At 38.2% G+C, this 144179-nt stretch overlaps 1 protein-coding gene across 1 annotated transcript; it reads left to right on the top strand.

Annotated features, from left to right (window-relative positions):
* Window positions 1-53431: 53431 nt before the first annotated feature.
* On the top strand, window positions 53432-142449 carry LGR5 (leucine rich repeat containing G protein-coupled receptor 5; the record flags this gene model as incomplete). The annotated part of the gene is made up of 18 exons (XM_080363604.1): window positions 53432-53634; window positions 90108-90179; window positions 105051-105122; window positions 106723-106794; window positions 117644-117859; window positions 120651-120722; window positions 123249-123317; window positions 126599-126670; window positions 127464-127535; window positions 127643-127711; window positions 127856-127927; window positions 130554-130619; window positions 130832-130903; window positions 132063-132134; window positions 133929-134054; window positions 138345-138490; window positions 139492-139575; window positions 141359-142449. 18 exons carry the CDS (start codon window positions 53432-53434, stop codon window positions 142447-142449), a joined length of 2718 nt encoding a protein of 905 aa, XP_080219730.1.
* Between the last annotated feature and the right edge of the window lie 1730 nt (window positions 142450-144179).

The following is a 144179-nucleotide window of genomic DNA, read 5'->3' as shown; positions in this document are numbered from 1 at the left end:
AACACAACAATAAGATCAGGTACACAGAATTTCCACCTTCAGTTGTGGTTCAAATTTCTCTTGGGGCTGAGTTAAAGGCAAAAAGGATATGCTGTTTCTTCTGGATTGGCTTAAAAAAGGAAAAATAAATATTTTTTGTGGAGTCTTGCAGTGTTTTTGGCCTTCCTGAATCACACTGAGTCTGGAATTCTCCACCCTTTTTTTTGGGTGGGAGACCCAAATGGAACTATCTAGCACAACCTTTGGCATCCCTGCAGCTTTGGCAATCTGTTTAGGCTAAATAGGTCAACAGGGTGGAGATGGCCCCTAAACCCTCAAACTGTTCTTGAAAGTTAAAACATCACCATCTATTTCTATCAACATGTAGGTTAAGCTCAGGCTCTCATGAAACATCAAAAAACCTGGTCTGTCAATGTCCAAAGATGTCAGTGACCCTGAATTGGAGGGAGTTGGAGGAAAGACTTTGCCTGTTGCTGCCTCAAAACAAACTTTAAAAGGAGGAATAAAGAACGATAAGGAGAGTGTTCTGGATGGTTGTGTTGGCTGCACCACTGGAGGCAGGGATCCTGAGGCAAAGGCAGAAGAGGTGCGGCTGAGCCCTGTAGACATGTATGATGTGACTCCAATGTTTATGGAAAGAGAACTGCAGCCAAATATTTGGAACTTGATGAGCATTCTCAGCTGCAAATAGAAGTTATTTCAACAAGCAAATGGGTTTCGTACTAGACTTTCTGGACCTTAGCTTTCTCCCTGGGCTCCTCTGTGCCGTGTCTTACTTCCTCATTCAGACTCTTCTTCCACCACTTACACTATGTAAAAGACATGTAACAAATGCTCTCAATAAATGTAAAATAAGAAATTCCTGGATGCAAGGGAGTAGGAGCACACCAGATAACCTACAGCCTCCTCCATCTATAGCATTATTCTTATGAGAAAAGACATTTTTTGTGCAAATTACAGTTTCAGTATTTATATGCTACAAGGTAATGATAATCCAAATCATCATCTATGCCAGCAAAATGGCACTTGAGTGTAAATGACAGCCGAGTAAACTTGCTCCTATAGTGTCACTCATCCCAAACACCTCTTAGTTTCTTCTGAAGTTTAATTAATAGAATGAGGACTGCAAAGTCACTCCCCAAATTTGTTCTAACCAAGTTGTGTAACATCACAAAAATTCTTTGTACAAAAAAATACGATTTTTGTTCATCAGACATCAAGTATGCCTACATGATATTTTAGTTTCATATAGTTTCTTAAAAACTACAAGATTCAGATATTCAAGTCGTGAGCTATTTTAACAAAGGAGACATATACAGTCAGTTTAAATATTGCTGTCTTAAATCATTAGCATAAGGGAAAGCACAGATCATAGACATCTGTCTACATATATATGCAAGTGTGTGTTTTTTCAAGAACACATATTAATAGTTAAAAGGAATAATTATGGGTGGGTCAGTTTGTTTTAAAATGGGACATGGCTGGATATTCACAGGGAATTTAGGATGTCCACAGTGACTATATCATGAAGAAACTGACATTGCTGATATTGTTATGTACTGTCAAGATCATCCAACATAAACATTTCCTTTTTTTATTTTAAGGTCCCTGGTGCTTTTTGTCTAGAATTCTGATGAGTTCATACACTATAAGACATAACTGTATTCATCTCAGTTGGTTCATTCATGGTTTCAGTGCTGTCACGTGTACGGAATTCCGTATTGTCTGCACATTTTCATATAAATGGATTTACAGTTTTGAACCAGCAGTATGAGCTTGCATATCCCTAAATTATGTGAAAAATCCCAGCACAGAAATAGCTGTCTGAGTACATACATCTAAAAGACACAGTATAGCATACAAAGTGGTTAACCTACCAATATATAGGCACATACCAATTTTGTGTACTGAATACATTTGCACTAAGAGTTAGATTTTCCACTCTAGCTGGTCTATATTTGGAGGTAGTGGAGAGAACAGCTGCAAAATAAAGCTGATTGTAACTCTTTAATCCCAGGAGATCTGTATTTAAGAGTAGGTCTTTTTATTTTTCCACCAAAAGAAGAGCCTCAGCAAACATACCTCAGTGTCAGCCTGCTCCAGTGCCCCTCACTCACTCCAGTGATTGTCCACGTATGGCAAATGGCTCTTATTATTTCAAGGGTGAAAACGTGACCAGTACCTAAGATACTTCCGTACTGACATGATCTTTCTGCAGGCAGAGGACTCCTTTGCAGCAGGAAAACCTCTGCTGGATGCTCCAGTTATTTTAAATTCACTTTATACCACATAAGCAGACAGAAGGATTGAGCCAAGCCTGTTGTAGGTAAAGCATTTCATACATCTGAAAAAGTTGCTCTGGATGCCATATGTCAGTACAAGGACCTTAATTTTCTCTTTATGAGACTTGAAGTTCATTTGGAGAAAAGCTACAGTTTTGTTAATCTTGTCATATAAATTCTAATATATTTAGTCTAACACCTCTATTACAATTCTGTATTTAGAGGCTTTGTCAACACTTCTATTATAAATGTTAGTTTGCAGAGGAATGAAGTTCAGCCAGAAAAATTCAGTAAGTACGGCATTTGTCTTGCATAACTGTATGTTAGGAGCCTTTTCACCTTGTAATAAATTCCAAGATAATCCATTTGGAGCATTTTGAATACCAAAGTAAAGTGAGGTTAGATGTTATTAGGAAACACAGATTTTCAGCTGGCATAAGCCATTCCAAAAGCTACACTCGTTTAAATTATCAAATGATGTGATACTTGGTCTGTTAAAAAAAAAAAAAAAAAGGAAAATTTAATCAACTGAGTCCTTGTACGATATGTTGTGAGCAAATTTAAGAAAAAATGCAATTCAGGGTCTATACCCCCAATACTGACTCACACCACAAGGGAATACATCCCTGGCATCAGCAAGTATATTAATGGATTTGAGTCTTACTTTTAACCACAGGCAAGACATAGATGATGTGTTGCTCAGCAGGGGAAATGCCAGTTTTCGGTCACAGGATCTTATGTAGCCTTCCTCAGTCCCCCATTGCAGCACTGGAAAAGAGTTAATTCCCTGAGAGGAACACACAGGAAAAAATGTTGTCTTCATGAGAATGCTAGAGAAATGAGCATTCAGAAAAGTTTCAACAAAACACAGGGAGTATCTGCTTCTGCTGGGACCATCCAGGCTGATTTGGTCACTAGAGTCAAATTAGAGTTAGCTGTTCTAAATTTTTTAAAATATATTTTCAGTACTATAAACAACTCTTACTGTTCCTCCATTCTAGTCATTGCCATCAAAAACAGGCATAGTTTAAACTTTAATATGTTGTAACTGACAGGTTATTTAGCATTCTAGGTACTGGGAAAGCATTAGCACAGTCCATAGGCCTGGTTTTCACTTGGTGTAAAACAGGCCACCACAAAAAATGCAGTTTTTCTGAGATCTCTCTAAGCAGATGTTGTTCAGAGCCCAAGAAGATTTGGGAAGAGCTCAGTCCTGCTTTAGTCTCTGCCCCTACAACCTGTGCATAATTGCTTAGTATTTATAATTTTTATGAGGATATCAAGACCTGGGTCAATACTATCACAGGCTCTTTAACAGTCCTTGGGTTACATGACCATCACTAGTTGCCTTGTACTAACAAAAGTATCCCTGAGGATGGAAGGGAATTTCCAGGGAGTAGCCGGAGCGAGGCTACCTGCTTCGGGGTGACCCAGGAGCTGCAGGCAACTCACACACAGGCCAGGCAGGGATGTCTGGTGGGTACAGGCCTGCAGCTCCTGAATAGGGCTATGGTGGTGACAGTGACAGCACTGCCAAACCCCTGGCAATCATCCTAGACACTGAGGGAAGGCAACCGGGCTGGAGTTCACCCAGACAGCCTTACCAGGTTCTATGGGGCCTGGGCTGGGCCCAGGGCTGCTGGCAAAATGTTCACACTCAGAGCTGGGGTCCCAGCCCGTGCCTGTCCTGAGCTCCTGGACCCACAGGTGGACCTGAGGATCCCGGCTGATTGCTGGGGGACAGGAACATCTGGGTTACTGAGTCACAGAATCACAGTATGTTTGGGATTGGAAGGGATCTCCAAAGATCATCTAGTCCAATCCCCCTGTCGGAGCAGGAACACCTAGATGAGGTTACACAGGAATGTGTCCAGGCGAGTTTTGAATGTGTCCAGGGAAGGAGACTCCATAACCCCCTGGGCAGCCTGTTCCAGTGCTCTGTCACCCTCACTGAGAAGAAGTTTCTTCTCAAATTTAAGTGGAACCTCTTGTGTTCCAGTTTGAACCCATTACCCCTTGTCCTATCCTTGTCTGCCACCGAGAAGAGCCTGGCTCCATCCTCGTGACATTCACCCTTTATATACTTGTAAACTTTAATAAGGTCACCCCTCAGTCTCCTCTTCTCCAAACTAAAGAGACCCAGCTCCCTCAGCTTTTCCTCATAAGGGAGATGCTCCACTCCCTTAATCATCTTTGTTGCCCTGAGCTGGACTCTCTCCAGCATTTCCCTGTCCTTCTGGAACTGAGGGGCCCAGAACTGGACACAATATTCCAGGTGTGAAGTCCCCTTCATGCCAGACAGCTCTCATTCATCAAGTTCCATCTTAAAACCTGTACTCTGCAGTAGGAGGGCTGCTCCACAATCTTGTACTTATGGTGGCTAAAATATTTCTTCTCATTCCCTGTTTGATTTGAACACATGGTTTCTTCACCAGGACATTCCCTTTCAGTCTTCTTCTTGAGAATTTATTTTAAATTCTCTGATGAAGCAGAATCTCTGATACCCCATCAGTCAAGTATTGCTCCTCTGTTTTAGGGCAGGCCGCTTTCATAAACACAGGCAAGTGCAATTGTTCAGAGGGTGCCAAGGATTGCCTCCCTCCCTCGCCATCTCTCAGAACACCCTACAATCACTTGTGACTTCTTCAAATTCGTGTTATGGGGTGGTGTTGTGATCAGCCTGTCTTCCTGATTCTTCTCAGCCTCAGGTTGGCAGTGCTCAGGTTGGCAATGGTTTTTAATGTGTCTACTGTCTTCAGTTAATGAATGCCTGAGATATTTCACAAACACTTGCACATTTTCCTTGTAGCATTCACCCTTTTTATCTAGAACTGTAAGTCTCAGAGTAATTCAGTGTGGTGATTAGGAACGGTGCATACCGGGATGCAGACAGAGATTCATGCAGAGATCTTGGTCTGGAAAAAAGCACAGAGCCTGGCCAAGCAGAGACCTGACCTAGGTCGCTTTCTTTATTCACCGTTGACAATTTATAGGATTTACAGGTACAGGCCTGGACAAAGATGTTTACATAAGATGTTTTTCCACTAATTGTTATTAAAAACACACTAAACTCATGTGATGTTTGTCTCACTTTTTTTCCCACTCATTCACAGACCAGGCCCAAGGACATTCAAACATCCCATGTACTTGTGGGTGGTTATCCGGCCCAAGATACCATTCTCACACGTCTCGGTTATAACTCTTTACAATTATGAGAAACTTACTTCAATATAATCTGTCCAAGGCCCTTTATATTTTATTATGATCTGATTGTGTTAGTATTATTTCTTTGACCATCCAGATGGTCATGTTAGTATTGATCTTCCTTTATCATCCAGGTGCCTGGCACCACATATCTTGCTTTCCCACATTTTTACTTTCCAACAATTCAATGCTTCTTAAATGATAGTCTGATGCTGCTGGATATTAACAATACCTCTTCACTTTATGGCATCCTGATCATCCTCCAGATTTTAGTAGCACTTTCAATAGTGAAAATGCTAAAAAAATCTGTCCCCAAATGTGCCACATTTTTCTCTTAGCACAACACACTACTGGTAGTCTTACAATTACCAATAGCATTTGCTCTCAGGTTTGTGTCCCTGAATTAATGTCCTCAACACAATGCCTAGTAAAATTATTTATACATTAATGTTAAAGGGAACACTCTCAACATGTAAAACTGATCTTCAAGATCTCTTCACAGAATAATTTTCTTCTTAATTTCTTCCCCAGATTGAATATCTACTGTCTTCTATGTATGCTCCTTTTTCTCATTGTTTTACAGCATTCTGCATCTAAGCATGTACAATGCCTGCCCAGTACATTTACCTTTCTTTCTTCTCTGAATACGACATACCCTTCAAAAGGCATTTATCATTTCACCAGGCTCCTCTGTTATGCCTCTTTTTTTCTAAATAATACTTAAATTTGTGTAAAGCATCACTTGTTCAGATTTCTCCACTTTCTTTTTGGGGTCCTTTACCTTACTTCTTTCAATCTTTACCTGTTTCAACTCTTTATTTCTGACTTCATTCAATTCTTGAGCTAGATTATGTGATTTTACTGCAGAACCCACTTGACTGTGACTCTACTCCTTAGTAATATTTTCTCTTTATTCCTTTTGGTGTTCTTTTGTTTTTCAATAACTTTCTACCCTTCAGCTGCATTTTTGCTACACTTTTCCTAATTTTGCTATTGCTGTGAACTGAAAGAAGACTTGGGGATTACATGACTATGTCTCAACCCTCTCTCTGCATCTATTTGTTTAAAACTTTCATTGTGAATTACCATCTCAGTTCCATAAGCTAGAATTGATAAACCATCCCAGTAGCCCAGTTCTTTATGTTATCATAACCTCTCTCTTTCACTAGTGCCACTGAGGTCCCCTGCTTTGCCTAGAATGCTACCTGGCTGGCCTAGTGGTAAAATAGCAATGCTGTTTTTATTTTTCCCACCATAAAGTCTTTTCACCAATTTGTCTCTACTTCCATGCATCCCAGAGCCTAAAAATCAGTATGCCATTTTGTATTGTGGGCCTGCTCTGGGAACAAGCCTGTTGATTCTTCTTAGCAAGGAGTACCAATCACACAAACCTGCCTGTTTTCCATGAGAACATGAAGGGTATTCTTCCATTTCTATAAAATTCATTTCACCTCATCACTATTTGTCTTTCAAATTAGATGGGCATTGTCTATTTTCTCCTTTGTTTCTAATTCACAGCTATCCTTCATACCTTATTTTCTGACACCAGTGCTGTCTTCCTTTCTCCTTCTCATTCCACCTTCCATATTTTCTTTTGTGTAGCATCTGTCTTCTGTTATCCTGTTTCTCTTCTGCTAGGTAATCCTTCTTGTTGCTGGATGTTTCTTTGGATCTCCCTTTCCACCAAACTCTGTTTTCCCCATCTGAGTTATCAGGAGTTATCTGCACCTCTTCAGTTACTTGTGTCGTCTTCTCCTGTTCCATGATGTTACAACATTCATCCTTGATGTTGGACTTAACCTATGGTTGCATGTCCAGTCATCTTGGCTTCTCTTCTAGGAGTGTGAGGAACATTTAACCCAAAAGTATCTTCTGTCATAAATGCTCTGGAGGGTAATATTCATCTCATAAATTCTGTGGCTGGTAATATTTGTCTCATCTCTTTCTTGAGGCACTAACAACTTCCATTCCCAATTCCTAGCATTAACAAAGAAGTCAGGGCAACATGCAAACCCCACCACACAATCCCTTCCTGTATCTTCCTTAACTCTTCTATGTATTTTCCCTTATCTAACAGAGGGAGGACACAGAATGGTCCCTCTGCATAAGTCAAAATCTGTAAACAATGGGGCCAAAATTTTTTTAAAAATAAGAGTTTAAACTCCCAAGGCTGTGTTTGGATATTGCCTTGAATTTCACAAATGCAAGACTGTCCACAGTTCCCAGTGATCTAGGGCAGTAGAACACAGGACTAGTACAAAATGCAGACTTCAAGCATCTTAAAATAAATCTTGACCAAAGACCATGTACTGAGAATTTTACAATTTAAAAGAACCAGCATTGCCTGAATAAAATCCAGAAGTGAGGAAGGGAAGTGCTTGCAAGACTGGATCTCTTAAGTTCATGAGCAGGTAATGTCTTAGAAACGATCTTCAGGAAAATACGTACCTAAAATATGCAAAACCCACCTCTATGACATTACTGGAAGGGTTAGCATTTCTAATGGGCATTGAGATCCCAGAAAAACTGAGTTACTATTGATAGGCAAATTCTGAGCCAGGAGTACACATATTAGTAACCCATTAGCAAGTTAATGTGAGTCTGAAATAGTATTAAATCTTGAAGTGATAAGTATCTCTCCAAAATTAAATAAAGCGCAATGGCCGCTTATAACAAGAAATGCAAATGAATCACATGGTCAAGCAGTAATTCAAACCGCAGTTACACAGGGAAAGGAAATACTGTACGAACTTGACCAGCACTTTTTCCCCATGGGTGTTGGAGACTTTTCCTCATGATCCTGCTCTAGATTTCCCTTGGCCAGACAAAGGTAACAGTATTAAATTGAGACAAACAACTTTACACTGATAGTACATGGCCTTGATGCTAGGAAGCAGTGACATTTTCAGGAGGAGGTTAAATGAATTTTGGAACACCTACCTTCAGGAATGCCCAAAGCATTCTACAGAATGGAACTGTCAAGGAACCTATGCCAAAAACCTCATAAACACCATGATACAACTGTGAAATGTCTATGTTGGATACAGAATGCATCCTACCAGGAAAAGAGGATGAGCTTTGACACGTAGGTATATAGGTACTGTATTTTTAGCATGGCTGGAATTCCCAAGGAAGTTAGTGGAAATTTCCAACTAATAAGAAAGGCTCCCAACTCCTTCTTCCAAGGAAAATTTAAGAATGATTTGGTAATGGGTAAATGCTTTTAAAATATTCATTCTTAGTATTATTTTCTTTCCTCTAGTAAAGTAAAAGTTATAATTACTTGGTGAGAAATCATAGCTGTGAATTGCTAGTTATTGTTGGCATCACGCTCAAGCAGCACAACATTTTTTTCCCACCTACTGTGTAGGATAGCTGGCAAGTCCCTGAAAACTGATGACCTACTCAGAAACAGATATTTGTACAATATTTTTTTGAAGGCTGGAACAGTCTTTACTGCTAATACTGAGGGATGAGCAGCTACACAGACCTGAGAGAACTCCAGGAAAGACTATGTAAGTGTAAGAAGCAACCCTTCCAGTTTTTCCTCATCCTGAACACAGAGGAGTCAGTCGTTGACTCCTGGCTTCTAATGTGAGCTGCTAAATTCCAGACTAAAGCTAATATTCTAGTAAAATGAAACACACTTATAATAAAATCTCTAGTGAAAGGTGATGAAAAAGAAGTTTAAAGTGCCTTTTTTCATTTTGCTTACCTGCCTTTGTGCCTTTTATCTTAATATATGCAGAATCTTTTTTTCCCAAAAAAATTCTGAAAGTAGCAAATGCTTCTTAACAAGGCATCAATAATTTTTTCCTTCTGGCAGAACTATGTTCAGGAGCTTTTGCTGATTATAGCACAATAAGATAAGATAGCACAATAATCGTAACCTGTCCATCATTCTGTTTTGTGAATAGAATGACTGCACTCTCTCAGTTACAACACTCTTCACAGAAACTAGTGACGTGGGAACTGAGAAGACGGCTTTCTCTAAAAAGAGAGTGACACAGAGAAATTGCCTGTTTTTCTAGAGAAATTGTTGCTATTTATATAACTGCATTGAACATTCGGTGAAAAACTACTTTAGACAGTAATGATCAAGGAAAAGGACTTCATTGGGAATTTCAGTATGCAGGTCTCATATTCTATTAAAAAGACTTCAGATTCGGTTTAATGGAAGGCCTATGCAAATCAGAATCTGTTTGTTTACTTATTGCACCCTGTTACACCTGAAAAGCTGTGAATAACTGTATTGTTTACTAGGAAGAGGAGACCCAGGCCCAAAATTTAAATACAGGGGCATGTGGGAGAGTATGAACAATCTGAACTGCTTTCATATTTTCTATTGAATTCAGATTATTATGGAATTGGGAAACAAATTACCAGTCTGTTTCATATAAAGAAGACAATTGCACCAAGAAGACAGGCTTGGATCCCAATGCTGACCAATAAACCACCCATGCAGCTTCCATTTTTGACTGCTTTCTTTTGGGGGATGTGTGAAATAACCTGCAGATAACAGTCAAATGTACAGATTTTGGTAGCTTCTTTCCAATGAATATATTTTCCTGGACACTTGCTGCTCTGAATTTTTACAGTGTGCAAGTAAAAAGAAACAGTTGTGCAGTTTAACTGAGATTTCATTTGAAGGAATTGCATGATGGATTCATTACTGAGATGGCAAGTACAGCTCAATCTAGTCAATATGGCATTTCCTTTTTCCATTCTCTAGATATAACAGGATACAACAGGCAGTGAAATAAGCACTTAGTCACTGGTTTTTTACAAATCTTTTTAATTCCCTTATTGCTCAATCTTGCAGTTGTTGTGAACTTGCCAACACTTCTCTTGCCATAATTCCTGCAAAAGCAGGCCCTTAAATGTGAAATATAATTAAAATGGCCTTTAGCTGCCATCCATAAAGCTAGGAATCAAAAAAGTATTAATAAAAATAATGTGAAATTTGTTTAAACACACCAACTAATAGTCTAACTACATGTGCTAACTATGGGCCTGATGCATGACACCATTACATCATTTTATTTCCCACAAGAGTTACCACAGCAAGAAACTGCCATAACAGCTTCCCTATACCCAGCACATGCCTTAAGTACTTCAAGACCTAAAATTTGAGTATTTTCTGAATGGTATTCAGAATTCAGGTCTAAGTTCCCAAGAAAACATAGGGGTGATGAGAATTGCTGTAAGAGGCTTAACTCTGGCTACGTAGAGATAATTATACCAAACTGGATTCAGAGCCTTGGAGTCACATTTTTAGTATCTAAACAGCTACTGGACATAATGAGGTCCATTCATCTTTGCACTGGGAATGAATAGCTGTCTCCTCTTTTCCCAACTCTGAAGAAATCCCTCATGTTTCACTTGTCCTTTTTCTCTGGTGCTCCATGAGGCTTTCACGGATTACCAGAATGTCCTTTAACTCTATACCATCCCCCACGAGAGTTTCCTTTGTATTTCAGAGACCTGCTTCTTCATTCATACCCTCTCTTTGGAGCTAGGACTACTGAGATCTGTGTCTTACAAAAGCCTACCTTATGTAAACATATATTTGGATGAAGTTCAAATACTCTTATGCAATAATACACAATGATGATGAATAATAGGATGAAAGGTAAGTATAAACACTTAGCAGAAGACTGAAAAATTACAATGCAGCAATTTTCGATTGGTCATTTTGCACCCTTTTATCTAATAATGTGGAAACAGAATAGAACAAAGCCAACTATGATAACAGGGCAGTTAATTTTTCCTAGTAAAACCAGCAAATTTGACTGCTAACATTCAAAGTCTGGGCAATATCTATGATATTGTACAGAATGAATCAACTTTTTGTCCTGAAATAAACAGTAATCTCTTGAAGTTGTTGGGAAATTGCATTGTGTAACTTAGTACTGGATCCACAATAAAATATAATTACAAAAACATTAGGTAAGACAGACTTTCATTAGTGATGTCAGCAGTGCCTAGTTCCTAACTTATGGATTAAGCTTGCAGTCCAGTTTCTCCAGTATTGTAACAAGCTTTTCCTCCTTGATCCCTTGACTGTCTTTTGAAATGCTATTTCTCCTCTGATGACAAAACAAATAGGCAAAAGAAGCTGCACACACAAAAAAAACAAGCCCTCATCCCTGATTCTCCCAGGTTGTTCCCCCTTTCACACCTCTTTATGCTGCACTGCAGGTTCTGGAGCACTGTCTTTGTGTTTGTCCATTTCATGGTCAACTAAAATCTGTACATTCAAATCTGTACACAAACACTGCTTTCATTATGTATTTATTTCATATCAGTGATCATGATCAGCAAGAGTTTCATCAGGCTTGCAAAAGTATCGATATATTAAGTCAAATGTAGTATACAATTGTTGATATACTTCTTAGGTTATCATTTTTGCTAAGGGCAAGTTTTCATATGTTTGATTCTAAAGACAGATAACATATATAAGGGTTCAGGTGTGTTTTGCACACTCCAAATTCTGAAAAACAGAAGTATGGAAATTTTTACCCTTTCATTTGCCTGCAGCCTCCTCTTCTCAATCTCTTGCCTTCATGCATTTTTTATTAGTGCTGTAATCTAAATATAAAATGAGTTTACCATTCACCTAGGCTAATCAGATCTGACTACATATGAATGTTATTTGGGATTATGCCCTGTATGAGGACATTCACTGCCTCCCTGAGGACATAATTTTACTGCCGAGGTTTATGATCAGGAAGACTAATCAGACTTGTGATGCACACTTCAGGATTTCATTATTATGAGATTATATTTTTTCTCCAAGTGTTGAAATAAACTGGAAGTATAACTCACTGTTTTATATCCTGTGATGGATAATTTCATGTTTGCTTTTCCTCACTTTACTTTAGGGACCAGAACTGTGTTCTAAGCAAAGAAAGAAGACAAATTTTAAAATATTTTATGAAGTGAATCCAGCATTTTTAATTGTTTGTGTGACACCTAAGAGGCAAGAGCATAAGCCCACAAAACTTCCTGGTGGTAGCTTAGAAAAATCTTCAACAGCATGTGAAGTGTGAGAGTCTTTTGCCTGGGTACTTTCTCAGTTGACTTACATTGAGATATATTTGAAAAATCAAATTGTTTTCAAGATCCCTGAAGTCCAGAGATTTCATCCGTACAGCACTCAGATACAGTTTTTAAAAGAGCAAGCAGTTTGTATTTTCTTCTCATGTCCTGTGGACTCTGAAAACAGACATAGGAGTCACACAGTGTCAGGTCTTGTTTTACTTTCCTAGCAAACTTATTTTCCTTTGTTATCATTACTCCAAACATCAGTGTCCTCTTTCTCCATCTTGCCCAATGAAAAATGTACCTATTGCATAAGGTCATGTGATTAAAGGGGCTGAATTGAAAGTACACTTTCACATCCTAGGATTTTTTATAGCTTTTAAGCATAGAAAGATCCCAGGGCAGCCAAGTCTTGAAGTTCATGCTGAATTTTAATGAAACTTCTGTTATCAGTGCTTAGCAAAGTGCATAACTATGCACTGAAACCTCATATTGGACTGATTCCTAGCAGTGCCATGGTTTACACACTTGAAGTGCAGTCTGTTTACATGCTTTGCTGAATTTCATTTACTTATCTTTGGGGAGAATAAAATACTATTTCAGTATACCACCTGAAGCATCACTGGCAAAGAAAAATAAGATATTTAGCCCATGTGAGAAGGGCAGTATCTACTCAGGACAGAATGTACAGGAAGGCAGAAAGATTATTATTCATTTACTTGCATTAGCTTAGTGAGTAGGAGCCCTAACAATGGACCATGACTGTAGAACACAGAGCAGAAAGACAGTCTCTCCCCCGAAAACCTTACTCAAGAAGAATAACAAAAGTGATAGAGATGACAAAAGGCTAGAAAATATTTCAGATGGAGTAAGAAGTGAAACAAATCTCTATCTGCTGGGCAGTTATGTTTGCACCCCAGTAGTCTACCCACTGATATGTTTTCTGTAGACATCACTGAGAGCAACTTTTGAAGAGAAGTGTGAAAGATAACAAATTGAGCGGTTTTTCAGGTTTTACAGGCAGCTCTTCACAACTATATCAGGCAGCATCACTTGACAAACTCTAATTAGAAATATTAACAACGGCAAAAGTACTTTGCAGTGAAATTATGTAGGACGACCACCAGAGATGCTGGCTTCCTTTCCCGATTAACTGTTAAAATGTTGATAGTCAGCACTATACAAGACAAATAAATTCATTACAATCATAAGGGTAATCATCAGAGAGGAAGAAGTAATTTATAATATCCACTTACTGGATAGTTATTGGTTTTTTCCTTACTATTTCAGGAACTTCGCTAATGTTTTCAGCATTTGATCACTTTCATTTAAACTTCCTTTTTTTCTGTAGTCTCAAGTGAAAAATATTAATTGGTGCTTTACTGCTACTCAGGTAAGTATTCTAGTATTGCTTCTGTTTTCAGTATTTCTAAGTGTAAGTCAACATCAGGTTTCTTGTATGAAAATCTACAGAAGTTGCTTATAGAACTTGTACTCTTCACTATTCAAATAATTGAATGGAAAAAATGTGCTTGCTACTGGGCCTGTTAATACAGGTTGAATTCAGTGGAAGAAAGTAAACAGCTAAAATGGACTTGTTCAAGGTTTTAAATGAAACATTTACAGTTAAAAAAAAATAGCACTCTTTGTTAGTTCCAGGAACAATAACAAAAGTTTTCTTCATACACATGTTTTAATTACAAACTGGATTCTTACTTTAAAAAGAATATATTAAAACTGCAGATATCCCTCTTTTAATGATCTCCGTGTTTGTGTTATTAAACACAGCTTGACAGGCTTCTCTTTGATATATACGATTTACAAACACTGCACAACAGCTCCACACTCCTTGTTTTAAAATGTTTTATAATTTTATATCTCATACTTACACTACACATACTCAGCCACTAGAAGTAACTTTCACCAAAGGGCTTAATCCTCCCTGTATTTAGCACAAGTCACTCAAAGACAGAAGACCTCAATGCTTCCTTCACCCTCCTCCCTCACCTTTATGCATTTTAAGACATCAAATACACAAATGTTGCTCACTTGAAAAATGTTTTTGCATAAAATTAGTTGACAGAAATGATGCGCAATAGGTCTCCTCTTTCGACCCTCAGTTGGATCTGCAGTTTGTGGTGTCACGTCCAGCTGCTCTATTTGATACAGAGTGTGATTCATGTCCATCTGAACATGAAATCTGAAAATACCAGGGTTTACTCTGAAATGTTCAGTTGGAATTTGCTTCAATAAGAAAGATGAAGGAAAAAAATCAAGAATTTTAAGAGCTGGCACAAGAAGAACTGCATATGCAAAACTACAAGTATAATTGAAAGGCCAGAGTCAAGCTCTTTTGAGCAGCAAAGCACTTTAATCTGGTAGAGTCTTGAACACATAATGGCAACTGAATCAAAATGCTCATTCAATCCTAAGGATTGTGGTAGGGGAAATTATTTGGGGCCAAGATATCTTAGAGTGGGTGAGATTTTTTCACTATTAGTGCACATTATCCTCAGTAAGAACAGCAGGATTTAGCCTTATGCAAAGAATCTCTCACAATGTTTTCTTAGCAAAATGAGGTATTTTTGAAAGAACTAAAAAAAACTTATAAAAGGAGAGAGAGAGAAAGCTTTGTATGCTTAGACAGTTTTGGAGATAAAAATCCCCATCCCAACCTCAACTTTTAAAGCACATGAAAAGATGGAACACAGAGGCTGATGGAAAAGATTTACAAGCTCAAACAGGAAGGCGAACGAAGCAGTGCAAGAAAAGCGAGACAATTTCCACTCACTGATCACCATAGTCTAATTAGAGCAACAGCATTGTATCCAGTTCCCTCACCTAACAGCCACTGAGCCATAACGACATAAAAGAAATCATCAAGAAGGTAGGAAAGTAATGCACAGTGGAAAGTTCCATGAAGTGCTACTGCTGCAGATGGCTTACAGGGATGCTCAGAAATGAACACTTCACGTGTATTTTGCTATAAATGCATTCCTCAGGAGATTTATGTTAGAGTCAAGGATGTCTGTGTTGAATGGCTTTGACAATAATAAACTGCTTAGTAATTTTATATTTAACATGGAAAATTATTTTCAAAGTACTTTTTGGGCACTCAGAACTAAGAAGTACTCAAAGTGTACTCAAAAGTATATCTAGGTTTTGAATTGTCTGACTAATCTATAGCTCTCACAGTGAATAATGCCAGTAAAACTGTTATTCTGAAGTTAAGTCTTTGTTGTGACTGTTTCACATTTTAACTGCACAGGAAGATTGTGTTGTTTTTCCAGAAGCTCTTGCTTGGAATAAGAGATGAGTCCCTCTTTCATGCATTACATTTCTAGAGGCAAAGAGCCTAACCTATGTCATGTCTTAGGGCTCCAGTTTGGTGTTCAAAAGAATACCATATTTTATTTGTCTTACTTTGTCACTGTCACTCATGGCAATGGGAAGCAACATATTTAGGGAGAAATGTATAGATGCTGAGGCATGGACATGGACAATACAGTGGCATTTGGCTGACAGTAAGCTGGTTGGTTAGCTGTGCCTCCTTGTCCAGTGTGAAACATAAATCCTTCATTTTTTACTTCCATGTGACAGTCTTTTTTTCTCCAGATGCCCTTTTAATGGTTATTTCGCCTTTTTTGTGTAACCTGTGTTGTCCTTCGTTTGAGTTGATGCTGCCTAGAAAAAATGTTGGGTTTAGGCCCAGACCGTGTAGGTTGCTGTATATGGCATGAGTTAAAGGGAGCAACAGGACAGGCTGGGCCTTACTGTTTAACTTCTCTGTATCCTCTGGAGGAGTTGGGGCCATGGGCAGAGAAAATCACTTTGTTTCCTCTGCCAGCAAGGATACCTGTAGACTCTAAAAGGCTCTACCACATCTACCTGACTCAGCTCATTTCCACTGCCCTTTGGAGCAGCAAACAGCAAACTCCCTTTCTGGGGTTCTCTGGACAGTGTGGCAAAAGGTATTACAAACCAATGCTTTTCTTGTTATGCTGCTAATTACATTTTGGCTTCCTTTCGTATTCCATCTCATCTGTGTCCAGAGCCTTTCATATGTGACTATATTTTGGCCACTGGTTTAAGTGTGCCTGCCGATATAGAACTAGCCTACAGCTACAGTTTGTAAAGAAGTAGAGTTCAGATAGCAACAGCTTGATATATCTTCAAGTTGCAGTGCTGTACAGTAAAACAGCTTTTACAAAAGGTGTTAAGTATATAGGATTTAATTTTAAAGGCTAGATTTCTGTTTCTACATGGCTCATGTTTCTTGCTATTCTGGCCCTAACATCAGTTCATAGTAACTTACTAAATGTTTTCAATTCACATAGAATTAATTTAAAGTACTTATTTGTTAAGGACATACTAAATCATTTTGTTATTGAGGCTTACCATACATGGCACTAGGAATTTACTAATAAACCAGATCAAATTCTCTTACTCTTGGTGCTTTAAAATGGGGGTAACTGTATGAAGACTTACACATATCAATATTTTTTTTTAATTATGTGTGCATAAAATACATAAACACATAACCATGTATATATACACACAAGACATTTATAAATATATCTATTGTTAATTGGTACATAAAGATATCAACAATTTCTTATTTAATTGATAGATCTTAAAAAAAAACAAAAGCTCTGTAAACAGGGTTCCCCACTGCCACTGTTAGGGTCATTTTCTAACAAAGCCAATAAAAATCCTTGTATATCTAACATGGTGTTTTATTTATCACATCTACTTGCAGATAACCTTCCACTTATTACAGGACTAACATGTACAAGTAGGGTCAAACCACCTATGCAGGCTGATCTTTAGTGCTTGGTAAATGAAAGTGTTGTTTAATATGACCGAACACAAGGATAGACATGCCTAGGAAAGAAAGCAGTATTCAAATTCAGAGAAACAGGGATACTATCCTAAACCACAGCATCACTGGATAACTTCTCAAAATCATGATTATTGACTAACATCTGTTTTCAATATAGTATAAACAGAGAATACGGTCCTTGAATAGAGGGATGTGTAACAGTGTCGAGAGTGGTACTTTCTTTGTAATACAGTATTAATGAGGTCATTGCTGAAAGACACTGCTATCTGCACTTCTAAAGGGATCTTGATGGCAGGGACTCAGAAAGGATCTAAAAGAAAATCTAGTGGTCTGGGAACAATTATTTTGCAGAGAGAGAGGTGACAGAAGCTCTGTTCATTTAATTAATGAAGAAAGTGTCTGGATCATGTTCTACAAGTAACCATGTGGGGAAGAGATTTTTTATAACAAATTGATATTTAGCACAGCAGGAAAATGCATAATAAGACCCAAATGTCATATTTAAAGCAGTGAATGGAGTTTTCTAGCCATCTAGGATATTGATAGGCACAAATCAGGCCTTTCATGATCTCTATTTCCAATTTATGTGTTCTCAGCTCATAACAAGATTTTGTATTTTCTCTTTTGCACCTTTCTGCAACGCTTTGCAGTTCTTACTGCTGAATCTCATGTCTAGTTCCCCAGTCCTCAAAGTGATGCAGGTCTTTTCATCAGCTATATTAAGCTTTTTTCTCAGTTATCTAAATTTCTTAATACTGTACTACCAGGAAGTTTCAATCCCACTTCGTTTAAGACTATTGATATAAAGTTTTCTTCTAATACAGCTTCTTAAGGATCAGTCCTAACTACCTGCCCCTCAGTCTAATGGTTCTTTTTCCAACATTGCCCTAAATCATCTACCCTGGTAATCTTATACTGACAGTCTTAAATTCCACTTTCTCCAAGCAAGCAAGTAATTTTGATTTTGGCAGCATAATGACTACACTGTAGGACAGGCAGAATATTCCCCCTTCATTTCTTTCCTGTAGATGAAATCTTCCTATTGGAAAGAAAAGGGAAAGGGAAAGGGAAAGGGAAAGGGAAAGGGAAAGGGAAAGGGAAAGGGAAGGGAAAAGGGAAAAGGGAAGGGGAAAGGAAAAAGGGAAGGGGAAGGGGAAAGGGAAAGGGGAAGGGAAAGGGAAAGGGAAAAGGGAAAACCAATATTCCACTCCCATTTTATCTGATGCTTAAATGGTCTTTCTCTTCAAAACCTCTTTTAAAACTACATGTACTACTGAGCCAGACTCACAAGTCTGCAGTTGCCTACATCAATTTCCCTCCTTACACAAACACATGCAAAGCACTTGTCTTCAGACCAAGTACTATCACTAACTCAGTAGGCTTGATTTAAAATAAATGCTGTTAGACCTGCATTTTGGTGCAAAGTCTAAAGGAGGATGGCCTTTGTTGAGTCTGTTACCCTTTTGATAAAATCACCTCTAATTTTGTTTTTAATTCTGTTATAGTTCTTTCCATTTCATTCCCAATTATGCTTCATTTTTCTCTTTTAGCTGATATTAGTCAACTTGCTGAAAAGCAGAGCAATTTTTTCTTTAATTCTGTGTCAACAGCTATGGTTTCTTCAACCTCTTTGCCATTCAGCTTCAAGTTTTTGTCCCTAGGTATCTCTGTCTTGTGTTTTCAGTGCATCAACACAGTGATGAATCGCTCCAGAGTGATAATCATCTTAACCTATAGTTTCTCAGCTGCCTCTCCAGGCCATCTATGCTCATCTGGTGGTTAAATGCAAGGCAGCTGATTACTTTCAGTGAGGTTTGAGCTAATGTGTTTTTTCATGACTGAGGTATGTTTACAGATAATTTCTGTGCCTCAGCTGACAGGTCGTCACTTGTAAAGCTGTTGCTATTCATCAAAGGCGGGTACCTATATCAGTAACTTAGAAAACTCTGGCCTTTTGGAATCCTAAATCCACTTACAGGTCTGAATCTCTGCGTCCTTCTAAATGAATTCCAATTGCCCAGTCTAAGGTTATTTTCTATGATGTCTTACTTAAATATAGACTGTTCCAACTACTTATAAGCTCATGACCTTCCTAGTGCCTTTCAGTTGTGTCAGAAATTGCTGATGAATAAATGTATCTGCTATTACAGGATAGAGATTTAATTTTAGCTTCAGAATTCTCTTTCCTAAAATACTTTTGCAAAATAAAAGTATTATGATGACATATTCCCACCAATATTTATTTCTCTAGTATAAGCAATGAACCAGATTATTCAAGTAAGCTATTTTATTTTCTGCAAGAGTGGGAAAAAAATGTGATTCCTTGCATTTTTATTTAAAACTGTGGGAAATATGAAAAACAAAAACCAAAACCAAAACCAAACAAACCTCAGGCTGTTGGGGCATGGCTGACCTACATGCAGTTTTCTAAATGTTTTGTCCCCAGCAACATCCAGGAAATATCACATTACACTGAATAAAGAGGTACTTGCACTCCAGCAAATCCATACTCCAGCCTAGAAGCTGCTTCCTTTTAGCAACTGCTGTCTTTTGTCACCTTTGCATGCTTATGTGGCCTGTGAAACCCAAAACTAATAAGTTTTGGACTAAAATTCCTGTCTCTTAATGCCATCTCTTAGTGGGATCCCTTAATGTAACATCTCTCTGCCTTTCACATAAGTGAATTTGTTTCTGCCCAAAAGCTGGCCAAACTTTCTCCACTTTTTGAAGGTGAAACACATTTTTAGGCCCCAACTTTTAAGCATAACCCTGATACTGACTCTTGTTTTTGCTTTTTTTTTCAGAACTAAAAGGGCTTTCAAGAAAATTAACTATAAAATTTTATTACTTACCTCTCTGTTTTTGACTAAGATTCTCCCCAGGCATAAGGGTTTTTGTACTTTGACAGAACTAGCTACCTGAGTGAAACCACGGCCTTTTTGACGTCAAAGGCAAAACTCAGTTTCATGGCTGGATTTTACACTCTGGGATATATTTTCAAAGCATACGTTTCAACAGTATAAAATGTCCTGGGAGCCCCATGCCAACACCACCAGCACCACACGTAGTCAGATGTTCTTGCACTGGCATGAACAATCCTGGCACCTCCCTTCCTGTGGTTTTGCTTTTTCTGTATATAGGTATTTAGATTTAAATTTGGGGAGAAAATGGTATTTATATATCTATCTACATAACATCCACATCACCGCTGGTGCAATATATATAATACCATTGATAAATAACAATAAAATTATGTTTTATTTGGTTTCCACATTGCCTTTATGTTAAATTTAACCAATGCTGTCTTGAACTTACGTTTCTTAAATGTTTTTCTATTGAAAAGTCTTTAGCAGTGTGAGTGTCTATTATAGCAGAGTGGTATATTCTCAATACCAGTAGCCTTTTTGGCACTCTCACCAGAGTACTCATAATACATTTATTATACCATAGTGTGGTGAGTAGTACACATTTGAAATCTGGTTTTCTCCATTATGTTTCATATCACTTTAAAAATCTCTAGAAAATAGATAGGATATTTCTTATGGTAATTGTATTGTTTCTAGAATGTAATTTTTTCTTGAGAATAGATCAATACTTTACCCTGTCAGAAGGATTCCTTTTGATCAGAATCCACTCTTGGACTTGATCATCTTAAAGGTCTTCTCCAGCTTAAATGATTCTATGATTGACCCATACTTACCAAAAATTCTCATTGGCTTGGCTCACCAGGATGCTGGAGAGCACAAGCCTTCCCCAACACATTAAACATGCAGTAACACAAGGAATAATCAAAATACATAAAATGCAATTCAGAGAGGAAAAAATAGAGGTTTTAACACAAGGACCACATAAAAATAGCCCAGAGAATCAGGGATGATGGACCAATGCACTTTCTCCAGTCTTTTTTTTATACAACTGCTTAGGAAGAACTACACACATTTTATGAAAAAAAAAGTTTTTATTGTATGAAAAGTATTATATTTTCATAAATATAAGTTCAATCACAGATAACTACACTTCTTTAAGAAAATCAGCATTTGAAAATTATTCTAAAATAATTATTCTAAAATAACCTTCTTGGCTCTATCTTGGTAGAAGACCTGCATAAACTAGAATTGAATCACAGGTACAACAGCTGTTGGCACAGACAGAAGTGAAAGAACTACTTGGCTCTTCAGAAAACTTGCCCTTTGCAAGCAAATATAATCCTCACCATAGTTGAATAACAGAAAGATTTCTTTAGTATACAACCCATGGTTCTTATGTATAAAAATGTTTTATGTTATCACAGATCACCTTGCCTGAGCATGAATATGTGGAAAAGTTTAGATGAAAAATGTAAAAATTGAAAATCAAAATTATCCAGCCCTTTATAACAAACAAACAAACAAAAATGCGACTTAAACAGATGTCCTCCATCTGTAGGCTGCTCATACTTTCCCACTCATTGTAGTACTTCAATATATGGTCATACTGCATGATATACAGTTTCAAAATGCCAGAGAACTCTCATATACTACTACACTTGTTTTCATTGGGTGAACAACCTATGCCAGAGCTCCTTGATCAAACACCATGCAACAGTCACACAAAATTCTATTAAATAGAACAGGAAAAACTTGGCTATCAACACTTATACTTATTGTAAATATTATCTTCTTACTCAATTGACTTGTTTCCTCTCTGACTACTGGGTTTGTATCTACTGACTTTATTGACATAACAACCTTCACTTAATTTTATTTCTATAAGCCCCATAGAACCAATACTAAGAAGTGCTTATAACTCGTATTTGTGCAAAACTGCAGAGTTGTTTGCTAATTCTCATCAGACTTATTTTTTACAACCCTACTGAAGAAAACAGAATTATATGGAAATTATCAAGAGGCTAACTTACCCTCCACAAACTTTTATAACTGGTGAGAAAATATAATCAGGAAAGATTTCATTTTCGTTATTTGCTCTCGCAGGGTATTTGCATCATTGGCAGTTTACACAACAGATCTTTTTCTCTAGAAGCTGAGCTCTTTTATTTTTGGAATTGTTGAAACTCAGCAAACATGGAACACAGTGATATCAGTTTTACTCACTTTTCGGATTAAAAGTAAGCTTTAACTGTTCCTGAAAACCGCTTCTCAGTTCCATGGTTCACGAAGCACAAGCTGCCCCACCATGGGAGCTGCGCCTTCATGTACACCTGACCCACTCCAGTTTCCTGGACTATCTTCACAGCTCAAAGAGAATTACAGAAGATAAGTTCTGATACAGTTGAGTGGCTACAGGGTACTGAAAGCGACATTAAATAAATGAACTATTGTTAGCTATCAGTTTGACTTTCTGCCAGCCAGCTAAATGAATCACTTTGAAAAATTAAACAAAAAGAGGTTTAATTTGACATGACTGTTGTTTGACTTTCCGCTTCTTTGTTTTAGTAGGGACTCAATGCCGATGCCATGCCAGCCAGAGAATAAGCACTACATATCTGTCCATTGCCAGCCCATAACTAATGCATTAAACCCTTTTATTTTTCACTTCTATTGTTTGCTATAAGAAATGGGTGGTGCAGACCCGTAAGTCTACAATAAGGCCCCAGGATATTTTACAATTAAAACTTCTCTGTCCTTCTGAATGTTTAGCTGTTTTTCTTTGCTCTTTATGTAGTAAATAAGCCTGGAGGGATACTGAATACAGATAGCTAAACAATTTCAGTTCTTTTAGCAGTTTATACGTGCCCTTCAATCTCTTGGAAAAGGCAAAGGGCAGGGGAGGCAGGGTTGTTGCAATAAAATGTTTTACACAGTGAATTTGGCTTGGTTGTATAAAATGTTAATGTTGGAGTAAATCAGCAGTTTGGCAGGTAAAGTTAGCAAGAGGCCTGCTGCCTGGCCATTTACAATTTTGTGTTCTGTCTCTTCAGTAGTTTTTTTTTCCTCATTGCTACTTGAAATAAACACTCTGAGCCAAATTTTCCCCCCTGTTGCAGCATGGGACCACATAGTTATTAATTCAGTAACACTGGTGTAACCAAGGCAGAAGAATTTGTTCTTCACTTTTATAGTCCGTCTTTCATCTGAGGATATCAAAGAACAAGCCTGACCAAAATAAAGTTCCAAGAGCCAAGTGCTTGCGAACTTTGGGAAAGTACAGAGCCAGCCTTTGCAGCCAAATCCATTTCTGATCCATGTTTAAGGCACTTCTGCCTTCAGCTGGGAGGTGCAAATTAGTTAGAACACTCCCTACACAGAATGGGAACCTGAAGGGAACATTATTACAATAATATTATTGAGAATTATTAAAACCTGTGGTTTGTTTCAAAATCAATTTCTTCTTTAGAGACATAATTGTGGTTCTAGAGGGCATAAACCCAAAACAGTTCTGAATATTTTATTTTCTGCTTAGTAAAAACCCAATTGCATCAATAGCTTTGCCTGAAAGAAAAAAAAAAATCTAAGGGACTTCTAAACTTACCTCAGGTTGGCTGCAGAAAGAATTAAATGAAATATACTGTTACTATGATACACATTATTTCACAAGTTTTAATCACAACAACAGAAAACCATTTCAGTTTCTTAAGTCAATCAATATGTTCAGTCAATACGATATATTTCCTGCAGTATTTGAAAAGTGAGAAGTGAAAAATACAAAACTTTCATCACTACAGAAATGAGAAATAATTCGTTATTTAAAAAGAATCTGCAGGAGGGGTCATTTGTATTGCAGATAAGTGGCTTCCACTGCAAGAGGTTCTTTAAAGCATGTCCTTGCCTGCATATGGACCCTGGCCCTGACAGATACCTGGGCACACGTCTGGGCTTCTGTGGAGACACCACAGCCTGTTTCAACTTGTGGTGATGGAAATAACAGCAATAGCTCTTCTTCCATCCCTGCAGAGGAAGCAAGGGGAGGTCAGTGAAGCTTCATATCACTTTGCTCATGAGCACACATTAAACTCACAATTTTCCAAGCTACTAGTAATAGTATTTATTTAAAAAATATTAAAACGTAAAATAAAATTTTAAAAAGGTAATTATTAACATAGTCTAGGGAATGACTTGGTAGAAGTAAATCTTGAACTGAGTTTATTGAATTTAATTTTTATCATTGCTTTTTTAAAACTCTCAGGGTGGGGAGGGGGAGAGAGAATAATTAAACAGAAGACAGACAGCTAGGAAATTTAAATACCCCAGCCTTGGCCTGGGACATCACTCCCTCTCTACACAGAATTCAGCTGTGGGACAGATTTAGATGAGAGCAAAACAACGTTTCTAAAAGCTGTAAGTCTGCTTATGTTGTCCTAAAATATGACCAGAACGCTAATGGTACAGAGTCAGGCTCTGCTTCATGGACCTCCCACTGAGTCCATGCTTCATGCACTACACAAAAATTAAAGTTTTGCATGTTAGGCTAAAATTAACTCTTCCTTTTCTTCCTACAAAATGAAGAGGCACACTGTGTTATGCTGCTGGGAATACAATTGCCCCAGCTGTTGTGGACATCACTGGCCAGACTGTGAGGAGGAGCGCAACCATCAACAGCAGCTCCTCTGCCATCAGTGTTCCAAGTTGGGGGGTCCCAGTAAAAGGATTGCCAGTCGCAGGATTTCTATCTGCCCAGGTCACCTCTGTGATCTGCTGAAAAGCTGTGTCAGAGCTGACTTCTCTGGCACATGGTTTCATGGATATCCATCTGAGGAGTCTTCTTGACAGACTGATCTGTGCATTTATTTAATTGAATTTTAATTTTAGGTTAGAAATTAATGGATGGTGAACAGTATGAATGTCAGACATGCTGCTCTCTCAGAAAGCGTGATTAAAACCAAGCCACCTATCTATCTGCATTTTTCTCTATGCCTCAAATATATGTTCCCTTACCACTTGTATTTTACAGACTGAAATTATTCACTGAATATTTACCAACAGGCAACATCTTCTCCTTTAACATCTGTGGGCAATAGTTTTATAAGATGAATTTGAGCTGTAAGCTCTTAAACCCCAAATTAGCTCCTTTCATGTTTTCAGTGTTTAGCATCTAAGAGCAACCAAAAAGGTCAATAGTAGCTGTTTAATGCTTCAGTGCTTTGAAAGCAGGGAGAGATTTATAAGAAGCTTTAAAAGCAAGTATTGGCAAGTTAATGAATGTAACACTTTTTCCATTTTAATATATATCCATATAATTTTGAATAGTAGTAATATAATTGTTACTTGAAGTTTCCCCTGAGAAAATACAGAACTATTGTATTGGCCGTTTAGAACAGTTCTTCCAACAAAAGAAATATGTGTACACAGCTTCTAGGTCAACATTCTTCAGAAGAAAGTCCCTCTGTATTTTTGTAACAACTGCCCTTTCTTTCCATTTGATTCCAGCTACGAATCTCAGGTTAGTATGTGCTAAGAAATGGGGATTTTGTGGTGTTTGAGATTAGATTCATTAGCTTTGCAAAATCTAATTAACATGCACACAAACACACACGTCGCAATCTACTAACTTAGAGCTTACTTCACAAAAGCAATAATGAGACATTGACGAAATCATGCTGAGGAAACCAAAAACGCCCAAACCCTTTGTTTGGAGTATCTGAGCCCTAAGAGTAGGGAAAGAAGAAAAAAGTTACATTTGAGATCTGTACAGACCATCATGAACCTATAATTTTCATTGACTCAGAAGTGAAAAAGAGACAACACATGCCATAGTATGGAGTCTGAAGAAGACTACAGAGTATCATCTTTTCCTCAGGGGGTCCATGCAAAAGCACACTTAAACACAGGCACCAGCATTCTTAAAGCTGGGAGGAGCTGCATTCAGGAAGGATGCAGGCATTTAAAGCAGACCTGAAGTTGGAACTGAGGCCCTGAAACCAAAATTGGGACCCAAATAAGACCCATCAGCTGTTCACTAATGTTGAAGTTGCTTAAATTCACACAACGTATATATCTGTTTGATTCAGTGCTTACTTTGCCATTGCCAGCCTAGATATGGTCAGGATCCAGAAAAAAACATGTTCCACTAGCTTAAAATCTCTGAATAACTGAATGCAACAGACATTCAGTGAAACATTTAACACATATTCATGGAACTGGACTTTCTGGTAGTTGTGAGCCATGAAGTTTATTTTTTCTAATACTCAGAGGGGGAAGCACTCCTTTTTACAGAGGATCTTACAGCACTTACCCAGGAACTGAGAAATGCAAATTGAAGAGCCTTAAAAAAAATATTTTAACAGGACTCAAATTCTACCTCTGGAGCTCTTGGCTGATATGAAATGGTGGCTTCCACACAGAAAAGATTAGTTGCGATACAGCAATTTACAGCAGAGTGTGGCTCTGAATGGTAGCAATACAGACCACTTGTCAACTAGATAGGGTAAACTGGGTTCTGAGTTTTGCTCCTGAGGCTGGAATAGGGACAAAAATTAAGAATCATCACTGTGAGGTATGTGTCCCAAATACAAGGTACAGAAACAGATTTCTTCTTGCCATTTCTGGAACAGTAAATTTTGGATGCTTTCTTGGAGGGTCTCCCAACTTCAATGGCATGGGCAGGGTGTAATTTAAAGGCATCTTTTGGGAAGAAATGAGCCCTACCTGACCTTGGTTATGTGGGACTCCTGCATATCAGTAAGTGTCTCCGACACAACACATCACATCTCAATGTGGAACAACACACAGATCAGCACCATCATCACCATGGCACCTTGGGAGAATGAAACTGAAGTACACAGCCTCAACTTGAAGCCACAGTGTGTTATGGCCAATCTGCCTGTATCCAGATTTGCCCCTCAAGCCAATGGCAGTGATCTCAGCTCTTTCAGGTCCTCAGACTGTTAGTCCACATGCTGACAGTCTATGAAGAGAAGCAGGCGGCTGTTGCGCTATCAGCAAATCTGTAATCAAAGTAATACACTGAACTTTGAGGGTCTCCCATGAAAAGCATTCTAGACTGGGCATCCCAAGTTAGCAGGACACACCTTTTGAAGCTGTAAGTCATATTTGCTCCTTCAGGAGAGAATCGAGATTCCTAACATGTCCTTCTGCCCTTCTGTAGAAAATCCCCTGTACAGGCCTCTAGCAGATGTTTTTGGTTCTTCCTCTCTTCCCATGTTGAGCACAGCTAACACTAGCACTTAGCACAGGGTGTGGGATCCAGTCTAGGGGCATGGTGCCTGATTTTTAAACAGTCTTTAGCAAGGCTAGTCCTTAGGTGCTGAGTTGGACAATTGGTCAACTCTCATGAAAGTACAAGTGTGTTCAAAGATACTCTTTAAATAACAGTCTGTGAATAAATTCTATGCTCTTCTTTTTTAGGCTCAACTTGGTAGTGTCTAGAGTACACTGTGAGGCTTCTCGTACAAAAAGCACTGCAAACCTTGCTATTTCAGGTCAGTTAGTCAGGAACCTATCTAATACTTGAACTAAGGGGACCATGTCCTCACAGGGTGTTTAACTGAAATCTATTTAAAATTTAAGTCAAACCAACAAAACCTGCTTCTGCAGGCAAAGCTCAGGGCATGCTGCCCTCCATTTATTCTGCATTTGCAGACTCCTCCAAAGGGAGTACAGGGCATAAGTTCCCAGGCTTCAGAACAGCCCATTCCATATAATCCTGAATTACCTTGCAAAAAGGCCAGCCTGTGTTGGTTAATGCCATTCCGGCTATGGGTTTAGTACATACTGTTCCCTCTAATAATCTTATTCCTCCACATTCTTACTTCATTTGAGCACTGTACATGCTTACTTCTGGTGCAACATTCATGTTTCACTTATCAAAATTCCTCATGGCATCACTAACAGACCTATTAGGAGATCTGAAGACTTTACAGCCCTTATACATAGTTCTAAAACAAAAAAAAGACAGCTTGGTTTATTGCTCTGTCCTCAGTAAAATCTTTCCACTCAAAGCTAATACATGCCAGAGAGCATGAGTGAAGTTCACTACCTTTATTTTTTATGGCTGCTAAAAACTAAAGAGTAGGGTTGCTATATGAGGATGGAAGTCAACTAAAGTAGATATAGCAAAGATTGCCTGTCATCTTCTATGTGTCACCAGTTATCTATGCTTGCATGAGCCGAAACTCAAGCTTTAAGAAAGATGAATATTTAGAAATGAAAATTCTGGTCATTTTTTTAACTGAAACTTAACTCGTGTTTCATGTGTGGAATTAGGAGACTTCCATAAAACCTCTTGTTTGGCCTTGAATGATTCTGAGGTATTTTTGTTGGGCCCCAAACTCTATAAACTAGCCACTACTAACAGCTTCCTTCTGTGAGAGGCTCTGTTTCAAACTACAGCAAAATTCAAATGTTAAGTCCAAAATAAACAGTTCCTGTAAAAGTAAATTGATAAATAGCTCCCTTGTAATCATATAATTAGTGGTACAACGTGTTAACCGCTTTTGTGAAAGCCATGTAAATGCTCACCATTCACATTGTCAAAAGTATAATTGACCCAGTTGCTTAAAAACAATTGATGAAATGATTGTTGGTCTTTAGTGTGGTTATTAATGCTGGGGCAGATCTTGCTGTGAGCAGACAGCAACAGACCCTTCATTGCTATGCATCCACACTGTGTTTTTTAATTCTTTCCTAAGAAAATTTGAAGGTTGGGGCCTGGTGACAAGGATCCACACCTGGCCTACTTACTTATCCCTGGTCATTGCATCCACTGGCCAAACTTCCTACATATTGAGCATCAGTAGCTGTTAGGAAAAATGGTACCTCAACAAATATCAAAATATTTGATAACTAAAGCTTTAGTAATACAATCATAATTCATACAATATGAAATGTCCAAAGTCAAGTGATTCACTCCCTAAAGGCTTTCACATCAGAGAACACCTGAAAAAATTATAGGGATAGACTCTTACATTTGAAAACTCAGAGTAAGAAAAGGGATTTTAAGGAAATTTTCTACTTCTCATTGGGAAATAGCGATCAAGATGATTAGAGCTAAGTTGAATTAGGTCTAAATTAATGTTGGAATTCAGTCAACAGAAGCAAATACCCTCATTTTAACTTTATCCAAGATCATCACCAACCCTGCAAAATTTCTGCAGTCTGCAAAATGTTTTATCTTTATAAAAGGTCAAGTCTTTACATGTGAAAAGAGTTTTCCACTTGTCTGCTTGTAATTATAGAATAACATTTCTCAAAATGTACAACATTCTTTGGGATGTGGACTAACTTTGGTGGGCAACTCTACTAAGAGAGGCTGAGCTGCTGTTATAAAAAATTAAAACTCGAAGCCTAGTTTTTGGGAAAGGTGCCTGCAAAAAAATGGAGGAATTGGTTCAGAACGGTCTGTCTGCAGCTTTTACTGGTAGGCATGCGCTAAATCCACCACTTACAAGAGGACCTAATGCCAATACTGCTCACTATTTCAGAACTGATGCATGTACAAAGGAAAAAGTACATTAGTACAAATCCTCACTTCAGTATTTCTGAGAATAAGCAGTAAAATACGGCATGTGATAAGGATAAACTTGAACAAATATATTCATATAAATAAAATAAATTGAATAAATATATTAATTAATATGCTAAGGTGTTTGACTTTAAAAGCTCATGGCAAAGCAGTGGGTTTGATTGATTTAATTTTGAAGGTGAGCTCAGCTTTTAAAAGACTGAGAAGTACTGTTACAGGAAGACGTTATGATTTTACAATAATAGCAGATACCCAAATAGCAACAAACCACTGCACACAAAATGCCTGACTTGCTGGTAAACACTGTGCAGCCCATGCCTATCATTCTAAATTTTCAATTACCAATTCCTTGCCTCCTGGGCTTAAAATAGGATTCTTCACTAACAGACTAATAAGCTTACCTATACTTCCTTTCAAATTATATTTAACAATAGTTTGACCCAAATGAGCTGCTCCCAAGCTTTTATATCAGCACACCTAGTTTCAGGACAGCATCCCCACTTCTGGCTGATGACCTCCCCATGAATGCTACAGTTCGCTTGTCTGGGAAACACTGACCTTGATAGTAGGACTCACAGGACAATGAGCAGAAATGTCACCACCTTCAGAAACAAATGTACAGTCAATATAACTTTCACTATGAGTTCTCAGCATAAACAGAGACACACTCAATCACATACAAAGGTACACAGCCAGGCAAGCTATAAACTAATGAAGATATTTTTCCTAAATACTGGACAAAAAAAAAAGGAAAAAAGAGAAGCTTATATTGTTACAGATATTTCTACTTTAAAATACTCAGGAATAACTTTGACACTTCTGTAATGGACCAGTTCCTAGATGAACTGTATAAATATTGTGCAAAGAATCATATCTAGGGCAACAGCATCAAGGTTTGATGTCTACATAAAGCAGTATTCTGGCATACATTGCTCCTATGATAGACTTGGAAGCAGAGAAACCAATTTTCAAGGACATAGTGAGCCAAAGCTATTAAAGAATAGACATGGTGTTGAAGCCAGTCATTCAGTCCCCACTATTGCAAATGTTCTTCCATACTGACAGGGCTTGGAGCCCAAGTCATACAAAATAATGCCATTTAGTGTCAACGATGAAAATCATGAAAAATTAAATTGGAGCTGTAAAAGCAAATGGAAAAGCATGGTGTAGGATCAGGGTTGCCACATGCTGTTTGTTGTGCAAAATACCTAGAAAGCGACTTTGTCTATAAAATGAAAAAAATATATATACACATTTATTAGAGACACATAATATAATAAAATATTTCTAGATCAACAGGAATTACCGAGAAGAGTGGAATTTGGATTCTAGGCATTCAACCCTTAGATGAGCTCCATTCTGCAATTATTCTTGTTCAGAACAACTCCTTTTCTACAAGTCCATACTATTAAAAAGAATAATAACTTCAAAAGACCACCACCTGATTGCTAGGTATTAGCTCCCCTCATGGATCATATAATGCAAACACAGTAATTTCTTCCCAGCCTAGACAAATGTAGCTTAGCACAGATCTAGGAAGAGATGCTAAAGGCAAAACCAACATACTGTTACATCAAGCAGGTAATATTTCTGCTCAATTGCTTTCCATTCCTTTTCTTACTTTGAGTCTATCCCTCTTTAAAGCAAAGTAGAATCAGGATCTACTCAATATTCATATTTTTGTACTTTTAACAAAAAACCCCACAAAAGTTAAATCCTGCCATGGCACAGCTGTGTAGAAGGGAGCAGGAGAAAACTTCAGCATGTTGTGGGAGGCATGGGGGAAAGGGGAGGCAATAGACATTCATTGCGTTGTTCCGGGCATGCAGGAAGAAAGACAAGATGCAAGGGATGTGGTTTATTTTGGCTGGAGCTTTATTAACTCCTCTGGGAACTACCATCAATAACTTGTACAGTACAGGTCGTCATTCTTCCCATAATCATTCCCACCTGCTGGAGAGCTGCAATTGGCTTCCTTTCTCCCATCACTCCTCCCTCTCCCCCCCACACACCTCCACAGCTGGTCACCAGCTCACTATTCACCACCATATCTCCTAAAAAACTCTAAAGAGGATGGAAGAGGCAATTGTGTCCTCACTGTTACAGAATTTAGCAATTCCTACTCCCCCTCAGCCTCTTGCCTTTCTCTAAGTCTGGCTCCAGTTCCAGCTCATCAGACATTCAGATCTTCATGGAACAAATACCTGTATTGCACATCTGCCTTATGGAAGAGATGGAAATTAGCTTGACTGAGCTTCTCCATCCCTCTGTCCTGTTCCCCAGTAAGTTAACAGTTCACATTTGCTGCTACCTATAAAGCTGTTATCAAACTCAGTGTATACAGACTCAGCAAGGTGCCTCAAATAGAAATAAATGACATTTATGCAGGATGACAATTATCATGTTTTTTAAGATTGCTGTAAAAATGTTTACTTACGGCAATATTTGAAAACATCATTTTAAATAGCAAATGAAGTGGCTTTTTACACTGGTCAGACAAAGTGAGAAGCAGAAAGCAATCTCATTTCCATGGTTTTTACACATGTATCAGTGAACTGTTGACCTCACATTCTCAACTTCGTTCTTTAGCTCAAAGAGTGGGGATGGTACTTGCAAAAAGAGAGAACTGAGGGCTTGGAATGAGAGGAGCAATGTGTTGTACAAGAGCCAGGACAGTGTGGAAGTGGGGATGCAGCTATTCACCATCTGCGCACACAATCTGTCCCTTGGGTTGCTCACTCATGAAGTTTACATGAAATGCGTGTCCACACATATACCTGCTCCTCACCTGCGCTGGTATGAAGATGGGCCCTGGGTGTGTAGAGGGATGAAGGGTGAACGATGGGAAAAGAGAAGAAAATGCAGCAGGAATTACACTCCCAACAGAAGTCAGTCCTTTAAGAAAACAGTAAATACACAATCAAAAGCACACAAAGAAGAGGTTTTCTGAGATAAAGCCAGCCATTTATCAGGTAAAAGTACAAAACTGTCTACAGAAAAATCCATCTGGTATTCCACTGGTATAACCACTGCATCTTAAAAAGCAATCAGTCTGTTTTTATAATTCTACTCCTCAAACGGTTTTTTTTTTTATTTGCTTTGGCAATGTATCTACATTTTCTATTAATTATCAGTGAACACAGGAATGGCTTTCTAGGATCTTCAGTGCAACAAATGAGTTTGTTTGAAAATACTTTTCCTTCTTAAGACATTAAAATGCAATTGTATGCAGTAGCTATGGTATCACTGTTGGGTCATTTTAGATAATTATCTCCCACAAGCAACAGCTAATGAATACCCACTGACTCTTCCTCCTTCTGAAATGGTTCTCTTTTCTCCTTTCTTATTGCTTCAGTAACCAAATTAAAATAATTAAAAGTTATACCGATTGTAGATGTGGTGTAAGACCAGAAATGGGTCTGTTGCCATTGTCTTCAGAGAAAATGGGTTATTAGTATGCATAATGGCTCCAGGAGTATAATATTAGTAGGACTTTGCATTTCTGGTTTTATGTTTATTTGTTTTTTTCACGTCCAGTTAATAACTCAACTGCATAAAGGGAAAAATGCATATATCAAAATGGAATGCATTTTCATCTGGCATTTATATTTTCTGAATGAATTCCCTTGAAAATGAAGTATATAATTGAAACAGAAATTATATGTTTATTGCTCATAGAAATCTATCATGCACAAGATGTTGAATGTTGAACTACTTAGAGAAATTTACTACTTTGTATTTTTCACAAGAAGTTCCATTATGGGAACTGATGGATCTTTTCTGGAATCAGGGACATTTGTCTCCATTCCTGAATGCAGAAGAATGGAAATATGTTATTCTATCATTTTGCTGCACTTGGTCCAGGTCCATTCAATTTTTTTCCTAATGTTTTGGAAACACACAGACACAAAAACTGAAGTCTGCCTGGCCCAGCAGGAGATAGTAAAATACTTTGCAAACACCAGATGGGATTTTAACAATATTTTTAAAATATAAAATGCTCGAAGCATTCTCTGCAAAGCTGAAAGTGAACATGTTTCATCTCATTTTAAGCCTCTTTTTTCACCTAGCTAATTCATTTACATCCTCTGTTAGAAGACTGACACTAACAGACCTCTGATTTTTAAAAGGAAACCCAAGAATCAGCCTCTTTGGAAACTAATATTGATACATATAATAAAATACTTGTGCGATGCCATCAGTGTAAATCCTATATTATCATTATAATGTGACTGCATGGTCTCGATGCTGGAAAAAAAAGCATAATGATATTTTGTTTCATTCTTCTATTAAATAACTGAGACATCTGTAGGGTTTAAGACATTGTGTTATGTTTGTGTTTCTAACCATCAGATAACGTTTTAAAAGTAAAAAAATAGACTGCCTATCCATCATCACATTGAAAGAAATAATGAGTCCCCACTCCTCCAGGATTATGAATGCTGCTGAACGGAAAATTTTAAGAAATCTACTTTTACCACAAGACACAAAATGATTTAAACTGAAACTGTTTGGGGGAGATGAGCCAGCTGCACTGAATTTCTTATTAAAAAAAGAAAAAAAAAAAAAAGGCAACACATTTCAGAAGTATTGAGAAGAGTTATTTAGACTATTTTCTATCTAATTTTCTGCTTGATCAGACTTCCTTTCAGAACTTTGATCTCAAGAATGTAATGTAGTAATAGCACAAATAGTATGTCTTAAAATGGAATTACATATTTAGAAAAAATCAAAAAGAACAATTCATGTCAAAGCAATGGTTAAGTTCATAACCATTTTCAGATTTCAACATAGTGCTCTGACAAGGAATGGGTAGAATCATCAAAATCTTGACAGTTTTCCCAGGAAGGAATATAATTTTAAACTATATGAAACCATTAAGGAAGTTAATTTACATGCAATTTGATTCTTTAGAAGAAAATCCTGTCTATATACAACCAGCCCTGTAGTCACTTGTTCTCTTAAATCCAAACAGTATTTGAATTAATTGAATATTTTGAAGTATATTGACAGAAGTATTCTTATTTCCCTTACCAAACACTTCTCCTCATAGGGCACCTGCACTTTGCCAAACAAAGGGTACATGATTTCTGCAATTTGATGATTTTCTGCTTCCATCAGACAAAGCAGTTATTCCAAGGCTAGGTCTGTAGCTAGCATTAATAGGCAGAGGTGTATGCTTTCCTGATGCAGGAGCCCTGGTCTCCCTGACTTGGTCAGCTGCGAAGCTGGCTGTATTAGAAGTGGGGGTGGTTAGTAGGTCAGAGAGGTTGTCCTGCCCCTCTACCCTGCCCTGGTGAGACCGCATCTGGAATATTGTGTCTGGTTCTGGGCCCCTCAGTTCCAGAAGGACAGGGAACTGCTGGAGAGGGTCCAGCGCAGGGCAACAAGGATGATGAAGGGAGTGAAGCATCTCCCTTATGAGGAAAGGCTGAGGGAGCTGGGTCTCTTTAGCTTGGAGAAGAGAAGACTGAGGGGTGACCTCATTAATGGTTATAAATATGTAAAGGGTGAGCATCACGAGGATGGAGCCAGGCTCTTCTCGGTGACAACCAATGATAGGACAAGGAGCAATGGGTACAAACTGGAACACAAGAGGTTCCACTTAAATTTGAGAAGAAACATCTTCTCAGTGAGGGTGCTAGAGCACTGGAACAGGCTGCCCAGGGAGGTTGTGAAGTCTCCTTCTCTGGAGACATTCAAAACTCACCTGGACACATTCCTGTGTAACCTCATCTAGGTGTTCCTGCTCTGGCAGGGAGATTGGACTAGATGATCTTTCAAGGTCGCTTCCAATCCCTAATATTCTGTGTGATTCTGTGTGAAGCCAGACTTTAGGGTTTCATTTTGGCAGCGATGTCTTGCATTCCCAGCAGCACAGTGATCTGGGTTTAACAAAAAAACTCACTTCTCAGCACACACTGCAGCTGTAGCTGGTGGAACTGACAGCCAGTGACTCCAGAGAGCCTGGAGTTTCTCCCTCTCACGTCCTGCCTGAATACTGTGGTACAAATGTGGCAGTAGCCCTGGCACTGCTCTAAAAGAAGAGCAGTCAGGACCTGACCACTGAGTGCACATCTGAGGTTGGCTTTGGGTGGCGGAGGCATTCCAAACTCCTGCAACACAGGAGTGTGTTCACCCTGGGGACAATTCTGCATGGGCCTGGGGGCAACTTCAAGAGTAATCAAGGTCATGCCAAAGGAAATTTTAGGCAGCACCAGGTGTAGATAATTGTGGAAAATAGCTTTTATGATTGCTTCTTCAGGAAGTCGGTACCTCATTTCAATGCCCTTTCAGCAATTTTCAACTTCAGCTTAGGGAGCTAAGTGATGGTAATGCAATATAGCTCAGTTTAGAAAGATTTCATTCCAGAAATGCCTATTGCCATCTGAAGGTACTTAGTGGAGTATGGCAATCTAGATATTTTTGCATCAGGTTTACCAGATTATCTCAGTTGTGATTTATACTTACCATTTAATTTTAAAAAGGCGTCAAAGGAATTGTGGCCCCCTAGAATATGCCCCTTTTAGTTGTGACTCTTGGATGACTTTATGCACAAAAGTGCAGGGTGTCGACTGAAGTAAAGCCACAAATGAGTTAGGCATGATCATCTTTAAATCAGAAAATATTAAGACCTTTAAGTTTCCCTATTGCTTCACATTGTAAGCCAGATTTTCATAAGGTGAAGCCTGACAGTCACATATTTTACAAGCCTAACTTTTGCACCAGCAAGTGCCACAATTACATCCTCAAACACAGTTTTCTTTTGAGAAAACAGAAGGATATTTGGATAAACAGAGGGACCGGTGAGGTCTTACTGAATTCAGTGTGAACCTTTCCATCAACTTCAGTGGTATTTATTTAAACAGGATAATTCAATTTTTACTAACAAATGAAATACTTTTGTAGATAGGTGCATAAAACAAACAGGAAAAGGATAGAGTCAGGTATGTCCTGACCTCTGGCTTGCTTTGTAAAAATCCCACACTGAAGGTCATCCAAGAAAGAATGATTTCGGGAAAGCCAGTGCTCATATAATCTTTTTGGTATGCTTTTTTAAAGTTGCTTGTTCTATTAATTTAGTAGCAGTTATTACTGTAGCTACTGAAATGCTATGAATTATTAATTTATTATTTTTATTATCTTCTCTTGTGGTGCATTATTGAACTTCCTGAGGGTTTCACATGGAGTGCAGTTTGTGGGTTTGGGTTAAATATTTTTAAAACAGTAATGCTGTCAGGATAAAGAAAAGCCAAAATAAATTCTACTTACGAAAATTTTATTTTGGTTAAGTAATATATATGCATTGCCTACACATTCGGCTGCACTCATTTACACACATAATCTGCCTTCATAGAAATTTATGTACAGAAACGAGGGACAAACTTTAAAAGCTGGAACACTTCAGTAGAGGTCTTTTTACAAGGGTCCTATAATTTGAGTTACTCAGTTCCACATGAGGCACCCCCTTGAAACTTCAGCAAGGAGGAGCACAGAAGCACAGAAGAATTGGGTCCCATATCTTCCTTAGTGAGAAAGGTATAAATAGTCAGTGTCCTGAGGGAATTCACAGAATAAAACCTGTCTCACTATGCAGTTACATACTAAAATACTCTGTAAACCTGTGGTCTGACAGTATTTTTATTGCACAGTGATTTTACATCAATTTTTGTATCGATTTTTTTCAGTTTACAAGTTAAAATATGCTTGTGCTTCCTTTTGTAAATGCCAACGCTTCCAAACTAGGCCTGAAATGTAAAAGTCAAGATAGGTTTTCTCAAGTTTATACTCGTCAGCATCACCAGTAAAAGATACTCCACAGCTGGAGCCCCATTAGAAATGCTATTGTGCAAGACTGAAAATAAACAAAATCACCCTCACTAAATTTGTTGGTATTTCAGAAAGAGGAAAGCAGCTAAAACATCCTGGCAAGGGCTGTGCCACCTTTGGAAGAGCTGTAAGCACTGTGAGCTCCAGCTCCTCTCCGCCTGCTGCTCACACATGGCTGCTGAAGGACAGGCTGCAGGCTGCTGACTAAAAGCCTGTCTGGTGGTGGGCCAGTTTGTATTTGGGCCTGCACTGGTTTTCTGTTCGTTTTTACGCTTCAGGGTTCCTTACCCTGCGCTTGAGCACCTTCATGAACGCTGAAGTACCCCATAACTATAGACCACGAGTCCTGTGCCCTTTGGGTTACATGAGAACGACTGTCTCGGGACTATTCTCATCCCTCGAGTCAGCACAGTAAGCTGGCAAAGCTCAGCACACAGCGGATGCAAACAATAGGAGGAAAAACGTACCATTTTTAGTGGGCACTTTCACTTATTCACAGTAATCTTCCTCAGAGTCGCCTACAATGTGAGTAGCCCTCTTTGAATTTCAGTGGGAAATCGGAAGCTGTATCTCCCTTCGCCTCTGTTGTGGTTTAACCCCAGCCAGCAAATAAGTACCACGCAGCATCTTGCTCACTCCCCCTTGGTGGGATGGGGAGAGAACCTGAAAAGAGAGAAAACTCACTGTTTGAGATAAAGACGGTTCAATAAGTAAAGCAAAAGCCACAAGCGCAAGCAAAGGAAAACAAGGAATTCCTGCACCACTTCCCATGGACAGCAGGTGTTCAGCCATCTCCAGGAAAGCTGGGCTCCATCACGCACAATGGTTACTTAGGAAGACAAATGCCATCACTCTGAACATCGCCCCTTCCTTCTTCTTCCCCCAGCTTTATATTGCTGAACATGACACCATGTGGTGTGGAATATCCACACCACAGCTGTATGGGGTGATGCTAGGGGCAGAAAAGGTCTTGACTCTGTATTAGCACAGCTCAGCAGGGACTAAACAGCCCTGTGTTATCTGTTACACTGTTTCCAGCATGAATCTGGAACAAAGTCCCATACTAGCTACTAGGAAGAAAATTAACCCTATCCCAGCCAGAACCAGCATGCCTCCTTTGACAATGGCTACCTATATGCTAATTTTCATGCTGCAAGAAAAACAAAAAAGGTCAGATTGAGAGAATTTTTTTTCCAATTTCTTTTTGGCCATAGAACAAAACTGTCAATCGTTTCTGTTAGTGTGTGTATGTGTCCAGATGCTGCTTTTCAAGTAACACATCCTACCCAAGCTCCACATTATGGCTTCATCCATGTCTAGTGCCTTTGACTGCACTAGGTTCTCATTCCTGTCTTCCCTTCTTCATCCAAGAGAGAGTCTATGAGGCTGAACAAGTCCTGAACTATGTAGCTTTTAATGGACCCAGATGCTAACTGCCCTTTCTGCATTTCAAAATTTACATCTGGAAACAATAATAAAACCACTTTGTCTATAAGTAACTTTATCCATGCTACTTACAACTTAAAGAATATTTTCTTTGTATTTCTATTTGAATAATTGGACGAAGAGATCTCTCAGATGCTGGCTGGTTCTCCTTGTCTTGGCTGAAGGGTGTGGTGTACCCTTTCAACCTCCAAATAGGATCTTTCTGTCCCTTCGGAAAAAAAGTAGGTTTCCCTTTGAAGTTACTAAGGCAAGCCAGTGGTATTGGTTCACCTGCCTACTTCCATAAAACCTATTATTCATGAATTGGAACACCTACTCGATGGCTGTAAGGGCACAAGACACAGGCTGGGATTCAGAATATTTCAGCAAACATTCTCCCACTTTCTTATTACAGCAGACAAACATAATGTGTAGAAGAAATTGTTTTAAAAGAATTTACGCTCGTAAAGCAAATGCACTTAATACAAAATGAAATTAGGGGAAAAAAAAGTCATAGAATATACACTGTATTTTGATGATCAGTGCATGCTTCTCCCAGGATTTTTTTAGGTAACATGTGGAAGACTTTTTTCTCATGCATTTTATGATAGGATCAAATAAGCTAAAACTCAGATAGAAATGAGACTATGGTAATCATATTCATATTTTTGCATCACTTCTTGAAAATCCAGGCATTCATATCAACAACATAATCTATTCTCCAATACGTTGAAAATGTGCTATAAAATAAAGAGCATGCATAAATCTAATGGCTAAAGCTGTGCCTCTTTTTTGGTTTCAGAAAGCAATTTCTATTTAGCAATGGCCTTGATTCTTCAAGTGCATCTGTGCTGCGCACTTCTATCTAATGCAGCCACTTGGCTATTCACACAACTTCACAGAATCATAGAATCATTTTGGTTGGAAGACACACTCAAGATCATCAAGTCCAACCATTAACCTAACTCTGGCACCAAACCATGTCCCTAAGAACCTTGTCTATACATCTCTTAAACACTCTCAGGGATGGTGACTACAGCAGTGCTCTGGGCAGCCTGTTCCAATGCCTGACAACCCTTTTTGGGAATAAATTTTTCCTATTATCTAAACCTCCCCTGGCACAACTTGAGGCCACTTCCTCTTACCCTATCACTTGTTACTTGGGACAAGAGACCAACACCCTACATGCTACAACCTCCTTTCAGGTAGCTGTAGACAGTAATCAGGTCCTGAAAGGTGTATCCACTTGCTCAAAGCCAGTGCAGGTATATCAATATAGATATACAGAGGCCTGTAAACACTCCCGTGTTCATGATATAGCCCTTGTGAGTCAAAATTTCCACTGACTGAAATTAAAATTAGCAAAAAGGAGCGTGAACTGAAAGATTGGCCCCTACAGCTATAGAATTAACTGTGGAAGGGAAGGAGTCCCTGATTTTACATTTGGCTTAATGTAAAACCTCACCCCTCAAATCCCAATATTGTCTATCATGTGTCTCAAATCCAAATATAAAGGACAGAGAAGTTCCTAATGTGACGATGCTTTCGAAGCAGGTTTTGAGCTCCTTTCATTTGTCTGCATAGTTTAGAGTGGTAACTGGTGCCTACTGACTGGGCCTTCATGGATTGAATGCAAGAGAATTGTGCAGAGCTGTCTAATGAATACTATTTACATTGGGCACTTCTAAAGTAATCATATATAAGCAGTGAGTTCTAAAAATCTTCAGTTTATTAAATCTATATAGGTATCATGCAAAGCCTAACTATATCTGCATTCTGCTCTCCTGGCAATGTCTGAGTGATTGCTGAAGCACTGAAGACACAGATGGTTCACAAACCTGATGGATTATTGTCCTGTTTCTGTGTACCACTACCATCACACCCATTTAAGTATCAAAAGGATAAAAAAGTTACAGATAGAGTATTATAATTAAAATTATTTAAAGTAAATGTACATCATGCTACAAAGTAAAACTAAGAGTGATTGTGACAGGTGCTACAACAGCATCTGGAAAGAATGGCAATATCAGCTACACACCTTTCTTCACTTTTCTGATAGGCTCAGTCAGAGGCCCAGGTCATTGTCACCATGAACCCCTTGGACCACATTGTAGGTTTGGCATTTTCAGCAAGTATCACCAAACAAAACAACCTGTGAAACATACACTGACTTCAAAGCCAGTTTTGCCAATGGCATTTTCAGTGCCAGTTCCTCCTGGTAAAATAGAGGAGCAGCTTGTAAAAAGAATCCCATGAGGCTTCTCCAGGTTATTGCAGTAGCTTCTGATTACGACTATTTGTTATTTCCTGAAAAACGGTCTAGAAAATCAAGGGTGTTTTGATCTGGGAGGGCTAATTAGAGACACAATATCCTCATTAGGACTATCATCATAGAACTACCAGGGTGTTTTTTAACCTTCCTCCTCATATCTACTTATGTTGTAGCAGGGTTCGTCACTGATAACGTGACTGATTTGGTCACTCTGTTTCTTAAAAATTTCAGACTGTTCTTTCAGAAATGCCCTTTGTATACTGGGCTTTAGTAATTAAAACAAAGCCAGTCTTGAAATATGTCTCATAATAACTCTGGTATCATGTCCATAAAGGCAGTTTTCCAGAAGATTAGCAGAAAAAGCATAGTCCTTTTTTTGGACAGTTACCCTTAACTGAAATCAAAACACAGGTCTGAACAAACCTTTCATCTGACATGTTCATGGCAGGATGATGGGAATCTGTTGTGGCAAGTTGATCCCTCCACTTTTTCACATATAATTCAAACTCATCAGATAAAAAACAAACTCCATAACCATTCATGGCCTAAAGAACTGAGAAAATCACACTGGAGTGTGGGAGGGAAAGGAAGTGTTCACAACAGCTAAATTTAGCCTTCAAAGACCAGACTTGCTAGGCTACTTTCATTGTTGATAGGAGATAAGTTGTACTGCGGAAAAAATCAAGAATGCCTAGATTATGGCTTCAAGTCTGAACTATCTTCTAAAGAAGCCTCTCAAGATCTTGTGGATATTGTACATTTCCCCACTTTCCTCTGGCACTGTAAAATTCTCTTTCATATAACCTATGAACTGCTGTTCAGTACTTTGGGGAAGGATGGAGAGTTCTTATTGATCCAATCTCTCTCTCATGCAGTGAATGGTTCCCTCATTGTACGGGCATGTCAGAGACACTGTCACCAGATCCCTCAGTCGAGATGGTGTCAGGGATTCCTTTTGAAATGAGCTGTATGTGGGTTTCCAGAGCTTTGTTACAGCTATTAGCTGGTGCAGGGGACATGCTGCCATTTTCCTTAATGCCTGAGGAGCTCCCTAATCTGCAGCCTTGTACTCTTGCAGTTGTATTACACCTCTCCTCTTGCAAAGGCCTGCTGGTGTCCAGAAGGCAAAAGTGCAGAAAGTGGATCCAGGCCCCTCTCTTTACACAGGTAAAATGCCATTTTCTACTTTGGAATTTAAAAGGCTTTTCAATATTAATATGTGCTTGAGGGCTGTTTTATACAAACTCTTGTTCATAAATTTGACCTTTCTCTCACATTTAGGACAGAAACATAGAATGATGTGTGCTGGAAGGAATTTACAGAGGTTATCTGGTTCAACCTGCAGCCCAAGGCAGGACCAAATTCAGTTCAGGTGGCTCAAGGCCTTATCCATTCAAGATCTGAAAAGAAATCAAAGGATCTTGAAATGAATTATGCCCCAGAGTCTGAGGACGGCTAAAAATAAATGAGACAGGGGATATTAGTTTTCTGTTGAGCTTTACACAGGAGCTAGGACTGGTTAGACTGCACCCTCACTTCTACACTCCGCTGTCTCTTTTAGTACCTGAAATCACAGAAAGTAAAAACTTGTTTCTGCCTAGTGTTTTCTTTTCTGGTCTGTTTGATGCTCTTTTACCATATAACTACTATTACTGAAGAGCGTCTGTGTACTTCGAATGCAGGTTTTATATTGCTGCTGTATTTTAAAGGCTAGATTAAATCTATTTGAACAGCCACTTGGTTCCATTTTTTTTTACCTCACAGTCCAAGCGTTTAAAATAAGCTGCAGCTCCTGTCTTCCCCATTCCAGCCGCCAGCAGAGGGGGCCCACGCTTTTGCCATGGGCTCCTCTGACCGAAGCCGCTGGAGCAACGTCAAAAGGCAGCAAACATCAACCGCGCAGCTCTGTACAGATGTGCTTAAGCGCCGGGAAGGGATGGGAGCCAAGTCACATTTTAACTCAAGCAGAAGTATCTGTCTCTTGGGTGTGAGTGCTTCTGGCAACACTATAAATAAAATCCACACCTTACAATAATAGGCAGCTTAAAAAAAAAAATTAAAAAAAGTGGTGTGAATACACAAATGCATGGGAATCCGTTCAACTTCTTCACAGATCAGCTTGTAGATACGGCTGGAATCTTTTAATTAGTCCTTGGCCTCATATGCCTTTTTGTCCATCACTGCTTCTTCAAAAGTCAAAATAATGCCTTCATCTACTGCTTCACCTTCTTCAGTTCAACCACTGTTTTAGACAGCAGCCTTGCAAACAAATATATGCACTTATTGTGTCCATGTGAAGAGTCCCAAAGAAGTTGTGCAACATAGAAGAAATACATTTATAAAAATATACCTGTGGCCTTTATAAATAGTAGTTTGTCTTTTTAAGGTCTTACTGAAATCTGCTTGTTTGGGTTGTTTGGGGTTGGTTTTGTTTTGGTTTTGGTTTTGTTCTTTTTCAAATAGCTCTGACACAACTCATGTTAATTACTCTTTGTGTGAAAACATTGATAACAGGTACCGTATTTTTCATATGTTATAGGTATACTTTTACAGAACTTTCTCTGAAGGGCTGCAAATCACCTGAACACAATTCTAAACTTGGTAGAGTTTATTCTGGCAAGGTACTGAGATAGAAATAGGAAGAATAGACTTGCGTGCTAAGTGCAGTGAACTACCACAAAAGCCTCCATTATTTGGGCAGACCACAGTAAATAATAAGATGTATTTGACAAACATCTGTGTACCTGATAAAACATTGTGTTTATCAACCCATAGCAATAGTAAGAGATGAAATAACTTAGACTCACCAGATCACTCCAAACTTCTACACGTCAAAATCATTAAATTATAAAATTAACTTAATATAGAATTTAATACTGTCTCTCAGACATATATTCTAAAGAAATATTAAGAGCTCTTATTGCATTGAAAAAGGTTCTCTTAAAAGATGCAATGGGGAAAACTTTGCTGATATACTGCTGGGCAACTGTAAAACTGGAGGAAATTCTAAACATTAAAGCTCCTTAGTAAACTATACCATAAATAATTGTCTTTGCTCACCACAGTAAATCTGAACTTAGGATTTCAAAATAGCTTACTTAGTATAACATTTCAAACTGGTTTTGAGTTCTCGATTTGTAATTACGTTGTACAAAGTTAGGACAGCAAAAACTACTAGTGTCTCAAAATTATCAGTTACATTTTGAAATATAGCTAAATAGAAATACCACATTCTGAAGATTTTGGGGCACAAATGAGCATTACTAAAGAGTAGTATCTGATTTGACTAAAATCTACCTATGAATAATAATGCTTCTGCCCTAAAAAGAGTTGAATACCATGCTAATGCATACACACATAACATAATGCATAAATTGACAACTTATTCTAAAACTCTGACACTATATGGAAGGGGCAGTTTTTGATCTCTGTTACAAATGGGTCAAGCTCCAAGTTGTTGAGAGGACAGAAGTCTGAAGCAAAGTAAGAGGACAGCTGAATTCTGCATGGCCACCCAAGAGCAATACGGCTTCCCTTGTCTTCTTCTCTCCTCAATTTCAATTGTGTGAAGTTCCCATGTTCAAAGAAATACTCCCTAAAATCATCAGCCAACAGATGTGACACTTGCTGCTTCTTTCCACAATAACATTTTCTGAAATTCTGCATTAATTATTATTAAGTTCATTAAGTGCAATTTGTTCTACAGATGAAGATGTGTTCCCTGAAAAGGAAAACTTATAATGGAGATGAAAGTGAAAAAATACCAATACATTGCTTTTGACTTGATGCTTTTGAAATCCATTCCAAGTAGTCAAACTTAAAAATAATTATTTTTCAATACAATGCATTGCTTTCTCCTTTTGTCATCTTCTTTCTCTTTGTATATTTTAAATCCCATCTGTTTTTACCATAGTTCACAGAAATATTTCAGAGAAAAACTGAACTTGACCAAATGTTGCTTTCTATACCACTGCTGCTTCTGACAGATTCCAAGTGGCATTAGAGCAAAATGATTAGTACTGATTTACTTTCAACCTTCTGTTCCACCTATCTCAGGGGTTTATATATTGAGCCAAATGCAAACTAAAAGGTGTACGTAAAGAGAATATACTAAGTCTGGACTTCTCGTATGAGTCCTTGTTTGCCAAAGTTTCCTCTTTCCTGCATATTACTTCACAGGTCTCTGCTCTACTGTAGCAGCAATTCTAATCAATGCAAAGACTCTTTTGCATAGCAACCTTGATTTAACCATCTCTGAATACATAAAATAATTAATATAGGTGCTTTGAACCACCTTCTGGAGAAATCTATTCCTCTTAAATCAGCTTCAGAGAGATGCCTGGGAGATTAAATTTGGGTGGTATGAACACTCTCCTCATCTCCTACTGTCTCCGTTAATTACTAAAGAGAAGTAGCCAAACCCTCGGAGGCCTGAGTTATTAAGAGAAATAAATATATTGGCTTCCGTGAAACTGTACTAATTTTGTATCACTGGAGAGCTTGCCTTTTCAACCACTACAACAAAATGACTCTTACTCCGGATTTACAAGAGTTTAACAGATCTGAACAAGGTCTACAAACTATAACTTTGAACTTGTCTCAGACACTCTTTTAAGAAGAAAGTCCTGCAGCAACCACACATTTGGAAATTTCAGTGCTAATGACAGCGTTGGAGGGATATTCAAACCGTCCAGCATGGGCAACTGTAGTAGTCTTGTAAGAGGCTCTGACATTCCCCGGATGATCTCAATGGACAGGGCTAAGAGTTCTCTCAGCTTGAAGCCAGGAGCCAGCAAGTGCCTTCTGCAGGTACTTCTTTGTCTTCAATGGTGACAGATGAAGCTAAAGGATGTAACAGCCTGCTCCCTTCTCCCTGCTTCTGGAAAGATGTTACATGTCATGGATCTTTGCTGACATTCTGTTATGTTGGGATTTATAAATATAAAACTCTTTCACATAAGTTGCTTGCCTCAAAGGCAAACACATCCCATAACAAAAATGCCTGCCCTAAAGCCAGCTACCAGCCTTGCCAAGAAGCAGAAGAGCAACCCAATGTGTGTTATAAACGTGTTAATGTTGTTATATATAGAGCCCTGGTTCTGACATTCAGTCCAGAAATACATCTCTATATCTTTCAAAAACATTTAACACAAACACACAGCGATTCACAGAGTACTAACTCTATCAGGGGTAGTGTTTGTAGAAGAAAGTACATAGAAACTTCAGAGTTGTGTATTTCAATTGGCTGAGTTTATTGCAGGTACCAAGACTTCTTGCCTCTTTCTTGCAACTTTTTTGTGGGCCACCTTCCCTCCTCTTCTCTGTAAAAATTTTGCTGTCATTCCTCTGCTCTAAACCTGCTATTAGTTCAGAGTGTCCCCGTTCTCTTTTTTCAAATAGAAGGGCTCCTCAAACTCACCCACTCTGATCTTCCTATAAACAGTGGTGCTGCAGTCATTCTTCCTCCCTTTGCTCCATGCTCCTCTGCACAAGGTTCCTTCTAACTTCAGCTCCTTGGCAGCCAGAGGCACACAATCCCGCTCTTCCTTCCTGCTGGTTGCTCTGTCCAAATTCTCCACCAGTTCCCTTCCCCCACCTACAGCACAGGCCCTGAACAATTACCAGCCATGCAGAAGAAATGTAATTTCTTGTATTTTGTATTTCCATGTAAGCATTCTACATAACCAGTGTCACTGACAGGCTCTGGTGGAGGCTCTGTGCATGTGCTGAAGGTCACAGACCTACATTTTGCTCTTTTCCTCCCTTTGTGTCATTTTACACTACTGCAGATGGGTCAACATCAACTTCAAAAGGACAACAGAGGTGGGTAATGTATCCTGCCAGTTTATCATAGTGGTACAAAGTGGGAATGAAGCATGTGAGCCAAAGAAACATGGACACTTCAACATCTGTTCTGACTGAGTATGTACTAGGAAGCTTTGTCGATTAATTTTGCACTGGGCAATGTGCAAATAGTTTTCAAAAATTTGTTGAAAAATGAAGCCCTATAAGGTATTTCCTGTTTGATTTTTCCAAAGTCCCAGTCAAGAATGGGGAAAGCACTGCTATCAAGATGATCGAGATATTTGAAATCTTTTGGTCTTACTAATGAAAAAATCTTGACTTCTCTCTTTGCAAACAAAACTTCTATTTCTGTGCTTACAGCTCAGAAGTCAAACATACAAAGGCAGAAATAAAAATGCAGATCCCTTCCCTCTTCTAGAGAGGAATTTACAGGAAAACAAGGTATCACACCACATCTAAAGCCTTCTGACAATTTGTCACAATTAGGTCCTTCTTTCTTAGATATTTTTCTGCTTGTTGCATGGCAGCTGATCCCAAAATGACTGAACTATTACAACCACCACAAAAAAAAAAAATAAAAAGAAGAAGAAAAAATATTACTGTGACCTCCTTCAAACAACTCCAAAACAATGTAATCGCTCATTATACCATATCATGCAAATACACTTCAAAAACCACAGGAACCCCAGGGCGTTTGCCACACAGACACAGTGAGAGAAGGAAGGATGAAAGAATTGGACAGAATTTCTGTATGAGCTGCTAAATTAAGAAATGACTCTATGCATGCACATGGTATGTATCAGCTCTTATCTTTTACCCAGAGAACAATGTGGGCCACCACAGCACATACAGGACTCAGAAATACATCATGCATCTCCACACACACACATATTCCAAGTCTTTATGTTTTACAAGTGTTAAAGAAAACTAAAAAACCTGCAGCCCTCTATGAACTGGAGTAAACTTCCTCACAGATGTGGAGGTATTGACTTTCCAGGGGAGTGCGGAATTTTTGTTGCATTAAGTGAATATATTTAGGAGACCTTCCTCAAAGTCCCACTGACAAGGACCATGGAATGTCCATGTACTACTGTACTATAACAATAATGCATTTTTAAATCTTTGGCTCTGGCGTCTGCTATTATATGGAACAAGTAGCTATTGATTACTTTGGTGGGGTGAGAAAGCAAGTCCAAGACTGTGCAATTCAGGAAACAGTCAAAGGGATTCATGCATCACAATGTATCCTTCCAAAATTCACGTCTTTCAATGCTTTCTGAGAAACATTTGAGCCCACTTGCCATTTGGGTTCAAACCTCCTGTGTATCTTTCTGTGCCTGTAAAAAACAGGATTAATCAGTTCAGAGACTTGTTGCAATGACATGCTGACTATAAGAAGGCACAGGTAAGACCACAATGTGAACACCTGACTAGAGGAAAGCTACCGTCAATTTGATCTGCCTTGCTGCCACACTCTCATGTGGGACAGTTCTTGAGAAACAGTATTGTAGCTGTTGATATGATTCTCTAGGGCTCCAAGGGAGACCAGCTTTGAATGGGCAGTAAGATACAGCCTGAGAAAAAAGACTGAAGAGTCCAAAAGAGAGTTCTTGTCTGTTTTCAAATGTCAGCTGTTCTGATAAAAGGTATCACTCCTCATCTAATTCATTCTTCATGTATGTAAGACATAGCTTACATGTTCTACTCTTTTTCTACAAGGATAAGGTAAGAGACCAGTAAATGTTTCAGTTAAAAAGCATCATTTAAAGTACTGTTTAAAGCACATAGTTCCTGTCTTGGCGAAATATCCACTTAATGCTTTTGCAGCTTGTCTGTAATTCCCCAAGTGATGTCACATCCAACTCAACTCAAAATAATAGACAGTTCTCTTCATATAGCTTATATCCACATCCTCACTCTAACACATGGATTTTATTTCCTAAAGAGAGAATTACCACAATGATCAGCTTTCATTCCCTCCAAACAAACATTCAGTATAACTGCATTCTATGTACTTACATTTTTTCTTGTTTCTTTTCCCAAATGCTTAGACACTACATTGTGCCCGGGTAATCCTGACTTTTCCATTAATGTTGCAAGCTTAACTATCAGATATCTTCAGACTAAAAATAATGTTCATGTCAGCATTTGCTTCAAAATTATAAGGATAAGTCAACTGTCACTGTATGAACTGTAACACTAACACTATTTTTCTAATTTTGTCTCTTCTTCCTATCAGCAACATGACTATCAAAGAATATTTCAGGTGAATCGAAGAAAATCTTACCCATCAAATGCCATCGCACTAACTACAGAACTGTTGAGGGAAGAGTGCAGCTAGGTGGCAGTGTGCCAAACAAAAGAATCTATATAAAAAGACGGTTTCTAAACATGCATGACATATAGCATGCCTTAAATAGCATGAAAACCTCAATAAAAAGAAGTTGATGTCACATAATTCATAATGTTATTGTGACTGACAAGTTGTAGCTATGTGGTATATTGAGCCAGGTTGATTAAAACTCCTGTTTTTCTTTATGGTTCCAGGAGTGACTCTCCTCTAACTATCCTACATTTTGGGTACGAGCATTTATCACTATGTAAAACAGAAATGGTGCTATTCTGCTCTGACGAACACCATATGGCTTAATAAAGTGATATAAATGCATGTGTTAGCTTAAGATCTTCAGTGAAACATGATAGATACACGATGCAAATGAATGTGAACGTATACAAACAGGTAAATATGGAATTATGTGAACACAGTATGTAAATAACCTTCTGCTGTATGTACAAATTCCCTATATAGTGACAAATCTTAAAAGACATGCTCCATTCCCCAGGGCTAGTCAGAATAAAAGGACAAAGCAGGTGTCCTGCAAAGAGGAGAGGATCTTTCTGTACAGACCACTGGGCAGTTGCAGTACTGCTCTGCAGCAGCACAGCCTAAGGGGCTAGTGGAGCTCCACACTTGCCTAATCAATCCTTTCAATGCAATGACTTCAACACATGGAATGAAGAATTTCTTCTCCCAATTCACAGAAAAAGAAAACCTACCCCGCGCAAGAGCTTTATTTTCTTCAAAGCCTAACCACATGGTTGTACCGCCTTCTAGGTGTTTACCCTTTATCCATAGACAGGAAAGCGAAAAACAAGCTACATTCAACTGTAAACTACTTTGTCCTTTGCTGCTGTGCTTTTTAATTTGACACTGTATCGGACTTACTTTAATATTTATGCACTAGCTGCTACCTTCGCTAGTGCAGGATTTGTTAGCATTTCTGCTTTAACACTCTGGCTGGGACAACTGATCATTTTAGGATTAAGCATACATTTCCATTCAATTCATCCAGTTTAAGCTTACAAAACAGAAATAGCAGTGAATATTTTTGATATGTGGTTTTCTTTTTACAGTCTTATATTTCAAAATCAGATTTTACATAAAGTCTAAAATCCTTCACGCTGTAAGCAACAATCTAAGAGATGCATGTTAAATATATAGCTGCTGTACACTCTTGACATATGGATTTGTATGATTTGGTGTGATAACACAGCAAAGCATTTTGTTTATTTGTGTGCAACATTCCATAAAGACATATTTATACTGATAAATGTTAGGCTGAAGGTTTGTCACATTATACATCACGTTCAGAAGAGAGAAGGGTTTTTTGCCTGAGTATCAGAAGGACAGGAAGAGATTCAAGAGGGCACTCTGCTGAGATCCCTAAAGCGTTTGTTTACTACCTTGATGAAAGCCGAAGACCAGTGATGGCTGTACCACGGATGTCACTCCAAGTGACCAGGACACTATGCTGAGATGTCAGAACCTGTGGAAAGTCTTACAGTCCCAATAGCCTTTTGGAACAGTAACAGCACCTCCCAGAGACATTACAAAACTGACAGATGTTTTTCCTTTTCTCTTTATGGACAACCTGAGACCTATGAAAAACATGAAAAGGAAATAACTGTACAGCCCAATTTAAATGTACAAAGGTAGGAATTATCCATATCCATTCCTATCAAATCCTTATTTTAATCTTAAAGTTACTCTTCTTTCGAAAACTCTTTAAGTAAAACTGAAGTACATTCAATATTTCGAAGAAAGTCACTAGCTGAACAAATGCATTCATGCTAAATATACAACACTCAAAAGAGGATTTTTACAGTTAAACACTCACTACTAATTAATCTGTCTGTCTAACTTCAAATATTTTGTGCAAGCTGATAAACTCTCAACAGAAAATGAACAAACAGTATACACTTTGCTTTCTAGAACAAACAAAATATGTGTGCAATAACCTTAGGTTATATAAATACTATTTCACTACAGTTATGCAAAATATTTGCTTATTCATTAATTAGAACTACCCTGATGTCTTTTGGCAGCACACGTTAAAGAATCCAGCATCATGCAGTACAGATGCCTAATAGAAACTATTTCACCCTAGAAGATAGTATTCATAATTTATCAAACCATTAGCATGTACCTATTCAGCACAGCATGAAACTTCTTAAAACCCATGAAATACAGTGACAAAAATATTGCTGCTTCACAGTGATGCAAGACATGGGTGAGAGACCGAGGTTTTGGGGGAAATGGTCTCCTGGACAGATATTATGGCGTATAATGAAAATTCTGCTTCCTGCAGAATTTTTTTGCTCAGGCATTTCTCCTGGACAATTGATACTTTCAATCATTGTTTTTGTCAGCTTAGAATAAGGTGATGCTTGGGGAAAAGCTTCCCAGCAGCCCATAGGCCTGGATTTACAAAACATTCTGGCCTGTCTAACCAGCCAGACAGCAGATTTCTTTTTTATTATTTTAAATAAAGGACTTGAGCTCCAGTACAAGATCCTTCTGCAGTTCACATTACATCAAATGATCATAGGGAATAGGGATTATAAACTGGGTAGAATATAAAAGCATGTCTTTTGTCGGCCTTTTCATTAGGCTTTCACTTCAGACTTAATTGTAGATTCAAAGACATTGTAGCAGAAAACCTTAAGCTAATGCTCTCAATGCTTACCAAGTAGCCTGACCAGCAATTTAGTCACCTGTCTAAACAGGAATTGGACTGGGACTAAGTTATTAAACTGGTAGCTAGTCTCAAACCTGGAGCTTGTGGTCAGCTGTGTTTGCACTGAAAACTGATTTGGAGTGAGGAAAAAAAAAGGTTTAAAAAAATGTCATCCTCACCTTTCCCTCACCAATGGCTTCAGAATGCTCAGTCACAAGCAGAGTAGCATGAAGGCCACTTTCCACACAACCCAAGAAGTGGAAACATCTGTCAAGAAGCAGGGTGAGGGACAACTGCAGAGCTTTCAATGCCAGCCTTGCCACAAAGTCAGTTTCCCTTGGCAGTTGGTCTCCCTTGGAAAACTGCTGTTTGCTGGCAAGCCTGAGATTTAACCTGGTGAGAGCAGGGAAGCCAGTGGATCCCCCATCTCTGAATGGGACCATCGCTCAGGCTGCCCTTAGGACCGCTCACCGATGAGCGGGTTTCCTGACCATCATTAAGACTTGGGTTAGACCCAGCCCAAAGGAGCACCCGTGCCTTTGTCCCACCGCCCCAGAGATCCCCCCCACTAACCCCACTGCCTCAGGACCATATCCTCGCCTGCCCAACCGTTCCCCCACCTGCTCCAAGCGATGCTCTGCCTGCCCAGGGAGGTGGTGGACTCGCCGTCCCTGGAGGTTTTTAAACTGAAATTGGACATGGCACTTAGTGCCATGACCTAGTAAACAGACTAGAGTCGGACCAAGGGTTGGACTCGGTGATCTCTGAGGTCTTTTCCAACCCAGTCGATTCTGTGATTCTGTGTGATTCTGTGAAATGTAATTTGGGGGTGGGAGGAAGGAGCAGGGGGGCAAAGAGAGGGGAGATCTCCTCCCTGAGGGACATCACCACCCTGAGGGGAGATCTCCCCCCTGAGGCCAGCCCCGAGGAGCGGTGGCCGCGGGCCCGGCGGGCGGGCAGGGAGGCGGAGGAATCCCCCCTCCTCCCCGCGCCTCCCGCCTCCCCGCCCGCCCGCCGGGCCCGCGTCCGCCCCCGCCCGCCCGCTCGCACGGCGGCGCGGGCAGGGCTCGCCGCGCTACGGCGGGCAAGGCTGGGGCGGCGTCAGCGGGCGCGCAGTGCCGGCTCCAGGGCTTTAAAGCAGCGTGTAAGCTGAGATGCTACCACAGACAGCGGCGCGGCGGCGGCGGCCGCAGCAGCTCCCCGAGCCCAGACGGGCGCCCGCCTTTCGCCCCCGCCGCGCCCTGGGGCATGAGAGCGGCAGCCCCGCGGCTCTAAGTAGCCCCCGGGCCCCATGGCGACATCCCGCTCTCTCCTCCTTCTCCTCCTCTTCTGCCTGCCGGGGCTGCGGCGAGGGGCGCGGGGCGGCGGGCAGCGCCCGCGGGGCTGTCCGGCACCGTGCCGCTGCGAGCAGGACGGCATGCTCGTCCGCGCCGACTGCTCCGACCTGGGGCTCACGGCCGTGCCCGCCAACCTCAGCGTCTTCACGTCCTACCTGTAAGTGAGGGCAGCCCGCCCGGGCGGGCCGGGGAGCGGGCACCGGCGGGAGGTGACAGGGGGCGCGGGAGGTCCATAGAAAATACCCGACTTCATGTAGGTTTCTAATTGGTTTTTAATCAGCGGGCGGGTTGTAAAGCGTTTGGTGGGTATCTCGCTACCTCGGTGCCCGGTCCGGCGCCTGGAGGATCGCTGTGTGATGTGCCGTGTAGAGGGTAATTAAACGGGATTGCAACAGCAGAAACCCGATTAGATCTGCAGGGACGTTATCTTCACCTTTGCTTCCCGGGACAGTGCTTTGAACTGCGGTTGCTGCCGATTTAATCTTTAACAGGTCTCCCCTCGGGTTGAGGGCAGGCAATAAATAAAGCGAGCTCCCCGGAGGCGAGCAGCGGTCGGAGGCCGGTGCGGTGCCCGGGCGGCCCCGGGGCGGGCAGGTGCCTGCGCCCCGAGCCGGGCCCGGGCCGGCGCGCCCGACCCCGCCGGAGCCCTCGCTGTACCCAAAGTACCCGCCTAACGGGGCATCCCCGCCACGCCGGGCTTATTAGCTGTTCCGCATCCCGGGAGAGCTGCATTACGATGTGTAGGGACAGGGACGTCGAGAACGGAGAAAGTTTTTATTAACAAAAAAAGCATTCAAAGCTGTTGCAGAAACTTTTTGTTTCTTTGTTTCCTTCTTTTTTTTTTTTTTTGGTTGTTTTTTTGTTGTTGTTGTTTGTTTGTTTTTCTTTTGGCAGAAGCATCATCCTTTAGCCTCTCTTGGTTTTGTGTGTTGAAAGTGATGGTATGCTCAAAGTGTTATTTTAGTATCCTCCTTAGTGGTTTCATATGGTTCTTTGTGGCTGCATGGCCAGTAGCTTGTGGATTTAATACTTATCCTCCGTACCCAGCATACAGTATGTCAATTTCTGAATGTGCTTGTCCATCTGTAGATTTTGACATGCTGTTGACATGCTTGCTACTATGGTTACTGTAAAGATGCTTTCCCAGTATTGTGTGCCTAGGACACTAAAGTGATAGTTCTGAACTCACTTCTCTGTTAATGCCATACTTCGAAGGACATAAAACATATGTTGCATCTGAGAAAGTAGATGAAACTAAAGTACAAATGGCCTTTCTAAGAGAAGTACAAACACGACATTGGCAAGGTAGAAATCATGTGCAACCAATAAAATCCAAGAAAGCTTGGTTTAGTGAAAACAATGTCGATTTAGAAAGAGGATGTGCAGCTGAAAGACTTCTAAATAATAAGCAGGAAAATACTATTCTCAAATTTAACTTAATAAGATCAGTTTTAGCTTATTTTGTCATCAACATTTCAAAGTCAAAGCTATTTGTAACTTCAAGAGGCAGGAGTCAGCATTGGTCCATTTACAGTAGAGCAGAACTTTGGCTTTATGTAATAAAGATACAATCTTTAGGATACATACAACGTTTGCTACTGATTTCAAAAGTCGGAGGTCAGGATTGTGTGTATATGCAAGACAGTATTTTCCAGTGCTTTGGAAAGTCATAAGCAGAAATATAGGTAATGAAAGTATAAAGGCATACTTAAGCTTTACATATCCTGTGTCAAGAAGTAGATGCCCTAAGTTCTTAGTTGCTTGCAGAAATGATAAAACTGGGAAAGAAAACTTTAGAAAACCCACTGTTTGACAGGGGTTTTTTTAAGAAAACAAGGATAAAAATATGTATTAGGATGTCAAAATATCATTGTTGTGATCTGCTACTGAAAAGATACATACCTCCAGTAACCTGCTTCTTCACAGGATTGTGATCTGGTTTGTGCTTTTGTTTTTTTGTCCTTCAGCAGAGGAATGTCTTTCTCCAGTCAAGAATTCTGTGCTGTTCAGCAGTGTACACCCTGAAGTAAAAAAACTCCACTTTGGGACAGGCAGACTTTCAAATGGCCAAGGCTGCATACAGGCAGTATAACAGTATAAAAGACTGGTTCATACACATGGGCAGCTACACTTACCCTTTTCCAGTTTTACCAGGCTGTTTTCCTTGGATTGATTAATTATTGCCTAATTATGCAGAGTCGTAGTTCCTGTCTGCCTTCTCTAAAGAACTGTCAACTCTCATTTTCTGTAGATGGTTAAGCAATGGCAAATTTTAAAACATGCCTGCTTGTTATAGAGGTGTTTGCCTCCCTGAGCTCGGTAGTGGCCACTAAGATACTCTTTGATTGTTTTTTTGGTTTTGTATATTTTTTCCAAAAAAAAACCAAACCCAGAAGTGTCTTCTTGCACTGTGACAATTTTTACTCAAGATCAAAGCATGAGATTAAAACTATGTACTCACATTAACTCTCTTTTCAGCAAAAGCATCCCTCTTCTCTAGTTGATTCTGTTCTTACACAGTAGACATATCTGGCTAAAAATGGTCTGTGGTACTACCTCATATTAAGTTTGGGCTTTTAAAGGTTTGGTTTTTTTCCAAATTTCTGTCATTTTTATCTGGACATTCACACAAAAAAGGGTGAACGTTTTCTTGGTGTGCACTGGAAATTGTGTGAAAAGTTGAAATGCCAAGGCCATTAAGGCTTGGTTTATGTTTGGGCAAATGTGTACAGCGCATGCTGTATTATGGTGACCAAATTTTGCAGGGTTTTTTTCTGATGGTGCTCTTGCAGCAGAACTAAATATAGTCTACAGATGGACCTGCTATACATTTCTCATTTACATTCCCAGGCAGCAATTCTTGCCTCCCATAAAAAAAAATCTTTTTATTTATGATTATGCGTCTGCTGCCATGAACTGTTAGACGTTTTAAGAGCAGACAAGGAGAATCCAGGAGTTTCTTTCCATTAATTTTTCTTCATCTACTTTTGGGCTAAATAATGTATGTACTCAGTCTATTTAATGCATATTCCTGTTGATATAAATGTGAATTCCATGTGCTGATGAAGGGCAGCACCGAGTCTCTGTTTCAAATTAAGAACGTCACTTTCCTATCAGTACACAGTGAAAAGAAGAAGCTGGGATCTACAGATCATTTGTACATGGGACACTCATTAATTCTCAAACCAAGCTTGTGAGTTAGTGAAATATTGCTAGTATTTACTGTGATGTGGAAAGCTGAGGCAAAGAAGAGCTTGCTCAAAGTTAGAGGTAAAGTTTAAGACAAAGCCAGAAATTAAGGCCAGGATGCCTTATCCTAACTCCATTCTTTAACCAGAGGCTCACCCTACTTCTCTTAAATAATTGCTCACTAAAAGTAGTATAAAATCTGGCATCTCCTGTTCAAGAATGTTTAATATGACAACAATTAAAACAGTTTTCATCTCTCATTAATGACAATATAGAAGATAGCTCAAAGATTCTGAGAGTTTCAGGGAAGTAAATTTATTATAGATGCCAGTCTTAACAGTTCAGATGCTGTGTCCTTTGTGATCAAAAAATCTCAAAAATAAACTTAGTAGAATACTGTAAGTCGAATATTCAGTTGAGTGTTCACATAGTGTTACCATCTTAGATTGACATAGACATGCATGCATACATGTATAAATACTGCAGCATAAAGTACGTTACCTTTTACATTATAACTTAATGAATTATTTTGGGATACATGTTATTAACATCTGAAAAGTTTAATTTTGAGTACATTGTAAATATACATTGTAGCATTTGGGAAAATGTGATTCATGTATTTTTTAACTCTTCATAGAAAGAATTTATTAACAAATAATATTTTTTAAAACTATGATTACTCTGATAGTATTACACTAAAACCTATGAAGAAAAAATCAGGGCATGTTTTAAGATTCCTAATGTATTCATCTTCAAATAAATTCTTGCTTTCTGCTTCATTCATTGCTATGGTATTGTATTTGATGATAAATATTACTGTAGAGCATAGCCAAAACTCTACGGGGTTTCTGAAAGTGCTTAAGACTACTAAACAGAATAAGAAATTACAAAGAATTTGGGAGAGAAAATATCATTCACTTTTTGAAGGTTGAAAAGTATATGCCCAGAAATTAACTACACTTCTGAAATAAGAAAGATAGTTGTTTCTGTGTCAGGAATACCCAAAATCATCAACACCAGGCCTTTGGGGTAAATTTGCACTATTTTAGTCATTCTGATCTCACAGTACAAACTCAAGTCTTGTCTGCATCTTTATCTAAGGTATCATGGGAATGACCATAGTTTTTCAAAGAGATCAAACACCAAAGTATCTTCTTATGAAGAAGTGAGCTTTATAAAGTGTCTTACACCTTCCAGATCCCCTGATAAGATTTGCATGTAAGATAGTTAGTAAAATGTCTGCCTTTTCTTAGAAAATACTTCTTTACATAGCTACAAACTTTATAAAGCATTTTTGCACCTTTCTAGTTGAAATAAATTAAATGGTTGACATGTGGTTTCAGTTAATAATCTGAGTCTCGTCCCAGTGAAGGATGAAGGTGAATCCACGTTCTGGATTTAGAATTTATTATAGTGTTAAATCCCACTTTTGAAAGGAAATCAAGGCCTTTCCTTTCTACTCATGGCAATAATAGGTATGCAAAGGTAAAATGTACACGTAGATAAATTAGAGGTACAATAAAACTGAGGAAGTAACAAACTATTTAAAGTTTGCCGGTTTTCAAGGGATTTGTTTTAAACTTCAGTACATAAAGTGCCAACTCAAAGTTAGTTTCCTTGTGAAACCTTTGGATTTAAAATGTGTTTGAGAAGAGAATGTCACTCTTCCCAGTTGAGAATGCAGTGTTAAAAATAACTCTTTGCGCTGCTTCCTGAAGAGCCTTGTGCTGCTCAGAAAGGGGAAAAAGGCACTCACACACTACCTCTCTCCTTTGTAGCATTTGCTCTGTGGAAACACTGCATAAATTGACAGGGAAAAGGAAGCTGTCTTTAAGCTGCTAGAATACAAGGAGCTGGCAGGGTGAAGGCACCTTCAATTGGTTTGGTATCTGAAGTGTATAGGACAATTGGCCGGGCAGAGGGAGCCTGACTCCAGCTGAGAACGCATGCACTGGGCTGACCTTCCCAGTCAGCATGCCAGCGGAGATTAGACTTTCCTCAAGTGCTCCCTTGTTAACCCAGTCTTTTCTCCGATGTCATTTGTCTTTGAAACGCTTAAAATTGCTAGCAATTTTGCAGCAGCCCAGGTTGCTTTCCTTTATTCTCTTTGCTGGCCAAGTTAATATTTCATCTCCATGCACTGCTTTCTTCATTCTCCATTGGTTATTTAAATGGTCTTTTATTATAAATACAGATTATGGCATTTTCCCTGACTTCCTTCCTTGAACTGTCCAGCAGATCTGACTCTTTTCCCTTCAAAGATCATGGTAAATAAGGTGCGGTTCCTTTAGCTCAAAGTAAACTAAGGGCAGAACATGATGTGGTGTTTTTGACATACCTGTTTTGCTTTAGACTTCAGTTAGATGAGAATACCCTAACATCTTTAAAAAGAATGAAATGTGATCAAAGCATGCTTACTCCTCTGAGAATGAGCAATTCCTGAGGTTAATTCATGTGCTACATGCTCTGTACTGTTTACTGAGAAGACATGAGAAACTTTTGTACAAATGTGTAAGAAATGTAATGGCTGGAGAACTATAAAAGAAATACATTTAGTTGGGAAGGGGAAGAGCCCAAAATTATGTTTCTGTTACTTGTTGAAGGAGTGCTACCCTCTTCTCTCTTTTGAATCAAGGTTTAAATGAAAAATGCACAAAACTAAGACAATGAACAACTTCGACTATAGGTGACAGTAACTCCTGGTACCCCTGTTTGTAGTCTGAAGAAGCATGTTTTTTAATCAAAGCCAGTGGACAATAGCTTGGAATTTTTGAATTAGAGACCTTGGAATGGATATTAAAGCAGCAGCACCCGAATAGAAATACCACTCTAGACTGTCTTTGCAAGCTGAGAGAGCACAAGCCAGCTAATATTACACTGGGTACCAGCAATACCTTGAACTTCAAGCAGCAATGAAACGGGACAGCAGTGCAGGTCCCCAGGAACTGGTACAGTATGCCCCCAGCTTGATAAGCCCTCTGCTAAAACAGTGCATTCTGTATCACCTTCCAGTTTGGTTATTTTGTTATGTTTTACTAAGTTTAGCTATGAGATTTAGGTTTTGAGCAAAGTGACCACACCATTTAGGTCCATCCCAGAAAGGACACGTTGTATTTTCATAGCTAGACACTGCTGAAAAAAAAAATAATATTTTGAAGTGTGGTGTTATCCAACAGTGATAATTATAATAATCAGTCACTCGCAAATTAAGATTTTATTGGTAACAAATGGGCTCTCAGTTTGGGCCCATTTGTATGATTTGGCTCCAGTCCTGCAAATACTTATCCAGAGACTTAACTTTAGTGACAGGAATGGTTCCACTGAAATCACATGTGCAAATGTTTGTTGGATCAAGGCCTTGAATAATTCTAAAACAATTATCCCCTTCCTCAATTATTAACTCATTTGTGTGGAATAGTTTCACAAAGATATTCTGCTACATTGTCTCATAACACAGCCTAAAGCATTAAGTATACAAAAAAATCATTTAAATGCCTTTCTTTCAAAATTTTTCCAAACCTTATGTAAAATTAATATTTAGTTTAATCTGTAACGCACTGTCATTCAGCAGTGTTGAATTATGTATTTGCAATTAAGTTATTTTAAGGACATATTTTGATAAAAATGCTAAAACTTTTTGCATTATAGTATAAAAGTATGGTCTTTTTGTAGAGGATTTATGATATTGTGTGTGTGGAGATGTGTGTGGATAGGTAGGCTTTGGGCAAATTATAAAAAGTTATCTAACAGCTTAAGGCGGTACAAACAACTGTAGCTCCCACAAGACAAAATCTCTCCCCTCTTTTTTTTTTTGAGAGTAACGATGCTTACTAATGTTGCCAAACTTAAACATAAGTACTTAAGTAATGCAGAAGTATTTTCTGGATTGGAACTTTTTTGTATAATGATTGGGTATAAACTTAAAAAGTAAGTCTTAAAATTTTTTTCATGCTTGTGTCATACAACTTCTCACTTAAAAGTGTAGAATAATTTGATGTTGGTATTTATGAAGAAATAGGAGGCAGAAAAGCAAAGCTGGTGTTTAGTGCTACCACTATTTTCTTCAGGTTTTTTGCTATTAGTTCCTTTACCAAACAGTTCAGTCTGCTCTGCTTGAGGATGGAGTAGTTACAAAACTGGTATTACACAGAAATAAAACTTGCCTAGCCCTTGTTTCTGCATCAATAGGCATCTTATGATGCCAGTTATATGACGTCTTCTGGATCCTGTGATAATATAAATGCTAGCCTAAGTGAATGAGAGAGCAGATGTGAGATGATGTCAGCATCAAGAGAAGTGTAACTGCACTGATTTGGCATTCACTGAGTTTGTAAATGAGTGTCTGTGTACCCTGAGGGGAGAAGTAGGTCATAGCTGGCAAAGGAAACAAATAAGATAAGGCAAAGCTCTCTCTCACCCATCACTGAAAGTTACCTGTTCTGAACCACCTTGTTGAGTCATTGAGTAACTTGCCTTTGGGTCTTTTATCCTTGATCAGTTTGGCATAGTGGCTGCCTCAGAAATTTAATCTTTCTCCTGTTGGTCTCATGGGTTATGAAGCTGCAGTTCTGCGTGTTGTGGAGGGCAGACCAAGTTGTCCCATGTCCAGAAATAAGATTCATCCTTATGAAGACAGAGAAACCGAAGTTTCTAAAACAACCTGGTTCACAGAGATTGCCATTTCAGTTGCATGAGGAAGGGACAGGAGCTGCTTCTGGGAACAGAGGGCATGATGAGGTAGCTATAGCTGGGATCTAGGTAGCAAGACCATTGAGTTCTGCTCCTGGATACAGTAATGAAGTACTTTACAAATTCAAGCAAATCATGAAGCTTTTCTCTAGTCTTACTCTATATATGTGATGGCTGGGAGAGATACCTACATCTGAGTTGGACTAAATCGGTAGTGGCTGATAAATGCTGGAGATCTGCAGATTAAAAACACTTAATAAGGTGCTAATTATGAGCATGACATGGTAAAATAAGGTGAAACCATGAAGAATTTTCTTCTCTTCATAAGTTTGTATCTCTGCCTTTCAGTTCTGCTCGTGACTGTCTATGTAGCTGAACTCTGTGATATATAAGATTCTTATTGGAACAAGTGAAGTCTATTCAGGTGTCTGAAAGCAATACCTGACCTGCTGACAAGAAAATACAGGATCCATATGCTTGTTGCAATATGAAAGTATTGCCTGCACTTGTGCTGAAGTTGTGCAAAGACAAGGATTTGGAAGAGGGCCAAAAGAAGTGCAGATTCAACCTTGTGACCTGACAAGGGTCTTGAGGAGTAAATTCCAGTCCTGCAGTGTCCCTGCATAAAGCCTCCCTATGTTGACTTTAACCTGCACCAGGCACACACAATTACAGAAAGATCGCCAAAGGAGCAAAAAGTGCATTATGAAGGAGGCAGCAGGTAGTTTGGGAGTCCATCTGTATCAGTGCTACAGAATAGTGAAATGTGTCTCTCATCAGGCATCTCAGCCAATTATAAACCCTCAGGAGACGTGGCAGTGATGCAAATCACGGATTACATTTGTGCCATGTGTCTGCAATCAGACTTTGTAGGGTATGGTTACCTTGGCATAGTTATTATCAGAAACATTTGTGACTAACTGGCCCTAGTGGAGATAACACCTAGTATATAGTTGTGGTGGGGTTAAGAGTAAGAGTTTGCAGTACTGCTGCTGGGTGTTTTTAAAAATTGAGTGTGGAGTGCTGCAGAGGAGTAATTGGTAGCAGAATAAGGACTGAAAAGAGGACTATGTGAAAACTCATGACCTGAGGACAGCACCTGGGAAGGCTGGAAGTTCCTCAGCACATGGAGGCTGCACGTTGCCTCTTACCTGTACATATGTAGAGTGGTGTGAACTGCCAAGTGCCACAACTTTACTTCTTTCTGGCCAAGACAGAAGATGTGAGAAGAAAGGGCAGGAGAAGAATCTTGGAACATCATTTCTGCCTGAAGGCCAGAGACAGTACAGAACATAGCTGAACACATTCTTGACTTACTTTTTAGAATAAAACAAATGCTTCCTGAATACAGATAGGGTGAAAAACTTTCATCTGGAATAGAAAAAGATATCTGTGGAAGAATATTATAGCAGAAGTATTTCTTAGGTTATTTAGATGGAGTATTTAAGATAAATCATTATAGGGAATGGAGAAAAAAAAAACAGTGCCAGATTCAACTCTGCCTGTCATTCCATGTGTGCAATTCAATAGACTTATATCAAGAAAGACTTCAGGTAATTTTTGCTCTGTTTATACTAATAGAACTAACTTAACTCTGTGGAATTGGTACCACTTAAATAAATTTAATCTGAAAAAATGAAGATTTTTTTAAAAGCATTAATTAACTTCAATAAACTATTCACTTCAGTTTTAATATGCCAGCTCTTGACAGAAAAGCTTCTAATATGCCATTACTGAGCAAAGTGTCTGTCTTTGTGAAGTAAATAAAAGTCAGGGTTTTTTTAGGAAAAAAAAAAGACTTTAAGCATAAAACCAAGTGATCATAATTGCCTTGTCTGTGTCAGGATGTAGATTCTGGTAGGAGAGTTATGTTGTGCCAGGGAGTTGTCAACTGTACAGCCTTCACAGGAGTTTGATGAAGGAGGGATTTTCTTTTGTTTTTCAGTCTTTTTTTTGCCCTTGTTGATAGCATTCAGTGAAAAGAGCAACAGAATTTTTTGGAGGGTGCTCACACAGTGCTGTGATACATTAATTCCATTTATCATAGACAGAAAGAACTGTCACACCAAATACAGTTATCAAAATCACATTTCTGTACATATTGGTGCCTCAGCTGTGCTGCCTTCAATAGCTGTCTACAGTCAATCTGTGAAGAATCCCATAAACCTGAAGCCAGATGTGGTCCATTTTCTACATTTATCATCAATCACGGATACAGCATCTTGCAGTTGTATAGCTCTGTGTTCTTGCCTGTCTGACCATGGAGCAGCACTGTCAAAGCATCAGATTTCAGAAGGAATTTGTAATATCCAGATTCACTGGATGGTATTATTTAGAGTGTTATATCTCTGTGTGGGAAGAATATAGGGAAATGCTGCATGATCTCAATATGCTGCTAGTTTAATCTATTCTGATAAGGGTTTGTGAAAACTAATTATAAGCCAATTTGGTTCCCAGTGGAGCTAGAACTAAAACTCCTTTTGATGATATGGGTTGAGCTCGTGGTATGTCACAGCTAGTTTTATTGTAGAGGGTTCTGTTGGGTCATGATGAGTATAATCTAAGGGAAATCACTCTTTATCCAAGTATCATCCTATATTGAGTATATAAACAGATTTGGTTTTCATATTTGGTGAATGAATAATACCTAAGTACACAATTATAGTAATTAATTGTAAATTACGTTCATTAGTGGTTTTGATTATCTCAGTGTGGAGAGCTTCCATTAAAGTGTTCACAGCTTTTATAAGGCAGCTTTAGAATGTTTTTTCAATAAATATGTACTGATCAAGATTAGACCAAATGAAAATAAGCAGTGTATGTATCATCATGTAACAATATGAATTTGGTAAATGGATGGATGTCCTAGCCACACGAGAATAACAGAAAAACAGAAAGGAAAAAAAATACACCTTAGCAGCAAAGCGTTTTGTCTATACTCTTTCAGTCAGTAATATCACTATTAGCATTAAAAATAAATGAAATAGATGTCTAGCTTTAACAACGTGAAACAAAATCAGACTTGAAATAAGCCTCATGTTTGTTCTCTACCTGTAAAATGGTGCTGTTTATCAGAAGCAACTCCAGCAATTAAAACATTTGCTAATCTGACACCTGTTAGCAGGTTTAGACATTAATCTGAGTGTTCCTTTGTGCTATCAAGTCTGTTCACAATGAAATGCCTTGGGTCAGTACTAGCCGATGTGACTCTTTGGAAGATGGGTTTAAAGAGCTGACAAAGCAACTGGTGTATTTGTGTGCTGTGCAACTCATGGAGCAGCTCCTGGCTTTTTAGGCAAGCTGAGGTCTTCAGTGTGACAGGCAAATGCCCCAGTCAGTCCGCTTGGGTGCAATTAGAGCAGGCCTGTTGCTTCTGCAGTGACCTCGGGTGCACTTTGGGAACACACGGTTCAAGACTATGTAAGCTGACCTGAAAGAAACAGCCCCAGGGCTGCAGCAGGTGGGAGGGATGACACAGAACAAAGGGAGCTCAACATTTTTCTTAATGCGCTATGGCACCATTGTTGATGAAGATGAAACGTGAGGTGGAATTTCTCAGTAGTTACAGTATGAGAAAGGCTTTGAAGTTGCATACTGAGATTATTCTACAGTGCTGTTTCCGAGCATGTAATTCTGAAGTGTTTTAATGATGAAATATATGTATGTTTTTCATTTCTAGTTAGAAAAGATGAGTTTTGAACATTTTGTCATGTGTCAGGGCAAGAATTAACTGTGCACATAGATTGATCTCAGTGCACAGGGATTTTAATGTAGAGAAAGAAACCTCAACAACTTTCGGATATCTGTCTTTCCTTTTACGTCACCACCCACCAGAACAGATCATGCAGCTCATGTAAAATCAAAAGATTTATATTTTTTATTTCTTTCATATTCGTAATAATCTTGTTGACAGGGTTGTCTCTGGCTGCCAGACTTATTAAAAATAAATGATTAAATGTTCTAATAGGCAAGATGATGGTTAGGTTTACTGATGGCATGAGATCGTAAACCAATTTTAAAATTGTTGTAAAGCACTTGGAGCACAGATTGTGTTAGTGTAATATATTGAGTATTAACGTATTAACATAAGGCACAATATAGATGGATAAAAAATCAAACTAGACAAATGAAAGTACACATTGGATCATGAAATAATGTCTTCAAGCCAGCAATTTTCTCTAAATAAATAAATAAAACCCCACAAGCTTCCTGCTGTAGAGAAACAAATTTGAGATGTCACCATCTAAGTAAATACATGAGACTGAGTGATATTAAAATGAATAAATGGTTGATTTTAATACCAGTTTTGTACCTCATGCTACTCTTCCAGTATTTCACAAAGCACATGATGCTGTTGATTCTGAAAGATACTGCTTCAGAATTCAGTAAGGGATGTGGAGTAGAGCTCGTGGTTCTTCTAAAATCCAGGCCTGGCAGGGGTTGCCAGAGGCACCTTTTGCCATTTTAAAATACTACCCTTTGTAGGTTACTTAGGACAGCAACACAGCTCACAAATAAAGTAGAAAAGGCCTAAGTCTGCTTTTTAGGAAAACAGTCCACTCGTAGATAAACTGGGAACTGTTCAGAACAGTCAAGCGAAGAATGTGAGGACGTTTGTTGTGTACCATTATCTGCCTTTTCCTGAGAGGGCTACTTAGAGGCAAGTGAGCCCCATTTGGAGTGCTCCTCAGTTTTGTGAAAAATTGTGAAGATCTGTCAGAATTATCAATTTAGTTCAATTGTCAAAATAATTAGCTTTTCCTGCGTATTAAAAAAACTTACACCTATCTGCTTAAACTTTCACATTTAGAAGACCTGACAATATAACTACAAGCTTTGCTAGTTCTGGTTGAAATTCTCTGGCTAAATTACTGGATTTACCATACATATTACATTTTCCAGAGACATAAACAAATGTGGGTTAATGTACATGTATGCATCTTCAGGCTAATGATTGCAGCTGCAGCCTGAATCTCTCATTCTCCTGAAGTGGAAATACTTTTGAGGTTCTGCTATACATTACATTTTTTCCTGGATACCAAGGTATTCTATATTCATAGGAGTATAGCCATTCCATACTTTTGGATACAGCAGCAGATCTAGCTGTTTTGTGCATGCAAAGAAAGACAGATTGTGGTGTGACTGGTGTGACACCATGCAATCCAACTGTGGGGACTGTTACCTCCATATCATCTACTCAGTGCCTGCTCCTTTCCTAGTAAGCCTGTGTTTGCTATCTGCATCTCTAAGCTTTTAAGACCTCTATCCTTACCATCTTTTAGCTATTAAAGTAGGAAAGAGATGCCTTACACCAGAAAACAAAGCATTTTCAAGCTTCTCAGCTTATTATTCCAGTTCTACTAAGAGGTTTTTCATAAGATTTTTTCTAGCTAGTGAGTCCGAATTACTTTTTAAGACATTAACAGATCAGTATTTCCTTTCTAAGTTGGCATTGGAAGAACACATTATATATATTGTGTGTGCCTGTATATAGGCTGGAGAAGAGGTTCTGGCAAATATTTGGGCCTTAGAGTATTTATTTTTACATTAATTTTTCTATGCCCTATCATTTAAATGTGCCTGGCAGCCACTTTGAAAATCTGCAAACCTATACAACTACACTGGTACCAAGAGTCTGACTGCAAGTGTACAGGCAGTAGGGAAGACAGCTGTCTAAGTATGATCCTTAGATCACTGACTAGATTTCTGTCGTGTTCCCAGGTCCATCCTCTTTGTGGAAGCAGTTATTGTCAAATAAATCTGAAAATTGAGTGCTCATGTTATCACAGTGAACTGTGTAAGCTCTGATAAAATACAGGATGTTTCAAAGAGATGGACCCGATTTTAAAGCAGTATATTTCATGATGACAACATGTTACAATCACACAAAAATTTACAAAAGATTTAATGAGTTATCAAGTTGAAATCATTTGAAACTCAATGCCCTGCCCTTTCAAGTGGTAAGAGTTTCATTCATTGGTGGTTTGTGGCTGCAAAGATAAAATAATTTCAACTTAGGTCCATCTTTTTGAAACACCCTGTAGCAGCAAATTATTGAAACTACAAATTAACTGCTTCCCTATAAGTGAAAACAAATCCCTGTGTTCCATGGTATTTTAATAATGCTGTGAATGTTCTTACTCCTGAGAGCACACTGACCATTTCTAAATGCTGTCAAAATACTAATTTCAGCTGCCCCAGGACAACAGTCTTTACAGATACACAGAGAGCTTCTTAAAGTATTAAATATTGATAGCTTTATTATTGCAGGTATCTCTTTATTATGAACAGCGTTGGCCAACTTTGAGAGCCAGTTTAGTTCTTTGCTATAATAACTGTACCTGAAAGGACAACAGAATGAGGATGTAGTGGGCATGTTGGGTTTGGTCCAAAAATTGTACTTGAGAGTAGGTTATGAAATCTTATTATATTGATGGTTGAGTGAAAAATATGAGAAAGAAGGCAGGAAAAGCTTGATTTATATGCTTTATTTTCTGGTGTGTTTTAACTAAACACTCTGTTCTGGTCCTGTCAGGACAGAATCTCTTCATACAAAAGAATAAGAAACCAAAATGGTCTTTCTCTCCAAGCTGTGAAAGCTAACAGATTGAGGACTTGCTAGATGTATGAGGAGAAACAACCTAGGAGCAGTAGACCACCAAAAGTGAACTTACAAGGTGCCGGCATGTGTGCTGACTCGTGACACTCTCGGCTCAAGCACAATTGCTGATTTCACTTAGCAGGGCAGGGCAGTGGGAAAAGAACCTGCTTTCTGCAGCTGAATTCCTTGAGTAGGAGCTGCTCGTCTTTGCTAGTGAAAATTCTGGATTCAAAGAACTGGAAGAAGATAGCAGTCGGAATTTTCTGGAAGGTTAGATTTGGAATAGGAAACTCAGAAAAAAATGTGTTTCCATATTAAGACTCCTCCTGTGACACAGTTTACGATTTTCATGTTGGCTTTTCCTCTCTCGAAGCCCAGTTGTTCCCACCCTCCTACTCTAGGGTTCATCTATTCGGCTATCCTGACTCAGCTCTTTTTTTTGGCTGTGCTTCTAAGCAGATCTGTGAAATAGTCCAGTTTAAAAAGAAACACATTTCTGGTCTTTGAAAAACTTACATCTCATTACGCTGATCTGTTTGAGAATGTAGCTACAGAAACAGCCAAACCAACGCAGCTGAAGGGACAGGGACAATGGATTGGGAGTACAGTGTGCGGCTGAAGGGGAGTGGGAAACTTTTCAAGTACCCTTGTACCGCTGCAGTTTCCAATGCAAAAATGAACATACAGGTATCCATAAGGGATGGGTTTCTTTTGTCTTTGGTTTAGTTGTAGTCGTACTCATTTGCAAAAGTCTTTTGCCTTGACTAATTGGGTGTAGTTGATAAACAGAGCGTTTTGTAAAAATTCCATTGGAGGTGCTATAATAGGCACAACATAAATTCTTCAGACTATTCCAGATGAGCCTAGAATTTGGCAAAACTGAGTAGGTAAACATTCTCGGAGAATTTGAGTTAATTTACAGTGATTCAATTTAGTAGTCAACTGAGAGAAAAAAGTTCACCCAGACATAGCTCTATAAAAACAATTGCACAGAGCAGTTCTTGAATTTGTGAGTCAAATAAATATGAAGTTTATAATTTCAAAATAATGTCTCGGTAAAAAACTTTTCCAAAATTGGAAAAAATATATCCCCACATTCCATATGAAAGTACTCACAAGTAAAATGTATGTCTGCTTAATGGCAAACTTCAACTAAGAGATACATATTCTTAGCCTATAGACCACACAAGACCAGAATTAAGAGAGTGAAAGAAGATTCATCAGATATGAAATTACAGTTTAAAATGCCACTTTACTTTGAAAGAGCTATGAAATATATCATCCAGAGCAGAACTTCAAGTTAGTAGCAACAAGGCTCTAATAATTTTTATTAACCCTATGAAGAGCAGTATGGCTTGTGTGTATATATTTGACGTCTTTCTAAAAGAATAATTTCATTCTTTTAGACACTGTGGCACTATTATGATGCAATAACAGAAAAAAAAAAAAAAGGCATTGTAAGAAGTGATTGCAGCAGCCAATTTCAAATATATTTGCAGGTTTTACCTTATCACGTGTGCAGAAAGGGAAAATTATTTTCTGCCTCCCAAGTGCCATTTCTTACTTTGAAAATTAAGCCAAATTTTGCATCCCCAACCAAAGCTCAACAAGTAAAACAGATAAAAATACAGCAGTTACATTTAATAGATTATCATTTCATATACGACTTCACAAAAAAAAAAAAAAAAAAGTAGACATGTTTGTGTTTCTAAAAAAACTTACACCATTCTCTGGTTTTATTTTTCACTTTTTGAAAATTCAGGAAAATATATTGGGTGACAGAGCACAGGAACAGGCTGCCCAGGGAGGTTGTGGAGTCTCCTACTCTGGAGGCATTGAAGACCCGCCTGGACATCTTCCTATGTAACCTCATCTAGGTGTTCCTGCTCTGGCAGGGGAATTGGACTAGATGATCTTTCAAGGTCCCTTTCAATCCCTGGCATTCTGTGATTCTGTGACTCTGTGACAAGAAATGGTACACTTGCGGCACTAAAGAAAATTATGTACCTTTATAACTATGAATCATCTCACACATCATTGTGTGTCTGTTACAGTAGCCAGAGACTGCCCTTTACATGAGACATACAATAAGACAACGTTGATCAGAACTTTTTTTTGTTATTAAGATTTGTACTTAAATATTTTCAAGCCAGTTCTGTATATATTGATTACCAAAGAGCAAATCCCTCAAACACATTTTATAATCATATTCTATATATATAACATTATAAGGAATCCTATTAAACATATAACAAGATAAGTAGAATTTTGTTTTAAAATCTTCTTTCTCCTACATAAAGTTTAAAACAAAGAAAACTGTTATATATACTTCTGTAAAAAAGTGTTTCTTAAAATTGATGTTATTTGTTTTACGGTTTAGAAAACTCTGCAGGTAGGCTTAAGAGCCTGTTCAATTCATTATCATTAAATCAACAACCAGAGCTTCTTTCTGCCATCCCCTGGCAGGATTAATGGATTTTGGCATGATTTGTGCATTTAACAGTGAAAGCTCTTGCTGTGTAAGCCAGCAAGCTTGACTAATTATCAGTTGTGTTAACTTCATAAACCTATTTTAAGGTTTTAACTTTGACTAAAGATTAAAAGTAATGACTTCACGTTGCTACCTTTGAATATATGATACTCTAATACGATTGTGGTTAATAAGTGTAAATAAAATACTGAATATCTATTGTATGGTACACATATGAAAATATGTATGTAAGGGATATTTTACAACACCCTGTAAGCTGTCATTTTCATGGTTTAAAATGAGGTTCCACAAAACAATTGGTGTATTAATATTAAAGCACCTTCATATATTTAAATGCTTGAAATATTAAACAATACACAGAATTAGCAAACCCTCTAACAGGAACAGATCATTTGTATTTCTAAACAACTTACACATGAATCAGAGAAGTGAACAATTATTATTTGATTTGATTTAAAGCTGGCTTGCTCAGCAAAGCCATTTTAACCTGTAAAGCATTCCAGTTACTATTGGGTTTTTCACCTTTCCAGACAACCCTAGAATCAGTATTCAGAAAAGCCTAAAGAGAGGAGAAAAGAGAGGAAAAAATATTTTCAGCCTGTCTGACAAGACTACATAAAAAGCTCACGATCAAAGGGTCTTAAATACACGTTACTGGTGTGACAAACAACATTTTTGTCCCTTTATTAGATTTATTTTTCTTCTGAAAACTGCAGTGGCCAGTGTATAGTTTGTGAAAGAAAGCTGGCAGGGTTGTATTCTTTGATTCCTAATTAACACCTTCACTCTGAAAGGAGAACTAACAGAAATACCATAAAATGTTGCAGCTGCATTGTTATTCCGCTTGGTTGGTTTGTTAAAAGTCGACTGGGCATTGGCAGCTGCAATAAAGGAAAAGCTCAATGGATGTTTTGTATTGTGCCCACTGAAGTGAAAGAAGGCAACCATTTTATTTTCAAATGGGCAGCTGCATAGTGAATTTTAAATGGAGCTAAATGTGAGATTTACTGTTAATTTATAGTAATTGGTTATAAATAAAGTAGCAGTATAGCTTGGCTTTTATCTATTAAAACCATAGAACACAAATTGAAGGGAAATGAGTTATGAAGGGTAAAAAGTGAATAGTAAAATACTAGAGTGATAGAAAATGCTGCTTGAAGCAGTTACTTAGAACTAGTAATGGCATTCGGTTTTGCAATGTAATGCAGCAACCACCTTGGAAGCAAGTAGCCAAGCCATTCTTTAGATCGTGCTTTGAGAAGTAAAGGTAGACATTGCTTTATCCCACTGTAGTGAAAACCAAAATTGTAATGCTGGGATCAGAACCAAATGCAACTCTGCCTGGAAAGCACAGGTTTGTATTTTGAGTAGAAGAATAAAGGAGGCATTTAACTGTGGTCAGATAAATCTCACTCACATTCAAAAAATGCAATTAGGGAAATATGTAAATCTAGATGTTTCATCAAATGCTAGCTGAGGGGTTACCAGTTCTTTCCTTGCACAATGACTGAACTAAAGAACTTCAGTGTGTGTGTAAGAACCATTGTCCCAGCCCCAGAGCCTGTTGGAAACAGAGTCCAGATCGGCCGTGGGAAATACCTACGTATTTGACACAGGCCCCGTTTCTGAGAGAAAAGGGGGTGGAATAGAAAGTATGGAGATTTTACTGTTGCATTCTAATCAGCCATGATCTGCCTAATTTGCTTTGATCAGGAAGATAAACTAATTTTCCTATAGGCTGGGTAAAAGTAATTAGCAATCCAATGCTTTCATGTTTTTGAAAAGGGTAAAGAAAAGAAGAGCAGAAATTGTAATGGTGGGAGCAAAGTACCCCTTTTCGGCTCATCTGAAAGCATTGTTAGTTGAAAACAGGATGGTGCTGTAGGAGAGAGGCCCTGATTAAGGTGGCTTTATGGGCTGGGATGTCATTGTACAACGTGATCTATAATGCCACGGAGCTAAACATTTCTGATGATTAATTTCACAGGACTTTTTGTATATATAAGTTCTATTCTCTTTTATGGAAAAAACATATCCCATATAAACAGTATGTCTGCTGTTCTCCAAGGATGCTGTTTGATTTCCCAAGGCGTTTTGGTATCTTTTTCCACAATCATATTAGAATAATTCAGTGGATAATTAAAGTGGATCAGCTGCTACCATAAGGCTTTAAGATGTGGGTTTCTAAGGCCACATAGTGAAATCAAAAATGCCATAGTCAAAGCCAAATTATTGAATCTCCCTGTCTCCTGTTTCTGTTAGGTTATAGCTGTGTGGTTCTGTGGGCCCAAACTGTGGCTGTTAACCTGACACAGGCACTAAGGTTTAGTGGGCTTCAGCTAAGTTTTCTAGGAGCTGTTACTCCTCCTTGGCTTTGGCCATTACATTTAAGTATAAACCAAGATGCCTTGAAAGATACTCAGTTTCGCTATAAAACCCTTAATATGCAGGCGTAATGAAATGCCAGGACACAGAACTGCCATCTTTAACTAGGCAAACAGTACTCATTTGGATAATCTTCCTGAAGTCCATAAACTGCAGAATCCCCCATTTTTAATCCCTGCCTTTAAAATGAATATTGTTGTGGAAATATTTATTAGCCATCTTAACAAGTATTAAACTAAGAATCTTTCAAAGAATCTGTGTTCCTCTAATTTTTTGTTTGACTGCTGCCAATCAGCAATCTGGTGTTCTGTCAGTAATACGCCTGTTATCATAAGCAAACAGATCTCTCAATTGTTCACTAAAGATGACTTAGAAGAAACTACTGGGTTGCATTGTTCAACATTTAGCTATCTCACTGCCACAAATCTGACTTACAAGAGTATAGAGGGTACTTTGTGGGGGGCTATTATGGGACTAAAACATGCATGACTTGTGGAGACCAGACAGACCTTGGATAAGCATTAGGGCATCACATGTGTACATAATTTTGTGCTATGCAAGCATAATGAAGAGAAGAATCATGTAAGCTTAGGCTGTACTAAATTAAGTTTAAGCATTACATCTTCTCCTAGGTTTCCCCATCTTTTGTATGAATTGAGTAGTTCAGCAGGCAGTTACAGCCAGCTTGCTTAATAATTCTGTCCACCTACCCCTTTGTATTTTGAAAGTTATGTTTAAAAAGTAACATAAGTCTAAGGACTCTGTTTATTATTTGTGTTATGGTTGTATTGCAATCTGCAGCCATAATTGGGATTGTGGATACACTGTGCCAGGAACACTTAAAATAGAGGGGCAAGGTCTATAAAAGCTTTCATAGGAAAAAAAACCAGCTATTTGTGATGAATGGGAAAACCATTTTATGGAGTGGATAGAGAAACAGGGGCATATGTTCTATCTCAAAGACGCTCCTATTAAAAAAATAATATCCTTTAAAGACTGAGTTTGGAAAATTAATTTCCCCTGCTAGCAAGAAGCATTGAATAGTATTTGGGGGGGGAGGTTTTCCTGTGTGATAGCACTCTTAAAGTGAAGTAGATAACAGATTTTTCAATTGTCTTTCTATGTCCTAAAATACATTGGCATTGTGAACATCTGCAGTATTTGTATTCCAGTCCATGTGATGTCAGCAGCTGCAAAAGCTGTGTTAGTTTGAATGTGAGAACATGGTCACAAAAATAAAAATTGATGGAAGAGTTATAAAGTAGAAGCATTTGTTCATATATCACTGAGAGTTGTGGTTAGCCTGGGAATATTTACTGGTTTTGCTTAAGGAGGCACCATCTCATAGATAAAGCATTGATCTGAGATTCAGACCTGTATTTTCTTCCATTTCCTTATTGCATTGCTTAGTGCCACAGCAAAATTGGTTTGTCTCCCACTCTACAGTCTCCTCAACTCCTAAAGAGCAGTAAACTCTTTATGTTGTTTTCTGTAAAGTGTTGCATGACTGAATATTTCCGTACAAGAAGTGCAGGAGGGAAAATCCAGCAAGCACATAACTACTTCAGCCCAGAAAATTCTCCCTCTTCCCCTTGCCAATACACATCCTTCTTGGGTATGAGTGGGCAGAAGTTGCTCCCCTGGCACTCCCATGAAGAGAGTAGCAATTCTGTCTCAGGCCTTTGGATTAAATCATGTTTTCTGTAGGATGTGAGCTAGAGTGCAGATTTCTATAGCTGTTATTCACAAACCTGAGGAAGTATAGGGGATTGCTTTTGTTCCTCTTGTTTAGTTGCATAGAAATTAGTTTCTTAAATCCATAAGAGTTTTTCAGAATGAAAACCAGAAGGAAATCTGAGGATTTGAGACTCTTACAGGAGGAAAACACTGATGCTAATTATGAAATCTGTCCTTCTTCCATAGCATTCTGTTCATTACACAGCAGAGGGGTTTTTAAAATATATTTTTCGTGATAATATGGAAACACACAACTCTCAGAATGGTACAGAAAAAGAGTTTTACAAGGGATGCTTCACACTTTTGTGATATCACTAATTTCTAGTCCCAAAGGATTCAACACACATACAAAGTCACATCCACGTTGAATTTTTAGGAAGATGTGTTTGAGCCTTGCCTGTGTTCTGAGCCATCTGGAAACCATCAGCACAACACTGAGCCTGACCTTACCTGAGCACTAACCTTACAGAAAATTATAGTTTTTATCTAGAGACACCTAAGAATTGGCACAGGAGAGAAACCTGCCTCATCTCATTGCACCTAGAGGAGTCTGACTACTAGACAGAAACTCATGTGAAGATGGGCTCCCTAACATGTCCTGAGTTACAGGGAATAAAGATTTCAAAAGTCTTTAGGTGTTGTTACATCCTAACTTGCATTGACATGCATTAGGGTTTTACTAATTTATATTGAATCGTCCTTACTAATTACTTTGTATTTCTAGGAAGACCTACCTATTTATATTTTTATAAAAGAAAGCCCAGCAGTCAAGTCACAAGTCTTAACATATACTTACAAAAGCAAAGACAACTTTCCACTTTCCCACATAAAGAACTAGTTTTTTTCATTAAAAGAAAAGCTTGAGTAAGCAACCAGGTGTTATGGTATGTTTCAGATGTCAGAAAACTTAAGTTTTATTGGTGCAGAGAAGGAATCAAGGAAGAATATTTCTTCATCTAATTTCCTTGTACCACCACTAGTATAAATATTGTTCATGTAATTTTATGTTGTCATTTAGTTGCTCCTGAAGACAACTTCAACTAGTATTCAGCTCCAGATTCACATGCTTATCTAAAATGCAGTGGTCTAAAGTAAGTAGTGTCTCACCCTCCTAACAGTCAACATAGTCCTAGTCATTGGAGAGCATTGACCAAAAAAAAGTCACTCATCTGAAGATGAGAGGAATCTTTCTAGATTTAATTGACTATGCCAGGAGCCCAGAAGCCTGTTTCACATGCAGACAGCTGACTTAGGGGTCTTAGGAGCTGAATCCCAGTCTCAGAGGTCAATGAAATTGCCTAAGCATAGGTATCTATGTAGCGCACTCAATTTGCCTTAGGGTATCTTAGGTGGTCTTCAACTGTCCCTTCAAAAGGCAATGGGTCATGTCATGGGTCATAACGTCGTATTTGCCAGGCCCATGAGGATGTCTCAGGTTACTGAGAATGTTTCAAATGACTCTGAATGCCTATGTTTAACAAACTAAACTCCACCTTTAATGCAGCTGGAGCTTCATTGAGGTGCTCAGACATACCCACCTTGTGTCATTTAAGGTACTTCAGGTTATGTGAGGTGTCTACATAGGGCACATATGATATGGCCTCTACAAGAAGTGCATCCCCTACTGTATGCAGAGTGTTGATTGGAAACCAGGCAAGATACCCCAAGTCATCTCAAGAAGCGACCCACAGAGAAAAAAACCTGGCCTAGTTTACTTTTAATCAGCTAAGACCCATGACATATTTCCTCTAGAAATCTTCAAGCCACATGGAGAGCTGCAGTATTATTAACACAGTAACTTGGGCTGAAGGGGAGGTTTGGAGTCGAAAAACCCTCCTGTTCAAACTCGGGTGATAGGCTTTCTGTTAGTTTTACAGTGAGTTGGGCTGAGCGTGAATGATCTTTTATGCCATATCCAACCTGCAGAGATTTTTCACATTGAAATTATGAGGTCTCTTCCACTGATAGCAAAAAATGCAGGGGATGTGTCCACATAGGTGGACAATAAGGCAAATGAAAGAAGCAGATGCAAGATGTGCCCTTTAGCCATAGTTCATGTAGTTTAACATTTATAAATCCTTGACTTAAGCTTCTCCCTTTCAACAGTACAAGAGGGAAGGATAATCTTCGTGTATGCTTGTGAGGGGTGTCCAGTGAACTTCACTGATCCCCAGGTTGAGTGTTCTTCTTGATGTTCACAGCAAAATGTCCAGTATGGTAAAAAGGTCAATTTGTGCAAACAATGAGATCTATCCATTGGGGAAAGTTTGACAGGGGTCTGATTTTTTTTTTTATATTAAAAAATTTGCCTAACATTGCATCACTGGCACCTCAAAATTTGCCTGTAATCTTCAGTGTGTGATCTTGTTCTGTTATTCTTCTTTTCTGTGATGCATAAGCATTTTGACCTGATTATTTTAGTAATAATAATAATAAAATGCCTTGTGCACTTCAAAATAGCTCATACGTTGGTTCATACGTTTGGAGAAAGCTAAATTAATCCATTATTGCCCTAAAATCCTAACACAAGGCAGTATGCAACATTGTAACTTGTTAAGCCTTGTAAATGTATGAAGTTTTTATATAATATCATGAAGTAAAAATGGTGAACGATGATTTTTATAACATTCTTCACTCTACTTCTAATATAAAACAAATGAAAAGTCTTCTGACATCTGATTAGGGGAAATTTGAGACTTTCATTCGATAAAGCAATCAGATTGTGCTTTAATCAATTTCATTGTTGAATTAGAAGAAACATACCTTCCACTCTTAAAATTGTAACGTAATTGTGAAGTTGTCAGTCTAGGGTTCCTATTTGAACTGATTACACTTGATAAAAATAACAAGCCATGACAAATAGCAGGGCTAGGTTTCACTGATTCACCGAAGAATGTCTCTACCAAGCCTTTGTGGCAAAATGTCTTGTTTGCAGGACAAATGCAGAGTTGAAATAACAACCCATGAATACCACTGGTGAAATGGCTATGTACACAAGGTGAATGCTAAAGTTTTCCCTTCTGAATGGCCCTTTTAATCCAGGCATTATCTAGGCTCTGAAAAAGTCTTCAGTGGCCTTACGTGCAGATTAATGGGAAAAGCTGAGACTCCGAGTTGGGCTATTTGCAGAAACAGTTTTCAAGATTTACTGATGGTTGACAAATGCCGTTTAAGCTTTCAAAGCCATCAATATGCTATTGAAAGGGATTTAGAGGGAAATCCTCCCACTATAGAAGATGAGGACTTTGAAGGATCTTGGTGGAAGCCCTTGGTCTCCCCACCCCTTCAAACCTTTCACTGGCTTCCTCCAGCATATAGAGCCCTGAAACGCGTGGCTATGGGAAAGGGGGGAGAGGTCCCTTTCAAAGGCATTTGTATATAACTGAATGTGCATATCTGCTTTTGTTCGGACATGAGAACTGAATAGAAGTGTTTCCAAAAAAGTCTCTTGTGCCCATGGTCAGCTTTTCAATAGGCTTTCTGCTAATAGATTTTTAATGTGGGAGCTGGAAATGGCGAAATACAAGTTCGAAAATTTTATTGAATTGAAAAATTGCCCAGAAAAGGCTCTCTGCCCTATAGCATTTGTTAACAATGCTACCATTTCCTTCTTTAACACTGGCTTTTAAAGAAAAGTAACTTCATACATTATACATGTGGTAAGACAAATCACCTGAGCTTTGAATTTAATTATTTAAAATAATGCCCTGTCTTTTTTCTACAGACATTTTAAAACCTGTTTGTATGTTCTTTCTTTTCTCTGGTTATTTAAAAGCTTATTTTCAAACCACATGCTTTTATTAAAAAACGTCCATTATGGGATTAGGTTAGAAAAAAAGACACCTTAGATGACGTTTTTGTTAAAGAGGTTTATTTTAGGATCAGGATGGCTTGAAGTCCCTGTTTTTTCCTGTGCTGTGCTGAATCTACAGGGTTCAAGATGAAAATTCTGAAGAGTTTAAATAAAACTGCACAAACGAGAAAGTGGCAGAACCCGCTGGACAGTTCTGGAGAAAGGATCTCTCTGGAATCTCTGGTACATCATGTCAGGATATACTGGGGCTTTATGTTGGGAGTTCCCAATGAATTTGTGGTTTTGAGCCAAAATTAATGCCCAGAAAACCCCCTTTGTGGTCCTTTTAATAGTGATAATATCCATGTAGAGCTATGCAGTGACACCTTCTTCAGTCATCTGCAAGCATGTGAAAGTTGAGATCCACAGGCCAAGGTCATGAGTGAGGGGGATGTCCTTCACATCTCTAACCTTCACACCATACTCCACGCAGGATGGGAGAACTATGACAGCCTGCGGGCTGAGATGGTCTCTTTAAATGCTGTGTGTGGTGTGAAGAAGAGCATCAGTCTGCATCCCACCAACTCCAAACTCCTCATGAAGGGATAGCAAGGCTGACTGGATTTCACCAAGTGTAGAAAACAAGAGAACCTCTCTCAGCAGAAGACCTGCTTCTGCTTTGTGAGTGCCTTGAGTTTATTTCTGTCCTATATTTAATTCCTGCCTGCACCATTTCAAGCTGGCATCTTTTTAGTTACGATTTGGAGGAGGAGACCAGCAACAGCAGTATGTAGCAGGTATAGTCTTGTGCACTCTTGTGCAAGGTGAGACATGGGGTCATCAGCAGTTGCTGTCATGTAGGAGTTGGGTGTTGCTCTGTTCATTTGTGGTACTTGTTCATCACAAGACAAATTAAGCCTTTAAGAGATCTCCCAAAGTGTCCCAGAGTCTAAGCCTACTAGTTCCAAAAAGCTGATTCATCTTGGCCAGGAAACAACCATCACGATACAGATTATTCTGAGTAATCCTTTTGTTTTCCTGATGGAGCTGACTGGGAAGCTGAACTTCATGTCAAATAAAAATTGAGCAAAAGCAATGGAAAAGAGGAAGGAACAATGAGCAGAACCAGTACATCACTTCGGGAGTAGACCACCATGATTGAAAAGTTAAGGATTCAAATAATTGGAGCAGACATGTCAATCAAACAGAAAAGCAATAAAAACTTTGACAGTGAACAATATGGAAATAAAAGAAACTGAAATAAACCACTTCCTTAGATTTTTGAACCTCATCACTTGGAAAAAAAAAAAGGTATAGGAATTATTTAATCAGCAGAAAACTTCATGTTTTCCTCACCTTAGTGACCCAAACCAATGGCATACCACCTTTAACTCAACAGATTTTAGAAATGATAAAAGTGCTGGAAAAAATACATGGAAATCTTCCCAGCAAACCCATTGATACTGCCTTCACTACTCCAGGCAAAGCACTGTGCTGGTGCATGATTTCCACAACTGCGCAATACTGCTGCTTGGATAGAACCTGGCACCAGGCACTGGGAGCCCTGGGATGACGTCCTCCTCCCATGGGAGTCAATGGGAGTTTTGCTGCCAGCATCAGTGGAGCCAGGTGTTTACCCCCAGGCACTGTTCTAGTGCTGACATTGTCTCGCTGCGTTATAAGTTTCAAGGCATGTAAGTAATAGGGCAACTGATTCTTTCCAGCATTTTTATAGCATTTGGAATAACCAGAGAAAAGAGATCTTGGAAAGTTCACTTCATGTGCAAAAAAAGCAGAGCAGACAGGTGCAGTATAGGGGACACGGTTATTTCACATACGCACACAGGTGCAATAGACCTGGCAGCAACAGTGTACGTATGTTAAAGGTTTGTTTTAGCTACTGATGTTTTATAAGATTACTCAATATTGTCTCCAAGGAGACCCAAATCTGATGTTTGAAACCTGGACTGAGACACAGCGGTGGATTTAACTGTACAGCACCAGTTAATTGCTTACCCTGAAGAGATTTTCTGTTGATCATCATAACAATCACAAGAAGTGGTGGGTTACTGGCTTCAAAATGAGGTTGCCAAACGGTGGATTATGTAAACACTATGAATAAAAGGAAGGAAACAGGGATCGTTTGTGCTGGATCAGGATCTGGTGCCTCTGATCATTCTAAAAACTAGTTTATTCTCTGAACAGCCCAGCTGATCTCAGTAGAAATAGACCTGAAGTATTTTGTCTTCACATATTAGTTGTACAGCTCTGATCCTCGTAATTTAAGTTATTGGAAAGGGAAATAATTTATCCAAAGTGAAGACAATTTTATCCTAGAAGGAATTTTATCCTAGAAGGAGCACAGCCCTTTTGCCTGAAGATTGTGCTGGTATAACCACATGAAAAACGCATGCCAGCCCGATCCAATGCATCACATCTCTACTGGAGACTTCTCTTTGGTGGGGTAAGTTGGTGCATCTCAGCCTTGCTCCTTGATCTGAATTGTTTAAAGCTATCTCAGGTATTTCAGTATGCTGCCTACCTGAGGGGAAGCTGTTCACTTACAAGCAAAGTGCAGACACCGTGATGTATACATGATGTCACTAAAAGGACCTGGTGTTTATGTATATTCAGACTATACCAGCCCATATGAAAATATCTCATTATGAAAATTAATTTTGAGTGCTTAAGCAAAAAAAAAAAAAAATCTACCTGATGGAGAAATACGGTCGTTTTAAGTGCATTATCATTGTAAGCATCAAGCTATACATATTTCCTGGCACCTACTATTGCAGAAGTTCAGGTGTTCATGTGTCAATGAAAAATCTGACAGCTCCGTCATTCCTCTGAGCTCTGTAGGAGGTGTTGGAAGAGGATGTCAGCCAGCCAGGAGCTGGCAGATCTGGAGGCCCATTGTATTGCAATGAACAAGCTCTGACAGACATATAGGGAAGATGTGTGTATTAAAAAAAATATATATATATCCACAACTTTGTGTATTGGAAGATGATTTAAAATATTTACATCCTAGGTATAGGATCACCCTGCATTACCCTAAGCCAACACTGCCAACTGGAAAAAACAAAACAAAACAAAACAAAACAAACCCACAACAGCAACAAAAAAAAAAGTTCTGCTTCACTTTCCTTATTCATTTCTCCTCTATACTTTAGCTTGTGGTGATACAAAGAGCAACACAAAGAACCAGTGCAGGGGACTTATTTGGATTAAAACTGTTTGTATTTTATCCTGTTGGATTTGTTTTAATACAGATCAGTTGCAAAGTCTGGTTCAACAGCATCCTCAAAAGGAATGGGCAGTGCTGTTCTGGAGGGAGATCACGAATAATTGTTTTAGTAGCAATGCGGTATGAAACCAAATGTGCTGGTAATATGACATCAGTTGGGTTGTCATGCAATGAAGAGAAGATTCTGTAAAGGATTATTTCAACTAAGCAACAACATAAAAATGATCACATTAGTAATTCAGATTAGAACAATAGTAGTTGCGTTATAGTGCAGTGTAATTTTCTCTTCTGAAATTCTTCAGTTATTCTTCAACAACACAAAGTATGTCTAAACTATAATAAAAGCAGAAGTGACAGTGCTGTACTAAAACAAGTTCAATCATTGAGCACCTACGCATAGGAAAACGGGCACCTATATAATAAGACTCAGGAAGAAGTTAATGAGAATTTTACTGAAAACTCCTCTGAGATAAAAAGATGAGTTGGAATCAAAGAGGTGGACTCTTATCTTTGCAGAATGCCATTTTTGCCATTTCCTTTACCAAGCCAGAATTTCACCCAAATAGAGTATGTGTATTTTGCAGTGAACCCCTTTGGGAATTCCAAGTTTACATGTAACAACTGCTACATTACATCATACCAAGTAGCATTGTGCAGATGCCCTGCATTATGAAATTAGTAGAGTAATAGCAGCATCCTGATGTACCTGGGGTAATTTGACTTTCTTAGGGCACCTAACGTGGTAATGTAACTTCCAGCTCTGGACACAGCTCTGTCATCTGTACCTTGGAGACCTTTGCATTGTGCAATGTAAGATATGAATTTGCTGCTCTAAAGGCAGGTGGGTTGGATGCAGATTTCCAGATACTGAGACTTACACCATCACTGTTATAATGTGTTTGTAGCAGATGCTCTCAAATGTTTGCTTTTTAATCTTCAAATCCATGCTGTGGAGTTGAGTTGAGGCAAATTAAGACCAGCAAAATAAATGACTTACAGTGTATCTTGTTAAAATAAAATCAGGCTAATCCTGATTCATTTCCACCCTTAGCAGCCTCACTGAAATAATATTGGATATTTCGGTGAAGACGAGTTTTAAAATTTGATTGTAACATACAGTCCATGCCATGCGTAACTTCCAGTTGGGTATTCAGCCCAGCTGTCTGTGTGGCCCATAATACTTGATTTATGAAAGTGGGATTTTATGACTTCAGGCTTGTATTTTGAGTCTTTGTCTACACTCAAATATATTTTGTGTTAGTTTGTGTTGTAGTCAAGGTGTAATACACTAATAAGCAAATTATGCTGTGCCTTTTGTAGATGCTTTTCTCTCATATAAATAACCATAATTTAGGAACAGCTACACTGAATTCAGAGGGATGAAATTATAGACCTGGAATTAGAAGGAAATTAGACCCTGAGATTCTAAAATGGATGAATGTGACCATTCTTTCAGAAAAAAAAAAAAAAAAAAAGAAGATTATGTTTTCCTATATTTTTGTCATATGTGTAACAAATAGTTGTAAAAATAAGCAACTTCCAGAGTTACAGAAAATATTCTGAAACTAACAGAGACCAAAGGGGTGTTTTCCCAGACTTGATCACTTCTAATAAATTTCTTTTCTCAATTTAACAGTTCTTTCAATTTAATTGTACAGTTCTTCATTACAAATAAGATCAATGGTACCTGATAAACAAACAGATAATGATGAAAAACAGAACAAATATTCTAATAGTTGTCTTCATAAATTACAATAAAATTTTATATATTTTCCTGTTGTGTATTGTTTCAGTATTTGAACAGGATGAATCATGTATGCAGTACATGTATAATCTATTTGAATTACTGCAGCAGAAACAAGTAATAACTCACAAAGTAAAAAAGTACTAATACAATCTGTGGGCATGGGAGGAAAAGGAAATCCATTTCAGTCCTCTTAACTCCTTTGCTAACTTCTGTATTATAATATATTCCTTTAGTTATTTAAGCTTTAAAAGATCTGATTTAAGTACAGTAAATGATTGACATGTTGGAATGTTTTTGTAACTCACACTGGTAATTATTACTTAGCAAACTTACTCTTCAGAGCCAAATGAACAGTCATTAATCAGCTTTGAAAGTAAATGGATAATTTCATCTTGGGAGCATCATGAATTTGATATACACACACACACAAAAAAAAAAGCAGAGAGCCAGAATCTTCGTACCTAAAATGAAATGTCAGGTAGTTGTCAGATTAATTCAGCACTGTGTGTGTTTGATCCGATCTTTGATCTTTACTTTCTTTTTGACCTTAATTGTTTGCTCTGCCCTGCTCCCTCTGCTGGAGTCTTGGATAAACTGAATGGCAAAATTGTTTCCTGAAAAGATTAATCATCCACGTACTGTTTGCTTTACAAATGTTCTTCAGTCTAGATTTAAGTAAGTCTTTGATGGCTGTTTATATGACAGAATTGCCTACTATGTTCAGGAATAATGTATGTTTTTTTTAAAATGAGGGCATTACAGAGCTTGTGCACTAACAAGCCAAATTTTGCTGCCTGTGATATTAGAGGAACCCACTGACAGGTGCTGAGAGTGCAGAATTTTGGCCAAAGCATTTTGTTAGTTTGGATGGAGTCCTATCAGCCTAGTTTGCTGGGATCCGATGTTTAATATTCACCCAATGGGTTATGGGTCAATACACAACAGCAGAGAAGAGGTGTAGACAGATCCCTCCTGACCTTACTGGATTACCTTTGAGGCTTCCCTAAGTTGAAGGCGCCTGATAATTCCCACAGATATCTATTTACGATTGTAGTGGTTATATCTTCTGTAAGCAAAATGCACTGCTGGAACAAGCACCACTGGTGTGCCAAGGAAGGGAAGGGAAGTGCAAGGGGGGTATTGGAATTACTGTTCATTTTCTGGCATACAGCTCTTTGTGAGGCTCACAGGCACACATATTCTCACTGCAGTGTCTATTCTTTTTGCAGGATGTGTTTTAATACAAAGGTGTTTGGTCTCTGGGAATAGTGAACTTCAACGTCAAGTAACATTAATTTTCTGTAAAATTGAGTACCAAGCAATCCTGGTGTACCCTTGCATAATTCTGTAACAAGTTTTAAAAGTATAGTATGGGATCAGTTGCTGGTAATTTCTATTACAAGTAACATTACAAGGGACAATGAATTTTTAAATATTTATTTTTGGCGTTTTCATTATCAACAGGCAGAAGAGCAGAAATATCCACAATACTACCACTTGTTATTGTGAATACCTTGACAGAGATATTGCCTGCTTTGTGTAATATCTATTATGTTTCTCTTTACTGCTTTTTCCTACAAATCTACCAATTTTTAGTAGAGGATTTTTCCAAATACAAAGATGTACTGCTTCAAAAGTGAATCATTTAGTGGAAATTCACATCTTACTTATAGTGTACTACAGAATCCTTCAAAGAACCACAGATGAAGTTTGAAGCTAGTTGTGGGAAGAAATGCTATGATTTAGTTGTCAGGAAGCACTTAAAATGCTTATTTGTGCACGCTCATGCTCTGCCCTGTGTTGCTCTGCATGGGTAAATTAAACATGCAAATACAAGAGTACCAATTTTTGTGTTGATTTTGGAAGATAATGCAATCTAGGACCGTAGAAATGAAAATACAGTTATTGATTTCTGAGGCTATTGGCAGCTTATGCATCACCATTAAGAAAACTGGTGTAAATGCCACAGAGTGGACAGTGTGATCTAATGAAAGGCGCACTGGACAAATTATCATCAGTGTTTGGTTCCTCCATGGCGGGTAAACTGCTGTGTGACTGTGGGTGTGTTGGTTTTCCTTTGGATGTCTTAGTTTCCCTTCTGTAAAATTATGGTAATTGTTTTTCTGTGTATTTATTGAGAACATGCAACAGGAAAACATGCTAAAGGAACTACTGCTACAGTGCTGGCAAATTGATTTATCTTCTTGAAGTAGCTGGAACAGATGAAGCTATTTTTAATATCCATAGTGAATCATTTGATTTAGTAGACTTCCAGAAAAATAATCATTCATATATCTTATACTGAAATTATTGTTGGGCTAAGGCAGGCCCCGAGGAGACATAATTAACAGTTATAATAATAAGTCTCGATAATTTTCTAAAAATCAACCAGGTTACAACTGGTAAAAAAAAAAAAAAAAAAAAAAAAAAAAGGCTAAAAGATTAATTGTCTTTAATATTGGATTATTGTGTCAGCCCTGCAATGGGTAGACAAGTTTCTACCATTCAGTATAGTAGAAGTTTAGTGTAATGTGGAAAACTGATCTTCCAAGGTGAATAAGAGTCACTGAAACATCTCTTGTAATAACAGGTTAGTAACTTGGCCTCCAGACTCATCTATTGTATGTTAAGAACTAGTTCACTTAACTTGTTTTACTGGCTTTTGGGAATTCATTGTGAACTGCCCACTTTTAAGGTGGTAATTGGAATTTTTTTTCAGCATGTATATGCATGGACAACAAAACTGGGGGTGAAAAGACCTGTTGTATTTGCCTTCCTGGACTCTGTTTTGCAAATGCTCAGAATTTGCCCATATAGTCATCAAGAAAAAAACAGATAGATGCGTGGTGCAGTTTGCAGCATTTTCCATTCTTCAAAGATTTCATCATAGGTAGGATTCCTTTTGCAAGTCATCGGAGACACAGCGTGATGATTGATTGGCACAGAGTGTAATTAAGATATTGTTATAGTGAGCTGTATTGCCAGTGCACTCATTGAAGCAAATCTTCTTATCTTTTGAAAGATAAAAGTTTAGTTTGCTGGTATGTTGCTTTTATAGTCAGCAGTTAGAAACAGGCTGCAGGAATGCTAATGGGAGAACAGACGATGCGTTCATCTAGCTGTCCAAAATAACCTATCGCTTTTCCAGTATGGTACGTCAGCTCATGGTGCAAGTAGTTTTCATAAAGGTAGATCTGATACTATTGCTCTTTACATTAGGAGTGTTTCAAAACTCACAGTGCAGCTCCTACTGACGTCGGTGGGGTTTGCACGTACTTTGGTGGTGACATATAAGAGTAGATCAGTTACACTAAGTTATTTAAAGATTTTCAATATTCTGTTAGTTGTAAGTTTTTCATCATTGTAGCTTGTAAGAGTATACCAAGTTTAACAAGAAATCTTTGCAGTTTCATCTGGTTTGGTTCTGAGTATACATGAACAAGCACACAAAGGAAATTGGGGAACAGATCTGACATGAATACAGAACTGTTCCACTGAGGATAGTTAAAGATCTAGTACCTTGATTTTAATATTTTTCAGCATCACACTACAAATCCTGATATGCAAGCCGTCTTTCATCCCCTTATCTTTGCTAGGGAGAGCGAATTGCTGAATTTGACAGTCTAGCACTGAAAGAAGAAATCAGAAATCCCATTTGATGCACTTTTTGGAAAGAAGTCATTGCAGGTGCAGGACATAAGACATACCCATTACAGTGGTTACTGATTTTCATAGTAATATGTAAGCCTACAATTTACCAACTAGCTCTTTCTGGCTGTTAGCTGGGCTTGATCTAGTTAATGGCAATAAATATCATCCTAGCTATGTCTTCTTGGCAACATAGTCTAAGGACTGGCAAGTTTGCTGATAACCTCCTTTATTTGTTTCTGGACCTCTATGAGGAGTTTCTACTCAGCAGCCCAAACTTTGCAGTATTGTTCACATTGAATGACCCAAAAAAAGTATTCTGAATCTGAAACCTGCAAGTGCACATGAACTACTGTTTTTCCAACCTTAGTGATGTGAGGTTTTCAGGGTCACCTGTTTAGCCAACAGGTACAGCTTGAAGACATAGAGACTTTTTATTTTTGTGCCTGAAAGTTTCTCAGTTTTTCCAGCTGTATCAGAGAGCCTAATCAAATATATTGCCTCTCCCTACAGTAGTTTCCCTTATATACTTAAACCCTTATGACTACAACAATAACATATCACCAACGTAGACTGGAATGGCCTGTGTATTAGTTACTAGTGTGTTAAAAACTAGTTTGGAAAGATGTTATTGAGCAAATTTGGAAATAATTTCTGCTACCTCCACCATCCCTGGAGGTGTTTAAAAGACATGTAGTTGTGGCTTTTAGGGACATGGTTTAGTGATGGACTTGGCAGTGTTACATTAATGGTTGGATTTGATCATCTTAAGGGTCTTTTCCAACCTAATTGACTCTATGATTCTATGAAATAAGTGTAGGTAACTTTTAGTTGTTCTGCTGCACAAAAACATCTTTGTATTTTATGTTCTAAGAAAAGAATAATCTGGAAAAAAAGGAACCTATCTAACAGAATGAGATCATTTCACTGGTAGGTTTAAAAAGAGCTAGCAGTTACTGCAGTGTAGACTGAGACTAAGATGAGGTTCTTCTTCATCATATGGTGTGGAGCACATACGACCACAAGTGAAGTCCAAAAAAAGGGCTCGGACACTGGAGTTCACAGTTGGTAAATTCACCTCTAGGGTCTAGATGCTTCTAAGAAAAGTCCATATATTGTTGATTTTCTTATTGTGCATCAAAGCACATAATGAAAGCCACCTTGTCTTATTCTGATCCTCTTAAGATTGTAGGGTTTGGTTTGCAGATTGCCTATGACCAGTGTCATCATGGGGTTTTGTGGGTGATACATGTAAAGAAGTACTGCCTACTCCTAATAGAAATTAACATGATAGAAAAACAGGCTTCAGGTTTCCCTGGTCAGCCAGAGCACTGTTTAATGCTAGTTTTGTAGAATACCCTAAATACGTGTCTATCTGAAGATCAGTCACCCCCAATTTCCACCATAACTGGCTTTTTAAGCCTAAAATGTCATTTGGTATGTTTACAAGACATGCTGAAAATCTCACAATCAAAATTATATTGTTAAAATATTGGGTTTATCTTAATATTCAGTGGTATATGATTCACTACCTGGATGAGTTTTTCTTTTGCCAAATAAACCCATGAGTTTGTTCCTTTGCCAAGAATAAATCCTTTGAGCCTTTATCAAAGTGAAAGGGTAATAACCTGCTAAACTGTGTGAGAGAATTAGATGATAAAGTATCACAGAAAAGAATGAATTTAATAAGTACACAGTTCTCAAATTATATCTGGATTTTGAAGTGAATGCAGAGATCTTACCCAACAGTGATTTGATAATTGTTGTAAAGTATTAACACATTTCCTTTATTTCAAAATCTCTACATGAAATATGTTTTTAAATGATACATTTTAAAATTCACCAAAAGATCAAACATCAAAATTAACTATGCTGACTAAAAACATATATTCTGTAATGTGAAACAGACTGTGAACAATAAGAACTAGATGGAATAGGAATAGGACGTCTACTGACCAAAGCAGAGATAACTTATTTACCTTTTAAGCTCTCAACAGCTGGAAGAAATAAAGTTATCTAATTACTACTCAAAGTAGCTGGAAACTATAAGTGCTGCTACAAATACATATATGCTCGAATAGTGAGGAGTTTTAAATTACAACATAGTGTTTGCATAAAATATGCAGGTCTGATATTTTTATTTTAATAGTCTACAGGAATTTTGATATAGTTGTGTAAGTCATATCTGCCACACAGAAATTTTATTATGCAGTCTGTTTACAATTTTCACACTTAATGCAAAACAATTATAATGGTACTGTGGGGCATGGGGAAAACAATGAAAAAACATGTTAAGAATAAAAAGGTATTATATGAAATTTAGTCTAAAACATGGCTTGAATGAGCTCTGACAGAGCTGATATGGCTGGTTGTTTCCTGTGCCAGGAACTACTGTGGAACCCCACCAGGAAGTGTGCCACAGAGCAAGATCACATTACACTCTTGTTTTATGGTTCATTTCACTTATTTAATGCAATTTGAGAACCCAAAAAAAAAAAAAAATCGAAAAAGGGGATGTTTATTATTTGAAAATATGTCAATTCTTTGATTCAAGTAAGTTGTGTTTTGGGAACACATAATGTACCTAGCGTAAGGCAAGGCAATTCAGTATGACCACACAGCAGGTTGTATGCAAAAGCAAAATGTTTCTATATTCATGAAATGCAAAGAATGATGCAGGTAGTTTATATCTGTACAGTTTTGCCTGCCTACCTTAGGAAACCAAGTGTGCTACAGTGCTACAACAACAGTGAAAATCGTAGTATTTTTCCTTTACTACTCCAAGAAAATTTTAATACAGTACGGCAGTTTATTAAAATTATGTAGACTAAAAGGGTTGTTTAGTGTTCCAGCTGATTTACAGAACATGATCAAACGTTCCAAAATCTTGGGAACAAGGAACATGCTACAGCCTGTGTTTGGTTTGATAAAGCCGCGCTCATACAAAAGAAAAATGTTTAATGTGCTAAGTAGATAATGATTCATCAATTCTGGCAGAGGAACTAATTTCTGTTAATGTAGTACCTAAAAATGTGTGGAATGAACAGCTGGATACCACACTTGTGGCATGCCATATTAAGTCTCCGTCTGTTTTCCCCTACAGTGATCTCAGTATGAACAACATCACTAAGCTGCCCTCAAACCCCGTGCACAATCTCCGCTTCCTGGAAGAGCTGTAAGTATCATTGTATCCTTGATGGGCATAGTCAGCACTAGGCACATTCCTGTGTTTGTCTCTCATACTTACTGTGGGAACCAGATAAAACAGTGCAGGAAAGCTGTCAGCCTGACACTTTTGGCACATGCAGAAACACTTAGCTAAAAAAAAAAAATTGCTCATGATCCTGGAAATGAACTTATAAAAGACTTACCGTGAGGCTACAATTTCTCTAAGCAGAGACAGAGCCAAACAAATTAAAATTTTTAAACAAGAGCTGTTTAAAAGAGCTGGATTGCTTTTTGGAAATAGTTAAGCAGCAGGATATTAAAAGTTTGAATACTGGCTCATGTTTATTAAAATCGCAAGTAAAGCTATAATCAAAACCAAAACCTGCTGCCTTGTTCTGCCTGTATCAAGGACAACTGAGTCCACGTTTCACAGTATCAAGGATTCTTGTCCTAATCACTTTTAATTACTGTTTCCTTACTCTTAAATTTAGCATCCTTGAAGGCGGACCGTAAAATGCAGAATGCTGCAAAAAGCTTAGTTATGCTATCGAGTACGTTCACTGAGGGGAAAAAGTACACTGTGAAACCTAGCTAACCAAGCACAACATCAAAAGAGGAATGCTGGTTTGAAGTGATGGTGACTAACCAAAAGTGAAAAGTATTGTGCATTCATGAGACCTGGATTTGGCAGTGACCCTAGTTATAATGGCCCAGGCTTAAAAGAAAATTTAGGTTCCTGAGGAGTGATGGAGTCTCTGATGCACCATAGATCTTGTGGGAAAAAGCTGGCTCTTGCATTTGCACGAGTACCTCTCAAAGTTGATTTAAAGAATAGTCCAGGCATCCAGTCTCTTACAAAACGTGGTTTGTAAGATTTTAAAACTGAAAGCCTCCCCTTTTTAGAGCAAGTTTATCTGCTAACATACCATAAAACCCACATAAGATATGCAAAGTCATGATACTGCCCTTCTCGCAAAGACACCGTCTGTTTGAGGCTATGAAATGTGTATAGTCCTCTGCAATTTAGCTGGCCATTGCACTGACAATTTTTGGTGTCCTTGCTAATGCTCATTTTAATTTTACTACCTGATCTTTCCAGCCGGCATCTATAAAAAGAAAAAATTAAAAGAATTTTAATAACAGTAACTCGGTAACTTTGGACAATACCTTATTTGCAAGCAGATATTCTTTTTTTTTTTTTTTTGGTCAGCATTTGTATTTAGAAAACATTATTTCTTTTAATTCCTTTTCTTCCTTTACTTACTTCTTTTCTTTGATTATCATTATCTGTATTGCTGTTGGTGCAACTTTCAAATAATGTGCAGATATGGACATAACAAGGGGAGATATCACAAACCAAGAGTTAACAGTATCAGGCACGTATGAAGTGAATCATGCCACAAAGACCTTGCATGTGGATTTTTGCATCATGTCCATGTTTGCTTGTCCAACCTCCCGTCAACTGTAATAACCTTACTAAGAGCTTCCAACCCAATGATTTCTCTCAAGCCATTAAAGACGAAAAACAAAAGTTTGGGCTTTTCATGGAAGGAAATTCTAATGCAATACACCAAGTTACCTTCACTCTTTCATTTTATGGTCCAAAGCTAGATGACCCAAATAGTGAGACTTATGTTGCTGCTTGAGAAACTGTTCAGCAGTCTACTTCATCCTCCTGATCAAGACCTTTGAAAGTGTTCTTACCTTCTTCTTGCCACTGGAAACATTAAGCCATTATCCTTATAACCCTCTCTTCTAAATTCAGTAATTCCAGTCCTACATTGCTGGTAATACTAGAAAAAGTATTTATTTCTCTATTATGTTTTACTTTACATATATGGAGTCAGCTCCTCCATTTGTTTCATATAAGCCAATCATTTCAATTTCTCATTAATTCTGATGCTGTTTTGTGAAACCCTTCCAGTTTGTGTTCTCTTTTCAAATAAACATAGAAAACTGAAGCCTCTGAAGAGGTGAGGCAACTGATTACCTATTCTTAGTGCAGATTAGAACCCATTGTGCTGAGAGATTCTTCAGTGTTCAGAGGCATGTAATACAATTCAGTCTAGTATTACACAGAAAAATGTATATACGATGGAAAGGCAACTGGCTATTAGATTTTGAAGTAATGGGTAACAGCCATTGTAGTTCCCATGCTCCCATTATGCTAATTTCTAAGCATTGATTGTACATTTGAAAATTATTTTGCCCATCCAGTCATCGCAACATGATTTTCATTCCCAGCTTACCTGAGAATTCTGTGTTTTGTTTATGTGGCTCAGTTAAAGGGGATTATTGCAAAATATAACTTGGCCCATAACGCAGACATTGTAAAAACAAGGTTTTATGAGATCTTTAGACCAAAGCAATGTTTCCATGAAATTAAAATGCATCTTAGAAATGTCTGTCCGCTCTTTGAAATACAACAACAGCAGGAGCATAAAATGCATTTTTTAGGATTTTTTAGTGTTGAAAAAACTGTTACTGGTCTCTTTATTAGAGAGCTGGTTCAAAAATCTGATAAAAGCTAACAATCGATCCATTGAGTTTTAGTTTAGATGTTACGTCCTAGATGTGTGGTTTGGCAATACTGGTAAGTCGTTACCCCAAAAGAACTGAGAATTTATTAAGATAGTTAAACCAATTGTTTTGACTCCAAAATAAGGATGAATAATCCAGATCTGTTCAGCCAGTTCTAGCCTTCTAGGCTGAATCTGATCCACTCTTCCAGCCAAGGTTAGACACCTCTGCAAGCAGCATTCCTGCAGTCCTGATGATCATACCTGGTATTTATCCTTCATCAAAGACTTTTATCACTGGATTAGAACATATCGAAACCATGCTATATTTTTGAGATGCATGTTCCTCTAAAAATTTTGGAATACATTGTGATACTTTGAAAACTGTTGTAGGTCCTATTTGTGAAAAAGATGGGCCTTTCAGGCTTAATTTTCTCTAAAAGTGCATATCATGGAACTCCCACCAAGAAACAAATATGCTTCGGCTGGTTGATTATCAGCAAGTTGCTCTGCATGAACTTGTACAACACCATTAAGTCAAATTCTTCATTACAAATTCAAAATAACTGCAGATATTTATCACTATGACTGAGTCCAAAATTTGATCTCATGTAGAGTATTTCTAGACATAAGTCATTCTACAACGTGTGTTGAATGCTGATATTAATACAGCATTAAGACAGTAGTACATAAAAAAGTGGGTTTTTAAAGTGTAAAGAATTACCTAGGGTGGGACTCTTAAGAGTTTAAGAGGCAACTATATCTGAGTGTAGGCAAATTGGTTTTTGATAACTAACACTTCAAAGCAGTGCCTGCAACTATTCTATTTTAGAAGTTAATGTCTCTATGAAGAGTGCAGAAGAAAGCCAATAAGAATTTAGAACTATTTGAATCAGACCTAACTACAAATATCTCCAACTAGATATGTCTACACATACATACGTAAGAATATGCATACATATATGCACACATGCCGATGCACATATATAAGGCTTTTATTTTAATTTTAAACACAGGAACATTCAGCAACTTAAAATAGGTATTTAAGTAAAATAGCAACAAAGGACTGCTTTACTACAATCGTTTTACCTACAGAGTAAGACAGTTCCAAACAACTTCTCATTTCACAAAATAAGCAACAAAGCTGCCTTAAATTAATTGCAACCTACATGCAGGTGCAAGGAAGTTTACTGACACCCCTGTTATTTCTTAAAGTAACTTTGAAGTGCCTTAAATATATGTACAAAGTTTTTCAGACTGATCACAGTACTATTACAGTGGTTACTCAGGCATAAGTGCCTCTAAAAGTGCATTTTGCTGCGATACTGAAGTACAGAATTACAAATGCAATCTGAAACAGACGTATTATGTGAATGTCTCCATGATTTGTGTGGAAATCCCTTTACACTGCAGAACTGGTCAAGAGGCCACTGTATACCTGAAAATGAAGTCCTGAATTGCCAGGCACAGTCCATTACCATCTGTTCTTATTTATTGTTTTCCCTTTACTCCTCTCTTTTACTTTTTCCATTTACTCCTCTGTTTGCCCTTTCTTCCTACAAAGAGGTTTTCAAAGCTGTTAATGGGAATTAGGTGTTCTTTTCCCCACGGACTTTGAGTGGTGGGACTGAGCTCTCTCGTCATTTATGTCTTTGAAAACTGAGAGCATTAGCTCCTGGAGTCTTGTACAGTCTTTAATTTTGCGCTGGTTCAGGCACATTGTGGCTAGCACTAAAAACCAATTCTGTACCTTTTACTATTACGTAAGCTAGTAAAAAATGTGAAAGTGCTGCAGCCATAGTCCAAAACATTTTAGAGAAAGTGGGGGAATCTTGTAATTTACTCCAACAATCTTTGGACAGGATACTTAAATACTAAAATCTTTCCCAAAGACTAATCTGCACAGATTTAAAAACCTCCAAGGAAAACAAACAAAGAAACAAACACAAACAAGCAAACAAAGAAAACCTGCAGCTGACATGCACAACAAAAGTAAAAACAGAGTATCATCTAGTTGTCTCAAACTGTTCACACATTTCCTTCCAATGTCACTCAAATACAAGTTTTATGGTTCTTGTACAGCAGGTTTTAGTAGAGCTGTTCCTGGTGGAAATTGGCTTGTGCCATCTCTGTCAGCTAAAGTTTCAAGAACTTTCACTGCTAAATGACTTGTGATCCCTCAGGTAATTTCAGAGCTGCACACAATCTAGCATCGCAGTATCACAGTATGTTTGGGATTGGAAGGGACCTCAAAAGATCATCTAGTCCAATCCCCCTGCCAGAGCAGGAACGCCTAGGTGAGGTCACACAGGAACATGTCCAGGTGGGTTTTGAATGTCTCCAGAGAAGGAGACTCCACAACTCCCCTGGGCAGCCTGTTCCAGTGCTCTGTCACCCTTTCTGAGAAGAAGTTTTTTCTCAAATTTAAGTGGAACCTCTTGTGTTCCAGCTTGATCCCATTACCCCTTGTCCTATCATTGTTTGCCACCGAGAAGAGCCTGGCTCCGTCCTTGTGGCACTCACCCTTTATATATTTATAAGCATTAATAAGGTCACCCCTCAGTCTCCTCTTCTCCAAACTAAAGAGATCCAGCTCTCTCAGCCTTTCTTCATAAGGGAGATGCTCCACTCCCTTAATCATCTTTGTTGCCCTACGCTGGACCCTCTCCAGCAGTTCCCTGTCCTTCTTGAACTGAGGGGCCCAGAACTGTACACAATATTCCAGGTGTGGTCTCACCAGGATGGAGTAGAGGAGAAGGAGGACCTCTCTCGATCTACTAACCACCCCCCTTCTAATACACCCCAGGATGCCATTGGCCTTCCTGGCCACAAGGGCACAGTGCTGTAAGTTGTTTATTTGATTTCTTCACATAAATTATTAATTTGGTGTCTTCAGTTCATACATGCACACATGTAGAAGCGATCATTTGAGACTATGCCACTGCATTCGATACATGGTGTTTGTCAGTGAGAGGTACCTGTCATCAGCTCGGCAAGTGGCCCATGGCACATTGTAAATTCTATCACCATAAGACAGATTTTGTTGATAGCTTAGGGCTGTGGCTCTCCAGCTTTGCTTTAATACAGCCAGGGAGGCCCTTCGTGTCCTGACAGAGGGAAGTGCACCAGTCATTGGTAAAAACAGTGAGAAGATGTTTATCTAGTTAATCAGCTGGAATAAATTCCAGTCATTTTCTCCCCTAATTTTTGGGTACACAAATTTACTAGAAAAGAACACAGATCATTCCTGCTATATGAGATAACAACTTGTAACCTTTACATTCATGAAACAAAGACCCTTATTTTCTGGAGCTGTCACTGCCTTTGTTGCTGTCCCTTTAATGCTGCCAGAGTAACAATAAAGAACTCTCCCATGTGGATGTGTCAGCCTGGCACCCTCCAAACTGCCCTTTTTGCTGTCTTATCAAGAATGACAAGATGAGGAGCAAAAAAATGAGAAACAGCAGAGGAAATGACTTAACTAAGACCCGCTTGCATTGCTTGTTGAATAGCTGGTGCTCACAATTATTCTGGAAATGTTAATGCAAATTGCACAGAGTATTCTTGACTTTGGAACTGCGGTGCATCTGTGGTGTAAAGGGGCAGAAGGGGAGATGATGGAGGAAGGAAGAAAATAGATGTGAAAAGATTAAGATGTATCTGCAAGTGGAAACAATGTGTGTTCTAGGTCCATATCCAAGAAACATTGTCAATGCTGCTGTGTTGCTTTTATTGACTGGGTGTTGAAGTTTATTTTTGGCTTGTAGCTTGTAAATGCCTTCTGGAACTTGTAATTATTATCCAGCAATATTTGCTAGGAACCAGTTTAGAATATTTAAAAAAAAAATGACAGGAAGAGCTTTTGCGATCAATACAGATAGTGAAATTATACTTAATTAAACTACAGTGAAACAATGCTCTATTATTAAACATGTTATATATCTGCTGTATTAAATATGCTATATATCTGTAGATCCTGAGGCAGGATTTTAATTTAAGTCTTACATGTTCTGTGTGTACTGCAAGTACACAAAAGTAGTTTCTTTCTTTTTTGGTGGAAGTTCGGCCTGTTTGTAGACTGCTTGACTTTAGTGCAGTGAACACTTCTGATACCTACACTGTTCAATTTTCCACTTGCTGAGTATTATGAGTAATGAATTCAGCCAATATCACATTTATATCTAATAGGTATGCAAGCACAGTAAAACCAACTTCTTCTCCCTAAGTGTTTTGTGATTTTTTTTCAATTTCCAAACAGGAGTAGCAGTAATTTCTCCATTAATTCTTTGGTGGTTTTTTTCATTGTAACACTCAGAAAACTGTAGTAACCTTGAAACGTGGATCTACACAATTTGTTCCTTTGCCTATCACATAGGAATGATAAAACAGCTAACATATTTTTCATTATTGACAGTTTGATCATGGTATGTTGTACTGCAGTACATTTCAGCCAGTTTCTGTTATTAATGATCTTTATTACTAGTTCTTACCCTTTCTGGTGATACTGGCACTTCTGGGGTAGAACCAAAACCAAAACCAGCATCGCAAGTGTAAATGACACAACATGTTCTCAGTGCTGGCCATGGACAGCTTCACAAGAAGAGAGATCACTTGTCTTTAGCAGGTATTGGATCACACTCATGCCAGGAAAAGGGGTCTCTGCCTTTTATAAGTGGAGAAAGAAGTAGCACAATTTAGACCTTAACTGACAATGATCTGTTTTATCAAAGCCTGCTCATGATCAAATATACACAGATTTCATTCCAACCGCTTGAGGTCAGTTGGAGTTACTCCAGTTTACACCCTCTGAGAATTCGCCACATGCATTTTAAAAGGCAATTAGGCCCTTAAGCAAGAGCAGACTGTGCTGTATTTGAATTTCTAACTAAACTGTAAGTAGCAATAAATATAATATACGGCACAATTACAACTTGCACACTCCCCTCTCCTTTTTTAAAGAAAGGAGAATATCTTTACATTTTCCTCTTTGATCTCTCTGAGCATCAGATTTTTGAATATGTCATTTGACCCACATCTCTTTCATATAAAAAGTTACTGTGATGTTTACAGTTTTAATTAACATGACAGACTGAAATACAAAAAGGTAATTAAAATATAGCTTAACATTGCAATTCCTAGTCTAAAAAGTAATTCCTCAAAAATGTTTTGAAAGATGTATGTTGATATTATCCATTAATTGATGAACAATTAACACCGTAGTTATTCCATTAATTCATACGTTTCTATTGCATTTACCTAAGAATAATCACTAATAAATATCAAATTAAACTCTTATCTTGAAGTTTTATTTGACTTTGGATAGGTGCTTGATGAGTACCTGTGTTGTGAAAGGGTTGGTTTTTTTATGTAAGAAGCAAGAACACTTTGTGTTACCTATTTATAGATGTAAATGTGAGCTGAAGAAAGTTATGGTCATAGAAATATAAATTATATATTGGCTATATATTTATCTAGTTGGACTAAATATATGTGTAGTTATGTGCTTGTGTATCTTTCTTTAAGTTTGACAGGAAACAAAATTGAAGGATAAGATTCACAATCAGTAATGCTCCCTTGGACAGAGGCAACTTTTATATCCAGAACAAGTTGTTTTAGAAAAAGATGCAGAAATTTATGTTTTCATGTTATACTTACACGTTGTTTCTCCACAAACAGCCATTTTCTTTATTAAAAATTGAGATAATAGTTTTAGGATTGATACTAGTGCTACTGATACAACTCCTCAGAGAAGAGGTAAATTACTGGAAAATATGATACTGAGGTAGGATGCAAATGAGACTCCTATTTCTACTTGTGTCAGCACAAATTTTTCCACAGATATTAGTCAGACTAAGATTTCACCAGGAATCTTTATCAGATTTTCAGAACAATTATAGCAGTTGGAAAGGCAAATCAGGCTTTTAAGAAGTTTCAACTTACAAAAGAGAATTTTTTATCTATACCCAAGGCTTAAAAGACACAATCCACAATTACATGATTTTTAATGGAATTTTCTACATGGCATACTAGTGTTTTAGCACCAAATTCAGGAAGGTTAGTACCACATGGCAGCAGAACTGTCACAACTGTTGGGGTTTTTCACCGTCTAGGGGCTTCTGTACCTTCTATTCACAAAAACAAATACTTTTTCACCAGTCTCTATGTTCTTCTATGTGATTGATTTTCAATTTTCTGTCGGGAGAGTTTGTTTTGTATATAATATATAACATAACATAACATAACATAACATAACATAACATAACATAACATAACATAGCAAATAAGGAATGAAATCTGTGTTTTTGAAGGAAACAGGCAAACGTAAAACTGACTGTATTGCAACATTATTGATGTTCACCTACTCCTCTTTAGATGTACATATATATATAAACAAATTCACTATACATTCTCTTAGCCTGTGCAGTCTTTGCTCTCATTACTTAAAACCAGCAAACCAGTTAGTGAAGAGGAGTAAAATGCAGAGTCAAAGGGACATCAAGGCAAGATAGTAGTTCATGGGATTATTTTTGTAGAAATCCCTCAGTATCTTTGCACAGTTGAAGGTTATTTCAGTTTGCTCTCACAATTAGGTTTGGTATAGGATGTTGAAGTACATGTAGACTGATCAAATGTAATGCATCACAAGTCACGCAATTATGTATAATAATCTGTATTAAAGGGCATGCATTTGCACTAGTCTGGTGTTGCTATTGTAGTTTACTGGCATAATAATAAGAGTCCAATATATTTTTCATAAATTTGAGTGCAATGAAGTTCTACTTAACTGTATCTGTTCTAAAATAGAATTCCAACAGATTTCACTGGATTTCCACTTCTTAATAATGCACCTTTTTAAGCTTTTTAAACTGCTTATTCCTGTCATATATTGAGTGACACCAAGGTCCAGAGTGCCCTCTATTCTCCTACGTTTCAGCACCTTGCAAGATTTGATCAGTAACTTGATCCACAAAATTCCATTGTGTTAATCCTGTTAGAACATGGCATGAATATTAATTAATGTAAATGTAGGCTTTTTCCCAAGAAGACTATTATCTTCCTTTCATGTCCTTCCTATGGATTTGATAGCACTAGATTTTGAAATACACTTTACAGGAGCCTGTTCAGCAATTGCTGGACTAGATCTTATCCAAGTGAAGAAGAAAAGCAGCCACTACCCATATCATACTGTCACTGTCTGCTGCAGACAATGAGGAGTAGCTGGGTTAGGTTTGCCCTAGCTTCTCTCATAGTTAGTAGAGAGGTGCTTTTTTTATAAATGCCACAGTTTGTTAGCTAAAGAGAGAAGACTTCTTATTGTTTCAAGGTCACCTTCCAGCCCAGTAGATAATGAGGAGATGCCTGGTGTCAGGCAATGCTTGTCCTGATGCAGGAAACATCCACACACAAAGCAGTTTTGAGTTCATGAAGAAGAATTATTTCACTAGACATGTAAACAAAATAGTTGACTGTGCTCAGTCACATCCTGTTTGTTTGCTTCTTTTTGAGGAATGAAATTGTTCTTTTCAGACATGAGCAACAATTGAAGGAAAACAAAAAAAAATCTGATTATTTTCAGAGGTTTTTATGGGTGTCTTATTAGTTGTGTTGACTTTGGTAATGTTCTCCTGCCTTGATGACTACCATTTCTCAGAACTATGACACCACAGCAGAGGTCAGAATACACCAAAGGGGTGAACAGATGGGGAACACTTAAAGAAGACCGCAGTCAAACCTTTTCTTATATCTAACCATACGTCATGAACCTGACCTGCAGTGTTGCGGCTATTCCAACAGTGAGTAGAGATTGTAAGCTGGGCAAAACTGCTTTGAAAGTTACTATATAAATTGCTGCCATTTGAAAGCATGGAGACAACATGCTTTTCTCAGCCTATTTATTTTACATCTTTTAGAAAGAAACATGTAGTTGTGTAAAAACTTAACCTATGCTTAAGGCAAAAGTATCCTGGTGTCTTGACTCTAGCAGTGGCAAGTAGCAGGTACTGAGAGAAGCATGTGGTAACTCTTCCTCATAAACTTTTCCAGCTTCCATTAACTTGCAAGATTGTATGAAACACCATGAGTAAAATCTAGTTCTAAAATAATATAGCTCAAAAAAAAAATATTATCCAAAATCAGTAATGCTGTGTACTTTTGATTACTTTTCCATTAAAGAGATGTGATACATTCGAGCCCGAATGTGCTTAATGAGATATTTCTAAAATAATGTCATAAATGTTGAAAATAAAAGAAATAACTTTTAAAAATTTAAATTCAAAGTTGTTCAAACAATAGAAGCCAGCCATTTGGTTATGTAAGCACTATAAACAAGCTATTTCATTCCTGTTCTCAGAAATCATTAACTAAATGCTGAAGTATAGAGGCAGATAGTATGTCCATCCTCATCTGTTCAGGGAAAGTGATATTTACCCATCCAAACTGAAATCACTACCCAAAGTCCATCCAAAGTTCAGTAAAATACTGGGCAGCTTACCTCAAATAATTTAGGGTAATAAAAACCAAAAATCCCTGAAGTGGAGAAAATCCTGATAGATACTTGACAGGTACTGTAGTGTCAACAAGGGGATTAATTTTTCCCTAAGCCAAGACTGAGAATAGAAACACAGTAATAGCAAGAAAAACACGCAAAGAAGGCATTAAAAATGGTCAGGAAAAAATAAGCTAAACTTACTGAGCTTTGCAGCATGCCTTAAAGAACTGATGTGTTAACTTTCATCCAAGAATATTGAAAGAATTAGGTAATACTCCCAATGAATCATTTCTGCTGATTTTTACCAAACACCACAATGCTGGGGAATTCCAAAGGGTTGCAAAGATACTACTGTTCTGCAAGTGTTCAGAAGTGGTCTCATGGAACATATTGAGAATAGACAGGTGTTTTTCCTGAAGTCAGTTCCACAGAAAATCATTAAAAGGGCGTCATGACAAAGAATTTAATGTGATGACTGAAGGTCAGACAGCATCATTACATGGAAAATAATTGTTGCCAGATGTCTACCTTTTCTGACATTGTCAGTTTGCTTGGTGACAGAGCTACACAGAAATACATATGTTTTGGCATTTCTGATACATTTGGTGTATCCCTCTAGTGAAATGTGTAGGGCTATAAATGATGAGTGTGATGTTCTGCTGCACAAGCAGAGGAATACCATATATGATAGTATTAGTCACCATATGCAAAATTAGTGAGAGCTCTTTCCAAAGTGAAAAATATTCAAAGCAGAACTTCTAGAATGACCTGTGGTTTGAAAAACTCATAAGGAGTAAATGCAGAAGCTGTGTCAACCAAAACAGGGATTAACATATGGTCTCATCAGTCTAAAGTGTTTGTAAAATACATATTTAATAATTGAGAAGTTGTGATCTAAAAAGAAAAGATGCAGAATATAAAAAAAGGAGGAAAAAATACATTTCAGTTTAACAGTGCAGGTACCGATCACTCAGAACAGCTCAGGAACATGGCTCTGCATCCCTTGCTTACAACTGTCTGTCGGCTTCAGATATTCCTCTAAAAGGTATTGGAACTAGGGCCATGCAGAGGGGTCAGGCTGTTAGGGTGGTATATTGTAGTTGGCCAGATGATCTAAGTGGACCTTACAGTCAGAATGACAACAGTTTACTTCTCTTGATGACAGTTTGACAGAAAACCTGGCCACCAAAGGAAAGAGGGAGAAAAGTTACATGGAAATGTTTCAGCCATCAGAGACGAGCTCAAATACATCCTAATGCAGTACAGTCTCACTAAAACTGATGTGAATGTGAGATGTGCAGCATGTACATGTACAGATGCGTCTCTGTGCTTAGGTATTTATTTCTAAATTTATTAGGTATACATTACAGGTACCATAAGAATGTCTTTAAAATTATGACAGCCCATTTTCAAAAAATGCCAAACAGTAAGATTACCACAGAAAGGTATGATGATGCTCTGAAGCTGGGGAAAGGGAATGTTACACATTGAAACAAAACTTTAAAGCTGCATAGTGTCCCCATTAAATTGCCACAGTCCTGCATTTGGAACAGGGCGGAGCTTGCTTGCTAATTGCCAGAGTCCTTCTCCAGGAGCCCTCATTTAAAGTCTGATTTTCTCAGCCCATTTTATGAAGAGTATTCCAGTTCAAACAGATGATATGTACACATAGCATGTTTGGCAGTTTGCACTGCAACAATTATGAAAATTGCTCCAACACAGCCACTCTTAAGAAGGGATGGTGGCCTGACAGAACATAAGCTTGACTCTCTAGACTCGTGGGCTTAGTCCTGTGCTCTTTATCAAGCTTTCCATATGACACTCAAAGCAGTAACTTCTGGCTGTAAGTGAAAACCTCAATACCTGTACCTACTTTTTTTTCCAGTAAAGTTTTGCGGACTCCCCATGCCGGGGTCATGTCATTAAAATAACAGATTGAACGGGTGCTGTGAGGGTGAAGCAGTCTTCAGTCTTTCCAGTGCTGAGATCAGCATTAGACAGGTCCTGAGCCACTACTAGTCAGAGATCCACAAATGGCATTTACTTGCAGGGACCCAGTCTGGTGTGTCTAACATAGCATGCATCTGCTTCGTTCAGCAACAATCCAAAAGTCATTGCCCTTTTTGTTCAGAATGAAATCTGAAGCTGAAGAAAACCCTCACACCTGAAAAAAAAAAATGGGCTCAACCTGCAAGTGCCTCACCTTGGAAGCAAAAGTGAGCCAGGTTTGGTTCAGTCATCTGCCTGCAGGAATTCGGGTGCACATGCCCAATTGCCAGATGTCTGAACAGCAGACTCCAGTGTACTCCAAAGTGAGAGACAAGCTCAGCAGCTCTGTCTGAAGCCAAGTGCCTCTGCAGAGCACAATTAAATGCAGTGAATACAGAGAGAAAGAGCCACTTGCTCGGAGTTACAGGTCACATCGATCAGCAGGTGTGTGTGTGTACAGGGAAGAGCCTTTTCAACGAATCAAAAATGCCTGAAAAGTCTTCGGAGCTGGAATTTAGAATCATGTTGTCTTTCTTTATGACCTAATTTTTGTTTTTGTTTTCTGTATGAAAGAGATGTCTAAGGAGGTGTCCTTGGGGCCCTGTAGTTAGCTTGGGGCAACTGAACTCCAAATGAAGACAACATTTAAGGGCCAGTCGATGCTGGGTCTTTGGAACTGCAGTCATAAGCACCTGGAACTTTGCATGACCAGTATTGGCAACTCCGACGCCTACTTCAGTGCTATAGGTTTCTCTTTGGCAGCTTGGTACCTAAGGCATTTTCTGGATCTAGTCCTGCTGTCTTTACTAAGGGGCCAGAGGCCAAATCAAATGTCAGCTGTGTCATCACATCAACTGGTCTATGGTAATTCTGCAATTTTGGCATGCAATATCTTAGCTGATGGGAAATATCAATTCCACTTGCCTTAACTTGGTCTCTGAATAGAAGAGAGTTAGATCATATCAACCCACTTCTGTTGCCAGCTAAGGGCAGACACACAGTAACTTGACAGGGAGCCTGATCCCTGCCAGTCAGTTTTCCTGCTAAAGTACAGGTATTGCAGCACATTCATGCTGAACTGAGATGTCAGGAAGTTAAATGCAAGATGCTCTGGAGTTGCACTGATGGGGAACATGGAAATGCTATTAATTCATAACAAATACGTGATCTTTTTCCTACGCACAAACCTGACAGAATGCAGGCTCTTTTTTTTTGTCAGAATAACACACTTTACAGAGGTATTCGTTGTACTTACCTAGGTCTATAATTCTATCAGGCATTCTAAGGAGGAAAATGCAATAGAACTAGGGAAAAAAGGCCCGCAATTTTTAGCAAGTACACTTTATGCCAACCTATTACACATCTGTTCATATAGAACATTATGATTCCACCGGTATAGCAGGCTTACATGTAATTATTTTAAAATGAACTGTGATCATTACTATGCAGATATATTTTGATATTAGTGCAAATGAGTTAAATGTTCACAGATGTCATATGTGCACAATTCCAAAAGTGCATGTCTGTAAATCCAGTGATGCTAATTGTTGTCAGTATATCTGTATTTCAGTTGCTGAAATTGCTCTAGTCCTTAAAAAGAAGAATATGAAGAATTAATTGTGCATTCTAAACCATAAGTATGATTTTCAATGAAATTGCATTTTGTCTCTGCAGTCCAGCTGTCAGTAAATCAACTGTACAGTTAAGGACTTCCTTTTTTAAAAAAAAAATGTGTATTAATGACAAAACAAGGCTCTTAAACTGCTGCCTCTGGCATCAGTCGCTCAAACGTAGCAGTGTTGCACTTTTTAACAACCAAATTAATTCCACATGAAGAAAAAAAGTATTCACTCTTTTTCCTTTCCTTTTTCAAACTTTGCAGACGTCTTGCAGGAAATGGCTTGACATACATTCCTAAGGGAGCATTTGCTGGCCTTTTCAGTCTTAAAGTGCTGTAAGTAAACTGTGTGTTGTTTGATATATTTCTGATTTCCTAAATGCTCCAGGGAACTAATTAACCAGTGAAGTTTTGATCAAGTAAATTACATATTTTGATCAGCTCATTTTGAACAATTCAGTTGAAGTGAAGATACATATGAACATCATTAAATCTTTGGTCTTTTCATATAGAAAATATCCTAAACACAAAGATTGGAAAACATTAATGGAATTCTAAAAACAACTTGCTTTTCAAGTAGATGTCTCTGTACAATCTCAAAGGTACAAATTGACATGGTTAATAGATTTTTTTAATTGTCTCAAAAGTTCTGATTTTGAGTTTAAAAATCTTAGGTGAACTTTTCATGATCACACAAAACTGGGGGTAAATAGCCTTTTCCTTTTCTTGAGAGCCAGGGTGGGGGGAAAACATTATTATACAACACTGTGTAATTTAAAATGCAATTTGTATTTCATATCTTGTTCTTTGTGATGTAATTACTATAAGATAAATTATAAACAATATGACAAAACCATGTATTATATGGAGAAGACAGTACGTATAATTACTAAAATTTTCAGCAGACCACATCTCACAAGAGTTATACAAGAGGGGATCTTTGCCTATGTGAAATTCACAGAAACTGTATTATTAGCAAGAACGCCTACCTCCTAGGCAGCGTCAAGCCAAGCCAGATGCTACTGTAAGAGTATACAAAGCTCTACTGAAAAAATACATAAGCGGAAAGAAGCGTGAAGAGCTCCCACTCCATCTACTCTTAAGTTGGCTCTTGTTGGCCTAAGGAGATTTAGGCCTGCCAAAAATGATTTAATTTACAAGGTCCCATCGAATCTGTCTCATTCTGAAGGCAGCATGTACTACAGTTTTTTCCACAGAGAGTCCTTTTATATTTGTAGGAGTTGGTCCAAACAAGGATGTTAGGCAGTGTGAAAGAAACTGTATTCAAACAGAGGAAAAGTTTCTTTTGGAATTGAAAGTGATTTTTCAGTCTTTGCAAGCTAGGTAATATGATATTTGAGAAAAGAGATTTGTCGGGTCACTGCTAGCAACCCTCTATTTGACAAAAATGATTTTATTAGTAAAAATTCAGCATGTTTTAGAGATAAAATTTTATTCAAATAATAAACTTCTCCTACAGTTAAAAGTTCTGCTTGCCATAGCAGCTTGTTCCTAAGTAAGGACTTCAAGAGTCAGTTCTTCACAGCTTTATCATAATAAGAAACTGCAGCACTTCAGAAGGAAAAAAAAAATCAATACATGAGGATGACCATTTCAGAATCACTAGAAGCAATTAGGAGCTCAAGCCCTATGGAAAGCACATCAGATGTATTCTTTTAACCTCCTCAGCTGCTTTGAAAATCTTTCTCAAATCTGATATGTAGCTGTTAACAATAATATGCTACAGGTGTTTGTTTGAAGAGAACTGGTATTTGACAGGGGCAGAGGAATGAGGTATTTTTGTAGCTTTCCTTTGTTTGTAATGGTGAAGTAAAACCAGTACAAAGGAGGTAAGCTTGAAAGAAAATTTACAATAGAAAGACATTTTTTTTTTTTAACTGTGTTCCTTCTGGGGTTTGTGCTACTCAAATTGTAGGATGCTGCAGAATAACCAACTACGCCAGGTTCCTACTGAAGCACTCCAGAACTTGCGCAGCCTGCAGTCTCTGTAAGTATACTTGACAAATCAACTTGTAACCTTGCATGAACAATAATATATGATTACCTATTAATTACCTGTTAAAGTCACTTAACAATGTGGTGAATCAACTTTTTCTTTTAACTCTCTTTGAGCTGCTTTTCAAGACAATTGTATTCTCAATTAAACATCAAAAGCTAGTGATTTCATTCCAGTAATTTCATGACACCGGCAGCTTCTTTGTGGTGTTATAAACTGGTTCACCGTCTGAGAAGACACTCCTTGCCCTGCAATGCTTTCTGTCTGTAAAGAAGAATATGGTCCCTTGAGCACTTGTCTTTCCCATGGTTTCTTCTTAAGATTCTTTACAGGAGAAAAGAAAGAATTCCAAATGACTCCCTTGCTTTTTTTTTCATTTGGTGTAATATTTTTATTTTTAAACAGTATGGAAAACTCTATTAACTCATGAAACAGGGTGTACTAGAGGATGCTTAATCATATTCTGTGCTTCAGGCAGGTCTCCATATTTATAGTTCTTGACTGTGTTGTGCTGACTCAGTCCACGAGCTTCAGATTTAACAGAACTCCTGCCAGAACAGCTAAAGCAGGAGTGAGGATTGGCTGCTTTGTTGGTATGAATGAAATTATTTTGATGCGTTTCTGCCACATAACATAAGGTGGGTGGTACTAGGTTGTGCTAAAAGCTGACCTAGCCTGGAATCCAGTCTTCAACAGCAGATGCCTAAGGAAAGCTAGAATGATACTCATTTGGTGAAATGTTCCAGCTGCCGAAGGTTTGTGCTCAGGAACTCGCTGAGCACATTGTGACTTCTTTGAATTTAATAGCTCTTAAATGATCTTCTTCTATGAGTTTGTACAACTGCTTTATGAGCTAATGTAACTCTCATGATTTTTTTGTGGCAGCGTATCTGCTGACCAGCTAGCCCTGTGTAACATGGTGAAGTACCCCCTGTTATTTATTTGGAACTTCTCACCATATTTGATGTCCCCTAAGTGCAGCATCAGGAGAAAGCAGAAACAGCAGTTCCTTTTTAATGTACACCATATTTTGTAGACCTCTGTTGTATCTCCATTAGTCATGTTTGTCAGATGTAGCCTGTTAGGATTGCTTCTCATATGGGAGCTATTCGTTTCCTCTAGTCATCCTTGTCACTCTGAACTTTTCTTTACTTCTCAAGTATTTGATTTGAGACACGTCAAGGAGAGATCAGACCAGCACAGCATGTTTAAAGTGTTTGCATGCCATGGATTTATAGAGGGGAAATTCTGGATGCATGTTTGTTTGCTTCCTACTAACTCCCCAAACTTTGTTTTGCTTAACTTTTTTTAACCTTCACTGAACACTGACCTGTTATTTTCATGCTTATTACAACTGCAGGACCTCATTTTAGCATGTTAGTAGCTACTCAAGAGTTTGTCAACTAGAGTTTAAATTGCTTTTTCCCAAGTGCTTCACTTGACACCTGTCTATACTGAAATTCATCTACCATGGTTTTGTTCGGACAATTCAGTATCATGAGTTCCTTCTGCTGTACTTGCAGTTCACATTTTGCAACCACAAGGCCACTTTTGCTGTCTGAATGCAGTAAATAGAGTATGTTTTTTACTTATCCACAGAATTCCATTGTCATCTGATTTAAAAAAAATATATATATATATATAAAATTTTCTGAAGTATCTACTGATTTTGAATGTGCAGCATTAAATGTCTAGATGATTGAAGAGAAGCAAGCAGGTTCTTTGACGGAGGAAAATGTCAACTGAATCTTTTCTGTGCTTTAGTTGACTACCTTATATTTTTACAAAGTTACTTTGAAATAAAATTATTTTCCTAAAAAGTTATAAGATCCAAATGTGGAAGTCAATCTGGAAGTTCAATATAACTATCACCAAAAAATGTTGCACTGATCACCAGTATCACTGGTTAAAGTCTAACAATGGCAAGGATAGACTGCACATCTGTACCAAGCTACCTTGTCCAGTTAGAGTCAAGACGTATTGGTTGAGAAATCTTCTGTTGAACATGCTCTTCTTTTATGTCTGTATAAAGAAGTTCCACCAGAAGGTTATCTTTTCCACACATTCAGTTTGGCCAAATCTGAAGAACTGAATTAATGAAAGAATTGATTTTCAGGAAAATTATGTAATCTGTGAATAAATTACCACTACACAGACACACATTATACTGTATTGGCTCCCAGGTTCTTATATCCGTCTTGAACAACATTTACTGCCTTAACATACAAAGCATTTGTTAAGGTTTCTAAAGGTGAAACAGCCCTAAGAATTAATTATCTTATAATTGTTATTTGGCCAATGCCTTTTTTCTTTATTGACCAGACACAGACTGAAATATCTCAGCTGTATACTTTTGAGGTTACAGTTCTTTCCTTTGATCTTTGAAAAAGTCATGAGAAAATGCTGGTCTAGTGACTATATTAGATTTTCATTCAGCTAAACAAACAAAAAAAATCTTGCTGAGATCACATCACTCTATACACATTCTGGACCAAAACACGATAAGCGAAGCAAACAAGAGTTCCTTTGTTGCTCAGAAAGAGACTGTTAAATTTTCAGCACAACTTCTAAACAAAATGACAGTCTCACTCAGGCTTTGTTGCAAAAAATTTTTTGCCTTGGGTGAAGAAGTTGAAGGAAACCAAACACAGTTTGTGCAGTCTGTGAAAAAGACTGATATTTTGGTGACGGAATTAAAACAGAGGGAGAATAGGAGTGGTCAGTGGAAACCTTTAAACAGCTGTGTAGCAGACCCAAGATGGAATGATATGGGTTTGTACAGAAAAGCTACTATCACCTGAAAGATGATCACCAGCAAGGGAGACCTCTTTGAGGAAAAGAAAACTATTATTCTTTTGTTTGCTTAAACGAGGTTGTGCTTGTCAGATAAAGGTGTGTGCAGATTCAGTTTCTTGTTTCATAGAGTCTAGGAATTTTCTGTTCACAAGGTGATTCTTGCATTGGTTTCACTTTTACAATAGGAATTATTTCTTTGAACCTTTGAAATAGCAGGAGTCTTTTCAAGAGTGTAATTAAGAGGTTAAAAGCCTTCACAAAGGCAATTCCTATACAACTTCTTGTATTTATTATGTTTAGCTATGCAGGTGGTATGATTTCTGGAAGCCCCATTAACCCTTTGCTTTAGGTTAATATAAATGAGAAAAACTGAAAACTGGTGATAGGACTCAAATCTTTGCTTTTCATGGTTTTACTCAAGAAAGGCAGTCATGTAGAGGGACAAGCCACAATAACTGCCTTGCTACCTTAACCAATGTAGAGAGGATTATGTTAAAATCATTTGTATGTATTCAATTATAATTGTATGTGGTACATGCACAAGATATGGTTATATGCACACACAAGTTTTTCTTGTTCACTCGTAATGCAAATTCATCATCATTTATTTGCACTAAAAAGTATTTCTGGATGATGTGCTCTCCTTATTATCCAGTTCCAAACTCAAAAATTACAGTATAGGTATCGATATTGACAGTTTATGTTCATTGGCCTGTGACACACAGAACAAGAAATGTTTTATTGCAGGAACGAGCAACCATTTTTTCAACTTTCTTGTCCAAGTTGTGTTATTGCTGGAATGGGGAATAGAGTGACAAGTTTGAATGATAAATATTCATAAATTTCTTAAGATGTGACTTACCTCTGGAAAAATCCATCTTCTTCAGATTGCAGGCATTCTAGAAATACTATAAAATGCAAAATAGGCACAAAAAGTTAACCATAAAAACATAAGATTTTTTAATTTCATCCACAACAGCAAAAATGTATGAGAAAACCTTTATACTGTTCCCTCACAAAAAACAAACAATACAAGTTGTTTTGTCACTGAAACAAAAGATTAAACAATAGTAAAATCCTCTCTATTTTTATAAAATCTTTGTAGTTCAATAGTCAACAACAGTGACATGATACTTTGATTAGCAAATGAGTTTGGCTACCAAAGCTTGGATGATGATTGTGTAGGGCTCCAGTTCCCTCTGTGGCAGTAGGATTTAAAGTAGCCAGCAGAACATGTTGGTTTTAAGACATAGTTTTGGTCTCTGAGTTCAGCAAAAGGATATCTTCAACAAATCATATGGGCTATAATTTTTGTCTGAAATCTAGTGGATTACTAGTCCTAACAATTCAAATGGCATTTATCTCTGTTAAGGTGAAAAGAGGGAAATATGTTTGCTGGTACCATGACTGAAATGGATGAAAACATAGTCACCAATGTGTCACGACTTAGATGTTGGCAGCAGAGTTTGAGTTGTCACTTGAATGCTGTCTTCCCTGTTATGTAGCTCAAGGAAATGTGTTTCTTTAAAACTAACTATACACAGACAGTCTCTGAATTTTGTGTTTCCCAAGCATCTCTCCATTCTGCTTTTAAATCAAGAAGCATTTTGGTGATTTTTTTTTTTTTTTTTTAATATACCTGTAAAGTCCAAGAACCTTTTACATATGTACCTTGATTTGTTTTTCAAATATTGCTATTAAGTAACAGGTATTCTGCCCAATTTTTTTCGATTAATGTATGTATTTGTTTAAACACGCGTCTTTTTTTCTCTAGTGTAATTGTCTTGTAATTTCTAATGATATCCCTTATGTTTCAGAATTGGCATATAACTTAAGTATTTTTGAACAAGAAGAGTTTAGTAAAGCACGCAATGACATACCAATAACCAACCTCTTTTTCTTTTCTCCCTGAACATTTTAACACAATTTTTTTATTAGTAACTTATTTTACTAACAACTGATGAGTCATAGATCTCCATTTACAAATGTTGCTAAACAAAGGAGGAAAGCGTAGTTGACGTTGCTGATGGAAAAGAAAAGCTTCTGGTGTTCTTTTATGGGAACAGTTGTAATACAATAATTTGCAGTGAATACTACAGATGAAACTTCACTCCCTGTTTATTTTTTTTGTTTAGACCTGATGGTTAATGAGCATCTTTTACTGCAGCATTGTCAGACATAGAAACAGTCAAAATCAAGGAGAGATTGGGTGTTATCTCACTGCCCATGCCTAACCAATCATGAAGGACGCTTAGAAGCTACCTTTATTTACTGCATCCCCTCCTTTCATTGCTGTAAAATTTAACAGGACTTTAGTAGTAGGAAATAGGGCAGAATACAAGATATCCCACCTTCCAAAGCACTGGAAACACTTGATAGAGGGTGAAAATAAACCATATTTTCTCCCTTGGCAGTTGAAATTTACTGAAGCAAATTAATTTGACTTTACAAGTAACAAGATAAGAAAATAGTATCAATTAAGTTTGTTTAAAATTTCCTAAAAATAAAAAAAAATGTAAATTGCTTAAATTTTATGTTTAAGATATTGCAGTATTTGTGGAGCACCTGATGGTGACACTGTGTTTTACATAAAAGATTATCTAGAAATTATCTTGGGTGTTTTTAATAACGGCCTGGCTGGAACAGGTCTGCAAATGGATTTTTCATCTTCTCCCTACTCTTCCAAGTATTTGACGTTTCAAGACAAGTTTCCATTGTTTATTCAAGCAAAGAGTTGAAGACTTCGAGGGCACAGAGTTCTAAAATACCTCCAGTTCAGCCATGAAATCAAAAAGCCCTTTTTTCAGAAATGTTCACTTGAAACATTTTTTTTTCAGGTTTGATGCTTATGTTAATAATCCTGATTTTATTTTTTTTAGTTAAAACATAGAACAACTTTGAAATCACATTCTCCCAAGAGAACTGTTTCCATGAAAAGACAGGAGCTTTAGTTGTGGTTTTCCATGTCACACCCCATGATAATGAAGCTGACTTAGGGCATTATCCTGCCTAGGAAACTCAGTACCTCAGCAGGTACCCACAAGCTCCCTGAGGAGGAATTTCCCACAGTTTAAATCAAGGTCGTGTGTACCCATGCAAGGTCTGTACACATACGCAAAGATGTCTCAAAACTCACCATTGCAGTCTCCTCAGTTTATTGCACTTCTTAACCATCTGAGATATTATACTAGAGCCCTAGGGTGCTTTAGGTGACAGAAGCAGGGAGAACTAGTACAATATTGGACCAGCCTTCTCAGCCACAAACACTTTTCTAGTTTGTTACACAGCTGAGAGGAAGATAGAGGTGCAAAGTTCCCTCAAATGCACATGCTACTGTTTTGTTTGAGTGCAGTCCCCAACTCAACCAGCAGTAGGGCCAGTTGCTTTCAAGGTGGGCAGCAAATAGACTGAACAGCAGTTCCAGGCCAGTGGGTGATGTTTTCTTTCATCCAGGAGAAGCTACTAGGCATCTGACTCTTTCCTGTCTTCTGGGCAACCTCAAAAGATGAAGGTTTTTTAATCACATTTGTAATGGACAGACAAATTTCTCAACCTCCGAACTGCTAGCCAAAACTCATCCTGCATGGCTAAAGCCCTCTGGGACATACACCACATGTGGGAGGAGGATAAGAAGCCGCTGTTGGAGTGGTTAGCTGTGCAGGGGCTCACACTGGATTTCCGAGGAGATCCTCCTGGCCACCATAGAGTGACAGACTGTGGCTGCAGCTGGCCTAGCAAAGCAAACAGTGCTTCAGAGTGCTCCCAGGCACTGGCCATGACCGTCTGTCCTGCTGCACTGTGCACAGGGTCCTTGGCACATTTTGACCCGTGACAACTAACATTGGCTTGAACTATTCTTGAGGGCAACCTGGCAGTTTGCACACCCCTGGGACCATCCTCCTTGGGAGGCTGGGAGAGGCGGCCACATAACGTGGGCCACTGCGAGCCAGTTGGCTGCAGGACCTGGGAGCGTTCTCAGCCACACCAAAGGTGCTGTGGACTTCTGATCCCAGTCTGTGGCACAATTCCTAGTATAACCCAACAAATCCTGCTGGCCCACCATTTTTCTCACCTGTGGGGACTGAGGGTACCCAGTACCAGAGCCAATCTTTGCATATACATAGCATTGCAGTTGGCTGTGCTTTATGGAGTACACTAGCATCCTGGCCCACTGTTTTGAATGCAGGTTTACCAAAACAGCTGAGCAGCAGGTTTGGATATGGAGAGAAACACCAAGGATTGAAACTCCCAGAGCTGCAGAGACCCCTTCATGTAAAAAACTGAGCAGTGGGACAGAAACAAATGCTCCTAAACTGTAACTTGTGACTTTTCTTTTTTGGTCTTGCTGTTTCCACACAGGGTTCTTTGTATCAGTCGTGCAGAAGCCCCATCCAAGGGCAGAGCTGAAAGTGAGCTGTGTGAGCTGCTGTGCTGGTGTGTTGTAATTAAGCTTTTACAATAGCCTGAGCATTTTCCCCTGTGGACTGAAGGGGATATGCTGCGTAAAGGGCCATGTTTGAAAAACATGGCTCACAATAGCCAGCTATATTTTCATTATATCCCCTTTTCAGAGACAGTCTCAATGTCACTTGCCATTACTTAAATGAGGCTTTAGTTAAATTCCTGTGAACAAACCCTTGTGAGGGTCTGTGTCACCACATGCTAGCAAAGATGGTGGCACTGCAGGTAACCCCGTCCCGCCTGTTATACCTTCCCCAGACAGATCCTGTCCCCAACCACTGTCCGTCATTGCCCCAGACCTTGTGGCAAGGCTTGGCTGTGGCTTCCCTGTGTAACAAAGCCAGGTCAGAACAAAAAGGTGATAGGAGAGGGAGGAGTGCTCCGCCATGCCCAAAATCAGTCCTTGTGTGCTCTTTCTTTGCTGCCTACCCTACCTGTTACATATAGCCCCTTTTAATTTGGTTTTACCTCTCCTAGTTTGAATTTAAATGTCAGAAGAAACGTTTTGTCCTTGACTTTTTGATCTGCCTCTGTGCCTCTCCTCTTCTCTGGTCCCTTCATTGTATTCAAGCCCTCATCCATTGCAAGAAGAGGCAATCCATGTAATAGCTGTTTATTTCAGAAGGGATAATGACCTGGGAGAAATCTCCTTCCTGATCTCATATTTAGCATTTGATTCAACCCAGAACAAATAATCAAGACATTCCAAAAAGGCATTAAGGAATTTTGTGATCACAAGGTCCGTCCAGATTGTAGCTGGGCTTGCTCTTGAGAGACTCAAAACAGAAAAAAAATATATGTTCCCTTAGAAACCTACCAGTGGTGTAAAATTAAGTATCCAGTCATATTGAATTGATCAAAAAATGCAAATCACATCTTTTTCAAATATGTACCTTCATATGTACTAATAAATGAATCCTGTTTACAATTCTGTATGAATAATACCTTTTCATAACATGCACATGGTCATAGTATTCACAGTGTGTTACAGGATACACCAGTGGGATACAGTCCATATAGCTCAAGGATTTGCTTTGAAAGGTTTGGACGTTTTAAGTGAGCTCATGGTGAATTTCATACTGGCTGCTTTATTTACATGCTGCCTATCAGAAGAGATCAAGCATTTCTGTTTCCTTAAATGGGCTCTCTCTGGAATATAATAGCAGCTTTCAAACTCACCACGTGTTATCTATGTATTTTCTATTATAAATAGGGTTATGTTTGTGAGTTAATGGGTTTAGTTCTGGAAGTGCCAAAACTTTGATCAACACATGTAAAACAATTGGCTGAAAACGGTGATTTTGATCAATGCTTTAAACATCAGTGTGCATTACCTACAGTATGACAGGAAACAGAACCAATGCTGAAACCTTTTAATAACTGCAAGAGGGAAAACGGTACTTGGAAATTTTAAAAAGATTAGATAAGAAAAGAGCACTTGAGGTAGTACTTTTTATGAGCACTCGCAGGATACATAATCTGGTTATAGGACCTGCAGCACAATTCATTGTAGCTTCTTGATTTCTTCCAAGCTTTATTTAAACAATAATTCAGCTACCTAGGGTTTCATTTATATTACAGCAGTCCTGTTTTTTGTTCTGTGTTGCGTATTAAGTTCACGTAGCTAGTGGTGGGTTTATATTTGGAAACTTCAGCTACTAAAAAAAAACAAAAGCAAAATGGTTCCTTGATTTGCAACAAAATATTGTTAAGATAAAAGTCCTGTTCTCACTGACAACAGCGAAAATATTGCCATTTCAGCCACGGGATCACATACAAGCAGTTGAGTGTTGGCTTCACCACACAGGCAGGCGTCCCGTGAGTAACTCCTGTGGAGTCACCGGGACATCAGGGCTGTGCCGGCCAGCGTTCACATTGAACAAGATGTTAGCTGCAATACAGTAATGCATTTAGGTTGAATAAAGCCTCCATTCTTTAATCAGTGTAACTGCCAAACTAAGGCAACTGTAACTTCTTAGTTTACATACCAGCATCACCCAGGGAAGAAATTCAGTTCTGACTGAACACAAAGAAACCTCATCTACTCATTCAAATTATACCTTATTTGAAAACACAGGCGTAGCATGGTTGTTGCCTGGGGAGTGGGGGAGGTACAGCATGAGTATTTCTAAACATTTCCAGCCTCACCCATTTGTTGACAGACCCTTGAGTTATTTTGGAAGCTCTGTCTCTGCTGCCTGCCATGTCAGTTATTATATTGAAAATTTAATTGTACAAGGGCTTTGACACTGAACTTTATAAATTTGTTCCAACTGACCTTGTCTCAGTTATTTGCCAGCCTGGCACGGAGCCTTAGCAATCATTATTTGTTCTCATGCAGTAGGTAGGAGCAGCATGGAGCAGGAGATAGAATGGACCTGACATTTTACATGACTGTAAATGAAGAAGCAGCTTTAAATAAAGAGATTAGCATGCCCACCACAAAGTCTATTGCATTTCTCTCAAACAGAACAAATTTAGGTTGTGCAGAATTACTTCTTTGTACCCTGGGTGTGTCTGTTTGTTCTGTAATGTTTTCAAACATCTATTTAAATTTATTTCTGTTTTGCCATTCACTTAATTACTCCTCTGTACAGACATCTTCAAGAAAAGTTTTAGAGCGCGCCTTTCATGTTCTGAACAAGGTACGAGTCACTACGACACATTAAAAGCAGAAGCAGCATGTCAAGAGTACAGGTCACCATCTGGATGTTTCATGAAGTTCCAGAAATCTGAAGCACACTGTTGAGTATTTCCCTGAAAGCATCGAAATGGGAAAGCAAAACAGAGCAAAAGCCAATGAATATAGGACATAAAGGTTCTAGTGCCACAACTGCAAAACATTCAGTAGATTTAATCCTTATTTACACAAGTGTGAGAGCAAGGTATCACCTGCACACTCTGAAGAGGTACATGTGCTGTTGAGCTCCCTCTGTTGGCTCTACAGCAACTGAAGTGTATTCAATAACTTATTTTTTGAAATAAATACATTACATTAGCAACACTGATCTATGTTTAAAAAAACATTTTGCTCCACTGCTAAAAAATGTGAACTTCAGTGCTCATTGGAATCGTCGGAATAAACAATACATAAGAAAGAGTAAAACAGGAACAGACTTAGAAGTGAGGTTTATTTTTCATTCTTAGAATGGGTGTCTAGCATATGGAAACCCAAATCAGCTTGCAATTTAATGATTTATAGCTCCTGAAAGAAAATCTCTGGTGGAATCTCTTACACTTTTTTATTCCATACCTTCAATAATTGGGAAAGGAAACAAATTCTATGCCTGTTCTGTAGAGAGACTCTGCTCAGAAGTGATCAGCGTGTGCTGTCAGTGAGCTGATGGCTCCGAACAAGAGCTGTCTGCAGAGACCCAGCTGACCAGGACACTTGTAAACATGATATGAGGTCTCAGGGGTGAGGTTGCAAGCAAGATGGAAACACAGAATCTCCAGGAAATGAAAAATGTATGTGACAGCCTGTGTCCATCCTTGGGGTTGTGTTCTTGGTGATAACTTCTGATATCCATTGTGTAAGTCCACTGTTCTCAGAGTCAATTTTCTCTGTTTCTTTTTCTCCTAGACGTTTGGATGCCAACCACATCAACTATGTGCCCCCCAACAGCTTCAATGGTTTGGTCTCCCTTAGACACCTGTGGCTAGACGATAATTCTTTGACCGAAATTCCTGTCCAAGCTTTTAGAAGTTTACCAGCGCTCCAGGCAATGACATTGGCACTGAATAAAATTCATTACATACCAGACTATGCTTTTGGAAACCTGTCTAGTTTGGTAGTTCTGTAAGTTTTATTGATTTCTTTTTTTTTTTTTTTTAGCCACAATCTCTGGGGTTTTTTGCAGGTCTTTGACCATTTGGTGATAAATTACTTGAAGATGCAATGTTTAATTTAGATGTTGCTTGAGATAACCTTTAATAATTAAATATTTCCCTGGTCCCTTCCCATCTGGCAAATGATAGGTAAAGAGGCATATACATGGGTTAATTAAACATTTGTTTTGTCTTACAGTCTTAATACTAAATTGATATCTTGAGGCTATAAATCTGCAGTTTACCTTCTACATTTGCACTAGACTTAGCAATACTCTTTTATTAAGAGGTCAATTCTGTTTGTTGCGGAAAATGTTCTTTTTGAAAAATAAGTTTTCTGGATTTTATATGTATTACAAATCTAAATTTTAAAAAATTAACTTGGATAAACAGATTTTTTACATCTTCCTACAGTTAAACTAGCATTTGCTAAATCACTTTTTTTTTATTTAGCTTAAAAGTTTTCAACTTCAGCAAAGAACTATGCAAGGGAATTTTTTAAAAAATCACCCTATCTGTTCAGCAAAACAAACAGGAAGAGATGAATTGTGTGCCCTCTAAGGCAGTGTGTACTGAATGAAGGAACATTAGAAAAGGGAAATGAACTGAAAGCTTTTTGGGTGACTTGTAAGGAATGCCACCCAGTAGAAAAAGTACACTTTCCCCTTCATAGAAAGTACATGTAGTTTTGTATTTTGTTTTGTTTGCATAGCAATTCAACTAAATTAAACGTGTGTAGCTCACACCAAGATCTGGAAAGAATACTATGGAGCGTGGTTTCAGCTTTTTATCTTCTGGGAATGTACCAAGTGGAAAAAATTCTAGACTGGCTGGAGAAAATGAGGTGGAGAAGTTATTTCAGTATACTTTGGAAAATGTTAGCATTATTAAAGAAAAAACAATATATTCAACCTTTACAAGCTGTCTGAAACCATAGTCTGTAAGACACTTAACATATTTGAACGTATTCTAGCCCCAATGTAAGCCCTGAACCTGGCACATAGCAGGATTCTCTATTGACAAGTATAATCACCATTTCTGCCTAGCACTTCATACATTCATATAAGCATACAGGGCACCAAAAATAGAGGGTAACAGCTGCCCTGTTCTGCAAAATCTCTGCCTTCTGTTTACATTAAGTATCAATCCCATTCAAGTTATAGAGTGGATGGGCGTGTCATTTGACTGAGTTTCTAGATTTATGTCAGTAATGCTAAAAACAAAAGACTGTCTTGTACAACATTCTCTAGTTAGATCCCTACGAGAAATTTAGTGATAAGACGACAGCTAAGAAATGCATAAGAAAATTATTTCTTTTTATACCCTGATTGCTTCTGCTCAATTATGTTTCCTTATTTTAGATCTGCCTTGCTTATTTCTAATCTTCTGGTCTTCATATTGATAAAAACTGAATCGTTCTTCATGACCTACAACATCTGATATTTTTGGCTCATCAAAAATCTTTGTGTGTGGCTCTGCTTTCTTTTGTTTGCTACTCGATTCAGTCTGGCAAATTTTCAACTTAGTGCAAAAATGTGTGGTCAGTTGGAGCAGGTTTGTGGTTCCATCATTAAAATCCAAACATAATTGGAATTTGGAGATACACTCTCCATGCTAACTAAAGCGCTGAAGGTCAATGTAGTCATTGAAAAACAAAAGCTCATTAGGTTTCTTCCTAGGAAAGGGAAAACCCACAGAACATTTGCATTTTGCCATCAGAATACCTGCCTTTTCTGGACAGGTAGACTCAATTTCTGTAGGTTCTGCAGAATATTCAGAAAGCCTGTGATCTTTAACATTATTTTCAGAGCAGAATGAAGCTTTGAAGGGAGGGTGCCTGGCAGCCCCTCATTTACAGCCCTTCTTTTCTTTGAAAGTGCTAGTCCTGTAGTTTCTCTCCACTATAGTGGTAGAGTGGCAAGAATAAAATAAAAGGAAAAATCTGCTGGGAAAAAAAAGGCATTTTTTTTAAAAAAAACAACATGAAGTGGCTCCAAGTTGTATCTACTCACATTAATGAGCTTCACAGAGTGGGTTTTTTCCATCTCGGTCTAAAACACTTAGAAATAGGCAGCACTGTCAGCCTTCATGCAGGGCGTATGGTTGAAATATATAACAAAACTACTTTAAGTTGCTAAACATTCCAGAAAGTAGTTGTTGATTTTCATCGTTTCAAAGGAAGGCAAGTTACAGCATTTTTAAGATTGGTTAGTTTACTCATCTCAGTGAAGTTATTACTTTTTGTGTCCTGTGGCTTCGTGTTTTCTTTCATTCTGTAAGCCCAGTACCCCTGTCCTGTCTGCCTTACTATCCACCTGCTCACCTGCCTCTGTTCTGTGCCATACCCTCTAACACCCTCTGAATGCACATCTTCCAAATATGCACCTCACACTCCACACACAGATTTTAAGGCAATGTGTTAATTAAACACCAATGAGAATTTATCTACAATTTCCCAATATTCAAGATGCAAACCCCAACCGGAAACTCCAGTATATACCCTTTTTACACAATCTAGGTGGTGTTAAAACAAATCCCTTCTATGAAACCAAATGGCAGCCTGCGTGGCTGGTGAGATATTGGGAGAAAGGGGAGAGGGTGGAGGAGGTGCCTCCTATACATGCTCTTGCAAAAGCATGACTTGCATATAATCAGTGCATGCCTGAAAATAAGTTTCTTTTGATTTAACCATCAAAATGTTTTGCTGAAGTCCACTGTGTGCAATGTGCTTTCCTGACTGTGTGCTTAATGTTCCCCTGCAGACATCTCCATAACAATAGAATCTACTCCCTGGGAAAGAAATGCTTTGATGGGCTCCACAGCCTAGAGACTTTGTGAGTTGACCTCTTATTTGTTTCCTTTTTTTTTCAGTGTCTTCATTAATATTCTGAAAGAATAAAAATTGCCTAAAAGCCAAATGTGGGTTTTGGCTTGCCTAATCGCTACAGGATCTAAGTGATGGTTTACAATGACTCTATGTAGCAAATCCTATTTTTGACTATAAAATTAGTTTGCCTTTTTAATAAGCATTGTCAATTGGTAAATTGTTTGAAGGACAGCTGAAGACTGTACTGAGCATTGAGAAAGAAGTGGTTATTCATGAACAGTTATGTTTGCCCAGTTTAGTGCTATTTATGTCTTGTTCAATTAATAAAGCTAATAGCTAGATTGGGAAATTGTCACAATGAAAAGCTTTAACATTAAGAAACTGTCTCGCCATAGAGGAGGGCTATAAAATTAGATGAGTTTATATTTTTTATCCCTGGGAAAAAAACAGAAGTTCCAGGTAGCCAAATTATGCACGTGTTTTAAAAGAGGGGAAGAGGAATGTTTCAGTTGTATCCAAGTTTATGTCTTTAAAGTACTCTAATAAAGAATAACACTGGTAAAGACTGAAATTTCTTCAAGTTTTCACCATAGTTCTGTTCAGACCAGTTCAAATTTCATTAAGTTTTCTGAAAAAAAAAAAAAACTCTACAAAAGAATATCAAAGAGGAACACGGTGCTGATGGTTAGCATGAAGTGCTTCACTACCTTTAGTCTAATTAAAGATGTTGTCTGCCAGAGTAGATCCCAGACCCCAGAAATGCTACAGCGATAATAAAACTTTCCACCCAATCAGGACAGGCTAAGAGGCCTGTTGTAAGGAAAAAATAGATAAAACAGATAAAGTGTCAAATATTAATAATGCTAGTGTAAAGGTGACTATTTGCTTTCTCATCAAAAAAACTATGTACTTCCCTCTCTCCTGCTTCATTAATATCAGAAAGCATGAAGTTTGGGGCTTTTATTTTTTATCCCTAGTTTTGATTACATTGATCCCTTGGCAGTCAATAGCAATTTTACAATTTCAACTTTCAGCTGGCTGTGAGTCGAGAGGAAGTCCCTTAGTGTAGCACCGGAAAGGGGGACGGCAAAGGGAGAAGGAAAATGTAATCGTTTGTTTTGTTTTTTTAAGTGAGATTCACATGGCACTTGGTCAAAAATGGGGAAAACCAGAACAATGGAATAAGTAATTGCAAACCCAGTCCCAACCACCTGGCATGAGAGAGGTGGAAACACAGAGAACATTCAGGAACCAGGGAATAAGTGGAGGTGCAGCCACTTCACTGCAATAGAAGAATGTATCGCTTGCCTCAAGCACAGTAATTGCACACTCTATAGACCCATTTCCAGGTAGTTTCAAGATAATCAGAAGAGATCTCTATATAAATGATGGACGCCAGCTTTAAGATCATTTGTTTGCATCAGTGCATAGGTCTGGAAATCACATATCACTGGAGGGCAAAAACAAACCGTGCGTGCCTATAATCTCTTTGTCAATAAGCAGGAGAGAGAGATTTACAAGCAGGAAGGAAAGCCTTGTTGAGTTCAGACAGCAGTTTCCTGGCTGCATTACTTCAGCCTGATACTATTTCAATTCCAATCTATTGTAAACTGTGATTTGTGTTTTGCCTGTTCAAAAAGGCTTTTGCTCAAGTTTTTCAGACTGTAGTTTTCACAAAGCCGTGCCAGAGAGCGTCACAGGAAACTGGCATATCCCAGTTTTAGTTTCAGGTGTCTTCTGAATGCTAAAGGATGCTGATGTCACGTTGAGGACAGAAGTAGCTTTATAGTCCATTCAGCCTACCAGAATAAAGTCTAATTACTGCTGTAGCGTGAGCAGTTCTTAAAGCAGAGGTCACTACCCTAGCCAAACTACCATTTTTACAATTTGTGTGGTTAGATACATTCTCCATAGAAATATTGATCAACAAATCGTAATGACACATTTAATGGTAACGTTGAACTTACAGTATATTTTCCCACTTGTTTTAGCCACAGGAAGATTTCCTCCAATCTTTTTTGCTCTGCAGACTCCAGTGTCTCTTATCTTTATCACTTAATAACCATTGGAGAAAATCTCTTCAGATATTTTTTTCAGCAGGGAAAAAAAAGGCAAATTAAAAAGGCAAATTAAACCTTTACAGTTATACGTATTACCCATGTAAAATGTTGCCCACTATACAAAGTTGTTGAATATTGTCTTTTTTTCCCATTAATACTTTCAAGTTATGAAAAGGATGGGCAATTTACAGAACAGAAAATCCCTTAGCAGCATCTGAATCCATTTATGTTTTTATTATTGCAGAATAGCTATGATATAACTAAAAATAGGATGCTGATTAAAAATAGCAACGATAATGTGCCTTAAATAGTGTTTGTTGGAAAACATCCATACACTTTTGAGGATTTCCTGGCTTTTGGCTGTATGTATTTATTCAATGCATGGAAGATGATATTTCATTACAAATGCCAACAATTTTATGTTATCCATTACGCAGTGCATAATCTAAATAATAAAATCTATTTTTACACAGAGATTTAAATTACAACAGTCTGGACGAGTTCCCCACTGCTATCAGGACACTAACAAACCTAAAAGAACTGTAAGTACAGAGTTCGTATTAACAAGGAGGATGTTTTGTCTAGTGTGATTATTTTTTTTCAGTGCTGCTGATTTTATCAGTAATCCTTAAAAAATTATATCCTAGGAAAAACTATTAAACATGCCAACATGCATAAAAGATCATTTTCAACATTCACTTCAGAGCATTCAAGTTCTGACAACTTTTACTTTGATGCTGTATCGTGCGGTGAGTTTTTTCCAGGAACTTAATTCTTGGAATACAATAAATAATAAACACAATTAATTCACTTTGAGTCCCAAACACAACAGCCGTATTTTGCAAACAATCCAATATATCACAGTCTTCTAGTCAAAGAAGGTGTGGCACCCTTATTAGTCCATCAGGTTTAAATGTCTTTACCTCCTTCCCTCCCATTATATTTAAGCAGTTTCTTTTAAATAGAAAATTGTAAAAAATTGTAATGCTGTAAATAAAACACTTCTGAATGCACAGCGTTTGTATTAAAAGAACAACAACAACAAAAAAAAACCCACAAACAACAATGAGAAGAAACCAGCCAAGTTTGTTGTAAGAAACAGCTGAATTATTAAAGGGTGAATGAAATTATATTCACACATCAGGCACACAACGTACACATCGGTGCATGTGTTCAGAATTTTTTCAGTTTGATTTATTTACCATGTTACTGGTACAGCATAGATTTTTGAAAAAAAAAAAAAGCAAAAAACATAGATAGTGATATACTAGTTGGACATGGTTGTACCTCTGCTACATCACAATTTGATCTTAGAACCTCTTTACTTTCCCAAAGCAGGATCCACAGTCAGTGATGACTGCAGCTCAGCAGTTGGCACAGTGCAGCTCTGGAGGAGGGAGACGGGGTCTGAGTTTCTCAGCCCAACTGTTCTCAGCTGCTGTTATGTCATCTGTCAGCTAAAATAGTTGGTATGGAATCCTGTGGCCTCAAAGGATTGCCTTTTTGCTGACCCCTGGAGTCAGCAGCCAAACATGGATAACCCAGGTTTGCAGTAAATGCACTTTGCCCCGTCCAGCAAAGTGCCTGACGTGCTCAAGATAACTTACAGGCCCCCATAGGACTTCTCCTCTAAGTATCAAACTTGTAGTTTCAGATAAGCTCCCAGGTGCAAGAAATCTTTGGAGTGTGAAATTGCAACCTGACATCCCAAATTCAGAAGCAACCACAAGACCATGTGTTTCAGTACTTTGTTTGGGCCCTGAAAGCCAATCTTAGAAGCACAAGGTGTCTCCCAGAAGGCTGTACGTGTCCTGCTGTTCTCACCTAAGCAGAAGCCCAGGTCCACAGGGGTTCAGCTCATTGTAGGGCCACCTAAATAAGGGTATTTCTGCCTGGGACCTCATTTCTCTCTCAGAATTTGTGCCTGGGCTGAAAACACAGACTATGGATTTCTGTCTACAGCTTGGAGGCATTCAAGGCAGCCCATCACAGGGGTGACCTCATTAATGTTTATAAATATGTAAAGGGTGAGTGTCACGAGGGTGGAGCCAGGCTCTTCTTGGTGACAACCATTGATAAGACAAGGGGCAACAGGCGCAAACTGGAACATAGGAGGTTCCATTCAAATTTGAGAAGAAACTTCTTGACAGTGAGGGTGCCAGAGCACTGGAACAGGCTGCCCAGGGGGGTTGTGGAGTCTCCTTCTCTGGAGACGTTCAAAACCCACCTGGACGCCTTCCTGTGTAACCTCCTCTAGGTGTTCCTGCTCCGGCAGGGGGATTGGACTAGATGATCTTTTGAGGTCCCTTCGAATCCCTAACATTCTGTGATTCTGTTGCTCTGTGATTCTGTGGAGATCTGCTGACAAGTGGCCGATGAATCAGGGCCATATCTATTGGATGTAATGGGGACACCATTGTCCCAGATACTCTGCACTTCAGGGTCTCAGCTGTAGTAGTACTTATGTCTCCAAAGTAAGTGGGTATAGCTGTTACACAAAGTTAATGCATACATAGCGTTTTCCAGACTGGATTTTGAAAAATACTTCTAGAAACATTTTTCTCAGTGTGGCCTTACAATGATCTTTTGACCCAGGGATGCAACTAGATTTTACTGCTCAGTATATGAACTGACAGGCTATAAAGTGCCTTTGTTCAAACAGGGAGCATCACCTGGGTGCAGTGCCCTAGGGCACAGCCTGCAGTCGTGAGCATGCTCTCTTCCGACCCGCTCAGAAGTGCTTCCTGGGAAGTAGTCGTGCCATTTCCTTAGCTTTCCTGCCATGCAAGGAATCCCATTCATCAAGAGCCACAAAAACAGTCTATTTACTGGTTCTAGATTAGATGGGATCCTCGTAGTGCTTAGAGTCTGCATCTGCAAAGATGCAGTTTTTATTGCATGCAAAAGAACTAAGGATTTAGAGCCTTGCTCTGTAGCTCATCAGCAGTAGCACAAATGCCTAAACAAGTAAAACCAATAATGTGGGACCTCTTCAAGTAATGGCCAAGTGTGCTTGCATCAGTGAACAATTTGAGGCGTTCAAAATGCATAACTTTAAGCTGGGAAGCCTTTTTCATACCCGACTGAACTAATGGGACTTTCCCACACAAATCATCATTGTTCTTTTGAAATCTTAGTTGTTTCTTTTGTTTTTCACAATGGAGAATTACTCATATGAATAAAATCCAGTAATTAATGATGAGACAAAGATTTGGCCCTCTATCCAGCAGACACAACTACATTGGATAGTTTCCTCATGTCCACATTTAAAATATTTCAACAAAAAGGTGGTTGTGGAAAGCTCAGCATACTACAATACAATGTATAAAATAATTTACTTGATAAACTTGTGTAATCCATTACTATCCCAGCGAGAGAAATAGTTGCAATTTAATAAGTACAGGGGGAGATATATATAGTATTTTATTGTTATTTAAGTATTAATATTTAGCTATTAATGTTATTAGTTCATATGTGTGTGTTTATTTACATTATATCTCTATATACACACATTTACTCATAGATACATGGCATACAGCTACAAAGCAGTTTCCTTCTGAGGGCATCTGAATTTTAAAATGCCATTTTGCAGTTTACTTCATCTGAATGTTTTTGTTCATTTAGAAAAGTGCAGAATTCTAGCGATTCCATCGCTTTTCTTTTCTTTTGCTTTTTCCAGTTCTTATTCCAGAAAATAAGGACATACCTTTACATGCAGACACTTTTCTTATTACAAACAAAAGAAAATTCTTGTGCATTGTGAATACAGATTGTGCATTTGCTTTTTTTTTCCTTACTGTGTAAACCATTTTTCCTTTTGTAGGGGCTTTCATAGCAATAACATCAAGTCAATACCTGAACGTGCATTTGTGGGTAATCCATCACTTATTACAATGTAAGTGATAAGAGTCTTTTCATTAACTCTTCCTATTAGAGACTGTGGAACTAAGTACCATGTTTGTGGCTAATTGTCAAATAGCTCTTCTTGTGAGCATACTATGTAGTGCATCATATACAAGCAAACAAGCCCATATCTTTCCAGCTTTGTGGAAAGAATGACAGTTTGCATGGCCTTTTTGAGGGAAGTGAATGGTCTCTGGCCTTTGACCTTTTATTTGAACTATTTCTTCTATGTCTCTTAGCATTACTGGCAATGTAGAAGCTAGCAAAAATTACTCTTGGTGAATTCCAGTCTGAGTTCTCATTGTCTTACATGAGAATGCATTTAATGGGCAAACCTCAAAATAAGAAATTGTAAAACAAATGTAAGAAATATAGTGGTTCATCTTGAGCCATATTATTCTATGACCAAAAGCAGCATGACTTCAAAAGTACAAGGGAACTTCTGAGTAGGTGAAGTTCTGACTTCTTCACTTGCTAACCTTAAATTTGTCTCAGGTCATAACAAAGTTCTTCATATTGGGATTTCCATTTTTGCAAACCTGGGAGGAGGAGGGAATATTTTGTTGACTGACTTCTGGCTTTAAAACCAAGAAAACAATGACTACTTGAATATTCAAAACATGAAATGTGATTGATGAATATAGACTAATGCATAAGAAAAGCCCAGAGGTGCACCTCTGTTACAACCAACCAGTTTACTTATTTGTTTGTAGTATAATTGTGTAATACATTTAGAATATTTTGAAATATTTTTCAAAAAATGTCTTTTCATCCTCTTTTTGCAGACATTTTTATGATAATCCTATCCAGCTTGTTGGAAAATCTGCTTTTCAACACTTACCAGAACTCAGAACTCTGTATGTGTTTACTTTTTTATTTTAATTGTCTTTATATATTGCGATATTAAAGGTATCCCACACATCCCTCACAACAATTGTATTGAAATGATGTTTTTAAATTCTAGGACTTTAAATGGTGCTTCACAGATAACAGAGTTTCCTGATCTGACAGGGACTACTAGTCTGGAGAGTTTGTAAGTGCTAGAGAATTATTTTTGCTTTGTCTTATTTTTTTGGATACTGACTGATTTCAAAGAATGTCCTAAAAAAAAATATTTGGTTTGCAATCTCTAAAGAGTTATCTTTCTTTTTTTTTTTCATATAAATACTTTTAACAGGACACTCACAGGAGCACAGATCACCTCTCTCCCCAAATCAGCTTGTGACCAGTTGCCTAATCTCCAAGTGCTGTACGTTTCAGTAAGATTATTAACATTAAATTAATACAAGAGATTAATGGAAAAATGAAATCATTATGATTTCAAAATTACCCAGTTGCTGCTATTTCTGTGTATCATGTTACTTCTTAGGAATTCAGCTCAGGGAGTGGGCCCCCATGTTACTCAAAAAGTTCACAAAGTTATCAGTCAGGATTTCCCATACATTGCTGAAAAAGATAATTACTTTGCATATTTTTAGGAAAGGGTAAAACGGTTCTTGATTTTGTTCGAAAAAACAATAGAACTACCTTATTTTCATTCATTCTGTCTCTCCTACAGTAGTCTGTTGGTTTTTTTTTTCTTACTGATGCAGATAATTCAGTGAAGTAAATGGAAAATATAACTGAGGAAGAAGTGCAGTTTTGAGTCCTCATTGTGCTCCTCTTTTAGTTTCTTTTCCAACCAGACATAAGTAGTTGACTGAAATTTTAACAGACTATTCCTTGGCATAGTTGGGGCATAGTTTTTATACTTAATATCCAATATTATTTTAGCTTGGAGATTTCCTTGGAGTTTGCTTAATCACTAATGAAAGTAATCTTTGTGTCTGCTTCTTTGAGAATGAGCCAACAGCACTTTCCTCTATGTATTACATCACTAGGAATGTATTTGGTATTAGTTCTCTGGCCAACATTGAAATAGCATTAATTATAACACATTATTTGAATACCAGTGCAGATGTCATGAACATTTCCAGAAAAAAATAAGTTTTAGTTGATGGACTCTATGTAACCATTTCCAGAATGATAAAAGACAGAAACACAGTCTACTGCCAGAAGAAAGTCTCTGTACACAGACTTAAGTTTAAATATGTCCTGTGTTATTCAAAAATAACAAATAATCTCAAAACAGAAGGCAAGTAAATACTATAGTAATTAATAACTTTAGAGTTCATAGTAGAGTAGGACTGTCCATTAGAAATTCACATTTCTTATTTTTAAGATCACCCAGTATTTAAAAGGGTGATATTTAAAAGGGTGGGAAACCAATTTAGCAGCAATTTTTGTGTACTTGGAGTTGCTCTCTCCCCATTGCCATCACATTGGAACAAGGCTGCCAAGCCCAAATTTAGGTTTGTACAGTAGTTTTGCCTGTGCTATGAAGTATAACAATGCACTGAACCCCACAAGTTGCTTGGAGACTGCAATCTTGAAGGGGCTTCCTGGCTCAAATACATACACAAACACTACAGGCACAAACACTGCTTTGAAAGACAATTTCAGCATCCTATGTGGCCACCAATACTTCCAAATGTGGATGAATGTACACAGAGGCTGATAACATACTTTTAAGAAGACCCAAGTCACAAATTCATGCATGATAGAATAACCACAGTCTGCCAGACATACCAAATATCTTTACCTTGGCCTAAAAGCCTCCAGCTTGCTTATATTCTTCTCTGTCATGTCTGATTTGGACAACAAAGCACCTGTGGAAAAAAAATCATCCATGCTGTAACAAAATATATATATACATATATATCGTAGCTTTTGTGCATGCTAAAGCAGAGTAGAATACCTTAAAAACACACTATCATTACTTGCACCACTTCCACAAAACAAATATAGTATAGTCTAAATGCCCCTGTTGAAACAGTAACAGTGAAAAATAAAATTTTACCAAGGAAGTAAATGGGTAGAGACGAACAAGTCTTAAAGAATTTGAAACAGGAGTGAAAAGAGATTACTTTTTTACATGATAATATCATATAACTGTGGAAAATGCCATTTTTCCTAATTATAGACATAAGCTTTTTTCTATATTCTTTTTATTAGCAAATTTCCCATTCAGTTTTTCCCGGCCAACATGTATATATAAGATGAGGCTGTTGGGAAGTGGGGGTGGGTGTTTGGTTCCTATTTTTCTTCCCCCTCCAATTTCTGCAAATTGCCTGGGCTTGGTTTTGATTAGTTGCATTATTCTATAAATCAGTCCAGATGTTTTAGTTATTCTGTATTTTGTTAAGTTTTGGCTCAAGTCTTTTTAAGATTTTTTTTTTTCCCCATGTAGTGATTGATTTCAAAGTTAGTTCCAATATTTTTTTAACCACTTCCTTCAGCTATAAGATATAACAGTCTAAGGATCAGAGGCAATAGTGCTTAATTAAAAAAGCAGAATGGAAAGCTGATTATAGTCCATTGTGATTTTTACCAAAAAATACAGGATCTTCTCTGAAAACATATGAGTATGTATGTTTAGTAGATAATTTAATGGTTTAAGTGTTTGTCAGAATTTAGACATGATGAATACGAAGTCTGTGATGTAAATCCAATATTCTCTCTGAGCAGATGGCCAATATTGTTACTGTAAAACACTCAGCAGAAGTCTACACTTCTGCAGGAAATCTACAGACAATGCAAGGAATTTGCAAACATAGGATGTGGAGTTAATGCATCTTGCCTTTTCTCCTCCTCTCTTCTCCTCAGTTAGAAATCTAAATCTGACAGATGAGAGATGATAAGTGAGTCTGCACATTTCTGTTCTTCTGTGAGTGTAGAGAAAAACAACTTATTTTAAATTGGGCGTGAAAGTAGACAATGAAAGTTCCTTTGGTTTTAACATTACTTTGATGCTGGTATTTTCTTGTGTATTACAGGGATCTGTCTTATAACTTACTGGAAGATTTACCCTGTTTTACAGCCTGTAAAAAGCTCCAAAAAATGTAAGTGTCAAACTACCCTAAAATGCCTAAAAAGAAGCATCTGTATACAAATGTGTTCGAACATCATTAAGTTGGTTATTGCTGGCTGATTTGACATATCCCAAATACATACCCTTAAATTATGTTGAAATGGATCATAAACACAATCTAAAACACCCCAAAGTATCCTCTAAGTGCCTTTGAAACTGAGGAGATTCTTATTGCTGTTTCAGTGACTTGCACCACAATGAAATCAGTGAAATCAAAGCGGACACATTTCGGCAGCTGGCTGCTCTTCGGTCTCTGTGAGTACAGCCCTAACAGCCTTTCACACAGGTTCTCAAGAACGTGTGGTATATACTGTCTGCTCACTATGTGCCCCCAAACATCCTTCTTTCTGTTTTTCCTAACCTTGATCTTTCAACCATTAGGTCGTAACTGTGAAAGCAGAACAAAAATTGAGAAGTTTAGGATCTGCAGCAATGAATTCAAAGATTTAGACTTATAGCTATAAAAGCTATTACTTCTAAATGTTTCTGATGCATGTGGAGAGAGATAATGAGCCAGGCCTGGTATCTGTTGGCAGGTTCATGTAATCATCAGCTCTATGAAGAATAAAACAGAACCCAAGGGAATGGCAGGAAGATGTGCCGGGGGAGGTTTAGTTTGGACATTAGGAAAAGGTTCTTCACCCAGAGGGTAGTGGAGCACTGGAACAGGCTCCCCAGGGAGGTGTCACGGCCCCAAGCCTGACAGTGTTCAAGAAGAGACTGGACAAGCTCTCAGACACAGGGTGTGAACTGTGGGGTTGTCACATGCAGAGACAGGAGTTGGACTCAATGATCCTTGTGAGTCCCTTCCAACTCAGGACATTCTATGATTCTAAAATCTTATTACAGAAAACAATGTCTTAAGAAACTGAGCCAAATCGTGTGTGGATTTCTAGTTTTCACACTAATGCACATGCTACCAGAGTAATTTTGTGGAGAAATTACTCATGGCTGTAAGTTTTTGCAGTATCGAACCCATCCATTTTTTAAGAGTTGCTTTCAATCTTTTTGATTTTTCAGGGCCAGTGAAGATTGAGGCCAGTTAAGCTTATTGACAATGGATTTGCTGTTCTTAGTCACATCATGAGGACTTCTTAGAAGCAGTCCGTATACCCCACCCTTCTTTCTGCTGCCTTAGCAAGCTGTGAAGCAGACTGAACATAACTGCCTTAGACTGTAGAAGGCATTAAGATGTTTTAAGAAAGTTGTCAGTTTAATAGCTAACGTGATTAACTGACTAACATATAATGATTTAAAATCGAAAAAAGATTTTACATTATGAGTTATGCAGAAACTTATTGAAATATTTGCATGTAATTAATACCTTTTTTATATTTAGGCCTCCTAATCAAGTGTATGAAAACTTCCATATTCACTCAGTGGGTATGTAATTTTCCACTCACTTTTCTTGTAGGGATTTAGCTTGGAACAAAATTAAAATTATTCACCCCAATGCCTTCTCCTCTTTACCATCTCTGATCAAACTGTAAGTATTTATATATATTTTACATTCAAATTTTCACATTTTTCTTGCAAAAGCATAAACACATTTAGTAACTTTGTGCCCCAGCAGAACTTGAGGCTTTCTCTATTCTAATCTTCTTCTGGTCTGTTGAATCCTTATCTAAATGTCTGCTTTCTTGTACTTCACCAGTTCCCATAGGTATTATGGCAAAGCTCCATATAACACTGTAATCAGAGTGATTTGGGGTCCATGAAGCACATCAGTGTATCTGCCTTTCTTCATTCAGTTTGTTAGCAGTTTAGTCTCTTCTAGCAATGGGGAATATTTCTTGTTAGTAGTGTTTCAGGACTAAGGAACTGGATTAAAAATTAAGTAAGAAAAATTTTCCAGTATGGGTCTTTATTTCATCATTCCTCATTTGATGGAATAGTTTTTCTTGTTTAGTAAATTCAGTCAGAGTAGTTAGTGGTCAAAACATCAGAGGCTTATTTTGCAGGCCATTTCCACAAGCACTTCTCAGTCCTTACTAACTTTTTCCTACCTCCCACTGTCACTGTAGTGCCTCCTTGCTCACAGATAACCCAGTAGCTACTGGGAAACCTAAATTTGAAAAGAGGTATTCATTTCTGTCAATGTGCAAAGCCTCCCCTCTGCACTGAACAAGGTCCATAAAGACAATATTGTCTATGACATCCCTTCTAGGGCCTTCCTCAGAGCTTTCCTACTTTGTGAGGTGAGCAATGAATTGTAGCTTTGGTCAACAGCATAGAACAAGCAGAGGGAGTTAAAGAAAAAAGCCCTATAGCACACAGAGAGTGACACAGTGTACTGGTGTTTCCTGAAATGCCAGTTTCTAACCCCGGTCTAACTAAAGTCAGGGGACATTTTTACCATTGCAGTAGGATCAGATTTTCATCTTCGGTATTTAAATATGCTGTGAGCAAGAGGACACACACTAAACCAGATAGGTAGAAGACCAGTCCATCAACATACCTTATCTTATGTCTAGCCCTTAGATTTCAGTAGCTAGTCCAAGAGACAGGAACTTTGCTGTTCAGCCTAGGGCATAAAAGCACTTCAGCAGCATCACACTCTACTTCTTCCTCCTTGACTGTTGGCCTTCTTAAGTAATGCAGCATAGATAATTGTGAAGAGGACTGAAAAGGCTCATAGAATAAATGGGAGAGGGAGAAATAGAGAACAGAATACTTCTGGACTTCCCTCTCTTTGATTGCTTTATCATATCTCCTTCATCCACTGTCACTTTTTCATTTACCTGGTTTGCTTTCCCCAAGTTACATATCCATGTTCATCTGCACTGTCTTCCCCGAGCTCTTCAGACAAACCTCAGCTTCGAACTGTCACCTCCATCTGCTCCAGCACAGACCTGTCCTAACCTGAAACACACATCTTCCCCGTACCCCTGACCTACTCCCTCTGCAGCTTTCAGGGCAGCCGTGCCCTCTAGCATCCCACTGAACCTTTTAAACTCTGGGAAGCTGTGTGGGTGCTGGCTCTCTTTAATTCAAACAATCTAATGAGCAAATTTTAAAGTCATTTGCTAGTCTCAAAACTGGTATTATGAATATTTGGAGTGAAAATTTGTCTAGATGCTACTGTTAGCTTTCTGCTAGACACATAGGTGCGTACTCCTGAGTGGTGCTGCAACTTTGCTCTGCTGACTGGGGCCTCTTTTTAATGCTGTAATTGTTGATTGAGTTAGGAAAGTCTAACCTGTTTTTCCAACATGACACTTCTAGGGCTGAAGAAAAAAAATGAAAACCCATAAGCTGATTTTTATTTGCTGTTATGCAGGGATGTGTCATCCAACCTTTTGTCCTCTTTTCCTGTGATGGGGCTACATGGTTTAACTCATTTAAAATTAACAGGAAATCATGCCCTACAAAGTTTGATATCGTCTGAAAATTTTCCAGAACTCAAGTGAGTATATCATTAAAACTAATAAGCCACATTCGTGTTCATGTGCAATGGAAGGTGTGTCAGTGTGTAATGCATGTTACTTCGTATTGTGAGTCTTTGATCTGTGCTGTTAAAACTAAAGCAAATATGATAAAAATGATAGACTTCTTTTATTATGCTCACTTTTAACTGAAGAAACTATGAAGGGTTTTGAAATATTAACCCCAGTACTTGCTTAATACAAGCCACATCTGCTTCCTGGTGATATGTTTCAAAAGCTGTTAAAACAATATTGCTAGCAGCTTAGTGATATGTCCTCATACTGGACTGTGCTTACAGACCTTTCATTATATTTAATGAGAGCAGAGCAAATACCAAGGGAAGAATACACTCCTGAAGTTCCAAAATATTTGACCTCTTTTGTTTGAACATGTTTTTTTTTCTGTAATCTTTTGATTAAGATTCAAATAATACTTTGCCCTTATTACTAAAACATTCTGATGCTAGTCATTTTCTACTGGATGCTCAGGAAGGAAATGTTCTCTAGAGATCATTTGCAGCTTTGCCAGTCACTAGATGACCACAGAGAAATCATAGTAAAGAGAGCTTTGCCTCTGACTTCAGCATATTTGGGAGTGTCCCCTAACTCTCCCTTGATTTTTATATTTCAATTAGAGGATGCCAAGTGCAACATATATTTTTTCGTGTTTTACTGTAAAAGGTTCGATATAATAAAATTGGAGACCTTGACATGGGTCTCAGACGTCCAGAAACAAGTGCCATAAGAAATCATGAATGGCTGAGGCTCAGCTTCTGCCACAGTTCTTCTTCTCTCACTGACTTTGCGCACATGGTGAGGCATGTGACAATTCTAAAATACCTGAAGATTCTTTAAGGGAATGTAAACACAATAAAATTGATTTTTTTCAACTTAGCAAATATATTCCAATGCATATACCATGGCCTAGAGGCACAAGAGGTACTGCAATAGTCTTACAATAATCCAGTATTCAATTGAATTATGTACATCTATGATTTTTAAATTCTTTTATCAAAATTATACTCTATATGATTTTCCCCCAGTAAAATTACGTCTTTCTCAAATGCAACTGCAGCGTATTTATTCTGGATAAGTATTTAATAAAGGTGTGTCAGATAGTAGCTTAAGTCTTTAAAAAGAGCATAAAAAGTATGATTAATATATCTAGAGTTGATTAACATCTGTAAGAACAAATTATATCCAGTCAGTAGAGAATGAGGTAAAATCCTGACCTGCAGTCTGTGGACTTTCACCATAAATCAAAATGAGGTCAGGACTTCACACAGGATCATTGCACAGACAATGAATGAGGGACCAAGCTTGAACAGAGATCTAAAACAAAATGAAATTTCACCCTTTGTAATTGTTGGAACTAGACACTGGTTGCAACATTAAAGGCAAATTCCTATATAAAAGCTTCCTGCTCATCTAAATGGGTCATTGCCTGGACGCCTTCCTGTGTAGCCTCATCTAGGTGTTCCTGCTCTGGCGGGGGATTGGACTAGATGATCTTTTGAGGTCCCTTCCAATCCCTAAAATTCTGTGATTCTGTGATCGCTGTTCAATACACAGACACATCAAAGATCTCAGCATCCTCTGCCCCACCTTCAGCAATGGCACGAGAACGCTCGACAGAGCCGGGCCCAGCCCGCTATGGCAAGCTCTGAGGAAGTGAAGTCAGGCTGCCAGCACCTCCTTCCTTCTTTATCTGGTGCTTTTATTCAGCACCGTAAAGAACTCCATCATTTGCTCCATCCATCGTCACTGTGCCTTCCCAGTCACCATCAGCCCCACACCTTTGCGAGGCGGAAAACGACCTTGTGTTCTCTGCTGCTTAAGCTAAAAACAGAAAAAAGAGGCATGCCTTGCTGCAGGAAAAAAATTATCGAGGATACAGATATCATCAGTAAGATAAGCAGTATATAAAAATAAATTTAGTCAATGTTTCTAAAAGTTTAATTTGACAAAGTCCAAATCTAATCACCCACATCAAATAAGCACCAGCCATAAAAAGGACTGCTTCCAGCACTGTATGGCCGAGAGCTGCTTCTTTTTTTGTCCTCTGTGTTCTGGGTCCCAGCCATTCTGTGCAATTACGCTTTACACACAGATTCAGAAGTGTTTGCCATTTTGAGGCCTATATGTATATCCTAGTAACCCAGGGGAAAACAAGTATGTTCAGGTTTAACAGAGGATGCTAGAAAGACCTACAGGGAGAATAAGAAATGGGAGTTTTGCTCTTTAACTGGAGATAATTTAAAACTGGGGGGAGGGGGAGCAGGAGTGTTTTGCTACTTCATCAAAACAGCAGACCAGTACAATGTGAGAGGTCCACATTTCCGGTGTATGACAGGCAAGCAGGCTGGTAGAAGCCCAACAGCATGTGGAAATCTGTCATTATTAAGCACATAGAGCTGTTTCAATAACCAGAGAATACATTTCTGTTAGTCCATTGAGCCTAAAATATCCACTAGCTGTTCATTTCCACAGCTGTATCAATGCCTTCCAAAAGGTCTAAAGCCACAAGACACAGTGATCACCTCTCAAAACTGTCAATGTTTCTTTTGATAATTTGTTGTTGTTGTTTGTGGGGATTTTGTCAGAAAAAGGGGAATTTCTAATTGGGGATTGGTATTGTTTTTAGCCCGGGTAACTAGCTATGGGTTAGTATAGAAATCTATGGGTTTAATAATAGCTTATTTAAGAAGGGCTTCTGGGAAATGTGCTCAAAAATGCTTAATTGAGATAATCTCCTTATTTTAAAAGATGGCATGCACACAAATGAGTTAGAAATTAAATATTTAAAGCTGCTGGCATTAGGTTGCTTGATAGTTAGGTCTTGGTTATCTTGAATTTTTATTGGAGCACCTTGAAAATACCTTATATAGCTTTTTGTATTGGATACAAGGGTACAGATTGTTATTGCTAATTCCCAGCAGAAATGTAAGTGTATAGAAGCTAAATTCCCCAAAATGAAGTAATGTAAAAATCACCTTAGAGCTTAGGGCTCTATTTCTTCCCCTTTGTACCAAGCTTTTTGGCTGATGCACAAGTTTAAGTCCTATTGGCACTGGGCCTGATTCAGACTGATTTCTCTGCAGATTTCCCAGGGGGTTAGAGGTTGCTTGGAATGCTCATTATGTTAATTTACATGAATAACCTGTTGAAAGTAATCTCATAGGAGGATCTAGTTCTATTTTATTCCTTTTAAGTTAAGTCAGAATAACTTCTAAACATGTCTTTATCTTAAATTTTTTGGTTTATTGGGCTTTTGGAATTAAGGTGAGTTGTTAGGTTTCGCTATGTACTATTGGCAAACTGTGCAAATTAAATATCTCTAAATAAATGTAAGGAGTAGAAGAAGTAGAGTACAGAACTTGAATATATAAAGTTCTTCCATGCTACCCCAGAATTTGCACATCCCCAAGGGAATTAAATTCAAAGCATACTGGAAATGAGCAATTTTCTGACAAAAGAAATCCCCCAGACCATTGAAACTCACTGACCTATACTCAGTTTTGTGATAGGAACACCAATAAGGTTAAAAGAGTTTGGAATTAACATCCAGTGTCTTCCAATGACCATGCTCATTTCTAAGACCATTAATAAAGTAAAACCTTTTCCTCAGTGACATCTGTTTTTACACAAGGTGCCTTTCTAATTCATTCACCTTGTGGTTTAGAACACTCCTTTCTTGATCTGTGCACAAAAGACAATCTCCTTTCACCATCTTTCTGTGAAAAGGGTTGGATGTAGAAAGAGGTGAATAAAGTTTGAATTTCAAAAGATCTCATTCTCCCCCAAGTGGAGAAATTCCATCTGGGAAGTGAGGTTTTGGATTTGCCTGTTAGGCAGATAGATGCAGTTGTGATCTTTGGATCTGATTTTTTAAAATAAACCATTAGGAAAGTAACATAGAGAAACCATTGTGTTACAGTGTAAAAACATTCAAAATCATAAAATAGAAATACAGATCTTAAGAGTAACATCCACTCAAGAGCAAGGCACATATCTCCCACTTTCATATCTCCCATGAAAATGCACAGGAAAACTTCATCGTGCCTTTACTAAAATTGGCCTAGAAATCACCTGCATTTCTGATATAGAATTTTATTTGAGTCCTCATTTTGTCTTATCATGACTGATTCTTACCCGTAGGTATTTTTACTTTTGGTCACGGTTATTTAAACAAGTTGCTTTGTGCTAGCAGTACAGTCCAGTAACTTTGGTGCTAAACCAGTCTCATGTCATGCTTCTTTATTCTTCTACAGGGTTATGGAAATGCCTTATGCCTATCAGTGCTGTGCTTTTGGAGCTTGTGAGAGCCACTACAAAATCTCCAGCCAATGGAACAAAGACGAGAATAGCAGCATTGACGATTTTCACAGGAAGGATGCTGGGTTGTTACAAATCCAAGGTAATCGTCATCTTTGGCTTTTAAATCGACCTGAAGGCTGTGAGCAGCCTGTGATGTTAAAGAAATCCAACACTTTTTTACAGTCACAGAGGCAGCCTCTCCCTCTCTCTTGCCCAATAATATGTTCTTCAAGCATTCCTGTGCTTAGCAAACTCATTTTTTCAGGTCTGCCTTTCAAAAATCTCACTCGCTCATCTTTCTGTCCAAATAATAACTATAATAATGTGGGAAGTGAAATCTTCCCTTTATGTGAGAGACCAGGAAGTGGTGCTGGTATGTAATCCCATACAGGAGCAGGCCAGCAAAGATCTAGTTTCTTGCCAGCCTTGGAAGGAGCAGCACATCCTTGGCTCTCCTGTTGCCCATGTGCTTCAGGATGAATCACAGAGCTTATGTGGCTACTTTGCCATAGCTGCCAATATTTTTTCCCAGCACGTCCTGGGTACCAGACAGTGAAACTACTCCCCAGGACAGAAAACTACTGTATTTTTCTTCCCCTTTGGCAAAAGGTCTTTTACTTGACCTGTTACTTGTTACATAGGTGCACCCATACGTGTTGTACCATCCTCCTGCTTTTTGTTCTATCTCCGCTCTTGCAAACCAGTAAATCTCAGGGCCAGCCCCAGCAAAAACAGAGCCAAGAATATGTGGTAGAGCAATGACACAAGAAACAGGGAAAAGCTTAGGTTAATTCTTAGTAGTCTGTCACAACAGCAGAATTCATGGTTTATACTGCTTCCTAGGCAGTTGTCACTGCAAATTAGGTAATAGAGAATGTACCTGTAAGTGATTATCTTCAGAGAAGTGATGGTGCCAACTTTTTAAATAATACCGAGTACAGTAATTCAAAACCAAGCAGGCATATGTCTGCTTCTGCTCACGGTTTGGCAGGCAAAAGGACAAGACCAGGCCTTAAATACCATGGACACCTTTGCAATTTGTACTAAAAGAAGTTTTTCTGAAAACTGTAGTATCAAATCTGGGTGTTTTTTCCCCCACAGATGAGCGTGACTTTGAAGATTTTTTTCTTGACTTTGAAGAAGATTTGAAAGCTCATCATTCAGTGCAATGCTCACCTTCTCCAGGTATGAAACAGCCAGACAGATAGGAATCCAAGCACAGTATTACCAGATATTCTAGGTGAAGAACAAACTCTGAATCTCATACTAGGACAGTAATGTGATGTTTTGCAACAGTTTGATAAGATTAATACAAATGCATTGCACAATAGTGTAAAATTTTGCACTGACGCCCAGAAAACTATTCAGCCATTAAATTAATATATGAATGTAACAAAAGTTTTACCCAGTTCTCAATCAGATCCTCACTCTGGGACCCTTTTCACAGGAGTTGATCCCCTTATCAAAGGAATGAGAGAGCAAAGACTCTGTTCTACCAAGACATAGATGACAAAAGGCAGCAGAAACTTTGCTCGCTCAGTCATTTGCAAAGATAAAGTAATTCTTCTGAACTTCACTGAGTTTTCTTGTGCTTGAACTTCTTGAACAACACGCAGTTTAGTTCAATGTCTAAGAAATACCAAACACTACTGTATCGATGTACACGGTCCGTCACAAAAGGACCCCCAGCACTTGCATTTTCGTTACAGAATAGTGCATCCCAGCTTCGCAGTGTGGCAGAAAGGAAAAAGAAATACATTGATAGAATTGCGAACCTACAGGCCAGTGATTTGTGTGAAAGTTTCCCTTAAGGCAAGGAAAGAAACACATCTTTGGAAGGATGCTTCTGGCTTTAACAGCCATGATCATAAGTTTTGCTTGCTTGATTCAGGAAACATTTTCTCTAGCAATTCTGTCATCGTGAAACATGAGCAAAAAACCCCAAGTGACAACCAGGACTTTAGTATATGTTACAAGCCAAGATTCTTGTCTGTAACACCAAATAATAATAATTTTTTTAAAGTTACGTAAAGGGGAATAGAAAAGGCAGAAAGCCAAATAATTTAGAACCGTTTGACCATCACATATTCTCCTATGGCCTAAATATAACTACTGAGTTCACGAAAACATTGCTATCTTTAAGATAAGTTATCATCAGACCCAAGAGAAAATTTAGCTTCTATGTTGATCTTTCAAATGGTATCTTAGAAAAACTTGCAAACTGACACCGTAAATGCTTATGCCTACTTGATGGCAACAGCTGTAGTTGTGTGGAGCACATTTTAGCTGCAGCACTTATGTCGTCATGGAGAAGCACAGGCCACTGTGGAGGACTAGCTTTGAGAAAGCATAGCTGGCCCTCAGCCACACAGGATATGCACCTCAGTTCTATGGAAATACACAGCAGCTTCACTCGTAATGACCTGACTTCAGCCACAGGTCATCAGAAGTGCCTCCAAAAAGGCAGCACTTCCAAATGGAAAGACAGCCTCAATTTTCTTGGTCTGTGTAGTGACATGTTATAAGGCAGCCAAAGTGCATCTGTCCTTACCCATTACATCACGCTTCACCAGGACTCCTTAGCAACCTGTCCTAGTTTAGTGTGAAGTATCTTTTCCAGTTTTCTTTTCACTCACTGACAAACATCACAGTATTTCTTGAAACTATAGGCTTGACATTCACATTGCACTTTAACTGCTGGGCACAAAAACAGACCCATAGACTGTTCAAGTTGAAGGAAACTTGAAGGACTCCTGTTCACCAGTAATGCAATATGCATTTAGCAGCATGTTGTCAAGGTCTTGGCTTCAAAGGAAGAGCAAATTTCCAGCCTTCCCTTTGGTTTGAAATTCACTGCTTGGCTGTGCTAAGAACCTGCAAAAAGCGTGAAATTTAATGTCTTAGAAATTGCAAAACTATTTTTTAGTTTACATGGGCTTCCCTTGCCCTTTTTGTTTTCTCATTTCAGGTCCCTTCAAACCATGTGACCATCTATTTGGTAGCTGGCTGATCAGAATTGGCGTGTGGACCATAGTGTGTCTGACCTTCGTTTGCAATGCACTGGTGTCTTCTACAGTTTTCAGACCTCCATTGTATATGTCCTCCATAAAACTTTTGATCGGTTTAATAGCTGTTGTAAACGCCTTAATGGGTCTGGCCAGTGGAGTACTGGCTAGTGTGGATGCATCAACCTTCGGTAGCTTTGCTCAGTATGGAGCACAGTGGGAAAGTGGAATTGGTTGCCAAATAACTGGCCTTCTCTCCATTTTTGCTTCAGAGGCTTCCATTTTCCTCCTTACCCTAGCCGCGCTTGAACGTGCATTCTCTGTAAAGCACGCTACAAAGTTTGAAACAAAATCTTCCATTGCTGGTGTAAAAATTGCCATTTTCTTTTGCTTTATGTTGGCAGTAATCATTGCGGTGATACCGCTCCTCACTGGGAGCGAGTATGGGGTTTCTCCCCTTTGTTTACCACTACCATTTGGAGAACCCACTGCTATGGGCTACATGGTAGCGCTGGTATTGCTGAACTCCCTTTGTTTTCTGGTAATGACTATTGCTTATACTAAGCTCTACTGTAGTTTAGAGAAGGGAGAACTAGACAACATTTGGGATTGCTCTATGGTCAAACATATAGCCTTGCTACTTTTTACTAATTGCATTCTTTATTGCCCTGTGGCCTTCTTATCTTTCTCGTCCTTACTAAACCTCACTTTTATCAGCCCAGAAGTCATTAAATCAATACTGCTAGTGATTGTCCCGCTGCCTGCATGTCTAAACCCACTTCTTTATATCCTTTTCAATCCACACTTTAAGGAGGACTTGGGAAGTCTGCGAAAGCAAACTTTGTTGTGGAGGAGATCAAAACACGCTAGTCTGATCTCTGTGAATTCAGAAGACATAGAAAAACAATCTTGTGACTCGACACAAGCATTGGTAACCTTCACAAGTGCCAGCATATCATATGATATGCCTACCAGCAATTCACTAATGCCATCATCTTACCAAATGACAGAGAGCTGCAATCTGTCGTCAGTTCCATTTGTTCCATGTCGCTAGTTTCGGTGGCAGTACAGAAAATATCTGTGTTTACAACATTTTTAATGCTGAAAGTAAGTATGTGTGTGTGCACACAAGCTAGAGAGTGCCTCTGAATTCTTGTTACACACATCAGAAAACAGACAATGACAAAACTTGCAGCAGGCTGAAAATCCAATACTTGAGCCTTCTCAGCCTGCTTCTGGAACGCTGGGATGAAGAGAGAAACTGAAAGCTGCTGCAGTTTGTGCAACTATATCAGCTACTCTCTTTTAAAGTAGCACTACTCAGAAAGGGCATCACTAAGTACATTACATTGGTAAGCTTTTTTTTTTCAAAGCATCACCTGATACAGTTTGTTTTCAGGGGTTGGGGTTTTTCTTCCTGTTTATTGTAATTTGGTTTTAATAATAGTTTTTCGGTGCCATGGTTGTTTTCATAAGAATCTGTGCATGGCCCTCATTCAGCAGGGTATCTCAGTGGAAGAGTAGCCTTGTTCAAGTCCTAAAGTTTTCACCAAGTAGACTTCGATGAAGTTTCATGTTCGATAAAACTGATTTAATAGATTAACTGGCACTGGGCTTGGTTTTTGGAAGTCATCTGACTTGACAAAGCATTTTTAATTGTCAGCTAAACCTACAAAATTAACATGGTGTGAAAGAATTTAATCAGGATCCTGTTAAGTGCTTAAAATGTAAGTGTAAGTGGCAAGCCATTGTCACATGGGTCTTTTTTCTAGTGAGGTTCTGGACAGTTTGGTCCTAAATTGCTACCATGCCAGTAAAATTACTCCCAGAATTGCTGCTGATAAAAGTGGCAGATGACTCATAGAATTTGAGGGTGAAAAATGCTACATAGAAAGTCATCAATACAAAAAGACTGGCATGCCGAGAGCAATTAAAGGACACCAAAGGCACTCACATAGAAACATTAATTTAAGGTAATTTGTCTAGGAACAAAACCTGTAGTCCTGCTTATGGCATAGTCTCTATCCTGTGAAAAAAAAAAAAGTGTTTCTAGTTCATGGTCACAAGTCAGTTAAAGATTTAGAGGTCACTGTGTCCTTTTGGCTAAAGATAGCCAATATTGGATAGCCAATATCCTCAGCCAAGGCAATATCAAGTAGGAGTGAAGAGGTTGTATGATCTGTGTTCTTAGCACTGATGCAAGCACTACTGGGATATTTCAAGCAGTTCTTGCATTCATATGCTGTAAAGAACATTGTGAAATTGAAAATGATATGAATATCATAAATTTAAAACAGCTTAAGAAAGAAGTAATTTGATCACAGTTTTTAAGTAGCTACTTCTGGAAAACAGAATTTTGAGAGCAGACAACTACTCAGTCAAGAGAAGAGGAATCTGGTAAGATCGACTGGAAATTGACATTAGGGATATGCAGCATAGAAATAAAGGTGCAAATTGTTGGCAGTGAGGGTTGTCAGCTTGTGGAGCTCTCTGTCACCAAGAATCTCTAGATTCAAATTGGGTATATTGCCAAAAAAGGTATTGGAGCAGCTATTGGAATTCATGGAATTCATTTAGTTTAGGAAAAGATTAACACAGAAGTTCCTCTCTGTCTTTAAATCTGTTAATACTTTGCTGAATCAAGGCAGGTATGTTTACACAACAGAAGCATCCCAGTTAGAGAGGAAAGACTTCAGGCCTTTGCCAAGTCTACTGTCAAAATATCTCAGACAACAGAGCCACCTTCACTTGCCTAGAATGAGTCTCTGACCTTGGCCAAGCCAT

This window comes from Nesoenas mayeri (assembly GCF_963082525.1).
Source record: "Nesoenas mayeri genome assembly, chromosome: 1".
NCBI lineage: Eukaryota > Metazoa > Chordata > Aves > Columbiformes > Columbidae > Nesoenas > Nesoenas mayeri.
Note: the sequence above shows the minus strand (reverse complement) of the source record. Positions and strands in the feature narration are given on the sequence as shown.